Genomic DNA, 140953 nt, shown 5'->3' on the forward strand with positions numbered 1-140953 from the left:
AATTGAAACTGTAGTTATCTGCTCCGATTATTATCAAAATTTTATGGTAGTCTATTTAATGTGATGCTTGATTTATGGTAAAAATTTTAGCACTATTGCTGCATATCTCACTGATTTACTAATTTACCTAAATTTATGCTTGAGGATGCTTCCACTACCTTTGCACGATGTGTTATTATGTCATATGAACACTTCACAAGCCTATGCGTTCATAATCTACATACATTTAACTGATATATCATATTTCATAGAAATCCTAATCTAAATAAAAAATAAAGCTAGCAACAAACCTCTCATGTTTTAATATAATACTAAGATATATTAAGATGTAATATTAGAGTAAGATAAGGTTTAATTATTCCTATTTTTATTATTAAATAAATATGTCTCCGAGCTGCCTAAGTCCCTAAATTAAGCCCTTAAATTTTTATTTACATGCTATGATAAAAAAGTAGAGGCTCAAACCATAGATGTCATGGTTATTAATAAAATAAATTATAGACTTTAAATTTTATAAAAAAATAAATATATATATAGATATGTAACATCTATTTGATATTTTTCTCCCGTTGCAACGCATGGGCATATTTTGCTAGTTTATTTATAATATGTGGAATAAATATTTTAAATTTAGTTAATCTATGGTTGAATAATAATTATTAAATATAAATAAAAATATTATAATATTTAAAAACTTTTCACATAGACTAAATATATATATAGATATGTAACATCTATTTGATATTTTTCTTCCGTTGCAACGCATGGGCATATTTTGCTAGTTTATTTATAATATGTGGAATAAATATTTTAAATTTAGTTAATCTATGGTTGAATAATAATTATTAAATATAAATAAAAATATTATAATATTTAAAAACTTTTCACATAGACTAAATATGGCCTTGTTTAGATGCAACCAAAAACCCAAAACTTTACAAGATTCCCCATCACATCGAATTTTGCGGCACATGCATGGAGTATTAAATATAGATAAAAATAAAAAATAATTACACAGTTTGTCTGTAAATCACGAGACGAATATTTTAAATCTAGTTACTTCATGATTGGACAATGTTTATCAAATAAAAACGAAAGTGTTACAGTGTCAAAATTAAAAAAGTTTTTGCATCTAAACACGGCTAAGATCTTGGCACGCTGCCGCCGCCGTCCCCGCGCGCGCCCATCGCACATGCCGAGCGTGCGGCAAGGCGAAAACGACAAAGGCCTTGTTTAGTTTTCAAAACTTTTCAAGATTTTTCGTCATATTAAATCTAGCGACACATATATAAAATATTAAATATAGACAAAAATAAAACTAATTATACAGTTTGTCTGTAAATTGCGAGACGAATCTTTTAACTCTAATTAGTCTATAATTACACAAAATTTGTCACAAATAAACAGAGTGCTACAGTAGCGAAATCCAAAAAAAATTCGCCAACTAAACCAGGCCAAAGATGAGATCCGAGGACAAAAACGACAGTGGGCCACCTACAATCTAAAAACTTTTTAAAATTTTTCGTCATAGCGAATCTTATGACAATACATAGATCATTAAATATAGATAAAAAATTACATAGTTTGTATTTAATTTACGAGATGAATTTTTTGAGACTAGTTACTTCATGGTTGAACAATAATTATAAAATACAAATGAATATGCTACCGTAACAAAGAAAAAATCACCTATGGAACTAAACAAGGACTCTGTTCTTCTAACTTTTGACGAAACGTCTCTTGAGAAATGTTTTAAGAGATGAATGTCAATTAATTTATGAAACTATTTAGTTAGTAGGCTAGATTCATATTCACGAGAAGAAAAAAAACATCTTTTCTTCAAAAAATATATTATCAAAAATATATTTGGAAAGATCCAAATTTTTAAGGCGAATGGCAACTTAAATACAATTAATTTTAACTTGTTGCATAAAAAAGAGATTGTAACTAAAAGAAAAAGTAAAACTAACACATATACAGTAGGATATGATCTGTGGCATCAATTGGCTATGTGTCTTTGGTGTTTTTTGACAGAATATGTGTCTTTGGGTGTTGAGATGCTATCTTCTTGACTTTTTGGATATCTAGCTATACATAAAATATTAGTACTACATATATTGCATATACTTGTTTAGATGCACCTAAAAATTCAAAATTTTACAAGATTACCCATCACATCGAATCTTACGTCACTTGCATGGAACATTAAATATAGATAAAAAAGATAACTAATTGCACAGTTTACCTGTAAATCACGATACGAATCTTTTAAGCCTAGTTACTTCATGATTGGATAATATTTGTCAAATAAAAACAAAAGCGTATAGTGTCAAAATCAAAAAAAAATTTGGATCTAAACAAAGCCTTAGGAAAAACACTTTTTTTTTCTGAGCTTATAACTTGGACTAGCCCCTGCAGCCATCCCAGCTAGAAGCGTGGCATGTCAAATATGCGCCGAAGGAACTATCCACTGCACTTTTGACGCGTGCGTGGTTTTACATCAAAATTTCCCTTCGTGTTTTGCAAGGTTACACAAAATTCATATTTCATTTTTCAACTTGCCGTGTTTAGTTTCCAAAAATTCCGCGACACTGTAGCACATTCGTTTATTTGTGGTAATTATTATCCAACCATAGACTAACTAGGCTCAAAAGATTCGTCTCGTAAATTTTGACCAAACTATGCAATTAGTTTTTATTTTCGTCTATATTTAATACTCCATACATGCATCTAAAGACTTGTTCAGTTACCAATTTTTTTTGTTTTTGGGTCCTATATCACTTTCATTTTTTTTTTGATAAACATTGTCCAATCATGGAGTAACTAGGCTCAAAAGATTCATCTCACGATTTACAGTCAAAATATGCAATATTTTCATTTTTATTTAACATTCCATGCATGTGCCACAAATTTTGATGTGACGCAAAATATGGAAAATTTTTGGAAACTAAACAAGGTCTTGCAACCTCAGGTAGTCTAGTTGATGTGACAACTTGTTATGGTGTATTTAGGCCTTGTTTAGTTCTCAAAAAAATTTGCATATTTTTTCAGATTATCCGTCACATCAAATCTTTAGACGCATGCATGTAGTATTAAATGTAGATGAAAATAAAAACTAATTACACAGTTTGGTCAGAATTGACGAGACGAATCTTTTAAGCTTAGTTAATTCATGATTGGACAATATTTGTTAAATACAAATAAAAGTGCTACCGTGTCGATTTTTCAAAATTTTTTAGAACTAAATAAGACCTTAGAATTTTAGATCACTGGAACAACTCGCTGCAAACTATGACAACCAAAACCAGTTATATGATAAACATTAGCATTGTCATACTTTCGTCGTGGCAGCCTGAAAAACGACTGTTGTAGCGGCCAAAATTTACATGCCAACCAAGCAATGGCTAGTTGCTGAACTTTTGGCATGACGAGTTACGGCGTGCAACTAAGGCACCGTTTACTGCCACTTAAAACCCAAATTTTTTCAAAATTTTTCATCACATCGAATATGCATGGAGTATTAAATATAAATAAAAATAAAAACTAATTGTACAGTTTGATCGGAATTTACGAGATAAATATTTTAAGTCTAGTTAGTCTATGATTGGACAATAATTATCATAAACAAACGAAAATACTACAAAGTGGCGATTTTTTTACTTCACAAACTAAACACGGCCCAAACACACCCACAAATATCACCGTTACAAAAAAATGTGGCCACAAACCAAACATTGCCACCACATGGCGTCGCGAGGGTGGGCTACCAATTCACCGTAACCAAGGCCTTGTTTAGTTCCTAAAAAATTTTATAAAATTTTTCAGATTCCCAGTCACATCAAATCTTTAGATACATGTATGAAGTGTTAAATATAGACAAAAATAAAAACTAATTACGCAGTTTGGTCAAAATTGACGAGATGAATCTTTTGAGTCTAGTTAGTCTATGATTGGACAATATTTGTCAAATACAAACAAAGAAGCTACCGTGTCGATTTTGCAAAATATTTTGGAACTAAACAAGCCCAAAGGAAAAATAAAACGCCGCCAAATGAAATGAGTGCCGCGGTAACAAAAGGATCGGCAGCGGCGGCAAAACCTTTGCCGCGGTAACTCGCCCCAATTTTTTCCCCCGAGCGCCTTCGCCGCGCAGCAGCAGCGTTTAACACGATCGCGCGCACGCGCACAGGTACCGGCGCGGGCGGGAACCCATAACGCCACACGACGACTCGAGGCCAGTCCGCGTCCATGAACCTACCTCTCACTGACAACCTGGTCCCACAGTCCAACCAAGAGCCTTGTCCACCTAGACCGCGCCTACCTCGCCATCGCGACTCACGCAATTCTCTCCGGAAACTCTCCCGGACCTTTTCGAATGAACCGGTGCTTCCCCTACGCGAAAACCACCCACCAAATACCGCAGCAAGCCCACTGACACTGGGGCCATACTGGCGACCGCGCTTCCGAGGACCCACAATCCAGTCAGACTGTTAAAGCCGCGCGTAAATTCCAGGACGCTTTCGTGGGGTGGAGGTGGAGGGGGTGGTTCAAATACCCGCGAGGCCCCTGTGCCCTCGCTGCCTCCCCCGTTTTCCCCTTCGCCTTCCTTCCCCTGCACACCACACCGCCTCCAAACAAAATCCAAAACCACCACCACCACCACAACCGGCTTCCCTCTCGCCCTCGTTCGGGAGCCTAGGGTTTTGGGAAGTCGTTCGAAGGCGGAAGGCCTCGGTGCCTCGCTTGCCAGTGCAATGGCGGAAACGGGAGCGAGGGAGCCGGAGCCGGAGCCGGTGACGCCGCCGCCGCCACCGGCGCAGCAGGCGGAGGAGACCCAGGCGGTGGACGATCGGCGGATGTTGCGCTCGCAGTACCACGCCGTGAAGGGCCTTATCAGCGGTAGGGCCGTGTCGTTGTTGCTGTTTCGACACACGCACTGATTCAGTGATTCTAAATTTCCGATCGCTGTGTTTGGCTGTGGCTGTTGGGCTGGGTTTGATTGTTGGGGATGTGTTAAATGCGGCTGTGTTTGTGTGCAGATGAGAAGGACGACATGGCGAGCGTGGACTCTGATAAGTTCTGCTCCATTATCAACAAGGTGGAGAGCCTGCACCAGCATGGTAAGCGCGATTGCTTTTTGCTGGCTCGTGGAAACGCGATTTTCATGATTTGGGTGGAACTATGTGTGTGCTGTCTTTCCGCTGAGCACACACATAGTTCCCTAGGCCTCTGAGCTGCACCTTTTCAATGAAGTCGTCCTCCATCAGGATGAGACTGACTGTGCTTTACACTTCTGCAATGTAATCTAATTTCTGTTTAGTAATTTTGTTTGAGTGCTCGGTCATCTGTCAACGAGTAATAACTGATATGAAACATGCAACTGAATTTTGCAAAATGCTGTGTAATAAGTAGGTAACACGTGAACTTAATGCTAATGTAGCTTGTTAATTGCATCCTCTCTTATTTGGAATTAATTTCAGTGGGATAACACAGGGAACTTTTCAGTAATTAATAAGGGTGATATCACATCCATTTTAGGAAAAAATGCTATTAAAATTTGAACATATATTGGATAACATACATGAAGTTCTTTCATGGCCAAATGCTCAATTGTAATCATATCAACTGCATTTATTTCTTAAAGACTTGAAACAAAGCCTTTAATATCGTGCTGTATTTTTACTGGTTTTGAGCTTTTGATATCATACTGTGCTTACTGATCACTGATGCTGCTAGCAGAAATCTGGCTAAAAAACTATGTCTGTGCTGTCTTTCTGCTGCAGTTCAGAGGCCTAGGGAGCAAATAGCTGACGCAGAAACTCTGCTGGACCTTACGGCTAGTTTGGTAGCATCAGTAAGGTCCCAATCAGTTTTGGGAATCACACCTTCTGATTTTATTGCTGCACTGCTGAAGAAATATGGAAAGAAAAGAGGTCCCAATGATGAGAATGTTTCATTGGACTGGGCTCGTCTTGGGCTTGCAACATCACATGTTTTCATGTCTGCATCTGGATGTGCCACCATGTAATGGGTCCACTGTTTTTTCTGAAGTTAGCTTTGGTTGTTTTAGTTTCAAGGATTTGAAAATTGTTGGATTGTTTTGACAGGGTTGGTCCCATGAAAACAGAAGTGAAGCCACGAAGAGTTTGTGTTAGGAGAAAGAGGACTGCAAGGCCACGTGGAAGCGCTTGCCCTGAACAGGTACCGTTCCATGTATGATTAGTCATTGAAGATATGCTGGTGTAGTAATCATTGTTTTTTTGTTCATAGTAGATTGGTTATGTATCAGGGCGAAGTCATGTTGAATTTGCGTGGTGCACTGGCACCAGACAAGAAAAAAATATTTAATACTCCCTCGAGTCCATTCCAAATTATAAGCAATTCCAAAAATCTTGGAAAGTTAAAACATTTCAAGTTTGACCAAATTTATATGATAACATAATAATATTTATGATACCAACTTAGTATTATTAGGTTCTTCATTAGTTATATTTTCATAGTATATCTATTTGATGTCATAAATCTTTGTAATTTTTTCAAATAGATAGTTTTAGATTTGTTAGTTTCTATTTCAGACAAACAAATTTTTTTTTTTAAGATTAAGGATAAGGAAAATGTTTCTAGCCTACCCCATTCATGAGTGAATGAGTACAACCTAAACTAACAAAATCTTTATAAAGCTTATAGTATATGCTGTGGCACTCTACTACTACATACACAGTAAAAAGAGTTGATTATGTTGGAACCACAAGTACATTTCTATCATTAATGATATTGTTATGCAATCATTTTGTGGTGAATGTATTAAGGTGGAGACCATATCTATTTTTTGGACGTAGCTGGCTGTAGCATTTATATTTTCCCAACTCATATAGACATGGATCATTTATCTTTCAATTTCTGATAACATGCTAATTTGACACTGCCTTATTCTGCAGCTTGCTGATCCATCTGAGAAAACGAAGTCTGATACTGACAAGAATATGTCTATTATATTTGATCTCCTGAGGAGGAAGAAAAATGCAAGGCTGGAACACCTTATTTTAAACAGGACATCATTTGCCCAAACAGTGGAGAACATATTTGCCTTGTCATTCCTTGTGAAAGATGGAAGAGTTCAAATCAAAGTCAATGACGAGGGACATCATTTTGTCTGTAAGACTGTTGCCTAGTTGCTTCTATGCTGCAATATCATTGTTATTCACTTGTTCTATACTTATAGACTCCAGTGTGCCTGATTTAACTCTATTGATTGTGACAGATCCAAGGAATGCACCTGCAGCTAGTGATGTTGCCTCAGGAAATGTGGTCTATAGCCACTTTGTCTTCCGATTTGATTTCAAAGACTGGAAGGTATTGTTTCAGTATCTTTCAAAGAAACAATTTGTCATGGTCTAGCAGATGTCATGGGCAGTTGGCTGACAATTGAATTATCATCACAGAATAAAATTATGCACATTCATCTTAGATAGTTGATTCATCATTTAGTGTGGCCATGTTTTTTTTTCCCTTAAAATATTCCACTTGCACAAGTTGCAAAACTGTATCAAGTTTACATCGAACTTTAAAATTTGTTTATTTGTATGTAGAAGTAATTTTGGTTATTTTTCTGCAGAAAGCATTGTATGCCTGATTGTCTGATTAGTGGCTACTGTATAACTTGTGTTATTCTTTTGTTGAAAGAAAACTTGCATTGTAATATGATTTGTCTTCCTTCCATTCCAGCTCATGAAAGGAGTTGTTCCAGAGGGGGAAGAGCTTATGCCGCACAGGTCCTCTGAGACCATAGCCAACACAGGAGGAAATCATACTGAGGCCAAGGAGCCCTTGGCCACACCAAGCACAACAATTAGGAAACTCTGCAGGAACCGGGGCCTGGTCTCGCAAGATGAGATGGTTGCGATAGGTGTACATGGAGTCATGGAAAATGAGACGGGAGCCATGGGCGCGAACGGGGCCATGGATGATGAGGTGGTAGCTGCCATGGGTGCGAAGGAAGCTGCGGGAGTGGCAACTGGAGCGGAGGAAGTCATGGGAGACAAGATGGTAATGGAGCGGAAGGACGTGAAGCTGACGTACAAGCGCAGGCGTCTGTTCCAGGACGCCTGATGCCCTGATCCAGCTGATCGAGGCTGGTGGTGTACATGTCTAGGTACTAGGTAGAGAACTAGAGATGCCAACCCTGCTCACTTCAGCTTAGCTTACCTTAGATGCATTTGGGTAAAGCACCCCCACTGGGCATGGGTCGTGGTGGCTTTTGGAATTGTTTGGGCGCCACATTGTTTTGGAGGTGTTTTTAGTGTTAGTTTTTGACGTACTTAGGCCCGAAGTAACCAGTCAAGAACTCAAGATGCTGGATGCTTCGGTTGACTTGCAGTGCTGATGCTTAGTTATGTCGGTTGAACAAGTTCGCTAATCGCTACTAGTCTGGTGCTCGTGCTGTGAACTTCTAAAGGTGCTCGTGCTGTGAACTTCTAAAGGTGCTCGTGCTGTGAACTTCTAAAAGATGCTCTGTTCTCGAACCGATGGTTTGAGAACTTGACCCATTCGTCTGCGTCGTATCGTCTGCACCATGTTTCGTCTTTGATTTTGCGGTGTTCTATGCATGCTGATGAAGCATATAAGCAGAACTGAGGATTGTTTTGTCGATGGAAACTTTGATTTGCGGCTGTTCTACTGCATGCTGAACTGAAGCTTGTTTGTTCGATGGAAACAGACGCATCTGCTGCTACATGACGTGCTTCGTCGATGGATACAGATCATAAAGCATATCAGCAGAACTGAGGCTTGTTTCGTCAGTGGAAATAGACGCATCAGCTGCTACATGGCGTGTTTTGTCGATGGAAACCAACTACATGCATCGCTTCACCCATGATTGTTTCCTTTTTTAGCAGATCTCACGATCTTATATTTCAGAGTTTACAGAGTTAAAATTGTTAGCTAACACCTCCTGCAAAACACCGGGGAACGGTGCTGCCATTCGCACACTTCTAAAACTCGCCGAGGCAAATTATTTGAGCTACTCTTGGATGACTAATGAGACTAAACTATTTTATATCCTTTATAATCAGTGTGTTTGGAAGTGTATAACTAAAGTGACTAAAATTTAGCAAGAAAACCGAACAGGTTAAGGAAACAAAACCCCTTCGCAAGCTCTTGGATATCATGCCACAGTCCAGCGATCACCGAGCATCCTACATAAATCTCGAGAGCATCTGGTGATTGCAAGAGCTGAATTGCCACGCTGTTGTCCGATTCTAGAACAGCATGTGATATTCTACATCTCGCCATGTCCAGTCCATCTCATTGCTAGTGCTACTAAAATCTCAAGGTCTCGTCTCGGAGCTAACAAATAAATCTTAAGGAAATCCTACACACTTATCTAGAACTAAATTGGTTTATAGAACCACATAAATTGCATAGCAACTGGACATCCTAAACGTAACCAAGCCATTACAGATTTACAGTTTGTAGTCCAAACGCTATGCAAATTAACCAGGATAACAAATCTCACGATTACGCTCAGAACATCGTTAACGACATCTGGATTTCAAAAGAGCTATTAAGAATTCACAAACGGATAACATCAATAGCAACTATTCAAGTTAACAGAATCACAATGATCCGCCAGCCAAAAGTGCCTAAGAAACGATACAGAAATAGGATTCAGAAGCAGGGGGAAGATAAAGGGAGACCAATACGGCAAACCTACAAAAACTAGAAGACAGGCCATTGCTTCTCTCTATCAAAGAGTTACAGCAGTAAGATGATCAAATACAAGCCACGGAACGGATCTATCTCAGGAAGCATGAGGCTCAATACATTTCACCATGGGTGACTGTCCTTGGTTCTGGTGTTATTCAGCCATACAGGCAGAGTAATCACCACAGGGCACAATAAGCATACCTATCAAGCAGCAGCAGGTTTGCGCAGCTCACTTTCGCCATGGGCAAAGTGGCACCTGTCCCCAAAGGTGCAGGAGCCTTTGTTGAAGTTCTCACACAACTTGGTCTTGAAGTTGCTTCCAGGACCCCCAGCATGAGAACCAGGCCCCCTGCCTCCTGGGTTATTCTTGGCTTGTGGGCCAGGCGCCTTACCACTGATGCGGACAATCAACTCTGTGACCATTGCGCTAGCGTGCTTGATCTGGTCAAATGTTCCCTCAAGCTCAATGTTTTTATGGTTGGGATCAGCCTCATTGTCCCGGATGGCTAACTTGGCCCCAGTCACTCGGGATATATGCTTTGTGTTGGCACCACCCTTCCCGATGATGGCGCCAGCAAGGGATGCATCGACACTGATCTTGGCTGTGGCTGAAGCACCGAAGGTGGAAGGAGGAACCATGTCTAGGTGAGGCATTGGTGGTGGCATGAAGTGACCGTTGGGCCCTGGCCCCATTGGAGGAGGAGCTCCCATTGAGTTGTCCATCTGCAGGGGCTTTCCAAGCTCCCTTTCTCCATGAGCGAAGTGGCACTTGCTCCCCCATTTACATCCTTCTGCAGTGTTGTACTTGTTACACATGCGAGTCTTCACAGCAGGTGAAGGTGGCCCATCAGGGCCACCAGGTCCCATAGGCATTCTTCCTGGTGGAGCCGGAACAGGCGGTCCACCTAAGTTGGTCATCTTTGAAACCGCCTGGTAGCCACCCGGGAAGTTATGGAGAAAATGGCAACTTGCACCAAAGGGACAACCAGCCGTGCTGCACATTGAAAACATTATATAAGCAACAGAACGTGCAAATATAACTGACAACCTACAGACTGTCATATTAGTCGATCACAAATGCAAACAATGTTAGTGAAAAAGATAAGTTACATGCAGCTGGATAATATAACCTCACTACATGAATTGCCAAAAATATATATGCAATTAATAAAAACTGAAGTAAATGATATGAACTAATCTTTTACAAATCATGCTTAATAAACATGCTATTCATAATCAAGCTTCAAAGATATTGGTGTTCAAAACTACTGCTGCATCAAATTGATAAGAAACTGTAATTGAAGAAATAGCTGGTACAATTCACAAGGAATTGAATTACAGTCCCCATGTTTCAGTCTAATCTTGATTTCTTCAAGTGAACCTGTTCCATGGTGTTACTGACGGATTGTTCCTTTTGAAAGGAAGTTTTGTTTCCTTGTAACCATTGTTGCATGGTTCAGATTTTCAATGATATACAGCAGTAGGTTCCCTTGTTGCATCAGTTTTCACAGTGATAAACAGCAGTATATTCCAATTTTTACTCCTTTGTGTGTTCTTAAGCAATGATTAGACAAAACCTCCTGTAGCACAATCTAGGCTGACCCATTTTGTTAGCATAAGCACAACATTTAGTAACATAACAAATTTTAATTAAAAAAATAAGAGCAAAATAATGATAGATGTTACCAGATGAGAGTTCATTTTAAGTAGATTAGAACCTGAAAAATTTGGTGCACGGCTTGGATTTGCTTCCTACACCCATTTGAGTTGTCTCCGATTCTGTTACACCAAATTTATTACTTCCGCCAATTAATAATGTGTTGCTTTACTAAATCATGTCGCTTGGTAAAGTAATACAAATATAATAAATAGATATAATTCATTAAAGAAACACTGGGCGTTACATTAAAAGGTCAAGGAAGAAAAATCAATGCTGTTGCTACAACGTCCAGTGCAAGCAATGCGCCCAATGATTTATTATTGGAAAATTAATACTTGCTTAAACCACCGGAAGCACTAAAAGTGGCAATTCTAGGTAGTCCAACGAAGAAGCACTAAAAGTTCAACAAAGTAAAGCTGAAGGGCCCATGTGAACATAACAGCAGCAATCTCAATCTAGCACGTCCACTAAGTCTCGATTCATCCCTCAAAAATTTCGTCCAAGAGCGAAATCCCGTGCGTAACCTAAACCAGACCGAGCCTTCAGCTACCACGTAAACCAATCGAAAAAAAAAACACGAAAAACACATCTAGTCCATTCCAAGCTCCAAATACCCTAGATCTCCCCTGCAGCCACAGCAGCAAAAAGCCATGGATCCCCGCAAGTTCCCAGCCAAACCGCGAACAATGGAGCGCAGATCCGACCAACGAAGAGCACCTAGAACCCCCCCACTACGGAGCCGCCGAACCTTCCGTGCAGCAACAGCCAATCCAGATTCCAGAGAGCTAGAGAAGCTGCTCACCTCTCGCGCGCTTCGGGCCGCCCGCGCCGTTGGCGCCCGCCTCCGGCGCGGTCCGCTTGCGCCCGGCGTCCATGGCGGGCTCGCGGAGAAGGGTGCCCGCGTCTGGATCGAAGGCGGCGGCGCAGAACCCTAGCTAGGGTTTCGCTCCCGCGGGGGCGGCGTGTGCGGGTGGAGGAGAGAGAGGCTTGCGAGCCGCAGCGCAACGGCACGAGCGAACCAGAGACGCGCGGCCGCAGCTAATGGGGTAGGGTTTCGTTCCTGGGCTGGGTTAAATCGGGTCGGGGGTGGGGTCCGGTCCGGTTTGGGTGCCGTGGCGGCGGTGGCGGACTAGCACGCTGCTGCTGTCTTTTGGTGGGCCTAGTACTAGTAGTCTGCGCGCCGTGCAGGATTCAGAGTCACCTCGAGATTGGGTTATTTTGGACTTTCTTTAATTAAATTATTAAAAAGAATAATAATAGAAAGAGAGTATAAAAACCACGATTGCATCTCAATTCTTTCTATCTAAAAATTTTAAGTTTCTCTCTCAATTTTTTTTGAAGTTTCTATTTGTTGGCAACTTTAGGCTCCTATTCATCTATCATGATTTAGCTTGTTCGTCAGTCTGAAAAGTCATTGCTAAAAGTATTATTCGTTAATTTATTATAAGAGAAAAACACTGCTATCTGGTAGAAAAAACACAGCTTATAACACAAGTGAACAGAGCGAGCCTCTCCCATGGTTTCTAATTGCATTTGTTTTTCTATATTGTTCCTCCTAAATTACTATTGTAGTGTCTAGGTGCTTAATATAAAGTGCAAACTGCAATCAGAGGGGTTTTGTAGGTTTGTTAGAGCAACACCAAGAGACTCTGTATATGCTTCGTAAATGTTAGGAATAAAGATTTTGGTAAAAAGCCTATACTCCAACAGCCTTTCTAAATGGTTATCTAAATATAGTCATCTTCTATTCTAGATTTTTTGCTAGCCAAATATAGAAGACGAGAATGATTCTCTAGAGTATATATGAGATATAAAAGAATTGTTGGAGAGTGGAAAGATATAACAAGTGATTTTTATGCAAATGACTTTTCAAATCATAATTTAGAGAGTGGAATTTAGAAAAGTTATTGGAGATGCTCTTAGCTTAGCAGCAACATGAGGCCAGTGCACTAGTGTATATTTGGTGTTAGAGTGAGCTCAGTTTTAGTCCAGTAGGCTATAGAGTCAGAGATCGTCTTCTACGTAAAATATTTGAATATTATTTAATTTGGTATATATAGGGTATAGAGGACGTTACTCTCCTACGAAGCACTTACTTTATACTTCTATACATATTTCTTTGGTCGCCTAGTTATAATGTGTTTTTTTAACTTTCCTTTAAATGATACAATATTTTTTTATGAAGACTGTCTTCAGACCCTACGACATATTATATGGTTTGCATTTTATGTTGTTGGACTTCCGCCACCCCTACCAAGCCGGTAGGGATTTTGTTCACGCTTCTCTACTGACTTATACTAAACGAGCACATACAAAACTTCTAAAGCCAAAACTTGGTAGAGATTTCTTGTAGCTTCTCCACTAGCTTAACCAAAAAGTCCTACTAAATGAGTGCACACAGGAACGGCTTCTAAAGCCAAAAGCCAAGGGGGAAAAGTTGAAATTAAAGAGTTTTTTTCGGCGAGAAGCCAAAGCCACCAAACACATGGTCTCTCTTGGCTTCACCGTTTTTAGAGAAGCTAAAACCCTACTAACCAAACCTCAAGACAGAAGTAGTGAAGTCGAAACCGTTTTTGGCCAAAAGTTAAAGCCACTAAAACATAAAACATGGATTTTTCTTAGCTTCACCATTTTTTTGACAAGTTCACACCTTGCCAAAGAGGGACACGATTGACCTCCCAGACGTAATCAGCTGTCTCCAAATGTTCCAGGGCCTCAGCTTTCCTTAGACCAGTCTCAATACATAGTTTCATAGTGGAGTTACCAAGACTATAAACTAGGTAACCGAGTCATATGAGTTTTATGGGGACGAAACTTTCCTCTCATGTGATGAAACTCCTGATAGATCTACAGGATCTACTAGCAATAGATGAAACAGGGATTCGGGATACGGAAGTAACATAGACAATAACGTACATAAATATACACTAGATTCATTACAACTAAGTAGAAACACGTAGATCAGGAGTTTGGGTTTCGACCGTCGTTGGCAGCGGTAGCAGATCCGGAGGGGTCCATGGTGTGGGTGTTGGTGCTGCGCCGATGTAGATCACGGCGACCTTCGGGCCTCCAGCGGCACTGCCCGACGACGATGGGGAAGGAGTAGAACGGAGGCGACGCGGTGGTGCTTCCCGACGCCACTGCGCGAGCCGATCGGATGGCCTAGGGTTTGTCGAGTGGGGTTGTGTGCACGGCGAACTTCATCAAACGTGCCTGCGGCCCCCACTCCTGTTTATATAGCGCAGCGCGTCGGGGGCCCACCAACCATGGATCGGTTGGGCGCCCCCGATCAGGGCGCGATCCAAGGGGTAAGAGGCCCCAGCCGTTGGGCTGGGCCTGAGATCAACCTAACATTCTCCCCCTTGATCTCAACTGTGCTATCTCGCTTTGTCAACTCACCCCATCACAAATCAGTGTATTGAGCATGCTTCATCTTGACAGTTATCACTGCTAGATTAGACAGCCACAAACACTTTTCTATTTAGAGATGAATTCTCGCCTTGGGCCCCTCACTATCCAGGAATCACAGGCTTTCCCTTAAACCCATGCCGGCTACATGTTCTCTGAACACGTTGGGCGGTAAGCCTTTGGTAAGCGGATCCACTAGCATCTTTTCTGTGCTTATATGTTCAAGACTTATGACGTGATCCCGGATTTTATCCTTGACAACATAATATTTAATGTCAATGTGCTTGGCAGCATTGCTTGACTTGTTGTTGTGAGCATACAACACTGCTGGCTCGTTGTCACAATACAACTTTAGTGGTTTATCGATGCTGTCGACCACCTTTAAACTGGGTATAAATTTCTTAAGCCAATTCACCTGTCCTGATGCCTCATAACAAGCAATAAACTCAGCATACATTGTGGACGATGCAGTGACTATTGTTTGTTTTGAGCTCTTCCATGATATGGCTCCTTGCGCGAGAGTGAATATATACCCTGAGGTAGACTTTCTATCATCTCCCGCGTAATCAGAATCTGAATACCCTACTATTTGTAGGTCATCAGATCTTCTATAGGTTAACATGAGCCCTTTCGTGCCTTGCAAGTACCTTAAGACTTTCTTTACTAGATTCCAGTGTTCCATACCTGGATTACTTTGATATCTACCAAGTAACCCGGTCACAAAAGCCAGGTCTGGGCGTGTGCACACTTGAGCATACTGTAAGCTTCCGACAGCTGAAGCGTATGGAACGGCTTGCATGCGATCGCGCTCGAACTTGCTCTTGGGACATTGATGTTCCCCATACTTGTCACCTTTTACAATAGGAGCAGGTGAAGGTCTACACTTATGCATATTGAATTTCTTCAATATTTTCTCTATATATGCCTCTTGGGACAATCCCAATACCCCTCGACTTCTATCTCGGTGAATCTTTATGCCCAAGACAAAAGATGCTTCACCTAAATCTTTCATATCGAAATTTGAGGACAAAAATCTCTTGGTTTCCTGCATTAGAGTGACATCACTACTGGCTAGTAGAATGTCATCTACATACAGTACTAGGAAAATGTATTTCCCATTCTTAAACTTTGCATATACGCAATTGTCCTCAACGTTCTCTTTAAACCCAAACTTTCTGATTGTCTTATCAAACTTTAAATACCACTGCCTGGATGCTTGCTTTAATCCATAAATGGATTTCTTCAGGCGACAGCCCATTCTTTCTTTGCCTGTCACAACAAAACCTTTCGGTTGTGCCATGTATACTCTTTCTTCTAGATCCCCATTGAGGAAAGCTGTCTTCACATCCATTTGATGCAATTCTAGATCAAAATGTGCCACTAGGGCCATTATGATTCTAAAAGAGTCCTTGCTCGAGACGGGAGAGAATGTTTCATTATAATCTATCCCTTCTCGCTGAGTAAAACCCTTGGCTACCAGTCTTGCTTTGTACCTTTCTATGTTCCCTTTGGAGTCACGTTTCACCTTGTAGACCCATTTGCAGCCTACTGTTTTGGCTCCTTCAGGAATGTTCTCTAGGTCCCAAACTTTATTGGTACTCATAGACTTTAATTCATCTTCCATGGCTTCTTGCCACTTAGATGCTTCGGTGCTCCTCATGGCTTCTTCAAATGAAGTGGGTTCATCCTCCATCTGAACTTCTTCGCATTCATAGACTATATAGTCATCTGGAATAGGAGACTTTCTTGCTCTTTGAGGTCTGCCAGAAGTTTCTGCTACTGGCATTTCTTCTTGAGGTTGCTCTTGTTGGGGCTGTTGTTCTTCGACTATGGGTTCATTCGGCTCCTGAGGGACAGGTTCCAAATTGGCCATAGGCGAAAAAGCAGCAGGTGTTGTCACTACTGGTGTAGATCTAACAACAACAGGCAGCGTAAAGTAGGGTTCTTGCACCATGGGAATGGGCACGAACACCCGCTTCTCTTCAAGGTTAATTTCTCGCGCTGCCTTGCTCCCCCTGATCATCTGATCTTCTAGAAAACTAGCGTGTCTCGTTTCCACAAACTTGGTATGTCTACCAGGGCAGTAGAAACGATAACCTTTCGACTTTTCTGGATAGCCAATGAAATGACAACTTACTGTTTTGGGGTCTAGCTTTCCTATGTTTGGGTTAAACACTTTTGCTTCAGCGGGGCTCCCCCAGACACGCAGATGGTTGACTGAGGGTTTCCTGCCGGTCCACAACTCATACGGGGTTTTAAGTACTGACTTGCTTGGAACTCTGTTGAGAATATGAATGGCGGTTTTTAAGGCCTCCATCCACAAACTCAGTGGCAGAGTGGAATAGCTCATCATGCTGCGCACCATATCCATTAGAGTACGGTTACGCCTTTCTGCTACTCCATTCTGCTGTGGGTCCCCTGGCATTGAATACTGGGCTACTATGCCATTTTCCTGTAAGAACCTTGCAAAAGGTCCAGGAACTTGTCCATAAGGGGTATGTCGACCGTAGTACTCCCCCCCACGGTCAGATCTTACTACTTTGATTTTTCTGTCTAGTTGGTTTTCAACCTCAGCCTTGAATATCTTAAATTTGTCTAAAGCTTCTGAGCGTTCTTTGATTGGATAGATGTATCCAAAACGAGAGTAGTCATCTGTGAATGTGATGAAGGAATCAAAACCATCCACAGATGTCACTGGAAAAGGTCCACAGATGTCTGTGTGGATCAATTCTAGTACTCCCATGCTTCGCTTAGCGCCTTTCTTTATGTTCTTTACTAACTTGCCTTTAATGAAATCAACGCATTGCTCTAACTCTGAGAGTTCTAATGGTGGGAGGATTGATTCTTTGACTAAGCGTTCTATTCTCCCCCTCGAAATATGGCCTAAACGACAGTGCCATAATTTCGATGAGGAATCAATTCTCTTTCTTTTCTTGCTAGCATCTGCGGGTATTGCATTCTCAGCATTATTACATTCAGCATTCACATTCTCAGACAAAGATAATAAATAAAGTTTGTCTTGTCGGAAGGCAAGACCCACACATTTATTATTTAACTGTAGCTTACAATCATTCTTGCTGAAATGGCAATCAAAACCATAGTCTGACAAACATGAAACTGAAATTAAATTTCTAGCTAAAGAGGGAACATAAAGAACATCATGCAACTCAAGGGTGAAGCCACTAGCTAAATCTAGAGATAAATTTCCTATAGCTTGAACTTCAGCTTCAACACCAGTGGCCACCTTAATCTGTCTTTCTCCTCTTTGAAGGGTTCTCCCTCCACTGAATCCCTGCAAAGAGTTTGCAACATGAACAGTTGCACCTGAGTCAATCCACCATGTGGATCTAGCATAACTTAGATATAAGGATTCATCAACAAAAGTTATAATGTCCTCACCTTTCACTAGGCAATGTTTCATGAACTTAGGGCAGTCATGCTTCCAATGCCCTGTCTCATTACACCATCTACAGCGATCCGGGTCCTCCTGCCTGTGCTGGTTGTCTTGCTTTGGGTGTGCTTTAGGCTGTGAAGTGCTTCCTCCCTTGTTCTGGGAGGTGGAGGCATCTGGAGCTTTCTTGTTGTAGAATGGCTTCTTGTTCTTTCCTTTCACAAAGTTCACAGAACCACCATTTGCATTCTTGAGCCTTTCTTCCTCTTGCACACACATAGCAATCACCTTCTCTAAATCCCACTCCTCTGGCTGTGTGTTGTAGTTAACAACAAATGTCTCATACTCTTTAGGAAGTGAGTTTAGAGCTAGGTGAATGAGGAAACCATCAGCAAGGGGCATCTTTAGCTTCTCTAACTTGGCTGCCATGGTGCTCATGCTCAGAATGTGCTCTCTCACACTCCCCCCTGTGAACCTCATGTTAGTGAGTTTCTGGATCAGGGTGGAAGCATGGGCTTTGGTGGAACCAGTAAACTGATTCTTCACTTTCTCAAGGTATTCTTTTGCTGTCTCACATTCTGGGATGGCACCTCTTAGGCCCTCTGTGATGGTTTTCTTGATGACAATCTTGCACTTGCGGTTTGACTTTTCCCACTTGTACTTCTCAAGGTCATACTTTGCTCTGATGGGAGCAAAGTCTCGCTTCCGATTAGCAAAAGCTTCATCGGTCTCATTCTGAGCCCTTTCGGGCTCCTCTGGCTCAGTGGGCTTTGGCTCCTGAAGAGCGAAATCTATCTCAGCAAGTGCTAGAGCAGCATCAAGTTCCTCGCGCCACAGAACATAGTTCTGCCCCGTCAGCTTTGGGATTGCACTGATGAAGTGCATCGCATTGAGTGCTTGGTCTGAAATTAAATATGAGAAAATAGTGAGAACATTAACATTAAATCTAGGAAAAATAATTGCATATCTTAATTTAACGTTGGTCAAAATCAAGATATACAAAAATTAACTCTCTACATAAATTCTAATCACCGTTGGGCAGAATAGAATAAATGCATAAAATTAGAACTTGAAATTTGCAATATTGTTATTATTAACGTTGGTCAAAAAATAACAATATCTCAAAGAACTAGGCTTTAAAACTCGTTTCTCAAATTAAATATCCCGTTGGTTCAATTTAATATGAGAACAAAATTATAGCTTGCGCAGCGGAAACATTAATTTACTTGCTATTTTCAGAAGCATAACTAGCTGATCTTGCTCTCTAAGTAATAAACACGTTGGTGCAGATTAAATAGAGTCAAAAACTGGGTAAATCAATATTCAAATGCTTCTGAAAAAAAAAATTTAAAGAAAAAATAAAAAATTTCTGTGCTATTTATGCTGAGCAGGCCATTTGGCCTCTGCGATTTCGGCCCAGCCCATGCGCGGGCGGAGGGCGCTGGCGAAACCGCAGCCTGGGCCGGCTCGCTTGAAGCGGCCCAGCAGCGCGGCAGTTTTTTTTTTTTTCTTCTTCTCTGACTGGATGCTCGCGGCCCAGTTAGGGGAAAACGGCCCATGGCCATTTCGCGCGCAGGCGCCCCCCGCTCCCAGGCCGCAACCTGGGCCTGGGCCGGGAAAACCCCATCCCGCCTGGGCCGAAAGTGGCCCAGCTTCGTTTCTGTGCAATCTCGGCCGTTGGATGAGATCCGACGGTCGTCCTTCGTTTTCGCGGGAAACAAAACCCCCAGGCCGGCTCGCCCCTTGAAACCCTAGCCCATTTCTCTGCGTTCTCTCTCTGCGCCTGACGGCAGGGAGCCGCCGCCGGCGGGACCGCGCCCAGTAGCAGGGCCCCCGCCGTCGCCCGCAACCCTTCTCTGCCCCTCTCTGCTTCTTCTTGATCGCGCCTGCCTCCCCAGCCCGCGCCACACTGAGTAGCAGCAGAGCTGCCGCAGCAGCCGGCGTTAACTCGGCGGCCGAAGAAAAAAAAACGGCGCCGCCCCGAGCCCCCTCGCCGGTGTGCGCGCTCGCCCTGTGCAGAGCGCGCCGCCGTCGAGCGGCTTCGTGCGCGGTGCCTCGCTTGGCCGGCCACGGAGAGCCGCGCGTTGGCGTGGTGTCCCCGGCCGTTTTTATTTTCTTTCTTCGATTTGGATTTCTCTGCTATGTTTCTTGTGTTTACTGGGGTTAGGTGTCCCTTTCCCCGATCTGTGCTTGTTTGGATCTGGGCGTTAGGGTTAGGGTGGTCTCGGTTTTGACTGAGTTAGGATTAGGGTTTCGAGAATCCCCTCCTTCTTCTTGCTGTAAACCCGAAAACCCCGATCTATTTACTAGATCGGCTGATACCATTGATAGATCTACAGGATCTACTAGCAATAGATGAAACAGGGATTCAGGATACGGAAGTAACATAGACAATAACGTACATAAATATACACTAGATTCATTACAACTAAGTAGAAACACGTAGATCAGGAGTTTGGGTTTCGACCGTCGTTGGCAGCGGTAGCAGATCCGGAGGGGTCCATGGTGTGGGTGTTGGTGCTGCGCCGATGTAGATCACGGCGACCTTCGGGCCTCCAGCGGCACTGCCCGACGACGATGGGGAAGGAGTAGAACGGAGGCGACGCGGTGGTGCTTCCCGACGCCACTGCGCGAGCCGATCGGATGGCCTAGGGTTTGTCGAGTGGGGTTGTGTGCACGGCGAACTTCATCAAACGTGCCTGCGGCCCCCACTCCTGTTTATATAGCGCAGCGCGTCGGGGGCCCACCAACCATGGATCGGTTGGGCGCCCCCGATCAGGGCGCGATCCAGGGGGTAAGAGGCCCCAGCCGTTGGGCTGGGCCTGAGATCAACCTAACAACTCCTTCATTTAATGATCCTGCCAAGTCAGCAATTTTACTTATGTGGCACCCTATTTAATGTGCATGACACTCTCATGAAACATGCTTTGAGACTGACCTTATCCAATGTGGTCTTACGGCCAAACAATTATAGGCATTAATGATTTTGAGAAACAGGAACCTCTAGATCGGGAACATGTCAGAATGGCATCAGGAACATGCATCTTGAATCCTATTCATCAATTGGAAACCGTAAAACATACACGTCATCGCTTCTGAGAAATCCCATTTTGGCCTCCGTATTTGATTGACCATGGTGTGGCGTGTGTTCTTCTATTTTCCTCTTTGGGGTTTCTCATTTTTCTTTTCTTCTGTCTTTTTCACACTACAATCCTTATCGATCTGCTTTAAACCTGCAGCATGCTAGCGTACTATGAACAAAATTATGCTCGAGTATCCGAGTTAACTACAAACTTATTAAAAGAGATATCTAGAACTTTTTGGTACTACTAGCGTGGATGAAGCCGACGAAGAGGCCGAGACTGATCGGCCAATGTCACGTGAGACATGAGTAAAATCATCTTTTTTTACTATTAGCTAGGTTGGAGTAGCTAGTTAAAATATCACCTATTGTGTGTCTAAGTAATAATTAGCTACTCTATTAGTTAGACCCATAGTCCCCTCTAGTAACTTTAGTAGCTAACTATTAGCTGGTTAGACTTGGACCTGGCTCTTAGACCTTGTTTTGGATTCATTATCTGCTAATAGTTAGTCGGCTAATAGCTCATATTTAATATTAGCTAGCATCCCTAACTGTTTGGCAAAATTTATTTCTCAAATCTTGTTGTTTGCCAACTCCTAAAATAATATGGAAAGGAAAAAAAGATCTCTCCAACAGTTTGGCAAATTTTGTTTCAAAAACCTCAAAACCCGCTAACGAAACAAAAAGCCCCGTTAAGCGAACGAAGAGCTCCGCCAAGCATAGGGAGAAAGATCGATGCCAAGCATGGAGTCCGCGTGTATATTTGTGCGCTAGACATGAAGATATGTCAAGTTAGAAAAGACGGGGAATTGGGATGCCAAACTATTGGAGATGGTTTTTTCTCATTTTGCTAAAAAATTATGGATGAGAAGTCATTTGTCAAACTGTTGAAGATGATCTAACTATTAACTGGAGAGTCGCAACTAATAAAATGCTATTAATATAACTATTAGCTGCTATTATCTGATTTAGTCTAACTAGTAAGATACTTCATCCGTCCCAAATTTATTAACGTTTTGGATTCGTGGCGAATACCAAGGAAGAAACAAAATGACCTGCACACCTCTATGAAGTTGCAGTCACTCTCTATATCTTTCATATGTTCTATCACTGATACAGTCACAAAGGCCAATGCACGCAGCAACTGATATCCATCACTATGGCAACCTTTCATCAAAAAACCATACACTTCCATCGATTATTTTTTCATTAAACAAATGGATCCGGATGTTTGCTGGGACATATCCGTTTTGTCATTGTCGTAACCGATCCCTATAGGCACAGAACATTCAAGGCAGTAGAACGACACTTTTTATGAGACTTACTTCCAAAACTAAAACATCAGTAAAGTAAATTTGGGATAGAGAGAGTAGTTATCATCTAGCGGTCTAGCTGACAAATTGCATTTTAGCTGCACCTGTTTGATAAAAAGATAACTATTAGCATGTTGCTATTATCTACGGGGTTCCAAAATACAACATAACGGTTATTATAGCTAATGCTCTAAGGGCAGACTTAACTACACGGGGTCGTCGTCAATCACATCATCTCAGAAACAGTGCCGGTGGTGCCACGTCTCAGCCTTGCGATGCGCTGCACTGTAAAGATCTGCACTGGCCACCTCATTCAACTCTCTCACGCTTTCACTCACTATGGCCTTAGATGCAAAAAGTTTTTGAATTTTGACACCGTAGTATTTTCGTTTTTATTTGATAAACATTATCTAAATATGGAGGAACTAGACTTAAAAGATTCGTCTCGTGATTTATAGGTAAACTGTGTAATTAGTTATTCTTTTTATCTATATTTAATACTTCATACATGTATCGTAAGATTCGATGTGACGGAGAATCTTGTAAAGTTTTAGGTTTTTAGATGTATCTAAACAAGACCTATCTCACTCCCGCAGCCGTAGTATATTAGTAGAGACGGAGAGAGAGGACGGTTCGAGGTAGAGTAGATATTTGTGGGGTGGCTCTAGAACAGGAGTTTGAGAAGGTACGAAGAAGCTGGAGATGGTGCTTCGGTCAGAATCTGGTGGAACTGGAAGCAATGGCGGCTGTTGGATGCCAAATCGGACGGACGACATTCATTGATGATGTGGAGGCGCGAAAAAACAGTAGTTGGTATACAACAATAGGAGCAACTCCAACAGCTTGGCTATTCTTGTTATAGAGGCTTTTTTAGAATTTGCATAACAAAAGATAGACTCCAATAGATGTGTTATCTAGTTTTGTAAAATAGAAAGTTGACTATTCCTTGATTTTCGCTAGTCATATATAGCCATCCACTGACACAAGCTATATAATTTTGTAAAATAGCAAGACTGTTATGGATATCTTTTTTTAAGAAGTTTTCTACTTTATAAAATGGCTAAACAATATAATTTAGCTAGTAATTTTAGCCAGCCTCTTAGAGTTGCACTAAGGCCTTGTTTAGTTGAAGAAACTTTTTAGTTTTGACTACTGTAGCACTTTCGTTTGTATTTGATAATTATTGTCCAATCATGGACAAACTAGGCTCAAAAGATCCGTCTTGCAAATTATAAATAAATTGTGCAATTAGTTATTTATTTTATCTATATTTATTACTTCATGCATACGTTTAAAGATTTGATATGACGGGAAGTCTTGAAAATTTTTGGAAACTAAACAAGACCTAAAAATAAAATAACAGTAGATTAACCGAGAGAGAGAGAGAGAGTAGATATTTGCAGGGTAGCTGTAGAGCAGGAGTTGGAGAAGGTACGAAGAAGGTGGAGACGGTGCTTCCATCAGAATCAAGTGGAAGTTGCGGATGTTGGATGTTAGATTAGACGGATGGCATTAAGTGATGATATGAAGGCGCGAAAAAACAGAAGTTGGTATACAACAATAAGGATAAAATGGTAGATAGGCTGTGCTTTACTTTTTTTTGTTTTTCTGGAAAACATATTTGATCCCAAAAAAATTGTCTTGCGCAATGAGCAAGTTGTTTTGAAAACTTTTTTAAAGAAAAATATAGTAAGCTATAGCGTGTTATAGCTTCCGGACAGACTTGCTACTGAGCTATTCGTATTTTTGCTGAGCTATTCGTATTTTTGCCGCTATGACAACTTTTGCTGCTATTACACGCTATAACGCCGCTAAATTGCATTTGCTATGACAATTTTCGTAGCTATCACGTAATAGCGTCGCTCGCCCTGCTAATGGGGCTAAATCCACTCCTAACCCACCCCGATCATCAGGCTATCAAATTGTTTTTCTAACCCAACCCAGCCCAAAGTTTGAAGCAAATAACCCACCCCAATCCAGCTCATGGAAGCAGGTTCACCCATCTGTACCAGCGTGTGTCGCCTGCGCCAATGTCTCCATGTTCGACTTGTACGATGTCGACGCCGCCGTCGTTGCTTGCGGAGTTCTGGCCATCGAAGCTGATGCTACGTATTTCCCAACTCTCAACCCATCCCAACTCTCAACTGAAAGCCCAAGTTTGGTTTTGGTAATTAATGACACCAAATTGCTAATGCCTTGTGTTCAAGTAATTTGAGTTAGGCATAGCAACACATGTGATGAAGGTGCATGGTGGCATAGAAAGGTGGCCACATGATCACAAAGGGATGAAGCATAAAGTGAAGATCATGGTGATAGACGAGGAGCAAAGTGATCAAGGCAAAGGTATAAACATAGGGTTTTACTTTTGCCGGTCTAAGATGAGTAGAGAAGTAATTGACCGGGTTTAGGATAGATAGCCGACTATCAAGAGGGGAAATCACGGTCATCTCTCGAATCAAGTGCTACTAGGTCCATATCTTGAGTATATGCATTAGGATCTAGTAAAGTGCTAACTTAACTCCTTTGGTGAAAATGTTTGTGAAAAGCTAACACACTTGCACTTTGGTGGTGGACACTTGTTGGTGTTGGCACATTTTCGAAGGAGGTGGAGTTCCTAGGGTTGAGAGGGGTGTGGGTTCCTCAAGCTCGGCGGGATTCGACGCTTTTGAGAAAAATAAGTGTATATTTTCTATTGCGCCGGTGGGAAATTTTGAGAAGTCGTGGGAGTGTTTTCTCACTGAGAAACACTCACCGGACGCTGAGTGCGGAGGCACCGGACGCTGGCCTCAGCGTCCGGTGTGCTTGACCCTGCTAGGGTTGAGCACCGGACGCACTCTGAGAGCGTCCGGTGGTTAGCGTCCGGTGTGAGGAGTTTTTGCAACCCTCTCTGCGCACGAGTCCGGTGAGCACCGGACCGTCCGGTGCCCAGCGTCCGGTGAGGTCGCGAGTTTGACACCCTCTCTGCGCACGAGTCCGGTGAGCACCGGACCGTCTGGTGTGGACTTGCAGAGCGTCCGGTGTGTTGCAGGTAGCCGTTAGAAACTGACGCGCGAGACAAGATCGACACGTGGCCAACTCCAGTGCACCGGACGCAGGGGGTCGAGCGTCCGGTGCTCACTTAGTAGCGTCCGGTGCCCCCGTTTTCAGCCCAGTGAAAACTGCCAACGGCTAGTTTCTTTGAGGGGCTTATAAATAGTTGGTGGCCGGCTTTAGGAGGTTAACTCTTGCACATTTGAATACTTGAGGCATACATTGAGCTAGAGAATACTCCCTCCACTCATCTCCTTGCTTGTTTGCTCATCCTAGTGAGATTGAGTGAGATTCAAGTGCATTGCTTTGAGAGTTGCATTTATTGGCACTTGATTCTTGAGTTTGCTGCGGATTTCTTGTTACTCTTGGGTGTTTCCCGACGCCCTAGACGGCTTGGAGCAGCGGTGGTGTTGAGCTCGTGATTGGAGATTGTTTCGAGCCTCACCAAGTGACTTGTGAGGGGTTCTTGAGCCTTCCCCGCGGGAGATCGCAATTGGCTACTCTAGTGGATTGCTCGTGGCTTGGAGGATCCCCATCTTGTGAGTGGATGTGCGGCACCCGCTGAGGGTTTGGCTTTGGATTGCCAATTAGCTCGCGATCCATCAAGTGGGTGTATCGCCACAACGAGGAGTAGCTTGCCGGAAAGCAAGTGAACCTCGGTAAAAAATCTTGTGTCATCTCTTGCCGAGGTCTCTCTTGTGATTGTGTACGTGATTGATTGGATATATCTCTTCTCTACAACGTCGGTATAACAATCACTCTTCTCTCTTTACATACTTGCCTACCTTGTTAGTTTAGCTTGTGTAGCTTAGTTCTTGTTAGTATAGAGTTGTTGTGTAGCCTTCTTTAGTTGTTGTGTTTTAGTGTTTAGCCGTCTTGCTAGATTTGTATAGGTGGCTTGCATAGCTTAGTTGAGCTAGTGCTAGATTTGCTTCGCCTTTTGTTTTACTAACTCACTTGTTTAGTGAAGTTTGTAGAAATTCTAAATAGGCTATTCACCCCCCCTCTAGCCATTTGGACCTTTCATCAACCCATCCCAACTTGCATTTGCTATTAACCCAACCCACCCCAATCCGTTAGATACTAAAACCCGTTCTAACCCATCCAGATAACCCCACGCCAACACCCAACCCAACCCATAAAACCTGTTTCCACCCAACCCATTAGCAGGGTTAAGCGTCGCTATGACAAATCTTCCCGGTCTGACTAGATTACCAGTTATCATTTGCTACTAATTTGGTATTTTGGACAATTAAGCTTTCATGAATCATGTTGTAATGTCATATTGGTAATTACTAATGTTATATAAACTTATAGAAACATATTTGTATTCATCAAAATTCATATTTATCTTTTTTCATCAATTACTGATGTTTTTATGTACTTTTTTTTTATAAAAATACTATCTGTCATAGTGCCGCTATAGCTGCTGAAAAATTGCCGCTAGTTATTTTTATCTTTGCATTTTTCACACAAGTTTCGTCCAAATATATTTTGCCGCTATTTCCCGCTATTTTAAACTTAACTATTTTCACACAAGTTTGGTTCAAATATATTGAAAAAAACATTTATAAAATTTTCTTATAACTTCTGAGTTATTTTATGAAAAACTAACCCGAGAAATTTATCTGGGATAAATTATGCGCAAATTAACTTATGCGCACAAGTTCCTTGGTAAACTTGTGTATACATTTTTTTTTCCGACAATGTCGTGTATACAAGATTATGCAGAAAGTCATGTTATATACGAGTTTTGGGAAATTTGCATTACAAGTTTATGCACAAAAAGCTGAAGCTTATAACTTCCAGAAATGCAAAAGCAAAACTGCAGAAATGAAAATTTCGATTCCATTAAGAAAAAGAATGCAGATATCATGAATCGCTCATTCTTTTCGGCCCAAGAGCACGCGTTTTTTTGCTAGGCTTGTTGGCCTAGGCGCCAAGCAGATCAAGATCAGGACCTGCACGGCAACACCTGCCTCTAAATGAGGGCGATGCAACTGTTAGAGCAACTCCGAGAAAATTACTAGTCAAATTTAATTATATAAAAAAGGATAACTTCTTAAAAATAAGGTTCATAATAGCTTTGCTATCTTACAAAATCAAATAGCTAGTGTTAGTAGTTGGCTATATATAGCCATCGAAAATCAAGGGATACCTAAATTTTTATTTTACAAAACCAAATAGCATATCTATTAGAGCCTATTTTTATGCTATACAAGTTCTAAATAACCTCTACAACAAAAATAACCAAGTTATTGGAGTTGCTCTTATTCCACGATACTAATCATCAGTTTTCAAAGCTAAGAGCCTCTCCAAGAGTTTTTGTAAATCTCACTTTTCAAATCATCATTTGGAGAATCATTTATATAAAAAACAGTTTGTATATCTTTTCTCTCTCCAACAGTTTTATCTCATACACCAAACATGATCGCTATCGGCAACATGTCGACGTATATCTACTGAGTCCACAAAACAACGACATGATCCATAGCAATTACCAACCAGCCAAGGTTAACACATGGAGCTGAGAGAATCAGTCAATCAATGACTCATGGGGTACCCCCAAGCACAGTGTCACGTGGAAATGGAGATCTAATCAAGGCAGAGGGAGGCTTCCGTTCTGGTTCCATGTGTGGGAGCACCAATGATAATGGAAACCCTTGGCTTGCACTATGACTCTATGAGTACCTTGACCAGCTTCCGTCACTGGTCCTATGGAAAACCCGGGGCCTGTGTTTTGGGAATGTTTCTTCCCAGTCCGGGTTATTGATCAAGTATTTCCAGATCCTACAAACAAGAAAAAGTACAGACAATTCTGAGAATAAGATAACTGTAAGTCATAAATTAGTTTGACAAGTATTTATGGTCTGCAAAAGAGTAGGGAAATCTACACTGCAGAGACACAAACCTTCTTTCATTTTCCACAAAGTGAGGTGGCTCTGCAGCTGGAGAGGTGGAGCATTGCAACAGGACTTCAGAGTCCGAAAGCTGGTCAAGCGAGGATGCTATATCGGCCCAATCTGGCATCCTATATGACAACATGTGATGTGTCTATGGTAAGGAAATAAACAAACAAGGCATGGATGCACAGTATTTTCCAGTTTGTGGGATAACATGTGCTCTTAAACTATTTACTGCAACATTTTCTCCTCCCAATTTATACAAGAACTAACACTTAGATAGTCAGATAGTAGGGAAAAAGTTGTATTTTTCTGGTTCTGAGTCGATTCGATATATTGAAGATAAAAAAAGATCATGATAATGCCTCTATAGAACTTTTCATGGGAACAGGCGCTAAACAAGGGAAAGTTTCATCATATGAACAGCTATTTAGAACTGTGAAGGTTTTGCCTTCCCTTCTCAGATAGTACTACATACATTGGACCTTTTGGAATATCAAACTGGAAGAAAAGCAACTGTTTGTGTTACTACTGAAACAATAGCTCAAAGTTCAGGAGCGTGGAAGTTTAAGCACACAGAGTTTGAAACATGCAAATAAAGACATTGGAGATTTCTTCATATATATATAAATATATAAAATGCAATTGATGAGAGGATTTTAGATACCAGCAGGCAGGTGCAATTTGAAAAACATCACACTGAGTATCGTAAGTCTCCAGCAACCTTCCTTGCCAAGTTGGATCATAAGAACTAACACTCACACGAATCCTCCTAACAACTTCATCTGGGCATCTTGAATCCAAGTCAAAGGTTGCTGGTATGACAACTCCAGATGAGGTTTCAACCTGAAGACACCATGTGGGCCTATGAGAACAATTAATCTCAAGTTTTGTATGTTTAAATTCACAGTGCTGACTGCTGAAGCTCTATTATATGCTTCGACATTTGAAATCCACACCAAAACCAACACAAAAATGGATGTAGGGGTAAATGGAGAGGAGACTGCAGAACTATATCACTTTGGATTAATCTTCAAGGACATTATGTAAGAAGGCATCAAGGATGCTATGTCCTGGTTCTATGTAGATTGGTGCTAGAAACTACTAACCAACAATGTAATGGATGCAAAAGAGAAGAAGTCACTAACCACAAATCCACCAATTATAGGTAGTGCATTTCCAAATGAATCAGTCTTCGTGTTATTCTCAAGGACACAAAATGACCGAAGGTGGAATTGTTGCTGGGACTTATGCAGCACTTCAACTATTTTGCAACATAGTGGATAGGAATACCCTTCCTGTTTGATGTGTTTCTTTCCAGAGGAACGGACTACCTGAAGAGTGAATAATGGTAAATGATTCCAAAAGTTCTTGTGTCACGCCAGAGAGAGAGAGAGAGAGAGAGAGAGAGAGAGAGAGAGAGAGAGAGAGAGAGAGAGAGAGAGAGAGAGAGAGAGAGAGAGAGAGAGTATTTAACAAAATGACGAATAACCAACAACTTCTGAATCCAACCTTTGTGGAAGCATCAGCAAAGCCACCAATAAGGTGAACCTGCAGTAAGTACTGGTGAGAATGCCTGAAAGGTGCATAAAGTATATCCCAAATTGAAATTACAGTTAAAGATACAAACATCAAATGGTGCATTGTCATCACCAAGTAATTCTAACATCTGCTTGATCCCTCCCTCCACAATTTTTGGGAAATCCATATGGCTAACGGAGGTCCTGGAGTAAGCAATGGAAGATCAGAAGCATTGTCACAAGTCCTTCGTCTCAGTTCATTCAGAAAATACAAGAGTTACGAAGTTCACAAGAAACCAAAGCCTCAGGATCAGATAAATGCTCACTTTTTTCCACTTACATTCCAGTCTTGTTGTTGCGAATTACAACACCAATGCATGTAGTCGCCTCATCTGTGCCCACTAACTATAATGCAACGAACATATTAACTCAAGTGTTACTCAATTTCAAACAACATATGACATATGCATAACATAGTAACATCAAATTACATTAGACATAAGACCAAATAACCAGAACAAGTTTCCGAAAAACGCCAACTTTGTTGCAACACAGAATTTAACCAAATAGGCAACAACAGCTAGCTATAGGAACTGTTCAGGACCAAAGTCTACAAAAAATGCAATTGCAAAGATTGGAACTACACAGCTTTAGTCCATATTCATCAAACGACACCTAACCAACCAGATTGTTCCAAGGTCCACAGAAAAGTCGGGTTCCAATATCAGTAAATCATCACAATTCACAAAGTTGGTAAGCTACAAATCAAAACCTACGAGACCAGCCCATAAATAAAGTGTAAAAGAGCTCCTAAGATGACTGCCAAACCCCAATTTTACAGAAAGCAGCAGTATCCGCTGACAATGTCCCCAAAGCTCCCAGCACAAGAATCCCTGCTTTATCCTTCGCCACCCAAAAGGTCTCTGCTTTGTCCCAAAGCAATTCCCAAATTGAGTGAAGTGAAACTGCGAAGACTTTGCCCATCCACTACTTCAGAGTTCAGAACCTGAGCCCTTTTGTCTCGACAGCAACACACATGATTTGGCCAGGAAAACAAAATTCACCTTTACTACGCATATAATCAGATGCACAAGGAACTCCATCAACGACATAACAAGATCCCATTTTTATCACCCGAAGGTCGGTGGGAAACGAGCTATGACCTATGAGTTCCCCAACCCTATCTGATCGAGCCGCGACAACGCAACTCCACGCACCTCGACGCGCGCCGGATCCACCGTGGCGTACTCCCGCTGGAACACGTAGACGTGCCTCGGCGCCCCCTCCTGCCCCGCCGAGATCCGCCTCTCCGGCGTGGCCTTGAGCCGGTCGGCCGCGTCGCGGATCCTGGGGCTCTCCAAGAGCGCCGCCACGAGCTCCCTCCCGCTGCCGCCCTGCAGAAACAGACCGCGCGTCGTAGAATCAGAGAGACAGAAGCCACCGTCCACGAGCTCCTCAACGTGAATAACCGACGCACCGTGCGAGAGGCGGCGCCGGCGCCTCCGGAGGAGGAGAGGACAAGGTCGCCGTCAAGGAGGAGCATGTCGCCGGCCGTCTGAGTCGGAGAAGACTCGAAAAGTGGTGCAGAGGGAACCAACTTCCAATCTTCGTTGGGCACTACCTGGTTTGAAGTTTTTTAAGCACCGGGGCCTCGCTGGGGGTTTAAATTTTTTATTATTTATTTATTTATTTATTTTACAGATGTTTCCTTGTTTAGATCTAAAGTTATTTTTAGATTTTTGATACAGTAGCACTTTCATTTTTATTTGATAAACATTGTCTAATGATAGAGTAACTAGGCTTAAAAGATTCATCTCGTGATTTACAAGTAAAATGTGTAATTAGTTTTTATTTTTATCTATATCTAATGCTCAATGCATGTGCCGTAAGATTCGATGTGACGGAAAATCTTGAAAAGTTTTTGATTTTTGGGGTAAACTAAACAAAACGTTAGCTAAATTAAAGGTAACATTGTTTTTAAAACTTTAGTTGACTCGAGACTATCCGGATGAACTTAATTTTTTGGACTCAAAACTTATGAAAGATCGAAGAAGATGCAGTGCAGTGGTGGAGTTGGCGAGGTGGCGCTTAGATACAAGTCGTTGACGAGTGTGTGGACAACGTAAGAGACAAAATACAGAGCTGGATAAGATTTGAAATTAGCAATGGGGATGTTTAGCATATGAGAAGTTTATCGTGAGTAAGGCCTTGTTAGTTCCAAAATGTTTTTGGATTTGGTCAACAATCTTATTTATATTTGACAATTATGTCTAATTATGGACTAATTAGACTTAAAAGATCATCTCGCAAATTATAGGTTGTGCAATTAGTTTTTATTTTCATCTACATTTAATACATATGGTCAAAGATTTGATGTAACGAGGAATCTTGAAAAGTTTTTGGGAACTAAACAAGGCCTAAAAAAGATGAGCAAAAGTCTAAACATGATGTGGCGTTCAATTTATAAGCTGTTTTTATTTGTAGATACATATTTTTTACTATGTGCCTATATATACGCTGCCTATGTATATTTCCTCTATTTTGAATTATAAGACATTTGATTTTTTTTAACTTTAAATTTGATTATTTGTCTTATTTAAAAGATTTATATAATCATAGTCAAATTTAAGTTATTCTTGAAGAACTTTTATTAATAAACCAAACCACGACAAAAGAAGTGATATTTTACATAACCTTTTGAATAAGACGATTGGTCAAATTTAGTGTGAAAAAAATCAAACATTTTCTAATTTAGCATGGATTAAGTACATAACATAACTATGTATTTATAGAAAAGGTAAAACGATTTATAGTTTATAATGAATTGGATATTATTAAAGTAAAACTTACAGTATCACTCTCTTTTGGAAAGCGACGACCAAAAGCACTTAGGCACACACGCTTACTCATCTTGACACTAATTCTGCTTTTCTAGCTTTGTAATTGATGAGTTGATCAATCAATTACTTTTATTTAGTTGCGTCAACTAGGATCCGAACTTAAGCTCTGAGGTATTTTGAAATTTTGACCGTGCTCGGCGATCCTGTGATTTCCATGCTCCCAGGTATTCCGTGGAAAGAGATCATAAACAATTTTTTGCTCTGCGAAGATCATTACTGTCAGTCAACAGCTAGCACTTGATGTGTTTTATCTGAATGACAATATTGTTCCAAGTGCTGAACTACCAAACTTAACCTGAGCTTGCGCCTTTCTCTGACACGAGTTCAGGCGCGTCTGTACTTCTTGATGATGAAGATTACTTACGGTTGCGGGGCCACTCCATTTTCTTTATCTAAGGTTTTCTGTTCACGAAATGGACGGGTCATATTCATGTTTGGATTGAGATGGAGATAGGGATAGGAATTGGGAATATTGTATCATCCATTCTTCACACTTATTTAATCCTAACCGTTCGTTCATTTCTCTTTCCTTATCCCAATATCTAAATAGCACCTAATTCCATTGGCACGTCAGTCGAAGGATGTAATAAAACATAACACACACACACACACACACACACACACACTAATAATTGGAATGAATGATGGAGGTGACGTCTGACGGTTCAGGCAATCAGACGCCCAGAGCCCGGACAACAATATGAGACGGAACTGATGGAAGCATCCAGTAGAACCTGCACAATGGCGCCTGAACATTCTTCTTTGTCTTTCGATCGCTCTGCAGAATGATTGATGAAGACGAGGGTATCCGATCCATCTGAACAGGATAACATATGCTTCTTGCATGTTAAGGGTTGATGGATGCTAATCATTTGACATCCTGTGATAACCAGAGCACTCAGAGGCCACAACCTTGCAAAGCTCTCGCGGCTTCTCCCTGTTGCTTAGGTTTGACTCTCGAAACAGACGTTTTACTTGGAGTGAAATTTCATAGCTATCAATTTTTTCGAGTGGAGAGTAAGGCCTTGTTTAGTTCCAAATTTTTTTTGCAAAATCGACACTGTAGCACTTTCGTTTGTATTTGACAAATATTGTCCAATCATGGACTAATTAGACTCAAAAGATTCGTCTCGTCAATTTCGATTAAACTGTGTAATTAGTTTTTATTTTCATTTATATTTAATACTCCATGTATACGTCTAAAGATTTGATGTGACGGGGAATCTGAAAAATTTTGCAAAATTTTTTGGGAAGTAAACAAGGCCTAAGTACCATCCCATTCCATTTGGGGCCCGACCAGCTACTGCCCTACCCTATTGGGCTAGTGCACAGAGGGCTTCTTTAGTTGCAAAATATTTTATAAAATGGATACCGTTGCATTTTTACTTGTATTTGATAAATATTGTTCAATCACAAATTATAAATAATAAAATAAAGTATATAATTAGTTATTTTTTATCTATATTTAATGCTCTATGCATATGTCGCAAGATTTGATATGCGTAGAAAATCTTAAAAAAGTTTACAAAATTTTTGGAAGTAAACAAAGGCCAGAATCGTCATCAACACCGCAAGCCTTTCAAAAAAAAAAAAAAAGCCCGCATGCGCCCTGCAAATGCAAAACGCGATCCTCTTCTCCTCTTAATGGGCTCGCTAATAGTCACTGGCCCGAGATCGACGGATTTGGTGCAAAAGCGGACTGCGGCCTGTGGCAGACGCCAGTTGTCGGCTCAGCCCACACTGTTCTCTTCTCGGCCCGCTCGACGCGCCTGCCGCCCATCTCCATCTCTAGGGATGAAAATAGTATAGATATTTTTCGATCGTATTCGACACCGAATTCGTTTAGATGGGTTCAGATATGTCCGTATCCGAGTCTGAATATTCAACATCCGATACCATATCCGTATTCGAATACGTAAATCGTATATTTATGATGTCGACATCTAATTTATCTTATCCGACATAATTGACAATATCTGTATTCGAATCCGAATCCGACCAAAAATATGAAAACAAATATGATATCGGTGGTATCCGTCCGTATCCAATCCGTTTTCATCCCTACCCATCTCGCATCCTCCCTACTTCCGGCGGCGGCTGAACAGAAGGCGGGCAGGCGGCATGGTGTCAGGTTTGTGGTGATTGGTGAGCGATGGCGCCGCCGTGGTCGCGGCGGTGGCGGCGTGCTCGGATTCTACGTCATGCACCGCGTCGAGACCTCCCCCACCCTATGTCTGTCTACCGCTATCGTCGGTTTTCGGTTCGGCGGGCTCAGGCCTTGTTTAGTTGGCAAAAATTTTGGATTTTGGATACTTTAGCACAGTGGCGGAGCTCCAACAAAAATTTAGGTGGGGCGCATCGCATGCATAACTTCTAATGACATCACAAGGACACACATCAATAGCTAATCTATGGCAAATTTAAATATGAATTGATAAACGATACCTCTCATTTGAAGATAGTAGTCCTATCGAACGAGAAAAAAATGTCCAAACTAAAGACCAAAATCCAACATTCCAAGAGCTAAAAAACCTGTAAATTTAAAGACCTTGGTCTCGGCCTACTCCTCGCTCTCACTCTCCTTCGGCTTCTCCCCGGCCACACCCACGCCCATGCTAGCGCCCACCTCCCCCACCAAATCCACCTATACCAGAGATTCAGAGCAACATGCATATTATCATAGCGCTAGAGCGGTGAGTAGGTGCCACACATATATAACTCGGAGCTAGTCAGGCGGGGCGGCTATAACGAGCGACGGGCGTGGGGTGAGCGTGTGGAGCTCTGTCCTCTAACTCCGAGTGCACCGACGTGCTGCGGACCGTGGAGGGACCATGAATGAACTACGAACCGGAGGAGTCGCGAGCAGGATTAGGGGTGTGGGCCACTTTCACTTAGGCTGGCTAGGATTATTAGGCCTATTTTTCTTCCCTACTCAATTTTTCTTGTGCCTGGCTGCTGCTCACATCGCCACAGATGTTAAACGCTGCCACTCTATTGCTAGTCGCTTGGCCAGAGGGGAGGATGACAAAGGAGGTACTAAAAGCAACTCCAACAACTTGGCTATTCTTATTGTGAGGCTATTTTTGAATTTGTATAGCAAAAAGTAGACTTCAATAGATGTGCTATCTAGTTTTGGAAAATAGAAAGTTGGCTATACTTGATTTTCGGTGGACATATATAGCCAACCATTGACACTGGCTATCAGATTTTATAAAATAGCAAGACTGTTATGAATCTCTTCTTTTTTAAGAAATTTTTTATTTTATAAAATAGCTAAACAATAGAATTTGACTAATAATTTTAGCCAAACTCTTAGAGTTGCTCTAATGGTGCTACTCTAGTAGGTGGGGCAACTGCCCCACCGTGCCTAATGGGGAGCTCCGCCTATGCTCTAGCACTTTCGTTTGTTTGTGTCAAATATTGTTCAATCATAGACTAATTAAGGTCAAAAAATTTATCTCACGATTTATAGGCAAACTGTGTAATTAGTTTTTGTTTTCGTCTAAATTTAATACTCCATGCATGTACCGTAAGATTTGATGTGACAAAAAATCTTGAATTTTTTTTAAACTAAACAAGGCCTCACTCAGCATTTCTCTTGCTAGCTTGGAGGCGAGGATGGAGGAGAGGCTGCCGTCCTGCAGAGGTACGAGGTGCATATACTCGCCAAGGCCAAGGGCACAGCAGCCGCAGGACGAGGCGCAGCGGGAGGATAAAAGCCTAGCTCCTCCTGCCCGACTCGTGCCATCCTTCCCCCTCTTGCTTGCCTTTGCAAGGAATCATGTGTGAGGTATATATTGAGGTTGGTTTTTTGGTATTGTAGCAATTTTATTTTTATTTGACAAATATTATCTAATTACGGAGTAACTAGGCTCGAAAGATTCATCTCACAAATTTTAGGTAAATTGTGTAATTAGTTTTTATTTTTGTCTTTATTTAATGCTCTATGCATGCGACCAAAGATTCGATGTGACGGAAAATCTTGAAAATTTTTGTGAACTAAACAAAGCCTGAATTTTATGGATTAATTCTAGCCATTTTCTATCCCTTTTTACCTTGCATTGTTTAGTTTTGAGTTCAGGCCTTGTTTAGTTACTCATCCAAAAAGTTTTCATCCATCACATCAAATATTTGGACACATACATGGAGTATTAAATGTAAGTAAACAAATAAATTAATTACACAGTTTAGCTGGAAATTACGAGACGGATCTTTTAAGAATAGTTAGTCCACGATTAGCCTTAAGTGCTACAGTAACCCACATGTGTTAATGATAGATTAATTAGGTTTAATAAATTCGTCTCACAGTTTCCAAGCGAGTTATGTAATTAGTTTCTTCATTAGCATCCGAATACTTCTTCCGACATCCTACGAAACATTCGATGCGACATCCAATTTTTCACCCAAACTAAACAAGGCCTCAGTATCTAGTTTCCACGGTTGTAATCTATACATTTTGTTGAAGCGTACATAATCACCTTGTCGTCGAGCATGGTGGAGGGTCTGGATGACTTGTTCCCAAGGTTCAATGGTGCATGCGTGCAAGCTCTTCCGAGAGCACTCGTAGGACACGATGTCGAGCGCATTTTAGTTAATCCATTTATGTAATATCGATCTATGAAACTCTTTGCTAGGTCGGTTCAACTGCCATCTAACGCGCTTGTTGTGTGTTGGTTGTATTGTAAACTCTTTCTTTTTAATATAATCATACGCGGATCTCCTGCGTATTCGAAAAAAAAATCCAACTCCGTCAGTGCATAGTTGTAACTTTCTGCCTCCACGGGGCCAGACTCGCTTATATCTGGCAACTTTTCTAAGACGTAGTCAGCCCTCATAGACCAACATCAGTCTTTTCTGCACACTTTATCCTTACTCATGTGCATTCGGGAAGTACTTCCCGGTCAGTCACCCATTACTATTCTCTAAATTTCTCTAAATCAAATACGTTTAATTTTAGTGTTCTTTACAGATGGGATTCCGAAAAAAGTTACAATTAGTATGAGTATCTATTAATTCTATTAAACTCTGGGCCCGGATGTTATAATAGTGCTTTGGTTCTTTTTGATTGAACTGCAAACAGCTAAGGGCGTGTTTAGTTTCCCTTTTTTTCTAAAAAAAAGAGTTTTGGTCTATCATTTTGCAAAATAAAACTAAACACTATGCAAAATTTTTGGCAAAAAGGTGGTTATTCTCTATTTTGGATTTTGGCCTCAAAAGTCTAAAAAAAAACCCAAAAAGAGCCTCAAGCGGCTCTCATGAGGGCAATAAATTCTACATTTTGGATGGAACTAAACATGACCCTGAAAATTTTGATATTTTATATTCCACCATTCTAAAATAGTTGGTATTTTGCATTTTGCATTTTTTAACTAAACACCCCCTAAGTATAGTCAACCAACAAGGAAGGAACTGCTAACCTTTCTAACCAGTTTGGGCCTATTTGGTACAGCTTAACTTCACTAGTGAATCAGCTTTTGTTAGCATTTAGCTTTAGAAACAACTTTACACGTAGAGCTGAAGTTATTTTGGTAAAATGTTTAGTAAAACAACTTCACACATGAGAATAGCAAAATGACCATAATATCCCATTTTATTTCTTTTTTTTCTTCTCCTTTATTTTTTTATTTATTCTACCTTTCTCTTTTCTTGGTCCTTATCCACTCGCACGAACTGACGAACCGTTCCTGTGCGAGGCAACCATTCATGTGCGGAGGCGGGAGCGACGGCGCTTGGTAGCTCCGTGTTAAGCTTCACCTCCTCATCTGTGTAGCTCATGCCGAGCTCTGTCTTGTCGTCAGGTGCAGCCCGTGCTCCGCGTCGCCGTCGTGGCCCGCGGCCAAGGGTTGCCGTCGCGGCCCGCAGCCGAGCTCCACCTCGTCGTTGCGGCCAGCGATCGTGCTCCTCCTCGGCGGTGCAGCTTGTATTCCGCCTCGACCCCGATGTTGCATCGCCGCTGTACCATGCGCTCCGTCTCACCGTCGCCACATACCCAGGGGCAAAAAGGTCTGGGCCCACATGCTGTCAAACGAAGCGCGAGCAAGCTGCTATGCTATTTTCAGCTTCACCATGCGCTACCTGCTTGTCTCACCAGTTTTTCCAGAGTGGCTTTTGCTCGAACCCATTTGGCTAAAACAGCTCATGAATCGGTTCAATAAGCTGTACCGAACAGCCCCTTTGTATTTGTACCTGCTTGTATTTTATCTTAATTTTTTAATATATAATAATATAATACCGTAGGTATTATGTTTTTCCTCTTGCAATACATCATTGATTGAACAAAAATAATACCATATTAAAAAATAATATTAAGTTCGACTAGCTTTGTATATGTGATAGGTTGTAGATAATGATATTGTGCAGTATATATTCTAACTTCTTCGCCGTCCGGGTCCGCATCTAGTCAAACGTCGTCTTCCTTAAAATAATGCCATCCACTGCCAGTTACAGTAAATAGTTAATAAACAGACGAAAGAAGTAATGGACATGGTAGGTGACGACCAACGACTCTAGTGACTAGCGAACTAGCAAGTGACAAGCAACAAGCAAGAAGCAACCATGGCCGACGACCAACCAGCATGGAAGATACCGCCGATCGTTCAGGAGCTGACCGCCGGCGTGCAGGAGCCACCAAGCCGGTACGTGGTTGGCGAGCAAGATCGTCCTGCCATGGCCGCCGCCGCCGCCATGCCCGAGCCCATTCCCATCGTTGACCTCAGCCGGCTGTCCGCAAACGACGGCGCCGACGACGACGAGACCGCCAAGCTCCTGTCCGCCCTGCAGAATTGGGGCCTCTTCCTGGTACCTCTTTTCTTCTCGTTTCCTCGTATCAAGTGGTGATCTACGTACAGTCCGACCATATGCTCAGACTAGTTCTGTCCAGGCAGTCGGGCATGGAATGGATCCAGGATTTCTCACCGAGATGATGGAGGTGACGAGGGGATTCTTCAACCTCCCGCTCGACGAGAAGCAGAAGTACTCCAACCTGGCCAACGGCAAGGAGTTCAGGTTCGAAGGGTACGGCAACGACATGGTGCTGTCGGAGGACCAGGTCCTGGATTGGTGCGACAGGCTCTACCTCACCGTGGAGCCGGAGTCCCGGATCGTCCGGAGCCTCTGGCCGGCGCAGCCTCCTGCCTTCAGCGACGTCCTGCGCGAGTACACCACCAGGTGCCGGGAGATCGCCGGCGTCGTGCTCGCCAGCCTCGCCAGGCTGCTGGGCCTGCACGAAGGCCGCTTCGTCGGCATGATGAGCGACGGCGTCGCCATGACGCACGCCAGGTTCAACTACTACCCGCGATGCCCCGAGCCGGACCGCGTCTTGGGCCTGAAACCCCACTCCGACGCCTCCGTGATCACCGTCGTTCTCATCGACGACGCTGTCGGCGGGCTCCAGGTGCAGAAGCCCAACGACGATGATGGCGTCTGGTACGACGTGCCCATCGTCCCCAACGCGTTGCTTGTCAACGTTGGGGACGTAACAGAGGTAGGTATCTGCTGCAAGTGCAAATGTGCAATCGTGTTCTTGATCTGACGGGCACTCTGTAAAAATTGTTGCAGATCATGAGCAACGGCTTGTTCAGGAGCCCCGTGCACCGCGCGGTGACGAACGCCGAGAGCGACCGGGTGTCGCTGGCGATGTTCTACACGCTAGACTCGGAGAAGGAGATCGAGCCGCTGCCGGAGCTGGTGGACGACAAGAGGCCGAGGCGGTACAGGAAGACGACGACCAAGGATTATCTGGCATTGCTGTTCGAGAGGTTCACCAGAGGGGAACGAGCCTTGGACGCGGTGAAGATCGACCTCAACGACGACTGAAAACATGAGTGACTCTGGAACAAGAATTAACGATGATCGATGGACGATAGATTCGCATTCGCTTTGTAGGGAAGCTTCTTTCAATCTTGCATTGACCTACATTTAATTCGTGGCTATGTTTTCGTGAAGTGAATCAGTAGCTACCTTTGTATTTGCCATTTGTGCTTTACTCTGTCCTGTTTAATTCAAATCAGCGCTTTGATTTTCTTTTACATGTAAAAAAAGTCAAAGCGACTATGTAAAAAGAAAGTCAAAGTGATTTATAATTTAGAATAAATTGTAGTATTTTGTTTTTGTGAATATGCATGAGTGTGCATATCATTATATTAGATGAAAAGAGTCTGTGCCGCTCTCGGCGTTAGTGTTTTGCTGATGGCTATATCGCGAACTTTACAACCAGCATGGGGTGCTGTGTGAAGCTCCCTACACTCTCACTAGCGCAGTCAACCCTGTCGCACCGGCCTGGATCTAGCCGTCGGCCTCCGCCTTGATGACCGCGAGCAGCTCGGTGATCGTCGACGGTGCATCCTGGAAGCATCTCGAATCGGTAGCTGCCTCCACGCCCGGTCCTCATTAGTTTTCTGAAGCCAGAGCCAGCGAGTCTGAACTGAAGCGCATACCCGATTAGCTGGATGTCGCCGACCCCTAAGCCTCCCCATTTCAGTAGTCCTGCAACAAGTTTGTCAGGCTCAGGCGACACCAAGCATTTGCCCCTGGTGGACTGGTCTGATCCTGCCCAAAAGAACCTTCTGCAGATTGCGTCGTGATTCTTGCATGCCCACGGCAGGAGGTTTTCTGCCATCATAGCATATATCGGGACTGCACGGAGGACATAATTGACCCAAACTAGGCGCCCCCTGCGTGCCATCAGTCTGCCATGGCTCGGCGGCATCTCGTTTACTATGAAAACGGTACGGAGACTGAATTCGCTTAAAAGGGTTTAGATATGTCAATATCTGAGTCCAAATATTCATCATCCGATATCGTATCGGTATCTGAATACTTAAATCATATATTTATGATGTCCATATCCAAACGTATCTTATTCGACATGATTAACATTATCCATATTCGAATCTGAATCCGACTAGAAATATGAAAACAAATATGATACCGGTGATATCCGTTCGTATCCGATATGTTTTCATCCCTATTTGTGACTGACTCTGAATCCGATTAGAAATATGAAAACAAATATGACAACCGATGATATCCGTCCGCATCCGATGCATTTTCATTCCTATTTGCGACTGACTCAACCAAGGCCTGATAATGACTCTTAGGAATCGCCTTTATATTTAGGGGGAGACCCAAGTATTTGATCGAGAAGTTCTGCACCTTGCAGCTGGGAATGGATATCATATCTGGCACTGGCAGTGCTTCCTCGCCTCCAAAGATATATAGGTGTCACCGAACACTTAAGCCAGGTTTCAGGTTTGTGTGCAGTCCAGATGACTGATCGAAGATGCTCAGGTTTTCCTTTACTACAGTTGCCGGCTCCTAGGTTGTTGGTCGAATGAAGAGAATGGCATCGTCTGCATAACGACTGCACTAGAGTTTGATCTAGGCCAACGGCAAAGGCCGCAGCACGCTATCGTGCGAGCCTTGACGAAGAGCCAGTGCAAGACGTCCATAGCAATGATGAAAAGCATTGGTGATAGAGAGTCACCTTGGCGCACCCCGTGCATGTGTCGAATGGACGGTCCTTGGTCACCGTTCAACAAGATGCGAGATGAAGAGGTGCTGAGAAGCGCTTCAACCCAAGATCCCGGTAGGCGTCCCGGATGGCCTCCAGTTCCTCAAGGAACAACAACCTGTCGTTGTTAGTAACTTAGTATTGCTGTCGTGTGAAATGTAACGTTGTAAAGCACTTTTTTTCTTTTGCTTTCAAGATGTGATGAACTAATAACTAAAAGATTTTTATCTGAATCCTGGTATGATTCTACAAAAAATAGAAAATAAATTTCAAATGACAACCAAACAATAAGAAGTGGAGTTAGAACTTAGAACTTCCAGTCTTGGATATCACATGAGATCCAAAAAATATCATGTCGTAATAAAAGGTACGGTGTAAAATTAGGTCGCGTGTATCATTTGAAGGTAACATTTTTATGCATTGATCACATAATGCTCATGATGAATAGTGCAATTTAGCATCAGATTTTTCATGAGCAGTTGTGGTTCTCAGTGTACTGAATCGTTTGTCTTCATGAACTTGACATGAGGCAAATATTTCATTAAGAGCGTCGTTATGTTGCATGAAAATGCTATGCATCCATCTTGCTAATAATGAACCTAATTGGTCAAATTATTCACGAGTTATGCAATTCATAATGTAAAAACTCTATTCCACTTTTGAACTCGAGCTCCTTATATAGATCCACACAGTCTTGAGGGATTTGTACATGTCTCTTTCTTGTTTCATACCTTTTGTGTCAGCACATGTGATGAAATGGAACTTTGCATCTATTCAGCCACCTTGAACAAAAATTCATTCAGTCAAAGACCATCAATGTATGGCTATGTGATGAGAGAGACTATGAATTGATGTATTAGAGGGAACTGAGAGTGGATGTTATTATCTGTCTACTGTCTTCATCGTCCAAATCACATATAATTTTTCTCTTTGTTAGTTTCTTGAATGTAGACATGCATGTAAGCATTTGAATGCTTGGTATAAGTCTTAATCGGAGTATTATTGAGTCTATATTTGAATATTTGGTATAAATCTTGATTGGAGTTGCAACAAAGAATTATCAGAAAAAGAAAGTTAATTGAAGAATTCTTAGTGTGTGCTCCTCCTCACCATATTGCTCCTCCAATACCATCTTCATGTCATCATTTGTCACCGGTTCATCTTCAAACTTGTAACTAAATTTTCATTTTGCAAATAGCCTTGAACAAGTAAACACATAATAGTGTCCTCCATGAACTCCACGAGTATGAACTCAGTATATGTCTGCATTGAAGAGAAGCTACAAATATTACTACAAAGATCCAAACTGTTGGAAAAAACCCTGAAAAACAATAAGTGTGCAGTCAACTGGCTATGTGAAAATCTGATTATTGTCATGAAATATTTAAGAAATACCATACTTTCACCATGTCTACTCCATCGTTATAATTTGCAAGTGGAAAACATAAACAATATGCGGAGTATGAGCTTATCTAAAATAAGATGAACACAACATGAATATTGACAATATGTAAATTCTCACATAGTTTTTATTATTACGTAAGATTTTTTTGTTTTTTGAGTGATAAAAGAAAACAATATATGCAAATAGAAATATGAAAACAATTACGACTCCGATGATATCTGTTCGTATCCGATGCGTTTTCAATCCTATTTGCGACAGACTCAACCAAGGCCTGATAATGACTCTTAGGAATCGCCTTTGTACTTAGGGGGAGACCCAGGTATTTGATCGGTAAGTTCTGCACCTTGCAGCTTGGAATGGATATGATATCTGGCACTGGTAGTGCTTCCTCGCCTCCAAACATATATAGGTGTCACCGAACACTTAAGCTAGGTTTCAGGTTTGTGTGCAGTCCAGACGACTGACCGAAGATACTCAGGTTTTTCCTTTACTACAATTACCTCCTAGGTTGTTGGTTGAATGAAGAGATTGGCATCGTCTGCATAACGACTGCACTGGAGTTTGATCTCGGCCAACTACAAAGGCCGCAACACGCTATCGTGCGAGGCCTTGACGAAGAGCTGGTGCAAGACGTTCCTAGCAATGATGAAAAGCATTGGTGACAGAGAGTCACCTTGGCGCACCCTGCGCATGTGTCGAATGGCCGGTTTTTGGTCACTGTTCAACAAGATGTGAGATGAAGCGGTTCTGAGAAGCGGTTCAACCCAAGATCCCTGGTAGGCGTCCCTGATGGCCTCCAGTTCCTCAAGGAACAACAACTTGTTGTTGTTAGTAACTTAGTATTGATGTCGTGTGAAATATGATGTTGTAAAGCATTTTTTTCTTTTGCTTTCAAGATGTGATGAACTAATAACAAAAAGATTTTTATCTGAAAACTAGTATGATTCCTACAAAAAATAGAAAATAAATTTCAAATGACAACCAAACAATAAGATGTGGAGTTAGAACTTTGAACTTTCGGTCTTGGGTATCAGATGAGATTCAAGAAATATTAGGTCGTAATAAAAAGGTACGGTGTAAAATTAGGTAGCGTGTATCATTTGAATGTAGCATTTTGATGCATTGATCACAGAATGCTCATGATGAATAGTACAATTTAGCATCAGATTTTTCATGAGCAGTTGTGGTCCTCAGTGTACTGAATCGTTTGTCTTCATGATCATGACATGAGGCAAATATTTTATTAAGAGTGTCGTTATGTTTCATGAAAATAGTATGCATCGGCCAAATTATTCATGAGTTATGCAATTCATAATGTAAAAACTCTATTTCACTTTTCAACTCGAGCTCCTTATATAGATCCACAATTGTCTTGAGGGATTTGTACATGTCTCTTTCTTGTTTCATACCTTTTGTGTCAGCACATGTGATGAAATAGAACTTTGCATCTATTCAGCCATCTTGAATAAAAATTCATTCAGTCAAAAACCACCAATGTATGTCCATGTGATGAGAGGGAGACTATGAATTGATGTATTAGAGGGAACTGAGAGTGGATGTTATTATCAGTCCTCATCGTCCAAATCATAAATAAATTTTTCTCTTTGTTAGTTTCTTGAATGTAAACATGCATGTAAGCATTTGAATGCTTGGTATAAGTCTTAATCAGAGTATTATTAAGTCTATATTTGAATGTTTGTGTCGGCGTCTAGACTCGCGGTCTAGGCACTAACGAGTATAAGTCTGCGTGACTGACCAAGCTTGGATGGTGATGCAAGTGAGACACAGAGGATTTATACTGGTTCGGGCCAAGAATGCCCTACGTCTAGTGTGGCGGTGGATTCTGTATAACCTTGCACCCAAAGGTGCTTGCAGTAGGGGGTACAAGCTGGATGCGAGAGAGGGCTAAGTCCCAGGTCTCGGCTTGGTGTGGACAGAGTGCGGGCTGTTGCTCTGTGAAAGAGTGTTGTGTGCGTGTGTGTTTTTCTGAACTTGTCCGATCTCCCCCTAGTTGTGAACCCTGGCTCCCCTTTTATAGTCCCAAGGGAAGGCCAGGTATTTACATGAGTAGATTTCTTTTATTGAAGGGTGAAAACACAGTCCCAACCCTGTTGAGGCTGGTCCATCTCGTCCTTGAGGGATGGTTGACAGCATGGCTACTCCTGTAGAGGGTTACCGAACCCTGTAGGGGTCGCGGGGGTCGGATCGCCAGTACTGCTGCATATCCTGTCAACAGTGGGAAATGACCACAAACAGTGGTGCTGATTTACCTCACCCATTCCCTTTCTCCTGTGCGGTAGTGTGCTACAGTGAACAGGGGTAAGGGTGTATAGTGACAGAGGTAAGGCCACAGTGACCGGGGTGGTTGAAACAGTCGTCGCCTTGCCCTGCCGCGTTACGGGGGCCGTCGCGTCCGTCATGTCGGGGGAAGTCTTGTTACCCAGGTGGAGTGGGGTCCGGCGCCCGAGCCTGGACGGGGTCGGGCGAAACGGAGCTTGCGTCCGAGACCCTGAGTGATCGGGCGAGCCGGAACTGGCGTCCGAGGCCCTGGGGGGTCGTCCGTCATGTCGGGGGAAGTCTTGTTACCCAGGTGGAGTGGGGTCCGGCGCCCGAGCCTGGATGGGGTCGGGCGAAACGGAGCTTGCGTCCGAGACCCTGAGTGATCGGGCGAGCCGGAACTGGCGTCCGAGGCCCTGGGGGGTCGGGCGAGTCGGAATTGGCGTCCGAGGCCCTGGGGGGTCGGGCGAGTCAGAACTTGCGTCCGAGGCCCTGATGATTGTAATTAGTATGTTTTTTCGTGTTTTTTAACTGCTCTGATTTGGGTATCCCTTATTATGGTACCCAACAGTAGCCCCCGAGCCTCTGAAGGGGTGAGGTCACCTCTTTAGAGGTTCTCTTCCCTCGAACTATAGTCGACTTGGAGCCTTTTACTTTTTACTTTTTTTTTCGGGGGGTGCGCGCGAGCGCACCCGCCGGGTGTAGCCCCCGAGCCTTTTGGAGGAATGATGTTATTCCTTCAAAGGCTTTCACCCCTTGACATCTTTAGTCTGGAGTGTTTCAAGGAAAATGTTGCGTGTTCTTTACACGTAGTGCCTGTTCCTGTGGTGCGAGGAAGCCCCCGAGCCCTTTCCCCGCAAGGGTCGATCAGGTTCTTTCTCGTCTTGTAATTTCGTCCCTCATTCTTCCTTTCGCTCGGAGGAGGGGTGGGCCGTGCCGTACTACCCTCGGTGGGCGAGTGACGACACTTCCCGGGAGCTGCAGGCGGGTAGATCCGAGTGGATGTCCGAGTCCCGTTCGATAGGGGTCGGCTAGTGGCCTTATGGGCACATCTCAAAAAGTACCCGAGGGCAGTCACGGTGGATGTCGGAACCGTTCGTTAGGTCCCGAGGGCTCGATGCCTCCCTCGATGGGATCCCACTCTCGTGACACCCGCATGGGTCTCGGATATGACTTGCAAAGATGCGCCGACTCCCTGTAGGGTTCGGACCTTGGCCTCTGTTGTGCTCATCTCCAGTCATCCCTCACTCAGTTATCCTGAGGCGACTGTTCGAACCTGTGTCGCAGGTCAGTCTCGCAACCTCTGGAACGTAGGTGGCCATGGCCTGGGGATTTTGGGCCTTGAAAGGCTTTCTTTAGACTCGTTTTTTCGCGTCGGGGTCGGGCGAGACGGAATCTGACGCCCGACTGAGACCTCCATGCGGCGCTTGGTCAGCGGGGGGTCGGGCGCCGCGTCCCTTGGAAGGAACCGCCCTGACATAACTTTTCAGGGCGCTCCTTTTGAGGCGCGGCGCGTGGGGACTCGAAACGGCTGTGCCGTCTCGCCCCGGTTTGGATGGGACGTTTCGCCTGCGAATTTAATGCGCGCGTGCGGTGGGCGCGGGAATCGGAGGGAGTTGGCGCTTCGAGTTTTTTCGCCTGAGTGGGCGACGGTTGCTCTCTCCTCGCTCGGCCTTCTTCGTAGGGGCGTGGTCGTGGCTCGCCCCTCCTATAAAAGCGGCTGCTGGGGGCCCGATTTCTCTCCTCTCGCTCCTGCGCCATCAAGCCTTTGCCTTCTGCCCCTTCTCCTGCTACCGTCTCTTCCACCTTCATCGCGCAGACTCTCCTCTTCCTCGCGGAGCCATGGCTGGTGTCGAGGCGTGGCCACCCAGCAATGTGACCAAGTCCGTGTTGGAGGCACGCGTGAGGGCCGGGATTCTCCGTCCTCTCAAGGACGTCGGGTTCCCGGAGTGGATCGTTCCCTCGGCGAACGACAGGGAGCCAAACCCGCCGCCGGGCTATGTGGTGTGCTTCCTGTCGTTCCTAGACCGGGGGTTCGGAGTTCCGGCCGGCCGCCTGATCAGGGCCATCCTCCACCACTACGAGGTGGAGTTACACAACCTGAACCCAAACTCAGGCTGCCGTCTTCACCATGGTCTGCGAGGGGTTCCTGGGGGTTCCGGTCAACTGGAATCTCTGGCTCCACCTCTTCAAGGCGGAGATGTCGGCTCGTTACGTGGGGAAGGAGAAATTCCCCCTGCGGGCCGGCGGCTACACGCTGTAGCTTCGTCAGCAGCGGGCCGGGCTGTACATATGGAGCTCGATGCCTTCGTCGAACCGGGGGTGGCAGAGCGGGTGGTTCTACCTCCGGAACGACGGCGGCGTGCTCCCGAAGTACTCCGGGAAGATGGTGACGGAGGTTCCCATGAAGTGGGCGTGGGGTGCTCCGTTCGAGGAGCAGAAGAGGCTCGCCCCGCTTCTCGCGGGGCTTCAGAAGTTGCGAGATGCCGAAGTCACCGCGGCCACGGTGGCGACTGCCTTCCACAAGAGGAGTTTGCTTCCGCTGGCGCAGCGGCGGGTGCCCATGTTCGAGATGACCCGGGGGGTCCCCTGGGCAGGGACGAGGATGTTGGCCGAGCCGATTTCGGCCTCGGACATCACCGCCCGGGTCGAGAAGACGACGCACCCAGAGATGAAGAATTCCCGGGTGTTGCCGATGCGCCCTGAAAAGGGCTACATTTCCCTGGTAAGTATGGATTTTTTGCGCCTTCTTTTCGTTTCCTTCTCGTCATGTCCTTGACTCCCGATCGTTCGCAGAGGATGGGGGTCGTCAAGGACTCCCTGCCATCTGTCCCAGAGGACAAGGAGATCCGGGCCCAGAATCGGGCTCGGAACGAGGAGCAGAAGAAGGCCAAGGAGGACAAGAAGGCCAAGGCAGCGCGGAAAGCGCAGCGGCGGGAGATCTCCGCCAAAAATCATCGTGAAGCCGAGAAAGCGGGGGTCGCCCCGCCCCCCTCTCCCGAGACTTCGGTCTCGGAGATAGAGGGCGGGGGCGGCGACGTCGACTGGCTTGACGAGCTGATGGAGGAGGACGACGTTATCCCTCCGGCCGGCGGGGGAATCGAGGCCCCGGAGGGGTCGGAGGCCCGAGGGGGGTCGGAGGCCCGAGGGGGGTCGGAGATTCGAGAGGGGTCGGAGGCCCCCCAGGGGGCCCAAGCGCCGGGGGGCGGACAGGCCGCCCCCCACATCATTGTGGATGATGAGGACAGCGCCCCTCGTGAAGGTTCAGCCCCGGTGGGTCCTCAAGAAGGGGGGAAGGCGTCGGAGGCCGGATCCGAGGCGCTACCTCAAACGGTAGTGCCAGAGGGTCCGGCCGAGCCCGCCCCAGCGTCCGGGGCGGGAACTGTTGCCCTGGTGGAGGCGTCGCAGGCTGAGACCGCCGTGGTGGCTCCTGCGCCGTCGGCAGGCGAGGCAGGGGTCGGACCGGCGGCCCCAGGCGCCGCGGGAGGCCCCCTAGGAGCTCCGAGCTCCCAGAAGAAGTCTGCTCCCCGAGCGAGGTATGTATAGGATTTCTGGTTCCTCTGCTGATTTTTTTTTGTTTTTCTCTTTCTTCTAACTTGGTGTTGTTTCCCCAGCCGTAAGCAAAAGGCGCCTTCGGTGGCGCTGGCCCCCCTGAAAACTGTGAAGAGGGGGGCTCAGTCAACTCCCGGGTCGGCTAGGCCCGTGTCTCCGCTGCCTCCAGGCTACGAGGAGGCAGGGCGCCACCCGGGGCAAGACACGGGGGCGCCGAAGCCCCAAGGACCGGAGGACGCTGACCTCGGAGGCGCGGCCCGTCCTGCGAGCGCTGAGGAGGGGCGAGCCATCATGGTGTCCAGCGCGGCGCCCGAGGCCCCCGTGGCGGGGAGGGAGGAGGAAACCGGATGGGGCAAGAGCCCCGTAATCTGGCCCAACCTCGGCGATGCCGAGGGGGGAGCCAGATTTGTCTTGGATGATCCGTCAGAGAATTACCTCTGGCAGGGTCTGGATGCGTGTGGGCGCGCCGGGGTCGAGGCCCTTAACCGAGCTACCCAGCTCGTGGGTCGCGACATGTTTAATTTGGCTCAGGTAAGATTTTTATCCGTGTTATAAAGTAGTTTTGTGCTTACCTTTGCGGTACTAACCCCCTGTGTGACCTCTGACCTTGCAGGCGCTCAAGGCCACCTCCCAGGAGAAATCGGTATTTCTCCGTCGGGAGAAGGATGCTTGGGCGTCCTTTGAGAAGGAGAGGGCTGCCAGAGAGGCGGCCGAGGGGGAGCTCGCGAAGGAGTGCGAGATTTCTGCCGAGCTTCGGCAGAAGTGCTCGGTACTGGCCACCGAGGCTCGGGAGGCCCGGGACAAGGTCGCCCCCTTGGAGGAGAAGATTGGGGTCCTCGCCAAGGAAACCGAGGCGCAAAAGGCGGCGGCTGAGGGGTACAGGGGTGAGGTCGCTCGGCTTGAAGCTTTGCTCGCCGAGAAAGACCTTGCCCTGAACCAAGCTCAGACCGACCTGTCCGGGGCTCTGAGCGAGGTGGCCCGATGGCATCAGAGCTCGGCGGAGCACGAGAAGCGTGCCGAGGGTAAGATTTGCGCCCTTTACCCTGGACTCCTTTATACTTTTTGAGTTAGCTTTTCCTGACTTCCTATTTCTTGTTCTGTTTTTCGATCAAATTTAGAGAGGAAGGTGGTGGAGGCGGCCTCTGCCGCCGAGGCCCTGCAAAGGTCCCTTGACGTCGAGGCTTCAGACCGCTCGGCTCTTGAAGCCGTGGTCACCTCGGCGTGTGAGGGGCTCGGGGTATCGGCGTCGGGGTCGTCGCTGCGGAGTCGGATCGAAGCCCTTTACTCCCGGGCCGGGGAGAGGATGAAGGAGGCACTCCACGCCGGGGTGAAGAAAGCCTTGGCGGTGGTGAGCTCTCACTATGCCGGCATTGATTTGCCGGCAGTCTGTGAGGGCTACGTCCTCCCGGATGATGAGGCTGAGGCCCAGGAGGAGGTGCAGAGGCTTGAAGACGCCGTGGCTACCCCTGGAGATGCCTTGGCCACCTTCTTCGACGACGAGGTGGAGCTTCCGCACCTTGTAGCTCGAGGACCTAAGTAGACAGGGCAGTAGGACCCTTAGGTTTCTTTTTTTGTGGGTGTTGAGGCCGGTGGGCCTTGTAATATAATGTTAATGTCGAATGTAAATATAACTGCTCTTTTTGAGAATTTTCCCTAAGTATTTTATTTCCTTTCTCTTTATGCCGATCCGACCTCGGCAGCGCGGGGTCGGGTGAGCTACTTAGAGTTTTCGCGCTGACCGGAGTCCCAAGCCTAAGTGCTTTTCCTTTTTCCTTAGTAACTCTTGGAAGCCCGAATTCGTTCCCGAATCTAAGGTGAGTAGAGGCGGTCTTTGCTCGTGAGCGCAGATCCTTCCTCGGGCTCATGCCTTAAGATTTAGGGGACGGATTTTCGGTTTCTTAAGTCTTTTTAGGAGGGAGGAGGAAGACCTCGGGTCAGGGTTCTTTTAACTTGCGCGAAAAAAGAAGAAGATTCGGAGACGGCACAATGAGTTCCCCCCATGTAGCCCCCGAGGGAGGTTCGGACTCTGCTTGGTAGGTCCGAGGCTCTCTGATAACTTAAACTTTGATTTATACCTTGAAGGTAATGGATGAACAAAGAAATTTTTACAAAGTTCTAAGGGAAAAAGCGACGTAGCTGTTCTATGTTCCATGCGTTTTTGAAGACCTCCCCTGCTTCATTGGCGAGCTTGTAGGTGCCTGGTCGGAGAACCTCGGCGATGACGAAAGGTCCTTCCCAGGGGGGTGTGAGCTTGTGACGACCCTTGTTGCTCTGTCTGAGCCTCAGCACCAAGTCGCCGACTTGAAAGGCTCGGCCTCGGATTCGTCGTGCGTGGTATCGGCGGAGGGCCTGCTGGTATTTGGCGGAGTGTAGGAGGGCTACGTCCCTGGCTTCATCTAGCTGGTCCAGCACGTCTTCTTGGAACGTCTTGCTGCTATTTTCGTCGTAGGCTTGCACTCTCGGGGACCCGTACTCCAGATCAGTGGGGAGGATGGCTTCCGACCCGTAGATCATGAAGAACGGGGTGAAGCCTGTGGCTCGGCTTCGGGAGGTTCTCAGGCTCCAGAGCACGGCTGGCAGCTCCTTGAGCCACCTTTTTCCAAACTTGTTCAGTCGGTTGAAAATCCTGGGCTTCAAACCCTGGAGGATCATGCCGTTGGCACGCTCCACCTGACCGTTGGTCTTGGGGTGAGCCACTGCCGCCCAGTCCACACGTATGTGGTGTCTGTCGCAGAACTGCAAGAACTTTCGCCCGGTGAACTGTGTGCCGTTGTCGGTGATTATGGAGTTCGGCACTCCAAATCGATGGATGATGTCTGTGAAGAACAACACGGCTTGCTCGGCCTTGATCCTTGTAATGGGTCGGACTTCGATCCACTTAGAGAACTTGTCGATTGCGACAAGCAAGTGGGTGAAGCCCCCAGGCGCTTTCTGCAGAGGCCCGACCAGGTCGAGGCCCCAGACAGCGAAAGGCCAGGTGATGGGGATCGTTTGCAGGGCCTGAGCGGGTAGATGTGTCGCCGAGCGTAGAACTGGCATCCCTTACAGGACCTGACGATCTCTGTGGCGTCGGCTACGGCGGTGGGCCAGTAGAAGCCTTGTCGGAAGGCATTTCCTACCAGCATCCGAGGCGCGGCGTGATGGCCACAAGCCCCCGAGTGAATGTCCTGTAAGAGCTTGACCCCCTCTTGACGCGTGATGCACCGCAAGAGGACGCCCGAGGGGCTTCGCTTGTACATCTCCCCATCAAGGAGGACAAAGGTCTTAGCACGACGAGCCACATGCCTTGCTTCAGCCTGGTCCATGGGTAAAGTGCCGTCGACCAGGCGTTGAAGTAAAGGGTAGCGCGAGTCGGGCGAGTCGTCAGGCGCAGGTGGCTCTGGCTCGATGTCCATGACACCCTACTCTGGGGCGGCGGTATCTTTGGGGTCGGAACTTTGTTCGCTTGGGGGTTCGTCCGACCCCACGTCGTCCCTGTAGTCGATGGAGGGCTTGTAGAGGTCGCTGACGAAAACATCCGGGGGGACCGTGGCCCGCTCGGATGCCATTTTGGCGAGCGCGTCGGCGGCCTCATTATACTTTCTTAACACGTGGTTAAGTTCGAGGCCGTCGAACTTTTCTTCCAGGCGTCGGACCGCTTTGCAGTACGCGTCCATCTTGGGGTCGTGGCAGCTAGACTCTTTCATGACTTGATCGATGATGAGTCTGGAATCGCCTCGGGCGTCGAGCCGTTTGATCCCAAGCTCGATCGCGATGTGGAGACCGTTAACCAGGGCCTCGTACTCTGCTGCATTGTTTGAAGCAGGGAAATGGAGTCGGATCGCGTATCGCATCCTTACCCCGAGGGGTGAGATGAAGACGAGGCCCGCACCGGCCCCGGTTTTCATCAAAGACCCGTTGAAGTACATAGTCCAGCACTCGTGCTGGATTTGAGGTGGTGGGAGCTGAGTCCCGATCCATTCTGCCACGAAATCCGCCAGTACTTGGGACTTTATGGCCTTCCGAGGCTTATAAGTGATTCCATCGCCCATGAGCTCTATGGCCCATTTAGCAATCCTTCCGTTGGCCTCTCGGTTCTGAATCACTTCTCCCAGAGCGAAAGATGAGACCACTGAGACCGGGTGAGATTCAAAGTAATGGCGGAGCTTGCGTCGGGCTAACACCACTGCGTAGAGCAGTTTTTGAATCTAGGGGTATCGAGTCTTTGTGTCGGAGAGCACTTCACTGATGAAGTACACCGGCCTTTGGACCGGCAGGGCATGCCCTTCTTCCTTCCTCTCGACCACGATTGCTGCGCTGGCCACCTGATCAGTGGCTGCGACGTAGAGAAGAAGTGGCTCCCCCTCGGCGGGGGGCACCAGGATGGGAGGGTTGGTGAGCAGAGCCTTGAGCTTGTCAAGGGCTTCCTGGGCCTCGGGGGTCCAGGAAAAGTGCTCAGATTTCCTAAGTAACCTATACAGAGGTAGCCCTTTTTCCCCGAGACGAGAAATGAAACGGCTTAGGGAAGCTAGACATCCCATTACCCTCTGTACTCCCTTTAGGCTACGAATGGGGCCCATATTTGCGATGGCCGAGACTTTTTCTGGGTTGGCCTCGATCCCTCGCTCAGACACAATAAATCCAAGGAGCATGCCTCGGGGGACCCCGAAAACGCACTTTTCGGGGTTGAGTTTGATCCCTTTCGCCCTAAGGCATCGGAATGTTTCTTCCAGGTCGGCGACCAGGCCACTCGCTTTCCTGGACTTGACGACGATGTCGTCTACGTAAGCCTCTACCGTTTTGCCTATAAGGTTCCCAAAAACCTGGAGCATACATCGTTGATATGTAGCCCCCACGTTTTTTAGGCCGAACGGCATGGTTACGTAACAATACATTCCAAAAGGGGTGATGAACGAAGTCGCGAGCTGGTCGGACTCTTTCATCTTGATTTGGTGGTAGCCGGAATAAGCATCAAGGAAAGACCAAATTTCACATCCCGCGGTGGAGTCAACTATCTGATCAATGCGAGGCAAAGGAAAAGGATTCTTTGGACATGCTTTATTTAAACCAGTGTAGTCTACACACATCCTCCACTTCCCATTTTTCTTTTTAACTAGCACGGGGTTGGCTAACCACTCGGGATGGAATACCTCCTTGATGAATCCGGCCGCCAGCAGCTTGTGGATCTCCTCCCCGATGGCCCGGCGCTTCTCCTCGTCGAATCGGTGCAGGCGTTGCTTTACGGGTTTGGAGCCGGCTCGGATGTCCAAGGAGTGCTCGGCGACTTCCCTCGGTATTCCAGGCATGTCCGAGGGACTCCACGCAAATATATCGGCGTTTGCGCGGAGAAAGTCGACGAGCACCACTTCCTATTTGGGGTCGAGGCTGGAGCTAATCCTCAGCGCCTTGCCTTCAGAGGTCCCGGGGTTGAGGAAAACCAGCTTGGTCTCCTCTGCCGGCTCGAAGCTCCCGGCATGACGCTTGGGGTCGGGGACGTCCTGGTCGCAGTCACCGAGGCCGGTAAGAATGGCCAGAGACTCTGCCAGAGCTTCGGCCTGCTCGACGCACTCGACGTCGCACTGGTAGGCGTGCTGGCTGGTCATGCTGACGGTGATGATGCCCTTTGGTCCTAGCATCTTGAGCTTGAGGTAAGTGTAGTTGGGGACGGCCATGAACTTGGCGTAGCATGGTCGTCCCAGGATCGCGTGGTAGGTCCCTGGGAACCCGACCACGTCGAAGGTGAGGACTTCCCGTCTAAAGTTGTCAGGGGTCCCGAAGCAGACGGACAGATCGATCTGTCCGAGGGGGTGGGCACGATGCCCCGGCACCACTCCGTGGAATGGCGCGGTGTCGTTCCTTAGCCGGGACTTGCTGATCCCCATGAGGGCCAGAGTCTCGGCATAGATGATATTGAGGCCGCTGCCTCCGTCCATCAGCACCTTAGTGAGACGGGTCTCGGTGATGATGGGGTCGACGATCAGAGGGTAGCTCCCGGGATTGGGGATCCGATCCGAGTGATCCTGTCTGTCGAACGTGATTGCGCTCTCGGACCATTTGAGGTACAAGGGCGCGGCCGTGCTGACTGCGCAGACTTCTCGGAGTTCGCGCTTCCTCTGGCTTGCAGTGAGGCGAGCTGTTCGTCCCCCAAAGATCAGAAGGCAGTTCTTGACCTTGGGGAAATCCTCCCCCTGGAGGTCGTCGCCCTTAGGGGGCTCTTCGGCGTTTTCTTTGGTGATGATGTCGGTGTAGTACCGACGGAGGACGGTGCACTCCTCAAGGGTGTTTTTGGTTGGCCCCCTGTGATAGGGGCACGGCTTTTTCAACATTTTGTCGAAGAGACCGGGGCCAGCAGGAGCCCGCTTGGGGTTCTTGCGATCTACCGCAGCGACCAGGTTGTCGTCCGACTATCCCTGCTTCCCCTTGCGACCCTTCTTCTTCTTCTTCGGGTCGCGCGAGCCCGAGGCTTCGGTAGCCTCGGCCTTTTGTTTCCCCTTGGCTGTGCTGTCGGAGAAAATGGCGCCAACTGCCTCTTCGCCTGAGGCAAAGTTGGTGGCGATGTCGAGCAGCTGGCTCGTGCTTGTGGGGGTCTTGTGTCCGAGCTCGTGTACCAACTCCTTGCAGGTGGTACCGGAAATGAAGGCTCCGATCACGTCGGAGTCCGTGATGTTGGGGAGCTCGGTGCATTGTTTGGAGAATCGCCTGATGAAGTCTCGAAGAGACTCGTCAGGCTTCTGCCGGCAGCTCCTGAGGTCCCAGGAGTTCCCAGGGCGCACGTATGTGCCCTGGAAGTTCCCGACAAAGATCCTGACTAGGTCAGCCGAGTCGTGGATCATGCGTTCAGGGAGGTGCTCGAGCCATGCCCTGGCCGTATCGGCCAGGTGGAGTGGAAGGTTGCGGATGATGAGCAGGTCGTCATCCGCGCCACCTAGCTGGCATGCCAGGCGGTAGTCCGCCAGCCAGAGCTTAGGGTTAGTTTCCCCTGAGTACTTGGTGAGGTTGGCGGGCTGTCGAAATCGCGCCGGGAACTTGGCCCTGCGTATGGCCTCGCTGAAGACGCGGGGACCCAGAGGCTCTGGTGACGTGCTTCGGTCGTGATCGGGGTCGTGCCTCCGGGAGCGTCGAGCATGGGAAGACCGCTTTCCTTCTGAAGAGGATGAGATTGGGTCGTCAGGGAGCAAGGACGGTACCTGGAAGACGGTGGATGACGACGGGCGGTTCCCTTGCCTCGCCGACCTGTTCTTGCGCCACGGGGGTTCCCTCGAGACCGTCGAGAACTTTATCCGCGGTGTCAAGGCGCGGGCTGATCGGGAGATGGAGAACTGGTGTCCCGATCGGATTCGTATCCGAGCTTCCACCGACCCGTCCGAGCCCAATATCTTCCTCGACGACAAGAAGGAGGTCGAGAAGTGGGAGCATGTCGAGGAGCTCCGCCTTTGGATGAAGCACGTGGTGGGGCTCCTGTCGGACGTCATCAACAACGGGCTCGGGCCTGCTTATTTTGTAAGTGTTTCTCGAACTCCCATCTTTATGGTGCTTTCTGGTTTCTGTATTCTAATCCATCCGACCCCTGATTCGCAGGATATGAAAGAGACTTCTCGCATCAAGTCCAGCTTCATACATGCCACGAGGGGCGGATGGGAGCAGCTTCCCCTCCTCAAGGATCAACTCCTCGAGTCGCAGGAAAAGCTGCTTAAAGCTTACAAAGATCTCATAGCGCTCGAGGAGGAGAAGAAGGCGAGGGAGGCTGCTTTGGCCGAGGCCCGGGAGGTCTCGAAGAAGGCGGAGGAGGAGGCGATGCAGCTACGGGAGCGGGCTCTTACGGTCGAGGAGGCCGCGTCCAGAGCCCGGGAGGAGGCCCTGTCCTACAAGAGCGTCATTGCGGACCTGGACAAGGAGAAAGGCCTTCTCCAAACCGACCTGGACTCCCTCCGTGATTCCTTCCAGAAGATGAAAGTGGCGTACGTGGACAACGAGGTCGCCAGGGGTGCCGCCGAGGACACAAAGAAGAAAGCCCTCGAAGACCTCGAGATGGAGCGAGCTCGATCCCGCAGTTTCTCTGACGACGTCGAGCGTCTGAAGGGAGAATTGCTGGAGAAGAGTGGAGCCGTCGCTCAGGCTGGCAGGGTGATCGAAGATCTCCGCGTCGCCAATACTGAGCTGGCGCGCTCCAACAGAGAGATCGAGCGTGCCAACACCAGATTGGTCGGCGAGAACACGGCCCTGGAGGAGAGCATCAAAGGTATGTTTCCTTTGTCGAATTTCCTTTTCGAGGTGTGCTTGAGTTTTTTCTGAAGCTTCTTTGCATTGGCATTTACAGGGCTCAAGGACGAACTCCTGGCCGCCCAAGCCGAGGCTCGCAACACCAAGGCTCAGCTCGAGGCTGAGGTTGATTTGAACCATCGAGTGCGGACGGCGATAAGCGATCTCTCGACCTCTTGGGAGGTCGAGCCTCTGGATGAGTCGAGGGAGGACGCCCGAGGCGACGCTCTGATCGACCAGTTGTGCTACATAGGCGCGACGCTGCGAGATCCGGTGCGGGACGCCCTCCACATCGGGGTGAAGCGGGCGATGGCGGTTGTCTGCTCGGGCTTCTCCTACGACATGGAGGTGGTGTCCCATGGCTTCGTCACCGACATCTCCAAGACCGACGCGGAGAACGAGGAGAGGCTCCATGCCTTGATCGACGACGCGGAGGCTCCTGGGGAGAGGTTGGCCAAGCTCTTCGAGCCTGAGGTGCTCCCTCCTGAGGCTAGCTCGGGCGGAGGCGAGGGCGATGAGGGTCGTGCCGCGGACTGAGGCCTGCGAGCCTGCTCGGGGCGCCTGAGGCCCCTTGTATGATACTTTATTAATTCTGCTTGTTACATGATATAATATCTTTTTGTAATTGTTAACTGCTTATTTGTCTTTCCGCTCGAGGTTCCTTTGTTTCTCTTTGTACCTACGTTTGTATCCCTTGCTCGGTCTTTCGCCAAAAACAACCTCGGTTACCTCAAGGGTGAGGAAGTGAGTAGAGTTTCCGTAGCCCAGGGGCGTGGGAGTTCTCCGGCTCATTATCCCTCGGCCTTTGAGGGGCTCGAGGCGCCTTAGCTACTCGAACCGTGCGAGGTTTACCAAGCAAGAAAAGAAAATTTCTTGGCTTTTTCGACGCTTGGGGAGGGGTCGTCCCTCTGGTAGCCCCCGAGGGGGTGCGGACTATGATGGGTCATGGTCGGCATCCCCTTCTAACGTCGAGACTATGACTCGTAACTATTTTTGATACAGAAAGAAGCCGCTCGAGGGAAAGACTTTATTTATTCATGCGTTCATTTACAAAGTCTTCGTACGAAATGTAGGATCGTAAGTCTAGGACTTCTAGGGGTAGAATCGACGTAGCTGTTCGATGTTCCATGCGTTGGTGAAGATTGCCCCCTTTTCGTCCGCCAGTTTGTACGTTCCTGGCTTAAGCACCTCGGCCACCACATACGGGCCTTCCCAAGGTGGAGTCAGCTTGTGGCGTCCTTGATTGCTTTGCCGGCGTCGTAGGACAAGGTCGCCTACGTTGAGGTCCCTCTTGCGCACGTGCTTCTCGTGGTAGCGTCGGAGTTTCTGCTGATATCTGGCAGAGTTGAGGAGGGCCACGTCTCGAGCCTCCTCGAGCTGGTCGACCGCGTTTTCTTGAGTCTCTTTGTTCGATTGCTCGTTGTAAGCCTTGAGTCGTGGTGACCCATACTCGAGGTCTGTGGGGAGGATAGCTTCAGAGCCGTAGACCATGAAGAACGGGGTGTACTTTGTGGCCCTGCTTGGCGTTGTCCTCAGGCTCCATAGGACTGAGGAAAGCTCCTCGACCCATTTCTTGCCGAATTTCTTCAATCGATCGTAGATCCTTGGCTTGAGTCCTTGCAAAATCATGCCGTTGGCACGCTCGACCTGTCCGTTAGTTCGAGGGTGGGCTACTGCGGACCAGTTCACACGGATGTGATGCTGATCGCAGAAATCCAAGAACTTTCTGCCGGTGAACTGAGTGCCGTTGTCGGTGATGATGACATTGGGGATCCCAAACCGATGGATGATGTTGGAGAAGAAAAGGACGGCCTGCTCGGAGCGGACGTTGGTGATGGGTCGAGCCTCGATCCATTTGGAGAACTTGTCAATGGCCACCAGCAAATGGGTGTACCCTCCTTTCGCCTTTTGTAGAGGTCCTACTAAATCGAGCCCCCATACCGCAAACGGCCAGGTGATGGGGATCATCTGAGGAGCGTGGGCGGGCAGATGCGTCTGCTTGGCGTAGAACTGGCACCCATGACACGAGCGTACGAGCTCGATGGCATCCGCCACGGCCGTTGGCCAGTAAAAGCCTTGCCGAAAAGCGTTCCCTACAAGGGTCCGTGGGGCGGCGTGGTGGCCACAAGCCCCCGAGTGCAGGTCATCGAGGAGTTTTCGGCCTTCCTCTATGGTGATGCAACGTTGTAAGATCCCCGTCGGGCTCCGTCGATATAGCTCGTTGTCTTCGCCATAGATCACATATGATTTAGCCCGTCGAGCGATACGACGGGCTTCTGTCCTGTCTTCTGGTAACTCGCCGTGGATAAGGCAGTCGAGGAACGGTGTGCGCCAATCGAATGGTCGACCTGGCCGTCGTTCTATCTCCACCATCAAGAGCGTATCGACAGCGTCGGTTGGTTGGGTGGCGATGGCGTCGATGCCAGCTCCCGTGCCTAGGTCGACGGATGGCTCGTGAAGATCTTTTGAGAATGCATCAGGCGCCACCGTGCCTCTGGTCGATGCGATCTTGGCGAGTTCGTCGGCTGCTTCGTTGTAGCGTCGAGCGACATGGACAAGCTCGAGTCCGTGGAACCTGTCCTCGAGTCGACGGACCTCCTTGTAGTACGCTTCCATTTTTGGGTCGTGGCAGCTCGAGGTTTTCATTACTTGGTCGATGACGAGTTGGGAGTCACCTCGGACGTCGAGGCGCCGGACTCCTAACTCGATAGCGATCTTGAGACCGTTGACGAGGGCCTCATATTCTGCGACATTGTTAGATGCGGCAAAATGAATCCTGATTATGTACCTCATGTGGACGCCCAAGGGTGAGATGAACAGCAGGCCGGCTCCGGCTCCAGTTTTCATGAGTGACCCATCGAAATACATCGTCCATAGCTCCGCCTGAACCTGGGTCGGGGGGAGCTGGGTGTCCGTCCATTCTGCGATGAAGTCTACCAGGGCCTGCGATTTGATGGCCTTGCGAGGCGCATAAGTGAGAGTCTCACTCATGAGCTCGACCGACCATTTTGCTATTCTTCCCGTGGCTTCTTTGCTCTGGATTATTTCGCCTAAAGGAAAAGACGAGACCACCGTGATGGGGTGGCCAAGGAAGTAATGCTGCAGCTTGCGACGGGCGAGGATTACGGCATAAATCAGCTTCTGGATTTGGGGATAACGCGCTTTGGTCTCCGAAAGCACCTCGCTGACGAAATATACTGGCCTTTGAACCGGTAACGCATGTCCCTCCTCCTGCCTCTCGACCACCACCGCCGCGCTGACGACCTGGGTCGTCGACGCGACGTAGAGGAGCAGCGGCTCTGCAGGTTGGGGTGGAACAAGGACTGGTGCGGAGGTCAGCGTCTTCTTCAGCATTTCGAGTGCTTCCTCGGCCTCAGGGGTCCAAGAAAAGCGCTCGATCTTCTTTAGGAGTCGATATAATGGTAATGCCTTTTCTCCTAGTCTCGAGATGAAACGGCTCAGGGCCGCCAGGCACCCCGTGACTCTCTGTACACCCTTAACGTCTCGAATCGGCCCCATTTTCGTGATGGCCCAGACTTTCTCGGGGTTGGCCTCGATGCCGCGCTGCGAAACGATGTAACCTAGGAGCATGCCTCGAGGCACACCGAAAACGCACTTCTCGGGATTGAGCTTGATCCGGCTGGTGCGAAGGCAGCTAAAGGCAATCTCGAGGTCCTGGATCAGGTCTCCTCGTCGCTTTGACTTGACGACAATGTCGTCGACGTAGGCCTCGACCGTGGACCCTATATGTTTGCCAAACACGTGGAGCATGCAACGTTGATACGTAGATCCCGCGTTTCGAAGCCCGAATGGCATGGTCACGTAGCAATACATCCCAAAAGGCGTGATGAAAGAGGTCGCGAGCTGGTCGGACTCCTTCATTTTTATTTGGTGGTAACCAGAATATGCATCAAGGAAAGAAAGGGTTTCACATCCCGCGGTAGAATCGACAATCTGATCAATGCGTGGCAATGGAAAGGGAACTTTTGGACATGCTTTATTCAGACTAGTATAATCGACACACATCCTCATTTTTCCATTCTTTTTCTTAACTAATACAGGGTTTGCTAACCAGTCAGGATGATGAACCTCCTTGATGAATCCGGCCGTCAAAAGCTTGTGGACTTCCTCGCCAATGATCTTGCGCTTCTCCTCGTCAAATCGGCGCAACCGCTGCTTTACTGGCTTGGAACCGGCTCGAATCTCCAAGGAGTGCTCGGCGACTTCCCTCGGTATGCCTGGCATGTCCGAGGGACTCCATGCAAACATGTCGGCATTTGCACGGAGAAAGTCGACGAGCACAGTTTCCTATTTGGGGTCGAGGTGGGTGCTGATCGTCAGCGCTTTGCCGTCGGAGTTGTTGGGGTCGAGCGGGATCTTCTTGGTTCCTTCCGCCGCTTCGAAGCTGCCCGCGTGGCGCTTAGGCTCAGGAGCCTCAGCGGCCAGGGCCTCGAGCTTCGCGACGAGCTCGGTGGAGCTCTCGACCGCCTCCCCGTACTCGACGCATTCGACGTCGCACTCGTACGCGTGCTCGAAGGAGGAACTGACAGTGATAACGCCTTTGGGACCGGGCATCTTTAGCTTCAAGTAGGTGTAGTTGGGTATGGCCATGAACTTGGCGTAGCTCGGGCGCCCGATGATGGCGTGGTACGTGCCTCGGAACCCCACCACCTCAAAAGTGAGGGTCTCCTTCCTGAAGTTGGTCGCTGTGCCGAAGCATACCGATAGGTCAATTCGACCTACTGGCAGTGCCTTTTTCCCTGGCACGACGCCATGGAAACCGCCGGCGCTTGGCTGGAGGCGACCTCTATCGATGCCGAGGAGGTCGAGGGTCTCGAGGTAGATGATGTTGAGGCTGCTGCCACCATCCATCAGCACTTTCGAGAGTCGGGTGTTGACGATGATGGGGTCGACGACGAGCGGGTAGACGCCTGGGGCGACTACCTTGTCAGGGTGGTCTTCTCGGTCGAAAGTGATAGGAATGCTTGACCAGCTAAGGTATTGGGGCACCGCCATTCTTGCTGCAAAGACTTCGCGACGCTCCTTTTTGCGCTGCCTCGTGGTTAATTGAGTGGAGGGCCCGCCATAGATCATGTAGCAGTCGTGGACGGCGGGGAAGCCGTCGTCATCTTTGTCGTCCTCCTTGCTGCCAGCCTTCTCTTTCTTGGAGTCATCACGCGTATCTTTTTTGAACCCTGGACCGTCGAAATGCCTCTTCAGCATACGGCAATCCTTGAGCTTGTGGTTGGCGCCTCCCTTATGGTATGGGCACGGCTCCTCCAACATCTTGTCGAAGATGCCTCCATCCGGAGGGCCTCGAGGCTTCTTTCTATCCATGGCGGCGACGAGGTTGTCATCGGAATCTTGCCGGTGGACCTGCCGCACTTTCTGCTTCTTTTTGTTTTTCTTGAGGCCTCGACTGGGGGTCCCATCTTCGTCGACGGGCTGCTTGCCTTTTCTTCCTTCAGAGCTGAAGAAGGCGCCGACTGCCTCCTCCCCTGCCGCGTAGTTGGCTACTACATCCATCAGCTCGTCGACGGTCTGAGGTCGATTGCGACCTAATTCCCGCACCAAGTCTCGACTGGTGGTGCCTGAGACAAACGCTAAGATGACGTCGTGGTCAGGGATGTGCGGCAACTCAGTGCGCTGCTTCGAGAAGCGTCGAGCGTACTCCCGAAGAGTTTCTCCCGGCTTCTGCTTGCACTTGCTGAGGTCCCACGAGTTCCCTGGCCGTATGTAGGTCCCTTTGAAGTTACCCTCGAAGACTCTGACTAGATCAACCCAGTTGTGGATCTGATTGGCAGGGAGTTCCTCGAGCCATCGACGGGCGGTGTCAGAGAGGAAAAGGGGTAGCTGTCTGATGATGGCTCGATCATCACCTCGAGCGCCTCCTAGCTGACAGGCCAGCCTGAAGTCGGCCAGCCACAACTCTGGCTTGGTCTCTCCATTGTACTTCGCGATGCTGGTTGGGGGTCGAAATGGATTGGGCAAGGGCGTGCTGCGGATCGCCCTGCTGAACACCCGTGGGCCCGGTGGCTCGGGGGCCACCCGGTCCTCGTCGCTGTCGTATCTCCCACCGCGATGCGCGCTATAACCACGCTCTTCCGCGTCTCCGTGCCGGCGGCGTCTATTTTCTTTGATGTCGTGCCGCGCATCGTGTCGGCGTTGATTGTCGGCGGGGAGGATGAGAGCGGTCTTTCTACCTCGAGGGTGAGGTTGTTGATGGACTGACACCTCCTCTTCGTTTAGAGGCTGTTCGTCGTGCTTCTCTGTGGCAGCTCCACGTCGTCGAGACGCCGAACTTTCGGCTTGTTGCACCGCTGCCACCTGGAGCAATGTCTGTACTTCATCTCGAATGCGTCGGGCCTGGGAATTCGACGGCTCTGGCATGTTACGTAGCAGCATCGTCGCTGCTACTACATTCTGGCCTGCTCGAGGGAAACGGCTGACAGGTTGCTCTGGCTCTGCGTCGCCGACGATCTGTCGATGTACCTCTCGAGCACGTCTGCGGACACTTCCGCCCGGGGGGTAGGGCAGGTCTTGCTCGAGGATTTGCTCGAGCAGGACGAGGCGCTCGCGGTCTTCGTCGAGCTTCATTTTGAGCTCCCGCAGTTGCGCGAGCTGCGCGGTTCTGTCTTCCTGAGGTGGGGGGTCGACTTGTCCGTCGTTTCCAGGCGTCCTGGGGTCTTCTCGCGCCGCGGGGGCTCGACCCCCCGCAGCAGCATCTCGTGTCTCGTCAGTAGTTTCTACCCCCCCGTCGATGTGACAGCATTCCCTCGTAGGGTCATAGCTGTCTGTTTCGGAGCAGGAGTCCGGTTCGACGGCGTGGGAACAACCACGTCCTTCCTTTAGAAATCGTAGCCTGAGGGGGGTGATCGAGTATCGTCCGGGGCCTAGACGACGGAGGCCTCGTACTCGGGAAAGGTCCGGCAGCTCGGATGCCGGCTGCCGCGCTTCAGAGCTACGTGGGAGGACCATTGGTCTTTCTACGTATGTCTGGGCGTTTGGGCATATCGCCCTGGCGAGCGACGCCGCGGCGTTGTCCAACCCGAACGGCGGCGCCGCCCTTGGAGAGAACAACCCGTGTGGAAGTAGCCTAGCGGCGGTGGGGGAGAGCGCGCGAGACGCGTCTCCTCCCGTTGTCGCACGGTGCTGAGTCGTCGCGCTTGTTGCTCCGTCACATGGCGCTGCCGCCTTGTGGCCCACGTCCTGCCTCGCACGGGCTGTTGGTCGTGCTGAAGCAGAGGGGCCGCGGTGGTGCTGTCCGTGCCTCTTCTTAGGTGGGGAGGCGTGGTGGTGAGGGCGTCTCGGGGCCTTCAACCGTGCTGGCGTAGTGCGGACTCCTCCTGGTCCTTTGACTGAGAGCAAGATCATGTCGTAGCCGGAGCCCGTAGACATGAACTTGAGACTCCCAAACCAAATCACCGTGGAGCGCGGAAACGGCGAGGCAAGAGTAGCCATCCGGAAAGTAGTGGGAAATCGATGAAAAACACGCAGGACCCCTACCTGGCGCGCCAACTGTCGGTGTTTTCCCCCCGGGGGGTCACACCAACGAGTAAACTTGTATGCGTGCTCCCTTTCCCGGATGGTGATGCAAGAAAACACAGAGGTTTATCCTGGTTCGGGCAAGAGAAGGCCCTACGTCCAGCGGGGGGAGAGAGTTTGTATTATCTTGCACCTAAGTGCTTGTACAGGGGTGAATACAAGCGTGGTATGAAGTGTGTAGCACTACTACGTATGTGTGTGGCCTCTTGTCGTAGTGTCCCTGCCTTCTATTCCTGAGTCTCTCCTTTTATAGCTCCAAGGAGAGACACAGGGTACATGTGTAGACATTAGAGTAGGGGTCGTTAGCCGCATGGAGCGCCGACCTACTCGAGGTGTCCGTACAGCATGGCCTCGAGCCGTCCCATCTTGGTAGCCCGGTGATGATTGCGCGTGCTCCTGCGTTCTGCCCTGCGCGCCGCCTTGCACTGGTTCTGGGGTCGCATGCTTGTACGATATGGCGGCGAATCCGGCGGGGTAGCTGTGGTGTTGTCAGTCGACGCCCAACTTGTCCCTGGGAAGGTACCCTGCTCGGTCGAGGGTCGGACGCCGCATAATATGCTGATATCCGGAACGCTGATCTTGGGTGTCTCGAGGGTGTCCCGATTAGACACTCCATCCTTATTTCCTGTGTCCCGACACGCCCCGGGTCGTTCGGTAGGAAGGCTGCAAAAAGATTGATGGGACGGAAACCTGTTCCTTATCACGCCTCCCGTGACCTGTGCGTTAGGTGGGGAAGCATCGGGCGCATTTAATGCTCCGGCCCGCGTGCACGCGTCAGGTGGCGGATGGCGCCCTCGCGCTCGACGCCCTCCGGTTCGCATGAGTCTGTTCCGTATTCGACGGTAACCAGCGCTCGACGTCTGATTGATTCGCTCGACGCTATTTCCGTCTCCGAGGTTGCGGCCGTCGATGGCGGCGCATACGTGAGATTAGAGCGTCGAATTGAGGGTCTCGACCCGCGTACGGGCAATCTCGTAATGGGCATCGCTGAGGGTACCCCTTACTGATGCCCTCGACACGTCCCGACCATAGCAGCTAGGTTCCTGTTTCCGGAACGGAAACGAGAACGGGAACTTAGGGTATATTATTCTATAACATGGATATGGAAACATTTATGTTTTCGGAGTGTAGATGTTCCTGGAATGTGGAATATGGAAACAGAAGCGTGGATCATGTTCCTATTCCTAGGCTACTAAGGTCCCGACCTTGGATGTAGAGCCACGAAGGACGGTGCCACCCCCATCTCACTAACGCGAGTCAGGGCATCCAAGCAGTTGAACCAAATAGCTAAAACTGAATGCTGACCCTCTTCATCATGTCTTCATGTACCTTAGATAGAAGCCACATGTCCCACAAAACCTATCACACGGTTATGTGATGTACTGTCTCCATCCTAAATTATAAGTCATTCCAAGAACTTTGAAGAGTTAAATCATTTTAAGTTTAACCAACTTTATATGATAATAACATTTATAATGTCAATTAAGTACAACAACAATCTCTCAAAATCATCAAATAGGCAATAAGAGTCTCTGAAAATAGATGCCCTGTATTTTTCAATCAAGATCGTAGCAATTTATGGTTATGTTGGAGTACACAGTTAAATACATAGCCGATGAGTGTGCACTTTACATAGATGGCAATGACATGATGAGGAAGATCACAACAATTTTGACGCCAAGTTGGTGGCTTCTTGCCGTTCGTCCTCCAAAGCAGCACACAACTATTGTTAGCCAATACGACTCGGGCCTTGTTTAGTTCACCTCGAAATTTAAAAACTTTTTCAAGATTCCCCGCCACATAAAATCTTATGGCACATGCATGAAGCGCTAAATATAGAAAAAAATAAAAATTAATTGCACAGTTTGTCTGTAATTTATGAAACGAATCTTTTGACCCTAATTAGTTTATGGTTGGACAATATTTGTCACAAACAAATGAAAATGCTACGGTACCAAAATCTGAAATCTTTTCGGCTAAACAGGGCCTCGACTCTGCTGGAGGAGATTGTATGCGAGGCGTTCTGTGAAATCAAGGAAGACAAGGACCTTTAATATATATAGATAATGTACAGAGAGAAAAATGAAGAATTTTGGGTAGAAAAAAAAAATACATTGATATTTTATAATCTGACGTGTTTTTGTTTTTATTCTAATTTCGATTCGATTCAAACTTGCCATAGAAAACAAAAAATTTAGGCGGAGCTGCATCAGACATGGAGGAAGAGAATCCAAAGCTCAACTTGAAGCGGCGTTTGGCGTGTGGGTATGATGGCTCTGCATCAGACATTAAGGAAGGTAAGTCCATGTCGAACTTGGATTTGAGGTAGTTATGTGCCGCTCTCGCCCCGCTTCGAGTTCGTCTCGACGTCTCTGCACCTCGTCGGCCTTGGCGTCTGTGCGGACGGCGGCAAGCACCTCACCGACCTTTTCGCGACGGCAAGCGCATAGATGTGGACGGCGGCGAGCGGACAACGGCGCAGGCTGCGAGTGCGTGTGGGTAAGCGGACATCGGCGAGCGGGCTTGGGCGAGCGGACGGCGAGCGCTCGTGGCGTGGGCGAAGGGCGAACGACGGCGCTTCCATGCAAGCATCGAGTGGCGGTTACTTATTTTATTCAAATGTGGTTATTTTTGATTTGCTGAAAAAGTGGAGGACAATAAATAAAAAATCTAATCCACCTCGTCCTTGATGGGCTCGCTAAATAGTCAGTCACTGGACTCGAGATCGATGATGGATTTGGTGCCAAAGCGGATCGCGGGCCGCTCCAGACGCCAGTGCAGCTGTCGGCTCGGCCCATCCCTGTCCTCTTCTCGGCCCGACGCGTCTGCCGCCCGCCGTGGCTCCCGATCTCCGCTCCCCTTCCGCTCGCACCCTCCTACTCCCGGCGGCGGCTGAAGGCGGCGGCGCGGTGTCAGGTTGGTGGTGATTTTTGAGCGATGGCGCCGCCGGGGTCGCGGCGGTGGGCTTACGTGCGCGTGATGTCCGGCACCATCCTCGGCGGCGTGCTCGGGTTCTACGTCATGCACCGCGTCGAGACCTCCTACAAGGCACGCCCGATCCCGCCCTATGTCTAGCGCTTATCGCCGGTTTCCGGCAGGCTCACTCAGCATTTCTCTTGCTTGCAGGCGAGGATGGAGGAGAGGCTGCGGAGGTACGAGGCGCATATGCTCGCCAAGGCCAAGGAGGCGCAGCAGCTGCAGGACGAGGCGCAGCGGGAGGACAAAGCCCAGCTCCTACCCGACTCGTGACGCCGACATCCATGTCTTCCCCTCTTGCGCCTGCTCTTCCCTGAGCTGTTAGGTACGAGCTGCTGCTACTACTAGCTTTGCCTTTCTGAGGGTCCATGTGTGAAGTACATATTGAATTTTATGGGTTAATTCCGGCCATTTCTATCCCCATTTAGTTTGCATTGTTCAGCTTTGGGTTCATTGTATTGTGATCTGGTTTCACGGCTGTAATCTATACATTTTGTTGAAGCGTACATAATCATCTGGTGCAGCCAAAAATTCAACTCTGACAGTGCATAGTGCTTTGGTTCTTTCTGATTGAACTGTGAACAAGTAAGCATAGGTTATATACCGATCTGGTATCTTGTTCCAGGTTAGACAATAAGCGTGTCTTAATCTAATCCTCAAATAGTATTGGCATCAGTGGGTGCATTTAGTTTTATGCCAAACCAGCCTGACCAAAATTTTAACCCATACTACTGGAGATATGTGCATGGAGCAAATCAAAACTGGTTGGGCCTGGAAACACCGGTGGCCTTATTATTACTGAATTGATAGATTCTTTCTTGGATTGTTGTGATCTCAGTAGTGCTGCTTAATTGGGCCACTCAGCAGCAAGACAAAACTTTGAATGGTTCAAGAACAGAACACCCCTTCAAAGAGTGGGCATGGTATAATAAGATAAAGGGTCGGTAAATTTTTCAGGCATCAATCCGCTAAGATAAGGCACAATTTGAATAGAGTAAATATTACAGAAGGCTTTTCTTGAGTAATGAACCTGTAATGACTAGGTGCTTAAAAACTAAATGATAAATATCTTTTCTTTCTGGTATTTTATTGCTTAATGTGGCTATGTAAGTTTGAATTATTGTAGAGCATTCAATTCTCCAGCTCGTGCACTTTTGGTTGCTACTAGTTGTATATTTGGAAACAGAAAAAATGCAACTTAAGATATAGCTCAGATCAGAAATGCTATTTCTCTCATGTAACTTGACTGATTGCCCAACCTCTGAACTTGACTAATGTTGCAAAAATGGCAGTTAAATCCCTGACTGATCAATCCTATAAATTTTCATCACTAAGAGTCTAGGTAAATGCCAAAAGCTAGTGATAAGGGCCTGAACTATGCATCTACAAGAGCAACGACACATATCCAAATTTATTTGACATTTTAAGACTACTATGGTTTGTGAAGTTGAAGTTCTGAAAAAGGCTTACTGTTTGTGTAATTCCTCATGTTGTGGCTTATCCCTATGTCTGTGATAGCCTTTTCTTGCTATATCAAGATCCACTAATGCCATGATTTGTGTGTGCTAAAGTTCTTTAGAACTCTCTAGAAGGCTATAATACTTGAAAAGTTCACACAAGGAACACTGAATACTAGTTAGCCCTTACATATTATACCTCTTTGGAGCAGTTCTTCCCGTTGCGTTAGTGATAGATTTTTCTCATACTGTGGTTCATCCTTAATCACCATGATATCAGTTCTCATTATATCCTGAAAATCCACAGCAGGTTTACTTATTCAGCCGGAACTGAACCAAATACTGTACATACCCTTTTTGCAGAATAACATAAGGCACTGGGGCACAGGAGTCCACTCTCTTTTTTTCAGATGTAGAGACATAAGATCAACATGTACTTTTGGCTTGTCACTGTCCTTTTTTTTTTGTTTTCAAGAAAAATGCACCATTTGAGTGCAAAGTTGGGGTCAATGTATGAATGTCAGATATGAATATAACTAATAACTTTGATGTCTATCTGCACGTACTGCTTTGCAATCTTCTTTATCCCATCAACATTATCCAGGCAATGAAGGAGCATTGAAAATTTGATGGTTTTTTGTACCCACCATTTTTATGTGATTTTTTCATACTACCAACAGTTACCTTACCTGTACCTTTTTTTTAAAAAAAAATCTTGGGCCAGATTCTTCTGCTGCTCTTCATATGTCGCTATCTGATGGAACAAGTGGGTGTAAAAGAAAAAAATATTCCATGAAACAAATATGGATTGGCTATGGATCTTTACATTTAGAAGCAATTGCTTCGGCCCTAGAAATTTGTTTCCTTAATTCATGAGTTTAATCATTTCCTGTCATGGGCAGCCAACAAGCTGCTAGGGTTGACGGGCTGATAGTTCGGCCCAGTTATCTTTATAAGTTTAATTATCTTTGTATTTGCAATTTTATTAGTCCTAGATAGATTATTTAGCAAAAGAGGTGAAGTAGAAGGGACATAAATGTCTGTAGACTCTATTGATATAATCAAGCAATGAATTATGAAGAAACAATTCTAGTCTCCCTCAATCTCTCAAGCTCTTGGCAAAGCATAAGGCCTAGTTATCCCAAAATACCACCTCAATCTCTCAAGCTCTTGGCAAAGCATAAGGCCTAGATATCCCAAAATAACCATCACCATTACATAACCATAACATTTCCTTTTGTTAGAATTAATTGCTCCTTATTGTAATCTCCTAGCTATTTGTGCAGGCGCCAGCTATACTGGCCCTTTCTCACTGCTGGCCCCTTGGGCCATCCCTCTCCCTCTCTCCTATATAAATGTAATCCCTCCTGTAATCTATTCATTCAGATATTCAATCCCAGCCTGTTTGGCTTCTATCATGGTATCCGTCTAATCGTATCCTCTGCTTCCGCTCTTTTCCCGTCGCCCAGCCCAGACCCGCGCGCGCCTCCCAGGCCGCCGCGCTCAGGCCACGACGGCCACCGCGCGCCCTCTTCTGGCCGCCGCGCGTCCACCATGGTTGCTCCCTCCTCCTCCGACGTCTCCGGCCCCGGCACCTCGGCTGCCGCCGCCGCGGCCAAACTGCGCGACGAGGCGCTCGCCACCGCCAAAGCTCTGGAGATCGAGGCCGCCTCCCTGCGCGACTCCAACCAGGCGCGCAGCGCCCAACTCAAGGAGGAGGCGGACCTCCTCACGTCTGCCGCCGCCGCCCAGGAGCGGGTCCGCGCGGCTGCCGCCGCCCTGGACCTGGAGCGCGAGCAGGCCGACCTGCTGGAGCAGCAGACCGCGGCCCTCCGCGCGCGGCTCCACCCCGAGCATCCCCACGACGACGACTCGGAGGGTGACGGCCACTTCATCTCCATGGAGACTGCGGCTGTTGCTCATCTTCATAGCCAGGCAGCCGCTGTGCAGAACATCAAGAATCTCATCCCAATTGTTCTTGATCTGCAAGCCTCTAATTACTCCAAATGGCGTGGTTACATCCTGCTCATCCTTGGCCGGTTTGCTCTGAAGGACCACGTCCTCAGCGACACCATCCACCCCCACGATGCCGCATGGTCCCGCATGGACTGTGTCGTCGTCTCATGGATCTTCAACACCATTGCCCCTGACCTCCTTGACGTCGTCCACGAGCGTGACGGCATCACTGCTCGGGCGGCGTGGCTCGGCCTCGAACAACAGTTCTTCAACAACCGGGAATCACGGGCCATGCTCCTCGACGCGGAATTCCGCACTCTCTGCCAGGGTGCTCTCTCTGTTGATGAATATTGTCGCAAGATGAAGAACATGGCAGACGCGCTCGCCGACCTTGGTGAACCCGTCCTGGACCGGACTCTGGTGTTGAATGTGCTGCGTGGCCTAAACGAACGTTTTCAGTTCATGTCACAGCTCGTCACGCGGCAGAAGCCCTTCCCATCCTTCGGAGATGTCCGTGCTGATCTGAGGCTGGCTGAACTCAACATGGCGTCACCTTCAGCTCCGCCCTCGGCCCTCGTCACCGCGCCATCCAGTAAGCCGTCTACTCCGTCCCCTGCTCCTCAGCGCCCTCCACAGCCTGCTAGGGGACAGCAGCTCGGCCACACCACTGCTCCTCCACGCCTTCCTCAGGCTGCTGGGGGACAGCAGTCCAGCAACGGCAATAACCGCGGACGACGTCGCCGCGGTGGACGCGGTCAAGGAGGCGCTCCAGCCAGCAATCAAGCTGGACCACCGAATGGCCACCAGTGGCCATCCTTCTTCAACCCATGGACCGGGTCCATCCAGGTGGCCCGGGTCCAACCCAGGTGGCTCTCGTGGTCCTCCTCCACCGCCTCATCAAGCTCTCATGGCCGGGGTGCCCCCAGGCTACTTCGCTCCTCAGCCAGTTCCAGGGGCATACTACCAGGCGCCCCAGCAGGCGCCCACCTCCACCTGGTCGCCATCACCATGGACTACTGAGGGCCTCGCCAACGCCTTCAGCACTGTCAGCCTCAATCCGCCGCCCAGCAACTCGGATTGGGTCTTTGACTCAGGTGCTTCCTCCCACATAGCCGGTACTCCTGGTATGGTCACTATGTCTCCAACCTCCTCTTTTCCTTCTTCAATTGTTGTGGGAAATGGCGCCACTCTTCCGGTTGTTGGCACCGGCTACTCCACCCTCCCTGGCCCATTTCGCCTCAACAATGTTCTCATTGCACCTGACATTATTAGAAATCTCTTGTCAATTCGACAATTCACCACTGATAATCTTGTTTCTGTCGAGTTTGACCCTCTTGGTGTTTCTGTGAAGGATCTCCGTACCAGGAACCTCCTCCTTCGTTGTGACAGCTCGGGACCCCTCTACACCTTGCAGCTCCCGACATCGCCATCCGGTTCCTGTGCTCTCGTGGCCACTCCCTCCTTCACTACTTGGCACCATCGGCTCGGTCATCCGGGGAAGGCTACTCTTCAGACTCTTGCCAAGTCATCCGCCATCATCTGTAGCAAGCCCAACGATGACACTCTCTGCCATGCTTGCCAGCTTGGGCGTCATGTCCGCTTGCCCTTTTCCAATTCCCTGTCTCGTGCAACAAAAAATCTTGATTTAATACATTGTGATTTGTGGACTTCACCAATCATTAGTGTATCCGGTTTCAAATATTATCTAGTAATTATTGATGACTGCTCGCATTTTGTTTGGACCTTCCCGCTCAAACTAAAGTCTGACACCTTTATTACTCTCTCCAATTTTTTTGCCTATGTGCTCACCCAATTTGGTTGCACCATCAAGTCTGTACAGTGTGACAATGGGCGCGAATTTGACAACTCTGCGTCTCGGGCTTTCTTTTCTGCCAAAGGTGTCACCCTTCGCATGTCATGCCCCTACACCTCACAGCAAAATGGCAAAGCCGAGCGCATGCTTCGCACTGTCAACAACGTCACCCGCACCTTGCTTTTCCAAGCATCCATGCCTCCCACTTACTGGGCTGATGCTCTTGCCACAGCCACTCTCCTCATCAATCGCCTCCCAACCAAGACACTGAACATGAGCACTCCCTTCTTTGCTCTCTATGGCACTCTCCCTTCCTACCACGACCTTCGTGTTTTCGGGAGCACCTGCTACCCCAACCTCACCGCCACCACCCCACACAAGCTCGCTCCACGATCTTCCTTGTGCGTCTTTATTGGCTATTCTCCTGACCACAAGGGGTATCGATGTCTTGACCTCACTACAAACCGCGTCATCATCTCACGACACGTTGTCTTCGACGAAACCACGTTCCCTTTCTCCCTCCGTCGACCTTCGCCACCTCCACATGAGCTCGATTTTCTAACTAACGACGATTCTTCGTCAGTTTTACTTCCACCTGCAGGTACTTCGTGGGCTGCTGGCCTTCTGCCAGCCCGCATGCCCTCCCAGCCGGTGTCCACCTTGGGCGCACCGTCCCTCAGGCAGCCTTCGTCAGGCTTCGTGCCTCGGCCGCTAGGCTCCTCTCCAGCTCGACCTGTACAGGTGCCCATGCAGCCCTCAGCACAGGCGCCTCGTCCGTCGGCGCCCATGACACCCCCTGCAGAGGCGCCCCCGGCGCCCATGGTGCCCTCTACAGAGGCATCTCCGGCGCCTCCGGCGACCTCTACTCCGGTGCCCACGGGTCCTCCTGTACAGGCACCTGTTGCGGCACCCTCCTTCAACAAACCACCGGTCATCCATGTCTACACCAGGCGTCCACCCGCCTCCAGCACACCACCGGCGTCCGCTACTAAGCCACCTCCTCGACGCTCCAGCATGATTCCTTCACCACCGCGCTTCGTCAAGAATGACCCTCCACTTCCAACAGGAGCTATCCCCATCCCGCCAGTCGCCAACACTCATGGCATGGCGACTCGTGGGAAGTCCGGTTACCGGCAGCCGCGCCTGCAGCCGCGCCTCGCGCTACACACTGAGGCGCTGTCCCCTCTGCCACGCTCCTGTCGTGACGCCCTCGCCGACCCACAATGGCGTCGGGCCATGGAAGAGGAGTATGCTGCCCTACAAGACAACAACACTTGGGAGCTTGTTCCTCGTCCTGCCAAGGCGAATGTGGTCACTGGCAAATGGATCTTCAAGCATAAGTTTCATGCAGATGGTTCCCTGGACAGATACAAGGCTCGCTGGGTCCTTCGCGGGTTCACTCAACGTCCCGGTGTTGATTACGACGAAACATTCAGCCCCGTCGTCAAACCTGCTACCGTCCGGACTGTCCTCACCTTGGCTCATTCCTTGGACTGGCCCATCCATCAACTTGATGTGAAGAACGCCTTTCTTCATGGGACTTTGTCAGAGACTGTGTACTGCTGCCAGCCCACTGGTTTTGCTGATCCTGCACTTCCTGGACATGTCTGCAAACTCAACAAATCCCTTTATGGCCTCAAGCAAGCGCCGCGTGCATGGTACAGCCGGTTTGCCTCCTTCCTGCTGTCTCTAGGCTTCAGTGAAGCAAAGTCAGACACATCCCTTTTCATTTATCGCCGTGGCACTGAGACAGTTTACCTGCTGCTGTATGTTGACGACATAGTCCTCACTGCCTCCTCCATACAGCTCTTACACCATGTGATTGCGGCACTCAAGAAAGAATTCGCCATGAAGGACCTTGGCCCTCTCCATCATTTTCTTGGTGTGGCTGTCCAGCGCCACAAGGACCAACTCACTTTGTCACAACGTCAGTACACCTTGGACATCCTTGCTCGCCATGGGATGAGCGACTGCAAACCTTGCACTACTCCTGTTGACACATGTGCCAAAGTTTCTGCAGATGCTGGTCCTGCTGTTGCTGATCCCACAGCCTATCGCAGTCTTGCAGGCGCGCTCCAGTACCTAACTTTCACCCGACCTGACATTGCGTACGCCGTGCAGCAGATCTGCCTCCACATGCATGATCCTCGAGAAGCTCATCTTGTGGCTGCCAAGCGGATCCTTCGGTACCTTCAGGGCACTCTCCACTTTGGTCTGATCATCCCTCGGTCTGCTCCAACACAACTTGTGGTATACACTGATGCAGATTGGGCTGGATGCCCTGATACACGACGCTCCACCTCTGGATACGCTGTTTTTCTTGGTGGCAGCCTCGTCTCCTGGTCATCCAAGAGGCAGCCCACCGTTTCTCGGTCAAGCGCCGAGGCCGAGTACCGGGCTGTGGCAAATGGCGTTGCTGAGGTTTCATGGCTACAGCAGCTTCTACAGGAACTGCACCACCCTCTGCAGTCTGCCTCCATCGTCTACTGCGACAACGTCAGCGCCGTTTACCTCTCCTCCAACCCCATTCAGCATCAGCGCACCAAGCATGTGGAAATCGACCTCCATTTCGTCCGGGAACGCGTCGCTATTGGTGCTGTTCGTGTGCTTCACGTCCCCACCACCTCACAATTCGCAGATGTCTTCACCAAAGGACTTTCGTCTTCTGTGTTCATGGATTTTCGCTCCAATCTGAACGTTCGTTCCACCGAAGTTCCGACTGCGGGGGGGTGTTAGAATTAATTGCTCCTTATTGTAATCTCCTAGCTATTTGTGCAGGCGCCAGCTATACTGGCCCTTTCTCACTGCTGGCCCCTTGGGCCATCCCTCTCCCTCTCTCCTATATAAATGTAATCCCTCCTGTAATCTATTCATTCAGATATTCAATCCCAGCCTGTTTGGCTTCTATCACCTTTCAAATTTCTATGTTGTTTCTCTCCTCAGACTCCCTGACAGTGATCGACAAAGAGTGTAAATGTCAAACTGATCTTATCAGGATCATAGGTACTGTACTCCAGAGATTAGCTTTTCAAACTTCTTGCTCAGTCACTTCTGCTGGAAAGCATAGTGTACTTTAAAAAAACGAAAAAAAAAATCTCAGGCCGGATTCTTCTGCTGCTCTTCATATGTTGCTATCTGAAGGAACAAGTGGGTGTAAAAGAAAAAAATAGTCCATGAAACAAATATGGATTAGCTATGGATCTTCACAAGTAGAAGCAATTGCTTCGGCCCTACAATTTTGTTTCCTTAATTCATAAGTTTAGTCATTTCCTTTCAAATTCCTATGTTGTTTCTGTCCTCAGACTCCCTGACAGTGATCGACGAAAAGTGTGTAAATGTCAAATTGGGTCTTATCAGGATCATTGGTACTGTACTCCAGAGATTAGCTTTTCAAACTTCTTGCCCAGCCACTTCCGCTAGAAAGCATGGTTTCACATTGACAACCAATAGTGCTGTCACACAACCTGTTGTGTTGATTATTCTTGCTCTCTGATCCTGTCAACATGTGCCCTGGCAAATCTCCACATGTGGCATCAAATAGGCCAAGTAGTACAACTAACCACATACTAAACTAATCTTCAGTTGTGGTAATTGGTGTTGTCTATCCACATTCAGTGCAGAGAAACCCATATCCCAGGGAAGTCCTGGCTGCCTGTCTCCAAACTGCTGGTGGTTTTCTGGCTGTGTGTATAAGCCACGTGCTCTTGCAACAACTAGTGCCTGCATATAGTACACCTAGTCTTGTTAGATGCCCTGCACCATACCACCCTGACTCCTGATCACTGATCTTTTAGGACACTAATCAGCTTCCATTTCTTTTTGGGACAAGTAGGTCTACTTGCTTGATGGGGGCCAGAGATACCGAAACAGGTGCTGCCGCCCTAGTAGGCTGCCAGCCAATACCATAACTCTAGTGGAAAGTGGTTTAGAGGGGTTGCCTGCACCTGCCTGTGTGGATTGGGGGGAAACCAGGAGGAAGGATCAGGATTCAGAAGGGTTGCATCTATCCCTGTCCGGTATCACCAATTTGCTATTTAGTACCTCTCATATTTGGATGTCACCTTTAATTATGAGTTGACAATTGGGTCAAGCACATATGCATCAGCCCAGCACACAAGGCAGAAGTCACTTCGATTCATTATTCAGAGATAAGTTTTCTTCAGTAGTTTTCTTTCCACATGGAACATTTTTTTATTTATGTAGAAGAACTATAAGCATGGCAACACGGTAAAGCAAACATAAGGTGATTCTACTTCTCTTATTTTTCCTATTGATACTTATTCCTGTTTTCAGTTATAACTTGTTGTCTTGAGAAAACAACCTGCAAATCCAGTTGACAGCTTTTTTCTATAGCATTTCTTCAACAATTTGTTGAGTGCATATCATCGTTACATGTCAAAGAAAAGAAGATTTAGTATTCACAAGAACAAAAATAAATACTCTCCACGAGGTGTTAAAGTATAGAGTACCCTTGCTGATGTTCATTGCATGACATCACACACAGCTTGAGATCATGATGGTAGAATATTGCACTTTTTTTAAAAAAAAAAATCTTGTTCATGGGCTTGGGTCCAACCAATAGCAAAATTCTACTTTATTAATGCATCTCTTTTGACAATAAATGATTAGGAAGTTATTCAGTGGTTAGCCGCTCGCTGGTACAGCATCAAGGACAGCAACTTGGGTTGCTCCAACATATGTTTTTCAATAGTTAATTAAATGGACCACATTTAAAATATCATCTGTGTAGTTGACTGATTTTTCTATTTTTGTAGTACTAAACTTGCCTTAGTGATGCATGCAACTATTGCCTAGTTTCCACGAACCTTCTTTATATCTCATGCTGGCGTACTGCATACCAAAAAAACAGAGAACTGTGCAATGTAAATTGCAAAATTTACCTCATCATGTCATTGTGTCTGACTTCTTTATAGGTTGGCAGCATACAGCAATGTAATGGTTAAATTAACTACCGCATCTCATAGTTCACACAGGAAACAACTGCTCCTGATTTTCCAGAAAGTCTCTTTCATGAAGGACAACTGATTTATTTAGCATCCTGTGTCTTGACTTCTGAAATTGACTAAAAAGAGTCCACTTGTACAATTTTCTAAAGCTAACCTTTCTGCCTGGTGGTTGGGTGGTGGAGACAACTGTATACTATAAAACAAAGAAGTACCACTCTAAAAGACCCCTTTTGGACACGTAGTTGATACCTGCATTTGATATTTGGAGTTACTAAAAGGTAGGACTGATGAATATCCAGCATCTTACTCTTGGAGGGATATGGTTAGTGGGACTGGGAGTATGACAAAGTACTTAAACAATTAAAATCTTATTAAAAATCCAGAGAAATGGAGGGAGATGCATGAATCCAATACTTACTGAATTAAACCACTCTAAGGGGGATAAATGAGAGGTAACATAATGTAGACAAAGGGGATGAATGCGACACTTTCATCAGTCAGAGAGGTAAGTCTGCACTCCATTAGTTAATGCTGAAAGCATTTTTTTCAATTAAAGGCAGAAAGTGAGGTCGAAGCTTGCAGATGACATCCCTAGGCTCTTTTTTAGGGAGAAGATGTGCCATACAAGAATGGAACAATATATTTTTTGAGTTTCTGTTCGTTGTTTGACATGGAGCTGAATGTAAACTAAGGACCAGTTTAGGAGGGCTCCTACCAGCTGCTTCTAGTTCATTTCGGGAAGAGAGAAAACAGTTTCTTGTATAGTGCACAAGCTTCTGTACAAGCTGGAGCCGCTTTGGGAGGAAATACCCTCCCAATCAGGGCATAAATGTTAGTATAATGGATACTTAAATCTGTTCCTCTGTAACTGTCTTTTATTAGTGAATTCATATAATGCCCTTCAGCGCCCCATGTATCTGTCTGTTCCCTCAACTACATATTAGAGTACCATACAAAGTGTTTCCAAATTCAGACTCAATAGAAAAACACCACTGGATCTTGTTTAGGATAGCAGAACATCCAATACCTATTAAATATGCAAACCTAGTGCCTAGAGGCCCATTCTCTTATGCAAGAGTCGTTTTCTGCCAGCCAACTTACACACCACGGCATATTGTTAAGCACAACACCCATCCAGACGAGCAAAAGACTTAACATAGAGGAATGGCATAAAAAACCCAGTTTATTTCCATCATCAAAGAAACTATTGTCTAGCTTTGCACACATTCATACCCACCTGTTTGTTCATATCCTTTGCAATAGGTGGACTTCTGAAAACAAACATTTAATCAGAGTATTCTCTGGATGCATGTCCACTGAAAATGACGTTTAACTAGATCGCTGCTCAGGAAAGAGAAGGCATCTCTACTATGGTGCGAATTGGTGATCTAATTAGTGGAACCATGGTTTAGCGCAGTTCTCTTCGAGAAAAAGAAAGATTAGCGGAACCATGGAGGTTGGCCTTGTCAGGACTTGCCAGCTTTTAATTATGCTCTCAATGGTGGAATGGTGATCAAAGGTTTAGCTGCATTGCACGAACAGTAGGTTAATCATCTTGATTTCATCCAATTGCTGAGGGTCACTGTTCTGATCCTTCCAGGTCACATTCAACTTGGTTACACTCGTGCAGAGCTTGACAGATATTTTACATTCAGATTGCGAGACAAATTGAACCACTGCACCCTGAATTGATCGATCCTTGTATGATTTCACCAGTGACCCTTACATACATATGATTATTGGCATCACTATTCTGATTTCTTCCCCTTAATTAGACTGGTCATTTGGGTGCTTACATTTGCTTTGCTATCTGAAACATAAGCACCCAAATGACCAGTCCTATACATGACCCCCCTTAAACTAACATCATTTGCTTGCGACCACCAACCAAGGGGTGCAACAACCTCCAACACTAACGTGTTCGTCCAATCCAAAAACAAAAAAAAAAGAAGACAAAATAATTCAACTGGCCGAATTATCGACCAAAGTGCAAAAAAAATCCCTCACAGCAAAACGCAAGAATTCAAGCTCTAGACCTACTGATGATTATCAAGATGCGTACATTTCACCAACCAAATCCATCCTGGACGAGGCAAAAGCAGCAGGCTGCAAGAAGTCATGGTCAGCAGCCAGGCCCTGGAAGACGCCTTCCTCCTCCAAGAAGCTCAAGAACCCTCCGGGGTTGAGATCCATCCACAGGTCGCTACGGTCGAGGTCGTAATCGCCGAAGCCTCCTGCTTGCTCCACCTTCACCTCGCACTTGATCTTCCTCTTCTTGATCGGCTCTTCTTGCACCATGAAATCGCTCATCTCGTCAGCCGCCACCGGAGCCGGAGCTGGTGCCGGCCTCAGCCTCCTCTTGTTGGTCGTCGTCTCTATCTCCTCTTCTACCGGTGCGGTGTAGTTGGCCGAGCTGCTGATGGCGCAGGCAGCAGGCTTGCCGGTGAGCTGCTGCACGAGGTCCCGGAAGTGGGCGACGTCGGTCTTGATGATCTCCGGCGCGATGATGTGGATGATCTTTATCTTGGGCCGCATCTGCGGTGGCGGCGGCATCGTTCCCCGGTGCGCCGCCGCCCTCATGGTCGTCGATGACGTGCTCACGCCGCCGTTGCGCTCCCCCATTGACGTGTGCTGTGTGTGGAACTGTGGATGTAGAGGCTAGAGCTAGAATCAAGAGGGAAGTGGTGCAGAGACGAGGACGATGATGTTGCTGTGGTTTTGGTGGAGTTGGATGAGAAGGGCTAGGTTGTTGTCATTTATATAAGGTGGGATCATAGAAGAAGAAGGAGAGAGATGTGACACGCGAGGCAACTAGGCAAAGACCAAGAGGAAAACCAATTTTCAAGTTTTGAAATGGGAAGGAAGGAAGAAGGATCAGCATCAAACACGGCCGTGTTTACTTCCAATTTTTTTTTTTACAAAATAGAAATAGTAGTACTTTCGTTTGTATTTGACAAATATTGTCTAATCATGGACTAACTAGGCTTAAAAGATTCGTCTTGCAAATTACAGGTAAACTGTGTAATTAGTTATTTCTTTTATCTATATTTAATGCTCGATGCATGTACTGCAAGATTCGATATGATAAAAAATGTGAAAAATTTGCAAAATACTTTGGGAACTAAACAAGGCCCAAGTGTGCCGAGGGGAGTACATGCATACCAAAAGCACACACCCTTTTAGATACTTTGAAAGGACGGATGTGTGTGGTAGAATATGTAGACGTCCGTCCAGAAAGGGCAGCAGATGTGGGGTGCACTTTTCTAGTGTCAAAGTGATGAATAGTTTACCATCATGTTCCGTTCACTTGAGCTTATCTGCTGAATCTATCAGTCATTCAACAGTATTTTTCTTTCATAATAAATCAGCGAACAATATTTTTAGTCATGATTTTTTGGACAAACGAACAGACCAGCTAAGCTGCTAGCTAGCTACCTATATAGCTCCAGGTTGGCATGTGGATTCTAGTTGGTCTAAGTAAGGTGGTTGATTGACTTGTAGACACATGCTATCACTAGTACAGGGAAGAGCTTTAGCCCCCGGTCGTAAGGGCCTTTAGTCCCGCCTACGGAACCGGGACTAATGTTTCGAGACTATAAATGTCCCACTCCGATTCCGCGGCCAGGGACTAAAGGTAAATAGGAAGCCAAGTATACATATCTTATAACATGCATGATCCATTTTATCTTGCCTTAGGCTGTCTTCAATAGGAGACTCATTTGGGAACCAAAACTTAAAATGGGTCTCTAACACGATACCTATAGCCTCCAACAGAGTACTCATACATAAGACCCATTTTGGGTATCAGGAGAGGCATAACCTTCTCTCTCCTCGAAACCCATTTGCAGAGAGTGTTGTCTTTTAGGTCTTGTTGTTGGAGAAGACTAAAAATAGGCATGGAACCTTTTACCTGTAGCGCTACCTAAAGGACAAATAGGTCTTGTATTTTGGGTGATGATTGTTGGAGATAGTCTTACTAAGTTATCCACAAATCCACACAGAGAAATGGAGGGAGATATATACACATATATGTTATAGCATAGCATGCATGATGTGTTGTTGCCTTGCTTATCTATTTATTTATTTACCCGAGCCAATACACTGCCCAAACAATATGCCCTATACGTAGTAAAAATGTACTACGATCCATCCTACGTATACACGTGCTGATATGGAAATACAGAAATATCTACTACTGATCAAATTGAACACTCAACAGTGCTGCAGCAGCAGCAGCAGCAGCAGTACGGGTGTCGTCCTCGCCTCCTCCCCACACGAAAAAAAGCGCAAGTGGCGAGAGGATTGGATAGATTAGTTTTTTTTTTTCCCCTTTCCTTTTCCATGGGGCCTAGCTCCATCGCGTGCGCGAGAAAATACTACACAAAATTTCCCACAGCAGCCGGCTAGCTACTTGCTCCTCTCACTCAGTAATCACGTCCCGCGCGCGTCGGCGTCGCTGGACCACCAGCTAGCAGTCGGCCTCGCTCCACCTGCCCATCCCATCAGGCACATCAGCCGCGTGTGCGTGTTCCGATCCACGGCGGCGAAGGCACGGCCTGGCGCACGGCGACTCCATCTCTAGCTAGCTAGCTAGCTTGGGGTGACGATGACAACGACCCCGGCGAGATGTGCATTTGCTTGCTGCTAGGCTAGCTAGCCGACCGGCCGGCCAGGCCAACTCACGCGCTTCGGCTCGACGGCCGGCCGGGCGGCTGGGCGGCTGGCGTCGATCGTCACGCCCAAACACTTCGCCGGTATGTACTGCCAGCGCGCGGGCGTGCCAAGTGCAAACGTAACCGCAAGCACGCACGCACGACGACGTGCGTGGCCGGCCGCCGGCGGTTGCGACGTACGTACGCGCGCGTCGTGCTCTCGTGCCGCCCCCATCGACCATCAATAAATCGCTGCGACGACGATTCTGCTAGCTAGCAGCTGCTTGCTCCGAGCTAGCTAGTCCGATTCGTACGTCAACATATAGAGAAAAATTCATAATCGATCTGTCGTTGGATGATCGATCGGCCACCAGCAGCTGGTCATTCATTCATTCCATATGTCCGCGTCTGATGAGAGCTCCCCAACAAAGACAAGAACCAAGGGATGGACAAAACGGCGGACTGTAAATTCTGCTGAATCTTCACTTCTCAACAAATGGGTCGGCGGCGTTGGTGTTATTATTGCAGTTTGCAGAGGTGAAAGCGAGGCACGATTGATCGATCCATACGCGAGGCCGAGGGAACAATCATTCACTCTGACCTTTCAAAAAAAGAAAAATCGTTCGCTCTGAATTTGTCGATCGGGGAGATGGTCAATTCCATATGCATGCAACGCAGTTCTAACCAAGTTTTGGGGTTTCCATCCCCCGTCTATCTCATTGGCACTCATTGACTTGATTGTCATGGTAGCTCTAATTAACAATAATAATAGAGGTAGCTTGCTCATAGAACGTTTTATATCTAATAAAAAGGAGAGATAATGATAAACTAGCTGTTTATGAAGAGCTAAGCTCGATCACACACTCTTCTATGATTTAGGTGTCTATGCTAACATATTTTTCTATTCTACTTCCTCCATCCCAAATTGTAAGTCATTCCAAGAATTTGAGAGAGTTCAACCATCTCAAGTTTGACCAAACATATGTGATAAGATAATAACATTTACGATGTCAAATAAATATCATTAGATTCTTCATTAACTATATTTTCATATAGTATATCTATTTGGTGTCATAAATTCTTTTAATTTTCTTTATAATTTTAGTCAAATTTGAGATGCTTTGACTCTCCAATATTCTTGGAATGCCTTATAATTTGAAATAAAGGGAGTATCATATTCGTTTATTTTATTTTTATCTTTTTTTTTAGTTCATATGAGCTAGCAAGTTAGTTTTGAGGGTGCCCGAATGATTGCTCCCACGTTTAGGATTATTTCAACCAACTCCACCCCTAAAGTGCTTCACAAAAACTTGAGTTTCTGGAGTACTCCTTTAAATGCTTCGTAAAGAACCTGGAGTACATTAGCCCTTAACTCTAACTCTTTTTCTAGAGCAGGGTTCATGGAAGTTATCCCTGTTTGACTAGCGAACTTGTGAGCAAAACCAAAAAAAAGGTAGAGCGGATAGTACCAAACCAACTAGTATTATATGATATGTGCCGATAATATGGATAAGAATCTCTGTCTATAAGATCGAGTCAGCGTCAAGAAAAGGAAAGCTAATCACTCCAATTTTTGCTACCTACCATGACTATCAATTTAACCAGCGTACACAGTGCATGTTGACTTCACACAATTTTAATTTTGAAAGCCTAGTAGTACATGGTTGGGTTCAAACTTCACCTTGTGCTTCGGCACTACAGATTGATAGTATTACAGTGGTATGTATCATGTATGAAATGCATCTGCAGGGATCGCATAGGAGGCCAGGGGAGTAGCTTCCTTTGTCCTCCTTGGCCGTGCTGAAAAGAAGCCAAACCGATCGCGGCACGCAATATTAATCACGTGGAAGTTGACATTGCCCAGTAATACTGAATACGACATGCGGGCTTTGTAGGATGAGGCAGTTTGCATTGGAAGATCTTTCTTTATCACGCCTATTATCACTGCCATTGTTTAGTTTTCAAAAAAGTTTTATTTTCCTCTTCAAAAAAAAGTTTTCTTTTCGAGGGCAATTGTTCAACCTCCAATTTGATAGTCCTTTTCGATGAAGTAGCATCGATATGACATAATTAGTGTTAACACCCTTAATAATTCTGATTAGTTTGAACTTATTAGCTTGACTTATTAGCTATAGTATAGTGTTTTTCTCTCATAATAAATTAGTGAATAATACTTTTCGGCTTAGTTTTTCAGCGAAACAAACATGGGACCCCTTAGAATTTGAGTATAATGGGCGAGGAGGGATGTTCAAGCAAAAAATAATCAAGCATGACGAGTTACATACATAGCAAGAGTATACATAACAATTAATAAATGTTTGTCACATTTCCTATTGAAAGGTCCTTGTTTGGTTTTGGTAATTGAGTGACAACTTAGGTGGACTAATAGTGTTTATGTGAGATACACAGGAGATTAGTCCACAGGTAATGATGTGATGATGGAGGAGCTCATTGCACATGAGACATGACATGGACTCATGTGACCAAGGTGGAGAAGTTCAAGATGAGGCTTGGCTTGATGGACCGGTTGCAAGAGTGAAGGGCAAGTCGGAGGCTTTGAAGCGAGGGACCGCGTGTGACGGTGAAGCTTGAGCAAGACTTGGCGCCGATGGACCGAGGCAACGGTGAAGAGCAAGTGAGGTGAAGATCGATGAACCAATACGGTCACGTGATGATATAAAGTGAATCATATCATTTGGTGATTGGTTGGTGTATGTGTTGCATCAACATTGGAGGAGATGGAATGGAAAGCGCAAGGCAAAGGTATAACCTAGGGCATTTCCATTTCACCGGTCATAGGTGTGTAGAGAAGTTTATGACCGGATTTAGGATAAATGGCCGTACTATCAAGAGGGGCAAACTTGTTTGCATATCGGTCATCTAGTGCCACTTGAGCGATCTAACTTTGCATTCGTGTTAGGATCGAGTGGCGTGGCAAGTTTGAGAGGCTAACTCCTTTGGGAAAATGTTCGGCGCTTTTGAGAAAATTAAGTGTATATTTTCTATTGCGCCGGTGGGAATTTTGGAGAAGTCGCGGGAGTGTTTCTCACTGAGAAACACTCACCGGACGCTCTGCGCGGAGGCACCGGACGCTGGCCTTTAGCGTCCGGTGTGCTGTCGGGTGTAGCAGAGTGCACCGGACGCACCGGAGAGAGTCCGGTGCTCAGCGTACGGTGTGCGGACGGTTTGGCAACCCTCTCTGCGCATGAGTCCGGTGAGCACCGGACGCTCAGGGTGCGTCCGGTGGCTTGCGTCCGGTGACCGTGCGACTTTGCGGAGCTCTCTGCGTACGAGTCCGGTGAGCACCGGACGCGTCCGGTGTGAAGCAGCAGAGCGTTCGGTGGTGCTGTGCAGGCGTGCGTGCGCAGTAGCCGTTGGCGGTAACGGTCGAGTTCAAACGGCTAGTGACACGTGGCTGATGCCTGAGCACCGGACGCTGGGGGTTGAGCGTCCGGTGGCTCCCTATGAGCGTCCGGTGCCCACGTGTTTTGCCCAGTGAAGGGGCAACGACTAGTTTAGCCCTTGGGGCTATAAATAGAAGTGGTGGCCAGCCTTGGCTGGTGCTGAGCACCCTTGGGACTTAGTGTCCATGCTTGGGGAGTGCTAGGAAAGCCTCTAACTCACTTGTACTTGCAAGAGTGCGAATCAATAGCGAGTGAGTCATTCTAGTGCGTTGCATTGAGAGATTGCATCAAGTGGCACTAGGTGTTCGTGTTGCAAGCCGGTGGTGCTTGTTACTCTTGGAGGTTGCCACCTTCTAGACGGCTTGGTGGCTTGTGACTCCGTCGAAGCACGCAAGGAGATTGTGCGGTGCTCCGGAGAAGAGATTGTGAGGGGTATGGTGCTCACCCCGCGGGGATCGCGAAGAGCAACTCTATTGGATCGTGCGTGTCATTGAGCTACCTCACTTGTGGGTAGGTTCTTGCGGTGTCCTAGTGGAGACGAGGTTCGTGTAACACCTCTTAGCCGCCGAACCACCAAGTGTTTGTCGACACAATGGGGACGTAGCTTGGTGGCAACCAAGTGAACCTCGGGAGAAAATCATCGTATCAACATTGTTCTTCCCGTTGGTTTGCAAGTCCCTAACACAAGTTTGTTCTTACATTCATATACTTGTGCTTGTGTAGTTGCTCTTATAATTAGTTAGCTTGTGTAGCTTGCTAGTTACCTTCTTGCTTGTGCAGCTAGAAGTAGTTCCCCTTGCGTGACTAATTTGGTTTGTGTAACCTTGTTAGTCACATTGCTTAGTTTGTGTAGCTAAGTAAGTTGCGCTCTCTAATTTGGCATTAGTTGCCTTGTTATTGAGCTTGCTAGTGAGCTTAGGAGCTTTGTGCTTTTGCTTACTAGTTGTGTAGGAGCTCCCCGGTTTGTAAAGTACTAGTTGCATAGGTTTGTGTGACCTTGCTCCTAGAATTGATTAGGTGAGCTCTTGCTAAGGTAGCATCTTGTTTGCTTGTTTAGGATCTTTTACAAGGTGCTAGAGAACTTAGATAGAGGGGTGTAGTCTTGGCTAGACCGATAGTTTTAATTCCGCATTTGTTTCGGTTAGCCGACACGATAAGTTTTAGAAAGGACTATTCACCCCCCTCTAGTCCGCCATCTCGACCCTTCACCTATCCTACAGGAGCGTGAAAGTGAAGATACACCAACAAGAGAGAAGGTGTTGGGTCTTTAGAACGAGGATGACTACTTATCATTGGATTTAAATTAGGTGGATGAAGTTCATCGCCTGAAAAGAAAGTAAACATCACCCCCCTGTGATTTAGGCCTTGTTTAGTTTGCAAAATTTTTAGGTTTTTGCTACTGTAGTATTTTCGTTTTTATTTGACAAACATTGTCCATTCATGGAGTAACTAGGCTCAAAAGATTCATCTTACAAATTACAGGTAAACTATGTAATTAGTTTTTATTTTTATCAATATTTAATGTTTCATGCATGCAACCAAAGATTTGATGTGACGGGGAATCTTGAAAATTTTTGGGAACTAAACGAGGCCTTAGCAACCTTCAATGTTTGTGTTACAACTTGAAAGAAATTTTGACGTGGCTAGTTTGTAGTGTTACAATTATTAATAAATGTTTGTGTTACATCCAGAAAATTAAAGAGGTGGGGACTAGTAGTTTGCAGTGGTTCAGGGGCTCTGTCGTTGTACTAGTAGCATGCAGTCATGCAGATGTACGGTAGGTATTATATTTCTGCCTTATTAATTTATTATTAGCTGGCCCCTACTGCCATTTTGCCAAGCGGGTTCCAGTAATCGATCCAGTTGCTCCATGCGATGACTAGTTCATAAAAATTTTTAAGATTTCTCGTCACATCAAATCTTACGGCTTATGCATGAAGTATTAAATATAGATAAAAAAATAACTAATTATACAGTTTATTTATAATTTACGAGACGAATCTTTTAAACCTAATTAATCTATAATTAAATAATAATTATCAAATAAAACTGAAAGTGCTACAATAACGAAATCTAGAATTTTTCGCGAACTAAACAAAAGGCCTTACAGTACCAGCACTGTACAACGTGCTACGGGGAGGACTTGTTTAGTTCACTCAAAAATCAAAAAAAAAATATTTCAAGATTCTTCGTCTGATCGAGTCTTGCGGCACATACATAGAGCATTAAATATAGATAAAAATAAAAACTAATTACACAGTTTGCCTATAAATCGCGAGACGAATTTTTTAAATCTAATTACTTTATAATTGAATAATGTTTATTAAATAAAAACGAAAGTGCTACAATATCGTCTTCCCAAAATTTGTTGAACTAAACAAGGCCTCGAGTCATGTCGATATGGGAGTGGGAAATTATATCTCGTATCGGACGAATCGAAAACGAGATGGCGCACCGGCATACATTACACGTACATGCATGAAGCACGGCACGGGTAGCTCATCGATCAGGTCTGGTCTGGCATCTCGGCGCGCGCCAACGACCTGGGCTAGGCTCTGGCCGACCACCCGGCCTACTCCCGTCAGCGCGCGACGCGCGGGGTACAGTACCAGTACTACACAAAGTCAGAAACCGCACGGCAGGCACTGCCGAGTAAAGAGTGCCGAGGTTCCGTGGTGCACCGGCCTCGGTTTCGTCCAGAGTGCTCGGTGTCCTCTCCTCGACGGCGACGGCGACGGCGACGGCTGGATGTGGATCCCGGCGGCAGGGCCGCCGTTCCTGCCCGCTTCCCGTCCCCGTCATCGGTGGAGCGAGGATGGTAGTCAATGCAAATGCTATGCGCGACATGGCCGGCGTGCGTCGACGTTCCCAGCAAGCTGGGCTTTCTCATGCATTGCCCCCTTGTTTAGTCACCAAAAAATTAAAAACTTTTCAAGATTTCTCGTCGTATCGAATCTTATGACATATGCATGGATCACTAAATATAATTTAAAATAAAAATTAATTACACAATTTGTCAGTAAATCGCAAAATGAATCTTTTGAGCTTTTTATGATTGAATAATAATGGGCCTTGTTTACTTCCTGAAAAATTTTGTAAAATTTTTCAGCACATCGAATCTTTAGACGTATGCATGGAGTATTAAATATAGATGAAAATTAAAACTAATTACATAGTTTGGTCGGAATTGACGAGACGAATCTTTTGAGCCTAGTTAGTTCATAATTGGATAATATTTGTCAAATACAAACGAAAGTGCTACTATTCCTATTTTGCAAAATTTTTTAGAAGTAAACAAGGCACAAATAAAAACGAAAATACTATAATATCTAAAACAAAAAAAATTACAAACTAAACATGGCCTCAACATTTGGAAATGAAGCCTGGATGATATTGCGGGCCAAATCAATAGCCTACTGAGCTGGTCAGTGGCAACTTTTTTGGGCTGCACAAAGGTTCACTAAGATTGTGGGCCCAATTAACTGTTAAGTGGCTTCTCTTGTGGTTCGTCCAATGCCCTTAGACCATCTTTTGTACATAATAAAAGTATAAAACGTGGTTTTGGATCACTAGAAAAACTATTGATTAAAAAAAAGAACATACCTCTAAGAATGATCTATATTAGTGGCCAAGTTCATTAAACAGATTTCCGTCAAAAAAAAGTTCTTTAAACATAGACCACGTCGTCGGAAAGTCATTCGTGGATGCAACGTTAAGAGAAGAGGTACTTCATTATGAGTAAAATGGAAAAATATGTGAGGCACAGGCTTAATTTTGGAGATTTACTCAAGAATCCAAGGGGGGTCGGGAAGGGAGCGGTGAGGAAGTGAGCTTGGTTTGGGCGGCAACTTGCTCAAATTAGTTTAGAATGGTATGAATGTCACCATGAAGGCGTTTGATGTGGATGTGAGAGGGAACCCAGGAGCAAAACTGTCTTAGGGGAGGGCAAGAGGTGCAACCGTCTGCCCCAAACCGCTAGGGGGCCATGAGTATATATGTACTTTCCTCCTTACCAAAGTCGTTTTGATAAGGTTTCGGTCAAATATTAGAAAATGTAAATAATAAATAATTTTAAAGTTGTTGAGTTTGGAAATGTAAATATGTAGATTTATCTTGAAAAATGCTTTCATAAACATATACATATATCACTTTTTAATAATATTTTTATAAAATAAGAAGTCAACATTAGGCTTTTCAGATATATATATCCTATATATCCTATATATCCTATATATATATATTATAATTCCTTTTTTACTCCCATATATATTACAACGAGCTTCAGAGACCAATGTCTTTTTATTCTATAGACGTTATTTGTCTTTTTCGCGGTCTATCCAATGTTTGATACATCACGCCTAGACCAGTCAACCAATCGTCTTCTCACAGTCAGATGAGTGCAGAGTGTCGGATGCCGCCGCTCACCATGAACAACCGGACGTGCGAGTGCTTCACTGCTTTTAGACCATTTTTTGTCATTTTGTATAACTTTTAGGCTTTAGTTCCCTTCTATTAATTATGCATTACAGTTTTCTTCTATTAATATTATAGTAGAAGCACATGCCATCTATTAGACGTAGGTAGGTGAATCTTGTTTATTTTATGAATTAGAAATGTCAAAATATCTTATAATTTAGGATGGAAGAAATACTTGTTTATTATTAATTAATTATGACAATAGAATGCTCTAAATTTTTAATTCTGTAAATGAAATGAGTAGGTTCTGAAAATGAAATGGGTATTATGAAGAGTTGGGTTCTATTGGGCTCCATGATAGCTGATTGCTTTTGCTATTATAAAGTGTGTGAAAAGTGCTAGCAGCTTGGCAATATGCAGTTTTACCTGCTACAATGATGTATCCCGTTATTAAACCATGGTTGTTTTGAGGATGGAGTTTGGAATCATTTGGCATATTCATCCTCCTTCCAAGGGATATCACTTTGTGTTGGCGACTATAGATTACTTTACAAGATGGACTAAAGTTGTGCTTTTGAAAACATGACACATAAAGTGGTAATTGAGTTTATTATTGAGCATACTATTAATATATTTAGCTTACCTCAAACCTTAGCCATAGATCAAGGTACTTTTTAATTTCAAAGAACGTGTGAGAATTTGCCAGCTACTGTAAAAAAAATTGCTCAATTCATCTCCATATTACACTCAAAACAATGGTCATGCAAGTCTAGTAATAAGATGTTGCTCAATATTGTGAAAAGAAAAAATGAAGATAACCCCAAGAGATGGCATGATGTTTCGATTGAAGCTTTATGGGCTCACCATATCTCTAGACATGATACTACCAAGGTACTCCTTTTGAGCTAGTGTATGGACAACCTTGTTAACAATTGAAGTGAATTTGAATGCATACAAATTAGCTAAGAAAAATGACTTATCTGCTACCATGTATCATGAATCGATGATGGACAATAACGACCAGGTCGTTGACAAAAGAATGAAGGCTCCAAAGGAGATTGAGAGATACAAATTTCATATTACCAGAGCTTAGAACAAGAAGGTGAAAAAATAATTTTGTTCATGTTGGTAATACAGTTTGGATGACTATTTTGCCTCTCAAGACGAAGAACAACACATTGTACAAGAGGTCTCCAAGTTTGCAAGGGCCACATATAAGGCGACCAAGGTCATCTTTAGAAAATCATACGTGGTGAAGACACTACATGGAGATCATCTACCATGGCACTCAATGGTAGATATTTGAAGAAGTATTACCCGAGTGTATGGCAAGATGCTTGAAAAAGTAAATAAGTTTCATATATATATCACCCATCAAACAAGAATGTTTTGATGAATTGAATGTTTATCATCACCCTTAGATGTTTTATGGTTGTTATATATTTTTAGATTCACAATCTGCACCTAAAAATAGGGAGCATGTGTTCACAATGAATTTGGACCAAGTCTGGCAAAACCGGCTAAGTCTACTTTCCTATTGTTTTGGTCGACTCTGGCAAAACTAGCTTTGCTGGTAGTAGAATATGAGAAGAAGTTGGATTTGGGAGTTGTAAACATTTCTTCATGGGATAAGACCACTCCACTCTATAATATGAAGGGCACGGTTGTGGGGGTATAAACTCCTATATCCTCATGGGTCGACATGGGCCGCACCATCGGAGGTGGCCCAGCCCACAAGATAAAGACGTGCGACTCACGACACTGGTCGACGTGCACCACAAGACAACAAGATATTGCACCAAATAGGATACTTTGCTTGTAACTCTGTCCCTTCACGATATATAAGGAGGGGCAGGGGTCTCCTAGAGGACACACAACAGAAGTCAGAGATCACATTACATCTCATATCAATACAATCAGACGCAGGACGTAGGTATTATCCCCTTACGGCGGCCGAACCTGGATAAAACCCTTGTCTATGTCTTGCGTCACCATCTAGTTCGTAGCTTGCGTATCTATTTGCCGACAATCTACTACCGTGGGTATACCCCTAGGTAGGCTGCCGACTAGCTTTCGTCGACAGTGGCGCGTCAGGTAGGAGGTGTGCGTACAGCTTCTCAGGTGAACCAGATGGCCATCATCCCCGACTTCGCAGTCGTGGCGGGCGGCCTCACGTTCACCGACGGCTAGATCACCTGGACCACCGGCTTCAACAGCTTCGCTGCCACGACCACGAAGAAGACACATATCTAATCTGCATCGATCACTTCTTCATCGACGTCGGCCGCGGCTCCAGGCTACGACTCCAACCACTCCATCAACGTCTCTGACCACGCCGATAACGTGTCACCCGCTTCCCTCCTATAAAGGAAGGCAGATCGACGACACCGACCTGCTCGGGCTATCGACCAAGTTGTTTGACCTACTTGGTCTGACCACAAGTCGCAATAATAATCGCCGCGAAGAACAATGCTATGACAACCGCGACCACTGTCATAAAAACATATCGAAAAACTCGAGGGCCAGACAATTTTGTCGCCACTGACCAGACTTTTGTCCAAAGATAAGTGCACTTCTAATATTTTATTTATATTTGGCATAATATTTTATATAATGTCCTTGACATGATTATCCCTCGAAACAACTTTTTTAGCCGACTATTTTTTTCTACACGAGTTTTCCAGAGTCGGCACTGTCTCTGACTCCTCGATACACGTGCACAAGATCCGCCTCTGCGTTCCGGGTGGTCAGCAATAGCTCTCTGGCGAGGCTAGCAATCCTATGCGTGCCTAGGTTCCGCACCTCATGCTCCAGATTGTTGGCTAGATCAGAGCTGGAACAAGCTCTAGGATAAATTAACTACTCGTGCTAATTTTTTATAAATCTAAAAACTTATCTCAATGCTGATTTTTTATCTAGAGTTTATTTATACATCATGTACTACCTATTCTCTATATTTATTTTTTAGGAGTTTAGCCCCGTCAACAAGCTACGCTCGGGGACTCGTCGACTATTCCCTACGCTGTGCCCGGGGAATGCTCCGAGCACGTTTACGTTTCCAACCACGCTCGGGGACTGGTCGACTAGTTTCTATGTTGTGCTTGAAGACTATGCCGACCACCAAGCACGTTTACGTTTCCAACCACGCTCGGAGACTTGTCGACTAGTCTCTACGCTGTGCTTGAAGACTGTGCCGACAACCGAGCACGTTTACGTTCCCAACCATGCTCGGGGACCTGTCTACCACTCTCTATCCTGTGCTCGGGAACTTTGACGACCACCGAGCATGTTTATATTCCTAACCGTGCTCGGGGACTCGTCAACCACTCCCTACACTGTGCTCGGGGTTTGCTTTGATCACTCTCCAACCACAGTGTCGGCGTCTAGACTCGTCGTCTAGACACTGATGAGTGATGAGTCTACGTGTCCTCCTAAACCTGAATGGTGATACAAGGGGAACACAGGAGATTATACTGGTTCGGGCTAAGAGTGCCCTACGTCCAATGTGAGAGTCGGAGTCTGTATTGCCTTGCACCCGAGAATGCTTGTAGTAGGGGTGTACAAGCTGGTTGCGAGAGAGGGCTAAGTCCCAAGTCTCGCCTTTGAGGAGTGGACAGAGTAGTGCTCGTTACTCTAGAGTGAGCACTATCTGGAGTTTGAGTGTATGTTGTAGTCTTGCCTGGTGTTCTAGTGTTGTGTGCGTGTCTTGGATGTGTGTCCTGGCTCCCCTTTTATAGCCACAAGGGGTCGCAGGGCTTTTACATGTTTTGACTGGTGATCTACCTCTAGTAAATGGTGAAGTAATAGTTTCGACCCTGTGGAGGCTTGCCCATCTCGTCCTCGGGGCATGGCTGACAGCATGGTCGCTCCTGTGGATGGTTGCCGACCCTGTTGAGGTCGTGGGGGTCGGATCGGTGATACTGCAGCGTGTCCTGTAATAGTAGGAAAAGACAACCACAGTGACGCGGGTTAATCTCTTCCATACCTCTTTTACTGTGAGGCGGTACTTCACGGTGAAAGAGGTAAGGCTACACAGTGGTTGGAGTGGTTGGAATAGTTGCCGTCGTGCCCTGCCGCAGCATGGGGGTCATGGTGAATGTCACATCGGAGGTACAACCATCGTGTGTTGGAAGCCTGGCTCCGAGGTGGAGGCTCGGGCGAGGTGGAACTTACGTCCGAGGCCAGGGGGTCGGGTGAGACGGAGCTTGCGCCCGGGGCCAAGGGGTCGGGCGAGACGGGGTTTGCGCTCGAGCCCCGGTACCCCCAGGCGTTCGCCTTGTCCCTTTTTGCGATTTTTATTCCCCTAATTTGGGTATCCTTTTTATGGTACCCAACACACAGCTTGGGGACTGCTCTTCTCACCTACATATGAATTGGACTCATATACAGGTGAGGGGCAATTTTAAATTTTTAGACCTTGCTACAAGGCTCATATTTCGTCTTCCATCAAGCTCGGGTACTACATCGATACGATGCACCTGGCGATGCATCTCAATATTAGAATTTCTATGCGGATTTTTCTTTTTAGACCCTGGCACCACGTGCCTACGTCACCTACTGCCAGTCTTGGGGACTAAGTGGGCACACTTCACCTTACGGTGAATATGCTTGCTTTTTGAAAGCTTATACTTTTCAAAAAAGTAAAGTGGGCACACTTTATCAGGAAAAAAATCTTTTTTGATTAATAGCAACATGCATTATTCGAACAACCTGCTTCTTCGATGTCAACGTTGATCAACCGTCTTTTGATCTGGTTAAAATACCGTTGCAACTATTCGGACGACTTTCCTGCTGGTCGAAGAAGTTCAAGACGGCGTGTTGCATCACAATACATGGAGCTCGGGGACTAGCTGTGGGGGTATAAACCCCTATATCCTCATGGGTCGACATGGGCCGCACCATCGGAGGTGGCCTGGCCCACAAGATAAAGACGTGCGGCGCACAACGCTGGTCGGCGTGCACCGCAAGACAACGAGATATTGCACCAAATAGGATACTTTGCTTGTAACTCTGTCCCTTCACGATATATAAGGAGGGGCAGGGGTCCCCTAGAGGACACACAACAGAAGTCAGAGATCACATTACATCTCATATCAATACAATCAGACGCAGGACGTAGGTATTACCCCCTCACGGCGGCCGAACCTAGATAAAACCCTTGTCTAGGTCTTGCGTCACCATCTAGTTCGTAGCTTGCGCATCTGTCTACCGACAATCTACTACCGTGGGTATACCCCTAGGTAGACTAACGACTAGCTTTCGTCGACAACGGTCGATTGAGAGTATCTAAATGATAAAAAATAAATACATCTACTTTTTATACATCTCAAACCTAATTTCTTCCAACCCACATATTCTCTTGTTTTACATGTTTCTTGGCAAGATTTAGGACTTTCTAGGTTCTTCATTATCCTAGAACACCCCTAGGTTTGTCTCCATGATGGGTCAAGGCATTGTAGGTCTTTGTGGCATTTCTGCCCAAAATCGACTAGGCTAGTTTTCATGGGTTCACCGATAGTTGAGGCATTTCACGATACAAGCACTCGATCTCTTTCTAAGTGGGACCTTTTCTTGTGTCAGTACACATAATATGATACTATTATGTGTACCGATGCATTAAAGATCACCAATGCTTCTATTCCTTCCAAGACAATTGTCATCTCACATGTCCTTTGTGCTACTTCAAAAGCTGCTTCATCTACATAGAGTTACATATCCAATTTTGAGGCTAGTAATTCATGCTCCCTTGGGGAAGTCTGTGTGATATTAGTAGCCAAGGCTAGCATATATTTATGTTATACAAATATATAGATATTTCAAAGCATAATATAGTACCTTAAACATCCTACCCAAAAGATATCCTTGGTCAATTTATATCTTCTGTTGATCATCAGATATAGTTTGGTAGTGCTTAAACGTCGACATATCTCATTCTACTATTTTTTAACCCATGATGATTGCATTCTATGGTAGTATTTATGGTATTGGTGCTATACATGTCGCCAAAAGTAAACAACCTTTTAATCGTATAACATTAACTTTTATCCTATTTTAACTTCTTCAAGTTGCCTATAAAATAAAGCTCTTTCTCTCCTTAGAGCTACCTCACCATAAGAGATAGGAGAGATAACAACACAATGGCTCATAAAGATAACCCTAGAGATATCTATCCCCATGGCTTAGCCTCCCTTGGAGCTGTAGTAGAGCCCAAGCCACAAAGTGTAGAAACACTCTACATCTGTTCATTTTGCAACAAGACATTCAAAAGTCCTCAAGCTCGTGGCGGGCACCAGAACGCACATAAGAAGGAAATTGTTGTGCTTAGGAGGAATTTGGAAGAGGAGATGTCAAATAAACGTGCAAAGCAAGCTCATAATGTCTTTGTTGCATCTCAAGAGATCAAGCAACTTCCACTTGGTAGTGATTCTTTTGACGTTTTCACAAACCTCGATGTGGACTCCGAATCATGATTTCTGATATGATGAATAAACCTTCCTTGGAATGGATGTTTATCCTAAATCGATCATCATTATATTGTTGAATAGACTAGGGAAATGGTGCATGCTTTCCCTTGTTGTTTTTGTTTCTCATGTTCTAATATTTTAATGTCTTAGTTAAAGGTCTCTTGAGAAAACATTGTTATGTAAGATCCCTTTCAGTTTTGTTAGTGATTATCAAGAAACTTATGTATGTTTTGAATGGACATGTTTATACATAGACAATTCCATAGCAATCTAGGATGAGGTGAAGGGTAATAGAGTAGGTGTACTCTTAATCTTGATAATGTTGGTGTTCCTAGGCAACATTATAATTAAAGAACCCCATGTAGTGTGGATAGTATAAATTAATGGAAAATCAAGCTACATGATTAGTTGTAGCCTCCATGGTGATGGTAGTGGGGAATCCCGTGACATTTGGTCCAATTTGAATTAGGTCCATAATGGCTCATATGTGTATTGATATGAGATTAGTGTGGGTTTAGGCCAACTTTCTTGGTGAGGGTGGGTTAGACCAACATATAAGGCGGCCTATATAGTTCATGCCACTAATCTTGGGTTAACCAATCATCAACAACCCCCTATAACCGAGTATGCAATGCAATAGAGAGAGATCTATTTCAAATTGGACGTAGGATACTACTTACTTGAACCCGTATAATCCATGTGTCTTGTGTGCTATCCGTTTGATTCCCTGTTCGCACGAATATGCTGATCGATGTTGCCGGAGTAAATATTTCTGATACAAGGAGCAAAGCTGAAGAATCAGGGAAAGCTCTCCCAAAATAACCTTACAATGCTGTTGATGTGCTGGATAGCTTCCAATATTTGGTCCCGAAGTCCAAGGTGGACAACCAATCTGCAGTGAGTCGTGTTATCTCATTTAGTAACCCTTCTATGTCTCCTAAGGTTTTACCTTGTGGAGGAGCATGGTTCGTTGAGTTAGTCTGACTAATCAAAATAACCAAAGAACTATGATCGGTGTACTGCCTTGTCTTAAAATAAATCAACTTGTAAAAAATATTTGGAGTCAAACTTTTTAAGTTTTGATCTAATTTATCAAAAAGTGCAACAATGTTTATGACACTAAATTTGCATTATTAGATATATCATAAAATATATTTCATATACAATACACTTGCTCCATGTCATACTTAAAATAATTTAACTAAGAATAATTCAATTTAATTTATCTTATGGTGGAGGGAGTATTATTCATTATTTGAGCTGAGAAATCAAAGGCGCGGAGGACCAGAGCAGCGTCGACGCCGTGCAGCATCCGCTCTGTCCTCCGCGCGCCCACCAGCTGCGCCGCCTAACCGAACAAGGTGACCGTCTCGTCGTCCTCCTCCACGCCATGCGGCGGATCAACCACCACTGGCTCCTAGCACCTCCAGCAGCACAACGCCGAAGCTGTAGACGTCTGCCTTGGTGTCCAAACGCCCTGGTGCCTCTGGCATGTGTCACCGTGGTGTGCACCTGCTGGGTTCCCAGCAGCTTCGAGATGCCGAAATCGGTGATCCTCGCGACGCCATGGCCGTCTGTTATCGGGCTTGATGTCGCAATGGATGATTGGAGCGCTGCAACCCTCGTGGAGGTACTCGAGTCCCCGCCCCGGGCGATGGCGACGGCAGACTCCGCGTGCCACCGCCATGGAGGTCGCTTCTCGTGGTTCAAGAGGAAGCTGCGGAGCGACCCGCCCGGCATGAACTTGAACACTAGCATCCGGTGGTTGTCGCTTGTCGTCCTTGCAGTAGCCGATCATGCGGAGGAGGTTTCGGTGGTGGATCTGCCCGATGGACTGCACCAACTCTTGCTCGCCGTACTCGTCCGAGGCGATGAGCTTCTTCACCGCGATCTTGATCCGGTCTAGGATGGTGATTGGTGGTTAAGAAAACCATCAATCACCGAAAACAGGTCATCCGCCTGTCCGGGACCATGCGACTAATGTGAGGCAGGGTACTGCTCAGGCGGAGATCGCGCTTGGATCAAAGGCGTATCTCGTCGCAGTACCTGGCTCACGTCCCTGATGCCCAATGTTTAAGAGGCCAGTCCGTAGGCTGGCACCGCCAGCAATCAGATCAAAGGACACTCGAACCTAATAAAAGCCTTTGCCCGGCCCCCAGCCTCTCGTCCTCTCTCAATCTTTGCTTCTCCAGGCTAGAAACACCCAAGTGAAAAAAAAATGCCACTGAATTGCAGGACGCAACTCACACAGGCAAAAAAAAAATGACTTGTGAGGCAATCCCGATCTGTTGATGAACTGGATTGGGATCAGCCAGCCAGCCAGCCCTGGTGCCGATTTGGTAAAATGGCACGTTTGAGAGGGCGCCAGTGCAAAAGACATTCTCTCGTCTCGAGTCCTCTGCGGCTCTGCTCCCCGTCTTCTCCCTCCCGGGCCAGGCCAGCCATGTCCTCAAAAGGGCAGCCCCCGCGGCGGCTGCTGCCTGCAAATCCCAATAAAGCCACTGCAGAAAGGAAGCGGGCAAAAGCCGCCTCGCCTTCCCTTCTACTCCTACACAACCCGCCGGTCCTCCCTCTGCCCCGCTCTGTCACCTTTGACTCCCCCCATCCCGGTCTCCTCCTCTCCATTCCGCTCCCATCACCACCACCGGCCAAGCAAACACACTGCACATTTCAGTTCAGACAGTCCAAGAACAGCGCCACCAAAGAAACGAAAGGCCGCTGTTCTTGCTGCTGCCGTTCTTGCTCGGGTAGGATAGGAGAGCTCCCTGCCGCTGGTTGATCAACAGAGGCGCGGCTGCGACTGCGAGCAGACGGGCGGGCGGCATGGTGAGCTCGCTGCCTCTGTTCTTGCTGCTGCTGCTATCTGCAGCCAGCTTCGGCGACGGCGTGAGGCTCGGCAATGGCGGCTACGAGGACTGGAGGCTCGGCACCGCCACCTACGTCAAGGAGTCCCAGTCGCACCCTCTCAACGACGGTATGTGTCTCAGTGCCTGCGTTTGTTCCAGCCTGCCTCGCAGTCGTAGCACAATCTCGACCAACATCGGCGATGCTCAGTCGTCAGTCAGAGTCGGTTTTCTTTCCCTCCTCTTCTACCCCGGCCGGCCTTTCTGCATTTTTGGTGGATGAAAGGTAGTCAATGCTTCTTCCCTCTCTTCCACCAGAGATTGCGAATGTCGTCTGCAGAAACGATTCCATTCCATGGGCGAGAAGATAGTGTGGTGTTGTTTAGATCCGAGCGTAGCTGCTTACTGCAAAGTCGCCAAAAATCACACACACGCGAAGAGAGATTCACCAATGGAACTTCTTCCCCCTTTTTCCTTCCTGGCTTCTTCAGATTGAGTGATTCTTGGGACTGAACATTCCAAGCATGAATTCATTTGAAGCACTATCTTGATTTGACAAAGGTACTGCAGAAAAACCATTTTTTTTTTCTGGAGGGTTGATGGTAGTCTTGTAGAGCACTAATGCTATTGCTATCCTTTAACGGCCAAAAGGAAAGGGGTTATGGAGTACCCCTTTTATTTATTTATTTTTAAGGACAAGTTATGGAGTACATTTTCGGCGCTAAATGGGCTTTCAAGTTTTGTGGCCTTTGCCTTTTGAGAAAGTTGTAGTTGACGCACATTGAATGGGTGCATTGACAAATTCATGTGAGGCAAGCTAGTACTACCAGTACAGTGAGAGGTTTCCTTACTGCTGCCCTGTTACTGTTTTTGACAACTCATGGAGGAGCGAGGTTGCAGTTGCATACAGTGATTTTCTGTGCGATGTTAGAAATAACATAATTGACATACTACACTTCATTCATTGCGAGTGTACTTCAGGTCCTAAAACATCCAGTCCAGACTATTTGGAATGTAGTAATTTCACTACAATTTCGTTTGAAACAGTTAAATTCTCGCAAGATTGAGAAAATTCTAACGAGGACTAAAGTTCTAACTTCATGGATTCAAGAATTTCCATCTTCCCATCGCTCCATGTTTTCTGACATTGCATACTGCTTGTTGGTGCCGTGCCTGATGCAATGGCGGTTGGTTCCTGCAGGTGGTGGCGCCTGCGGTTACGGCGACCTGGACATCTTCAGGTACGGCCGGTACACGGCGGGGCTGAGCGCGGCGCTGTTCGGCCGCGGCAGCGCCTGCGGCGGCTGCTACGAGCTCCGGTGCGTCAACCACATCCAGTGGTGCCTCCGGGGCAGCCCCACGGTGGTGGTGACGGCCACGGACTTCTGCCCCGCCAACATGGGCGTCGCCGACGAGGTGGCCGGCGGCTGGTGCAACTTCCCGCGGGAGCACCTCGAGCTGTCGGAGGCCGCCTTCCTCCGCGTCGCCAAGGCCAAGGCCGACATCGTGCCCGTGCAGTTCCGGAGGTACGTTTGCTTTACGTTTATACATGCCTCACGCCGCCTTGAACTGCTCCATGTTTTGTTTTTCTTTTTCCTCTTTTTTCAAGGCTTACAAAATTTGAGTCAAAGAACAGGCAGAACAACTGTGCTGCATTGGAATTGTTTTTTTTTTTGAAAGGAAGCTGCATTGGAATTGTGTTAGCAATACTTTATAGGAGAAAACAAACAGATTAGGAGGGGGCGTTGAGCTGCTTGCTGCTCGCTCTGTCAACTTGGCTGAGCCTGAATATGCAAAGCCATGGGACATGGCGCGCTATCATTCTTGAGCTGCGCAATCGGTGTGGTTTTTTTTAAGCCTGACACTGCACTGCCTTTTGCGAAAGCCCAGAATGATGTTGGATGATTAGAATTGGATCGTAGAATATCGGATGAATGTCTGAAGCCACTTTGGAATGCATCAGGCTCTCGGAAGCACAGAGAAAAGAAAACATCAGCTTTTCAGTCAGTGGTCCTCCTTTTTGTTTTCAAATCTGTCACTTGCGTTTTCAATTATGAGCACTTGCCCGTTTTCAGACAAGTGTTATGAGTGTGTTCCGACTACTGCAAGAGTGCACAGCAAGTATCCTTTATTTGAGTTTATTATGTCAGAATACCAAATTAACTTATCCTGCCATTTGCGCCTACTGAACACCTTTTCGATCTGAAAAAAACAACACCACCTGTTCGTCTTTTTCAGAAGAGAAGAGGCCATTCCACTATGATCACCACCATCAGCAAATGGAGCTTTTCTTTTTCTTTTTCTTTTTTTATTTCGGGATATGATCATTATGATGCAGCTGAACTTTTTTGGCGATATGGTGGTGGTGCAGGGTGAGCTGCGACAGGGCGGGCGGCATGCGGTTCACCATCACCGGCAGTGCTCACTTCCTGCAGGTGCTGATCACCAACGTGGCGGCGGACGGCGAGGTGACGGCCGTGAAGGTGAAAGGGTCGAGGACGGGGTGGATCCCGATGGGACGGAACTGGGGCCAGAACTGGCAGTGCGACGCCGACCTCCGCGGCCAGCCACTGTCGTTCGAGGTCACCGGCGGGAGGGGCAGGACGGTCACCGCCTACAGTGTCGCGCCAGCGGACTGGATGTTCGCGCAGACGTTTGAGGGAAAGCAGTTCGCCGAGTAGACGTCGAAAAACCAGTCTCCGGTCGACGGTGGTGAATGTAAAGTAGAATTATAAGAATTATACAGGTGGGTAATTCTTGCTGGGTTCAGGTCGCGAGTCGTTATTATAAGAATTATAAGAAAGTGACAGTCCAAATACGTGCATTATGGCATCTCACCGTACAACAAGCACTGGAGCTCAGCATTGTAAAACACAGAAGAATGACAACTCAAACACAATACTCCCTCGGTCCATTAGTCTCTCTCATCTAAGCAAAAAAATTTTTTCCAATAGTCTCCGTCATTTTACGTATGACCGCTTCGTCTCCCGTGCGTGCGGCGCCTCGGCTGAATCGCGAGCTATTACGACGGCGCTCTCCCGTTTCCTTTCCTTATGACTCCGTTAAATCCAGCACTCGTGTTCCAATCCAGTCTCCACCGTGCGCTCCATCTCGCTCCAGCTTTAGTCTCCACCGTGCGCTTGTATGGATCACCTGCGAAGCATCTCCGTTCAGGAGACATTGGTGCGTGGAGTGAACTGGGCATCGGATTCTTTCGATGAAGACGATGACTGCGAACCGGGCAACACCGAGGTGCCAGACGTGCTCGTGTCCAGTCCAGACTCCAGTTCAATATCCACCATGGCCGAAGGAGACGAAGCAGAAGCCGTTGCTGCCCTAATGGAGCTGGCTTCAGAGGTACCTGACGTTGTTGATGCCCTAATGGAGCTGGCTTCTCCTTGCACTCCTGCTACAACGTCATCTTGTACATCTCCTTGCAGACCATCAGTTGCAGCAACAACTACATCTTCTTGCTGGCCATCTCCTTGCAGACCACCGACTCCATCTCCTTGCATTCCTGCTGCATCAACTTCATCTTATTCCTCGCCAAATGCTGCAACATAGGAAAGGAAGGAACAAGTTCAGAGATAGAAACAACAATAGATTAAATAAAGATCTTGCAGTTTTGCACCTTGGCTGCCATCGTCCCAAACCATATCATAATCAAGTTGGTTTGCTGGCCCAACATACTCAACAATGTCATCCCAATCTACAGGATACCAGTCGCCAGGTTCATATGGCACATCATTCAAATCAATTTGTAACCCAGGCATCTAATCAGAGGTTAAGAAAGAAGAGCAGGTGAGATGGAGAGATCTGGACTTGCCTGGACGTTCCATCCTCCTTGGCGACATATATAGGCCATGAAAGTTTGAGTTTTGGAGAGTGGCGCCAATGGAAGTTTGAGTTTTGAAATTTGGATGCTAATTTTTTGTTGAAAGTCATCTGTAGGGCTTGTAGAAATAAGCGCGGGAAAGAATAGTGGGAGCGCGCGAGGAGACGAGCGGCCGTACCAGACGCGCGAGGAGACCAGCGTAGGGCTTGTAGAAATAAGCGCGGGAAAGAATAGTGGGAGCGCGCGAGGAGACGAGCGGCCGTACCAGACGCGCGAGGAGACCAGCGACCACGGAGATTTAGCGGCGTTGGTTAAGTTTACCGCCTCATTACTCTTGGAACAGCGATTTAATGAAAAAGGCCATGGGCCTACGTTGCTCCTTGGTCTCTGGGCTGAGGGTTTAGATGAGGGAGACTGATGGACGGAGAGAGTAATATCTATATGCCCTAAGAAAAAACACGCCCTATGAGTAGAGATAAAAACAGATGGAATACGGACGGATATTATCGATATCATATTTGTTTTTATATTTCTGGTTGAATTCAAATTCGAATACAGATAATGTTAACCACGTTGGATAAGATACGATTGAATATCAACATCATAAATATACGATTTAAGTATTCGAATATGGATCCGGCGTACTCAGACGGACAAATTTGAACCCCTCCAAACGAATTCGGTCTCGAATACGATCAGAAAATATCCGTATCGTTATCATCCCTACCCACGAGCATATAATTATGATGTCTTCCTCCAAGCTACATATGAGTCATTTCATCCACTAACATTAGTTATTATAGTCTATCTTTTCATGAAAACTAAGTTACTAAAGTCAAACAATTTTAGGTTGTTCAATTTTCATTTCAGACCATATACGTCTGTGGCGAATCCAGCAGCAATGGCTGCGGCGTTGTCTCTCTAGCATCTTAAACAAAAAGTTATGGTGACTTGAAAATAGTGCAAGATTCCTAATTGTTTAGGAACGGAATTTTGGAAACATCAATATACTCCCAACATCTTTTTAGCCACTTGAAAATCTCTTGATTTATCAATTGGTTTTTGGAGAACTATTGGAGATGCTCTAACATCCATTTCATTAGTTGAACAAAGCTAGCTAATATTAGTTATGGTCTGTTAGCTAGCTAACTATTTAGGGTTAATGGATCCAAATAGGGCCTAAGCTGCAACATTTGAATGCGAGAAACACCTACTTACAAAAAGACGCCTAATCCAACAGTAGAACTCTATTTACAAACACGCACGTTTCAAAATTCTACTGCACAAAAGCAACAGAATTATAGCTGCCAGTGTGCTCAGAAGGCCTCGTGCCCTCATGCATCAGTATCGAAGTCCAAAGTCCGTCCAAAATCCAAACGAAGCATTACACCAGCTGGGGAAAGAACAGATGCATTAAGTCTAAGGATCTAACAAGAGACAAGAAGAGAAACTACAGAGAAATGAAGCAGAGTGACCATTACTGGCGTGTAACTTTTAGAGCCTAACAAGAGAAAAGGGAAGGCACAAAATGGTTACCGTGTAGTTTCACTTTCTGTCAACATTTGGAAGTCTTTGCAGGCCCCCTTCTTAGCCTCTTTAACTTAAGGGGAGGGGCGTCATCTTCAGTTTGTGAGGACACACCTTCAAAATCATCTGAAAAGGTATTTTTTAAGTTCATGCAAGACAAACAATTGACAAAAAATAGTGAATCTCAGCTGGTATGATGGTTCTACCATCGCTGTTGTTCTTGGGATTTGATGGGGTGCCACTTGAAGGTTTCTTTCGCGTGTTTACAACCTCTGGCATACCCTGTACATCATGGGTACAGAATGTGAACAGCTATTTATCTCCATGGCTTTGATCTTGTGCAAAGAGGAAGTGTATTATATGATTTAGGGTTACTAGCTACCTTCGCATTTTCTTCACCTTGAGTAATCATCTGAATCTTGAGGTTATCAGGCCTCATGTCCTTCTTTGGTGTACCTCCTTGCAGGGCAGCCTTTTGTTCATCGTGTCCAGATCTCTTCTCACCTATCACGATGACGCCTCGTCCCATTTGTTGTTCAGGAATCTCACATTTGCCATTGAACGGTGGCATGTAGCAGAACCTGAAATTCAAAACATCAGGGCTTAAAACTATAAAAAAGTAATGCCCATGTATAAACTTTAGTGAACCAAAATCATAAACTCCCGTTGTATAAACCATGCAACTAAAATCAGTTTGGAATACATAATGAATTGAGATCCAATTATTCAGACGATGGGTACTAAAACTGATGCATGAACAACTGAATGATTATCCACCAAGGTGAGAAGGCAGCAAGATGATCATCATTAATAAAGAAGTGATATAGTGCAGTTAACTTGTTAAATCACTAATTATTCATATTGTGGTGTAACAGTGGCTAAGTGCTCAATGGTAAAATTACTACTTATATCCATCTATGATAATCTGTCCATGATTTAAGAGAGCATAATCACTTGATTATTAATATGTAAAAGAAAGATTAGCGCTAACTAAAAGAAGTGCTCTAGTGTTAGCATGTAAACTAATCAATTGTGTCATTACAGCTTAAGAATAAGAGGGCACAATATTAAAATCATGACTTCATTATGTATGAAAATCCTTCATGACTGCCAGATACAAACCATTCCTCAGGAAGATTGTCTACATTGAAGCCTGCATTCAACATTCGCCATTTACGACAGCTGTAGCACTGAACCCAGTCAGAATCAGCCTTGTGGCTCTCATCCCCTTTTCTCTGGATGAAACAGTTATGAAAGAATCTACAATGAGAACTTCGTCCATATATAATTAGACATTGAGCTTCTTATGGCACAAGTATAAACAAAGATTGGAAAGAAACTCTCAATCCTCCCACCCCCATCCCACTATATGTCTAAGATATTAGTATGAAAATTTAAAACCTCATGGCCCCATATGCATGAGCAGTAAGGCACGTTAATTTATTCTAGAATAAAAAAAATCATAATCCATACCAGCTCGAGACTGTCAAATTTCGAATCCCAGTATTCATCCACTTTCCTACCAAGCCACTCCTCCAGTTTAGCATACATTTCACAATCTTGAAATCCCTGTTTATTGTTCAGAACCCATGAATTACCATCTTCATCATCCTGCAAAAGAACAGAGGTTAATCCATGGATATTAGGCTAAAGGAAAACTGAATTTCTCGCTCTGAACGGAAAACAAAAAATAGGATAGTCATGGTGTAAGCATACAATGAGATTTGTGATATCTGCAACTCCTATTACTCCACGTCCCATGTCAGTACTATGCTTTTGGCCTCCAACCCGCTTGTAAGACTGAAAAGTGAAACACATAATCATAAGTACAACAAATCAAACATTTACACTTATAAACTTGGACATGGAAATTTCAATGTAATTCCTGCAGCTAGATGTTACATCTAACATGTCTATTTCCATTTTCAACATAAATGGAGCCACAATTCACTCCCGAGTCTCGACTATAGTCTAGAAGGCGGATTAACTATTAATGCCACAACAGCTAACCTCACCTCTATCAAACGACCATGCCAATATAAGAAGATTCCACAGTTTGTTCTGTCCCATTCTACTTTGCTCCTTCCCAGAGTCAATACAATAGTCCTTCCCATAATTTCACCAGACACAACAGAAGTCTTGTTAAGGGTCTTCGCCAACGGGCGGCTTTTGACCTGCCAAGTGAAAAAAACAGCAAATGAAAACAGGCAACTATAACATAGAAAGAAATGACACAGGAGTAACAAAGGGTGCTCAGAAAGAGAATATTTACCAAAGAACCTTGGACAGATATCTTCATCCGAGGATTCAAGAACATAACTTCCAGATAAGACTGAAGAGAATAGTCCAACAGCACCTAAGAATACAATCCATAAAAGAAGTGATTCAATGCACAGAATATTAAGAACCAGTGCAAATCATGACATGGACAGGTTCCAAATCAACCATGCGCAAGGTTCAGAATATCAATGTGTGAGTGGCATGCATCATTAGCAAACTACAACAAGCAGTATATATAAAAACATGAAAGCTACAGTATCCCATCAGAAAGCTACAATGAACTTCTGGATCCTACAAGGTGAAATTCAAAATACATCCCTAGAAGTCATGTTTAGAATGGTTGTTTCTTGCCTCAAAGAGATCAAAGTAAATTGATGAAGAGTTACAGAGCATACCTTGTTACTTGTTTGTCCTGGACGTGATCTGACTCTTCTTGAACGGATTAATATGTCTCCACGACCATGGTGCACAGGATTTTCTGAAGACTTACCAGAATTCCACTCCAAAGTGCATTGAGTACCCCATCTGTCTAAATTCCATATATAAATTTGTGTCCCAGTACGATCTTCACCAAATAGGCCTAACTTTTCTCCAATGAAATACTCGTTGAACGAAGAAAAATTCTTAATAGCACTCAAGTTATATTCTGCAGTAGCATCAGACTGGACACTCAAATCAACTTCCATGTATTGCCCTTCCTTTCGATATGCCACCACAGGGATCTCAAGGTTCTGCAGCAAATCATCCAATTTAATGCAATACACTACGAGGGAGGCAGGGGGGATGGGGGAGTGATAAGAACAATACATACATCCTTTTCTTCATTAAAAGACTGAGAAAGAAAGGCCACTGATCTGGAGGATTTAGTTTGTGTGAGAACAATTGCATCTTTTCCAAGTTTCATAGCACCAGTCTACATGTACCACACAGAAAATAGTAACAAAGTTAGTAACAACATCAATCTTCATAGTTCATACAATATAAATTTTTATGCAAAAAAATGATCAGCAAAACTGCAGGCATGATTGAAGTACTGTTTGCAGCGCTAGGACGGCTATGAATCATGAACAGGAACTCTGAACTGATAATGTTAATATTCATCAGGTCTTATATTAGTGTATTCAAACAATAGACATTTTCATTCATGCGAGCTTTTAGGGCAATTCAACTTGAAGGATAGCACCAGGCAGGGGAGGAAAAAAACTAGCTAACAGAAATGACGAATGTAGATCTCTATCATTGACATAGTAGAATGAACATATCATCTGAGACTATTGAATAACATATAAACAAATTCTCAGCATCACACAATTAAGAGCCTTCAGATAAAACTGTTTTAGTCGCACCAAAATAATAGAACATATTTGTGTTCATCATTGGGATTTGAAGGGTTTAGGTGAGATAAAGCATAGACCACATCAATAATGAGGATATAACAAGAGTGCAATCTAAAACTGACTAAACTGTGCCCTTGAGTAGATAGAAACACTAAAACAGAAGATGAAGCCATCTTCAACTGAGAGATTTCTACCTTAAATCCGATTCCAAATCTCCCAATCTGATCCTCACGATGTTCATTTGGTCGTTTATGGCCAAAAGAGATCATTCTCATCATGTCAGGATAAGTCATTCCATGTCCATCATCAATTACAGATAAGACAGGAATTTTCTTTTGTGCCTTCTTTGAAAACAAATGTTCAATGGAAATACTCAACCTTCCATGATAAACAACAATAAATAAGAAATAAGTAATTAGCACAGTCAAATAGGAATAACTAAAAACAGTAAATAAACTATGCTTGCAACAGGATTCTGAAACTACAAATAGAACATGTTGACACTGGTGATTTTTTTAATATACAATCTACAGTTTAATTTTTCTATTAAGAACATATTCCTTTGAAATATAAACAAACTGAGAACCTTTCTTAGAGTCACATGAGAATATTTTAATTTTTAAAAAAGTAAACATTTTCTTAACATGATTTCATAATACAGCACAAAACACTACGCAGATTAAAAACAGGACCTAAACTGGTTGCAAAAAAAAAACAATATATTCTTATTACAGAATCCTGAAGATACGAGCATACCTGGATGCACCAGCATCTCTAGAATTATCAATGAGCTCAGCTATTGCTCCAAACATCCAGCTAGCATGTGTCTGACTAAGTGTTCGCAGATAACTAGGGTCTGCAACGACAAAATTTTTGGTAGGAGAAGCTATTCTCATTTTTACCACCGGATTCAAAACTCTAGGGTCGTCTTCAACAGATTCACATGGAGAGGATGTGACAACTGGATCATGATGCTTAGGTGAAGTTTCCATCGCCTTGTGCTTCAGTAAACTATCGCAGACCTCCTCTTGAAAGTATGGTGGCTTAGAGTTTCTTGAGCCATATTGAAAGTCACTCCTGAAAGGCCTCTCTGAAGCATTCATCACAGGACCATTCACATGTTTCCCTGGTGTCATGACAGTTTAGAAAAGAATGATCAATTAGCAACATCAATTTTTATCATCCAAAGTTCAAAGGAAATATATGATATAGTGTATGCTGCGTATCATCGGAGTATGACCCAACACAACGAAAAAGTAATGACCCAAATGAGGAATTAAACAGAAGAGAGCTCAATGGAGCAACATTTAGGAAATGACATGACACCACCCACTTAAAACAAACTGTCAATGATGAAATTGAGATGACAAAATGTACTCATGTAGGGCTACTGAATTATCTTAGCAAAAAGAGTTGCTCTCAAGAGGCAGCACAGCAAAACCCTCACCAGATGTTCTTGCCATCTGTTTGCAATCTCCAGGGTCATTTTGTCCACACTCATACAAGAGCACCGCATGCGGAAAATTTGAGCATTCATCAGGTTCAGGAGCAAGTATGTGGAAGGTTGAGGACCCACATCTAGCAATAGCAACCTTCACAAGCAGCAAAAACAGATTTACTAGATTGTGTGACAACAAAATACAGCACATAAAACCTGCCTAAAGTATTTTAGATAATTTTCATACAGCACATCAGACTGCTCTCCCTCACCACCTGCTGGGGAAACAGATCGGCACCAACCAATCTGCAACGTTACAGTTCACAGCAAGAGGTAGCCCATGATACAGAATCCAGTCCTCAGGGTGGCCAGATGACCTGCTCCCAGGGAACCCATGAGCCGGAACGCCAAAACAAGGCCTTCTAGGGGTAGACTTCCAGAAGCATCTGGAAGTTTACTGGCAAATCAAGGATGGAACATGTACTGATTTAGGGAGGATGGTTCCCGAAGCCTCCCTGGGAAGACAGGAGGCCACATCAGCAGATGATGTGGCATACAGGACTACAGGGGAATAGGGGATCCCTTACCTGATGTAGGAATGCACTACAGGGTGCCACAAAGAGATAGGTTGTACAAAGGTCAGGGCTACAGGGGATCCCTCACCTGACGTAGGAATGCACTACAGGGGTGCCGCAAAGATTTAGGTTGTACAAAGGTACTATGCCCTCCCAAATACACAGAAAGTTAGGAGTCCTCGGATATAAATACCAAGACCCCTAATGTGAAATCCATTCATTGCCAGGATTCTGTAAACAGTCCTCTTTATCCTTCCAGAACCTGGCTTGATCCAATGCCCTCCCAAATACCTTGTTTGGACATCATATCTACCAACACTAAACTCTCTTATTCTTAAATCTTAATCCAGATGTCCATGTCATACACTTTTTGTAACAAGTTTAGCTACTCACACAGCATCCAAAGTGAGAAATCCAGGATGTAAGTTGGTTGGTCCCTAATCCTGAACCTAATTCTTTCAGAGAACAAATAAAGAGACTGAAAGGTAGCCTTCTTGTTTAGTATATTTATTCTTTATGTAGAAAATAGTTTACCCTTTTATTATCTGAAAGGAAGCGCATAAATTTTCCCCATTCAGATTTCTGACGATTGTCTTCTGGATAAGGAAGCAGCGAAAATTTTGGGAAATCGCTCTTTCGGTATGCTTTAGTTGGCACAAATGACATAATTGGCCAAATGGTCGGCCTGCAAAAGGAAAGAATAATTGTGATGTTGTAGAGCACTGTTGCAAGCAAAATAATCATATATGCGTGATTAAAACAGATATAAGTTATAATGGTTCGGAGCTAGTGTTGACCATAGGGACAACAGTGTTGCACATTGCACTGAACTGGTGAAAAGACCATGTGTCCAAGTTAACTTAAGTGGTGTTGATGTGCAATAGTACGCTACATAAACATGAACCATCCCAGGTTTTCACCAAGTTTGGTCCAAGTATACAAAGTACTTAATGTAACTAATTTGTCAGAAAAAATGTCAACTTACACGTCTACAGGAAGATCACAAACTTTGGTGCGGCATATGTTCTTACAATCCTTTTGCAACAGCACATAATTCATGTTGCCACCTACCATAAAAAACTGTGTTCTTCAGGCCAAATCTTGGATAAATTATTCTATTATATAAATATAGTTAGACAACAAGCCACAAGGGGGAAGCAAAGTTCAAGTTTAAGAAAAATCAGAGATTGTGAATAAAGCTTGATGGACAATACATGTTCAAACTTTCAAAAACCTAAAAAAAATCGAAAACCTGTCCATGTTCATAATTCATAAGAGAATTTAGATCCATCCCAAAGTTCAAGCCACATTCCGTCCATGAGCAATTCAATGTACACGGCTACAACTTACAACTGATAATATGCACAAAGTAAATGTGGTAAATTATGAAAACTAAAGTTACAGTACAGTTCATACAGAAGGGTGTAATATATAATTTTGAGCAGTACAAGGATTTGCAGAAATGTCATCAGAATTTGTTATGGAAAACCCAATCTACACAAAAATATGTTATTTCATTATAACAGAGTAAGAAACTGACAATTATCAATGACTCTCATACCTCGATTTTCATGTGGTTGCTCATTCAAATCAAATGTCCCACTTCCCATCTTTTTTACTTCACCTGCTAGAACAGCATGAGCATGGGAATGACAAATTGACAATTGATTATATCCGAAGATAAGGTAATGCACATCCAAATAAAAAAAAAAACTGAGGTAATATCATTTTACAGTTAAGTGCCAAATTCCGTATCCAGGCAAATGCTTCAAAGTAACATAAAAAAGGAACATATATCAAGAGAACCAATAATAATATTTGGCATTCCCATCAAACTTATCTCAATCACATACTCGTACTGCACAAGCTTAAATAAGTCAAGTACAACCCCGACCCAGGTATGCGCCCAATGCAAAACCCAAGGCCACAAATAAGCCCAAAAGGCCGTGAACCACCAAATGAGCCCCTAATACACCTTCAACATTGCACCAATTCCACCAATAACGCACCAAGATCAGCACCAAGCGGCAAGCGCTCGAAATCACGACCAAGGAAGGAAATATCTCGGCCGCTTGTTTGATTCCGTTCGAATCCGAGATCGTTCCCAGCAAACACAGCATTCAACTGAAAATAAACGCATCCACGAGCACCAACCTAAATAAACCAAGTAAACGAAGAGAAATCAACACATACAAACTCTTACAAAGCGGAGTCCCTCACGAGAACTGCAACCATCTTCGAAACTTACATGCAGATTTTCGCGGTCACTAAAACAAATTAGTTAATCCTTCCATAAAACAAATTAGCTAAGATAGGAAATGATCACCGATTACGCACCCAGCATTACGCAAGCGACGTACAGCGTCGAGGCGAGGGAAAGCACCAAAGCAAACCCCCACCCAAAAAACCCCCACCAGCACTAGGCCACGAAACCCCAACCCCAAACAGGACAACGAGCAGGCACCGCAATCAGGCCACGCCCAAACATCGCAGGCGAAGAGTAACCGTACACCGCCGCGCACTGCCGGAAGTCACCCCCCACCCACGACCACGAGCCCCAGAGGCCGCAAAAGAGAAAAGCCCGAAATCAACGGCGCGGTCACTTCAGAGTCAAGACTATTTTCTGAAACGAAACTGGGAGAGCAGGATCGGGGCTAGGATTGGGAGCATTACCGGCGGCGAAGGCGGAGCAAGCGCGAGTGGGTTTACAGGCAGGCGAGTTGAGGTGCTTCCGTATCAGGCGGGGAAGAGGGGAGTGGGGGACGGAGGCCTCGGAGAGCGGAGCGGAGGGAGAGGAAGCCGGAACGGCGGTTGATGTTGCTGACAGGCTGGCTGGCCCCGACGATATATACTGTGGAGCGTGACGGATTTGCCCTCGGGATTGGTGGTAATCCACGGGAGGCTACCACTCCATCGCGGACTTCGGGCTTTTTGCTGTGTGAACGAGTGATGAATCACCCGGTGGCCCGTGACTGGCTCCTTGTGCGCTGGTTTACTTGTGTGATGCTTGCCTCGACTTCTTCGTCCCGTAGCGCTGCCGAGCAATTTAAGGCGTTGTTTAGTTTCAAAAAATTTTGTAAAATTTTTCAGATTTTCTGTTATATTGAATCTTCAGACGCATGTATGGAGTATTAAATATAGATGAAAACAAAAACTAATTGTACGGTTTGGTCAGAATTGACGAAATGAATCTTTTGAGCCTAGTTAGTCCATGATCGGACAATATTTGTCAAATACAAACGAAAATGCTACAGTGTCAATTTTCTAAAAAAAATTTGGAACTACGTGCACAAAAACATAAAACTTTACGAGATTCTCCATCACATCGAATCTTGCGGCATATACATCTCTACAACTAAAAATTATGGAAAGGATCCGTCTACCACACCCATGGTGAAGCCACAACTCACATCCCTTTTAGCCATGATAGACTATCCCATCAACAAAGACCCCACTCACCCATGCATGCAAAATTAATTTAGCGAATTTTAAAAAGTCATAACTTTTAAACTGAAGATATAAATTAAATTCCGATTGCACCATTAGATTTCTCATAACAAATCCTTCAAAACAAGATCATACATGGATATATTTAGATAAAATTTTATTAATAAATATATATCTCTACAACTAAAAATTATGGAGAGGACCCGTCAACAACTTCCATCACTTTGGTGGTCTTTTTTACTGCGCGATGACACGCTATCCTTGAAAACAAGATCACACATAGATATATTTAGATAAAATTTTATTAATGAATATTTATCTTATAAAAATAAAATATTTTCTTTTATTAAGTAGAGACATCTCTACAACTAAAAATTATGGAAAGGATCCGTCTACCACACCCATGGTGAAGCCACAACTCACATCCCTTTTAGTCATGATAGACTATCCCATCAACAAAGGCCCCACTCACCCATGCATCCAAAATTAATTTAGCGAATTTAAAAAAGTCATAACTTTTAAACTGAAGATATAAATTAAATTCCGATTGCACCATTAGATTTCTCATAACAAATCCTTCAAAACAAGATCATACATGGATATATTTAGATAAAATTTTATTAATAAATATATATCTCTACAACTAAAAATTATGGAGAGGACCCGTCAACAACTTCCATCACTTTGGTAGTCTTTTTTACTGCGCGATGACACGCTATCCTTGAAAACAAGATCACACATAGATATATTTAGATAAAATTTTATTAATGAATATTTATCTTATAAAGATAAAATATTTTCTTTTATTAAGTAGAGACAATATTCTAGGTTCAACGGACAATGTTCTATCTTTGTAAAAAAATGTTATCAATTTAGAAGAATAGTATTTAGGTTTTAGGTTTATGAACAATCTTTACAACTAAAAAATTATGAAAAGGACCCGTCTACCACACCATGGTGAAGCCACAACTCCTGTCCTTTTTACTGTGACATGATAGGTCATTCCATCAACCCAGGTCCCACTCACGCCATGCATGCAAAATTGTTTTAGTGAATTAAAAAAATCATAACTCTTAAATCGAAGATATAAATTAAATTCCGATTGCACTGTTAAATTTCATATAACAAATCCTTCAAAACAAGATTACACATGGATATATTTAGATAAAATTTTATTAATGAATATTTATCTCTACAACTAAAAATTATGAAAAGGACCCGTCAACAACTCCCATCCCTTTGGTGGTCTTTTTTACTACGCGATGACATGCTATCCCATCAACCTAGGCCCCACTCACCTATGCATGCAAAATTGTTTTAACGAATTAAAAAAAGTCGTAACTCCTAAACCAGATATATAAATTAAATTCCGATTGCAGCATTAAATTTCTTATAACAAATCCTTCAAAACAACATCACACATGGATATATTTAGATAAAATTTTATTAATGAATATTTATCTTATAAAGATAAAATATTTTTTTTATTAAGTAGAGACAATATTCTAGGTTCAACAGACAATGTTCTGTCTTTGTAAAAAATGTTATCGATTTAGAAGAATAGTATTTTAGTTTTAGATTTATGAAACTGATATTACGATATACATAAAAATACATAAATAAAAGACATAGATAAAAATAATAATAAAATCTAGAGTAAAAAGCATAAGAAAAAAATAAAAACACAAAATGGAGAAAAATTTCAAATAATGTCAAAGGGTTACTTTTTAAATATCGTAAGTATATTTATAGAACATTAACATCACTAAATACATCATAGAACACATTAAATATATTATAGAACATTACATCTATTGTAGATTACATGTATACTAAGTGAACACCATAAAAAACATTATAAAACATCACATGTATACTACGTAAATATGACATAACACAACATAGAACACTAAATATATACTACATAAATATCACATATATATAGAAAATAAAAAAGAAGAAAATTACTAAGAAGAAAATATAAAAACAAATATGATTAACAAATGATAAAAAGTGCATAGAGCAAATAAAATAAATAAATAATTTAAATAAGGATAAAAATAAGATTAAAAGGAAATAAAATATAAAATAAGAATGAAGAAACATAGAAAACCTGAAAAGAAAAAAGAAAAATAAATAGAAGCAAGGAAGAACAATAAAAATAAAACCAAAAGAAAAAGAAAATAAAAAGTAAAATTAAAACAAGAAAAAGAATAAAGAGAGGACAGAAAATAAAATAAAATTAAAAAATGAAAACTGAAAAGAAATAAAAAAGAAGAATATAGATAGAAAAAATAAAATAACAATGAAGAAACATTGAGTATGTGGATTTAAAAACCCGTAACAACATACGTGCATTAACCTAGTATACATAAAAATACATAAATACATGACATAGATAAAAATAATAAAAAAACCTAGAGTAAAAAGCATAAGAAAAAGAATAAAAACACAAAATGGAGAAAAATTTTACATAATGTCAAAGGGTTACTTTTCAAATATCACAAATATATTTATAGAATATTAACATCACTAAATACATCATAGAACATCATTAAATATATTATAGAACATCACATCTATTATAGATTACATGTATACTAAGTGAACACCATAAGAAATGTCATAGAACATCACGTGTATAGTACGTAAACATGACATAACACAACATAGAACACTAAATATATACTACATAAATATCACATATATATAGAAAATAAAAATAAAAAAATAAAATTACTAAGAAAAAATATAAAAACAAACATAATTAGCAAATGATAAAAAGTGCATAGAGCAAATAAAATTAATGAATAATTTTAATAAGGATAAAAATAAGATTAAAAGGAAATAAAATACAAAATAAGAATTTCAAGAAACATAGAAAATCTGAAAAGAAAAAAGAAAAACAAATAGAAGCAAGGAAGAAGAATAAAAATGAAACCAAAAGAAAAAGAAAATAAAAAGTAAAATTTAAACAGGAAAAGAATAAGGAAAGGACAGAAAATAAAATAAAATAAAAAAACAAAAACTGAAAAGAAATGAAAAAAGAAGAATATAGACATAAAAAACAAAATAATAAAATAACAATGAAGAAACATAGAGTATGTGGATTTTAAAACCCGTAACAACGTACGGGCATTAACCTAGTGGAATATTAAATATAGATAAAAAGATAACTAATTGCACAGTTTACCTATAAATCACGAGACAAATCTTTTAAGCCTAGTTGCTCTATAATTGGATAATATTTGTCAAATAAAAATGAAAGTGCTACAGTGTCAAAATCTAAAAAAATTTGGATCTAAACAAGGCCTTAGGTCCTTCGATTAGTTGGCTAAACTTTAGACGGGGTGTTTAGATCATCTAGCTAATTGAAAATCTTAACCATATTACCCTCATTAATTCTATTGTTTAGCTAGCTAAACTTTAGTCGAGTGTTTGGATCCTATTGCTAAGCTTTAGCTAGGGATAGTTTGGTCATTGAGGTTTTTTAGTTGGCTTTCATAAGCTAAAGAAATTGTGTATATTTTGGTCTTTGGCTAAAGTTTAACTGGATTTAGTTGTGAGCTATTTAGATCCACCTCAGCTAAAATTAGTCGGCTAAAGTTTAGTTGGTGGATCTAAACAAGACTTTTAGTGTGAGCGCTAATCAAATGTTCTTTTATTGATTGTTGTTCCGCTCTATGGAACTAGCTCCATGAATCTTGCTAAGAGCATGCTTGGTTGTGAGTGGCGCTGGCCTTGTCTTGCCTCGCCTAGCAAGCAAAAGCTCATCAGCACGGAAATCTAACAAAAATCAAGATTAACTAGCTACACACCGGCTAGCTCACTTCAATGTCTTGCTCGGCAAGATGACACGGTCCTCAATAAGGAATCCAAATAGGCTCTAAGAGATACGATGAGAAAGAGGAGAAGTTAAAAATAATAGTTCTGCTCGGTTTTTTTCAATACTGTAGGTCTAGCGTGGTATTGATGTTCGAGTTATCCTGCTTGGGCGAGGCCGGAGAAAGGGCGATCATGGATCGAGGGGATAATGATAGTGTGACTCGGTGGCACAACGCGAGCAGGGGGAGGGATGAGCCGCCGATGGTGGTTGATGGAGGTGTGAGAAGAGGAAGAGAATTGGCATGTGCAATGTGGGCCTATGGGTGAGGACTATCGAGCACGTGAGAACATGAGGAAAAAGAATAAAAGAAAAACGAAGTATTACGAATTTCATCCTTTTAACAACCAAGCGAAGCTATTTTACTAGATGATTTTCTAATCAAGATAAAATCAACATATATAGGGTTTGTTTCCATGCATTACTAGGTGTTTCTAACTTCTAATATATACTTTTTCAAGAGAATTTTAAATCGTCCAACTAAACTCGTAGTTCCTGTTGGTATAAAAAGGAGATATATATTTCTTCCCGGCCATTGGTTCATTGCTCATTCCACTCGTTCGTCTCATAGTACCCTTTCACTACTTTTTACTATAATATAAATAAAAAGGCCTCATGAATACAACCATGAAACCTGAGCTCTATACCGGTAAAATGGTAAAATCTTGCAAATATCTAGCGTGAGGCATTTAGGGTCCAAGACAACTCCAAGAGACTATTCATTTCCTTGTTAAATGCTACAAATAGAGATTTTGATAGAAAAACTAATCTCTAATAGTTTTTCTAAATGGTTATTCAAATATAGCTATCTTCTATTCTGGATTTAGAAGACGAGGTATAGAAAATTTATTTGAGAGTAAAAAAGATATAGAAAGCTATTTTTGTGCAAATGACTCCCCATTGATGATTTAGAGAGTGAGATTTAGAAAAGATTTTGGAGAAGCTCTAATTGGTTGATAGCCAAATTTTGGTTGCTAAAACTTGGGTTAGCCAATGTTTTGGCCTCTATTTGGTGCCAAATTTGTCAATATCATCTCACATTTAGATTGCTAAACTTTTGATAAATATTTTTTCCTAATTTGGTTGATAAATCTTTGGCTTGAAAATTTTTGAAAGACAACCAAGCAGACTGTTGACGGTAACTCCAATTTTCAACAGTCAACTAATCCCAGGAGAGACCCAAAAATGATTTATAAAGTAAGGTTATAGGGGTTTATTCTAACGAGTTCCACGAGTTGCATTGTTCTCACTTGCTTTACAGGATATTCAATATTTTACCATATAAAAGTATCTCAAGTGAAGAATCTGAGTACACCATTGCAGAGAGCTCGCGAGATGATCAAGATAGACATATCATTTGCCATATTTAGAGCACCGAAGAGAAAGTCCTCGATAGATACGACCTAAAAGACTCTAGAAGACCCTAGAACCATCATCAATCACAAGACCAGGGACTAAACCGATAAGATTACATAGCTCTATGAAATAATCTTTTTCTAGAGATTTATCCAAAAGTTGAGAAAGGAAAGAATCCATCCATGGCATGACTCATTATGCAAACAGATCAGAAAAAAGAGACACTAGAAGGACGTAGAAGACACCAGAAGGCACGGGAACAAAAGTGGAAGCCCGGCGGTTGATAGGTGGGGCCGGCCAGCCCCACATGCCAGGCTGGTCGCTCTGGGCCCACCTGGAGGTGACCTCCCCTTCGCGTGGCGGCCTTCAACTGACCTCTACAACACATTTTGACCCTTGTTCCATGTCGGTTTGATCCGAGAGCCACGACTCATCCTACTAGACTATATAAGCTGATGCAGACCCCCTAGACAGAATAATCATAATCATATCAACCATCGTTTAGTTCAGAGGTGTCCCTCGAAGGGATAACCTAGAGCTCCACCAATTAGGGCATAGCTAGAACATAAGAATAGGAATTAGAGGAGTCAAGCAACACTTGGATTCTGGATCTAGTCGCGAGGAGGCTAGGTACAACCTTGTACTTCTCTCTTGTATTCAATATTATTAATCTGTTTAAGTTATTTATCTTCTAGTTCATTGTGTTTATCTTCTAGTTCATCTATTTATTCTTCTAGTTTATCGTTTAGATCATCTAGTTCATCTTATTCTTGTTCTAGTTCGTCTAGTTCTTATGTAGTTCATCGTGTTCTTGTCTAGTTCATGTTTTCCTCTAGTTCTTATTTTAGTTCGGATATGAGTCGAATACTTGAGATGACTTGGTATAATTATATATTCATAAGTATAATGTTCATTGCCTACTTTGATTATATAGCTAGCATAGTTAGGTTAGCTTTGTGTTTATGCCCTTGTTTGTATAGTGCTTACCCTTTGAACTCAGGGCGGATGGTAGAAGTTGTGTAAGCATGGTGCTTAGACATCATCTATTGTGAATGCACCCTATGTTACAGGCCATGTGGTAGATCGTGAAGGTGACTATTATAGCTTCGTTGAGTCCTATATAGTCCATTCCTCAAATGTAGGACTAGTAAGGCTAAGTTGCGGGGTGATGTCTTGCTATGTTCCTGACCTACCTTAGCAATATTTCTTATGTATGGATACAAGTTAACTCTGACCATGATTGCTAGATATAACTGCACTAATTAATGTAGCTCAATGACCTATAGTTAGAATAACCCTAGAAGTTAGTCTCTATTTTCTAGTTCTTTCTAGAGTCACATCCAAGTAGGAAAATGCTCGGTGAAACCCCTTTTCGGATTATGTTGATCTGTTATTAATTATCCTTTATTATGATATGATTGATCCCTGTTTTGAGTATTGATCTAGTGGAACTCCTATCACAAGTGTAAGATATAGCTTTTATACCTCCTAGTGCCTTCCCAATGGTAAAATATAAGTAACGATACCTAGAACTTTCTTGGGTGAAATGCTACAATGGGTGTATTTACAACCACATCTTTTGGTGTTGTGTTGGCGATGATAACCTGACTTAAGCAATGCTAAGAGATGTCCCAAACATTTCTGACGCCTTTGCTAAGGAAGAATTTGACCCTTGTATTTGTAGTTGTGTTAGAGATGTCAACACAGACCCTTAATTACCACTAGAGAATGAAGCCAGGGAAGCTATGCTAACAATGAATTGTTCCAATGGCCCTAGGCTAAACGGTTTTGGTCCAACCTTTTTATCAAGCAGCATGGGGATTGATGAAGCAACAAATTAGGGATTTCCTAGATGCTTTTTACTATAACTCCGCTAACTCAGGAAGGATCAACCACTCTTACACGATACTACTTCCAAAAAACCTTGGCGCAACTGTAGTCAACGTTTTTCGATCAATACATATGCCTACAAAACTACAATTAAAATCTTAACAAAAAATACTCACAAGGAGACTTCAGCGTGGGATCAATGAGTTGATTGACTTGCAACAAAGTGAGTTCTTACAAGGGAGATCAATAATATTAGAAAGCTTGTCATGCGACCGAAATAGTGTGATGCTACCACAAGTAGAAGCTTCCTTTAATGGTGATCAAGCTAGATTTTGCCAAGGCCTTAGATACTGTGAATTGGGATGGTTTGCTTATGATCCTTACATGAACAAGGCTTCAACGATACATGGTGCTAGTGGATGTGCCAAATCTCGTCCTCCTTGTGATCTACAATTATGGTGCACAACTGCCTAGGACTATGGATCACATGTTGGCGGGGGCTACGGCAAGGTGACCCTCTCTTGTCATACCTATTCCTCCTAGCCACATACACTTTGCAAAGCCTGATCAAGCAAAAAATGGTCTACCATTAGACACCTAATCAATGAGAATTTCCTCAGCCCAGTTCTCCAATATGTAGATGGCACAGTAATTATGGTTAAGGGGAGGTGGAAAGGTGTCATAGAGCTCAAATCATGTTGGACCAATTCACTACTGCACAAGGTTGTGTATCAACTACTTCAACAACACGGCCATGTCGATCTGCATGACTAAAAATGTGATCTCATAATACATCACAGTCCTTTGATATCGTCAGGAAGGTTTCTCATAAATTTACCTAGGCCTGCCACTCTCCATCACCAAGCTAGTGATGTCTGGCTTCCTACTATATATGCAGAAGACTAATCGCTATTTCTTGGGGTCGTAAGCCTCACTACTAAATACCATTGGAAGAGTTGTCTTGGTTAACTATGTACTAGAGTGCCAACTTGTCTATATATGCGATGTCGTTGCTCCTGTTACCACCTAGAATCATCACGAAAATGGATAGGCTTTGAAGATCTTTCATGTGGGCAGAAGAAAAAGTGTTCCCCTCTTAGTGCCCAATGGCGTGGGATAAAGTATGTTTAACAAAGCACCTAGGCAGGCTTGGCATCAAAAATTTAGGTATTCAAAATGTTTGCTTGCTCTTGAAACTAATTCATTGGCTACATTATGGTGACAGCTCAACTTGGGCCATGTGGGTGAATCAATGAGCCTGTGTTGCAACATTATTAGAGAGAGAGTTGTTTGGGCAACACTATGAAGTGCTCAGGTCACTACTTCCTCTCTACCATGTCATCGCCATGGTGGCGATTGGAGATGGTCGGGACATGTCATTCTGGTTTGATGTTTGGACTAGGGATGAAGCACTTGACGATCACTTTCCCCACCCTCCACACGCACCATAGAAATCAACGGAGCATTGTCCGACAAGTGGTGGACTCTGGGTCAACCTCATTCCCCACTTGCTGAACAAAGCACAAGCAGAAATGCCTGAGATACAAGGAGTCATATTGCAGCATCCTCGTTATCCAACGAGATTGACCGGAGGAAGGGACCTTTTGCATTGAACTGGAAAAGTTTGATTCTTCAAGCTTATACAAACTACTACAATCAAACAGAGCTTCTTCATCACCAACATCAGAGTTTGTTTGAAAGCATATATACGATGCCACCTAGAGTGCAACTCTTCGGTTGGCAATGCTACAAGAAAGCATGTAGTGCAAAGCAATCTTGTCATGGAAGAAAATCATGGACAACATGGCATGTGATATCTACAGTCCGCAGGTTGAAACCGCCGCGCACGTCATCTATATGTGCACATTCTCCTCCTAGTTTTGAACAACTTAAGGGATTGATACGGAAAAACATCTATACATACACACTGCACTTGAGGTCCCATGCAACACCTCGTCGCTGTCGTCAGATGTAGATCAGTCTGCATATGTGAAACATGGAGTTCCGGTGGCCGAAAACAGCGGGTAGGATCACAGACTGCGGGCTGCAAAGGACTAGCCGAGAGCGTTCATCAAGTCACATTGACAACTACGATGAGGTGTTGCACGGGACCTCATGTGTAGCACGTATGTATAGAATTTTTTACCACCTTAACTCTCATGGAGGATCTTTGAAACGTCGACTGCATATTGCACATACTCAAGAGTTTCTTTGGTAGTCTCATTATCTTGTGCTTTCGGCAGCTATGGAAAAGAAGAAATGTCATAGTTTTCAGAAATGAAGCAGCAATATTGCAGGTGCTAATAGCATGAAAACAAGAAACAAATCTCTAGAAGCAAAGATTGCCAAAAGAAGAGTTGTGAAATAGCTAACAAATGGTGTCCCTTGTTCCAATCGGCAATGTAAAACCGTAGTAATAGTTTTTGGTTCAAAAATCAACAACTATAATCTTTGCCATGACTTAGAGGCCATTTTGGGGCCATTACGAAGGGACCCTCTCCCCCGTTGACCTTAAAAAACAACCTAAACTAGATAGTTAATATTACCATTTTGCTATGCTCCACTCAGGTGTATCAAAACCATGATCTTTAGACCCCACTTGTTTTTTAAAAGGAGATACTTTTTAAAATCTAACACTCTCAAACCCAGTTGTGTTTATGAATGTTGTTAAGTAGAGTGCAAATGTATCTATTATTCTCCCACACGGCCACACTGAAAGGTCCAAATGGCTAGAGGGGGGTGAATAGCCTAATTAAAATTTCTACAAACTTCACTAAGCAAGCGAGTTAGTAAAACAAATGGCGAAGCAAATCTAGCACTAACTCAACTAAGCTATGCAACCCACCTATACAAACTAGTACAAGGCTAAACACTAAAGCACAACAACAAGAGAAGGCTAGTTACACTCCTAAACAAGAAGACTAAACTAAACAAGCTAAACAACTAGCAAGGTATACAAGTAAGTAAAGGAGTGGAGAGTGATTGTTATACCAACGTTGTAGAGTAGAGATATAACCAACCAATCACTCACAATCATAAGAGAATCCTCGGCAAGAGATGACACAAGATTTTTTACCGAGGTTCACTTGCTTCCCGGCAAGCTACTCCTCGTTGTGGCGATACACCCACTTGATGAATCACGAGCTAATTGGCAATCCAAAGCCAAACCCTCAGCGGGTGCCGCACATCCACTCACAAGATGGGGATCCTCCAAGCCACGAGCAATCCACTAGAGTAGCCAATTGCGATCTCCCGCGGGGAAGGCTCAAGAACCCCTCATAAATCACTTGGTGAGGCTCGAAACAATCTCCAATCACGAGCTCAACACCACCGCTGCTCCAAGCCGTCTAGGGCGTCGGGAAACACCCAAGAGTAACAAGAAATCCGCAGCAAACTCAAGAATCAAGTGCCACTAAATGCAACTCTCAAAGCAATGCACTTGAATCTCACTCAATCTCACTAGGATGAGCAATCAAGCAAGGAGATGAGTGGAGGGAGTGTTCTCTAGCTCAATGTATGTCTCAAGTAATCAAAAGTGCAAGAGAGAGCCTCCCAAAGTCGGCCACCTTCTATTTATAAGCCCCTCAAAGAAACTAGCCGTTGGCTGTTTTCACTGGGCTAAAAACGGGGGCACCGGACGCTACTAAGTGATCACCGGACGCTCGACCCCCAGCGTCCGGTGCTCAGGGGTAGGCCACCTGTCCGTCCTGAAACTCGCGTGTCAGATTTCTAACGGCTACCTGCAAAGCACACCGGACGCTCTGCAGGTTCACATCGGACGCGTCCGATGCACACCGGACTCATGCGCAGAGAGTTCCGCAAACCTGCGGGTCACTGGACGCTGAGCACCGGTAGCGTCCGGTGCTCACCGGACCCAAGCGCAGAGAGGGTCATAAAACACCCGCACACCGGACGCTAACCACCGGACGCTCTCAGAGTGTGTCCGGTGTTGAACCCTAGAAGGGTCAAGCACACCGGACTCTGAGGCCAGCGTCCGGTGCCTCCGCACTCAGCGTCCGGTGAGTGTTTCTCAGTGAGAAAACACTCCCACGACTTCTCCAAATTCCCCACCGGCGCAATAGAAAATATACACTTATTTTTCTTAACCTCTCTCAACCCTAGGAACTCCACCTCCTTTGCAAAAGTGCTAACACCAACAAGTGTCCACCGCCAAAGTGCATGTGTGTTAGCTTTTCACAAACAATTTCCCAAAGGAGTTAAGTTAGCACTTTACTAGATCATAATGCATATGCTCAAGATATGGACCTAGTAGCACTTGATTCGAGAGATAACCGTGATTTCCCCTCTTGATAGTCGGCTATCTATCCTAAACCCGGTCAATCACTTTTCTACTCATCTTAGACCGGCAAAAGTAAAACCCTATGTCTATACCTTTGCCTTGATAACTTTGCTCCTCGTCTTCACCATAATCTTCACTTCATGCTTCATCCCTTTGTGATCATGTGGCCACCTTTCCATGCCATCATGCATCTTCATCACATGTGTTGCTATGCCTAACTCGAGTAACTTAAACACAAAGCATTAGCAACTTGGTGTCATTAATTACCAAAACCAAACTTGGGCTTTCACACACATGGATAGCTCTGATCATATTGTTTCTTATCAATATTATTTTGCAGACAAAATATAGAAAGGAAGAAGGTTTCACATAAAGCAGTGCTGCATTTTTTCCTTACAAAAATATACCTGCAAGAGTTTCTTACATAAGCATAAAAATAATAAATAGCAAGCAACTCGTAATTTCATAGAAACTTCAACAAAGATGATTCCTAATTCTTTGTAAGCAATATAACAAAAGATATAAATTCTTATAGCATTCTGACATGAGAACCACGAGAGAGTTATTTATGGACATTGAAGAAAACTTATATTTCACTATAATATTTTTCTAGTGTTCATATGATTTTACATATGAGAATAATTAACCTTGCCAGAGAGGAAAAACTTCACCCATGAACACTTCCACTTGGCCAGAACTTTGCAGACTGCACCGCCATCACATTTTCTGACCATAGACATCTATATTTATATTATCTAACACAACATGACATGTATACATGCTAGATAGCCATAGTCTCCAAATTTCTATAAAGATGTTAAACATGTTGCCCTATCTTTTACAAGGAATATATGTTAGTTTAGTGAAAATTGTTTAGGCCTCCTTTGGTTTACATGAATTTCATGGGAAATGGAGGATTCCTTTTCCTATAAGATTCAACACGGTAGCACCCTTTGGCTCATAGGATCGAATCATAGGAAATTTAAAGGAAACATTCCTGCATAGCTCATTTCACAGGAAAAGTATGGAAAAAAACATTCGCTCCTACTTCTTTGTATATGTGGCTTGCGTAGGAACGATGCAAATGAAGACCCAAATCACAAGTATCATAGAGAAATGAAGAGCTAGAGGACAAGCATCGCATCATGGGAGATTATACAATTCCTATTCCTATGAATTTCCTATTGCCATCCAAACACCTACCTAAAAAGTTTTCTTGTATTTTTGAATCCTCTGTTTTGCAATTGCGTTCCTGCAAAGTTCCTACGCTTCTCCTATTCCTACCTTTTTGCAAACATGTGTTCCAAAGGGGGCCTTGTAATCTAAGAGCCCTTTTGGAACAAAGGATTAACAACACATAGGAGTAGGAAAATGTAAGAATGAAATGTTCTAACACTTCAAATGCCGTAGGCAAGGCAGGAAAAGCACATGAAAACAAAACAATGTGGTTAGAGCTCATGTTTAGTTTCCTCCAAAATTCCTTCACAATGGTCCAAGTCATAGTAATTTCAATGGAATTGTTGGGAAGCATTCCTTTGTTCCAAAAGGGCCTTATAGGACTTTTTTCCTATAAGATTTAGATCCTTCAAAAAATTCCTATATTTTCCTTCATTTCAAAGGGGCATAGATGTGGCAACATGTGACAAGGTTTGGTCAAACCAAAGAAGCACCTAGGCCCTAATTAGATCCATCCAAATTATAGAGTCTAGCTTTATGATCCAAAAAACTACATATGTTGAGATCTAGCTTTTAGAATCCACGAACTCAACTTGAGATGAGGGCACTTGATTTTATAACCGTTGGATCACCGACTTGGCTATTAAGATATTTTTTTTACATGGTGAAACCAGTGATGGTTGAAAAACCTTGAACGTGAAGAAATGGTAAAGCTTTGAAATTTGACTTTGTTGAATCCTAGTATGTCATGTACTAGTTGAAAGGAAGAGAAAAACCGAAACTTTTAACAACTCACATTTTTTAATAGAAAAAAGGCAATATTAACAATTCACAAACCTACTAGCTTCCATTATCCAAAAGTGCTCTTAGCTATTCCTTCTACAGAACGCCTGATTTTCTGACCGTTGGATGCCCGCCACTGGGTAAATTTTTACGCCCTCAAACAGTTGAAACTTGGAAAACCACACAAATGGTAAAATGGGGGAGTAGCCCGCTAGCCCACGAAAGCACGGTTTCAGTTCAAAACCATTCTCCACTGTAGCTCCTGTCCTCTCCCTCCGCTCCCTCTCTCTCTCGTCGTCTCCCCATCTCCGGCTAGGGTTTGCCCTTCCCACCGCGTCCGGCGTCTACCTCGCCTCCGCCGCTGCGGGGACCAAGGATGCCGCAAGAGCAAGGTGTGGAGGAGCCGCCGCCGCAGGCGGAAGGCGAGGCACAGCCGGCCGCCGATGTCCCCATGAGCGAGGCCGCGGCGGCGGAGGATGAGGAGGAGGAACCCGTCATGGGGGAGGGGGAGGGCGGTGCAGACGGGGCCGACGCCGCCGTTGGTTCCGTCAAGGCTTCAGTGAAGCCCGAAGCAGAGGGCGCGGAGGAGGGGGACAGGGAGGAGCTGAATGGTGGCCCGACGGCGGATTTGGTTGGCGAGGCTGTGAAACTGGAGAACGGGGATGGGTCCGTGACGGTGGGTGGCTCGGCGGATGAGGCTGGAGCTGGAGATGGCGGTGATGATAAGGGTCTGGTTGGTCAGAATCAGCCTGCTGTGAACCAGCTTGTGCTGGCGCCGGCTGAGGAGGATCCGGCATTGACCAAGATCTCAAATAATTCCTTCATGTTCGATTACACCACTGGTGGTGATGACTCGGGGACTGAGGAGGAGCAGGCTGCCTTCATGAAGGAGCTCGAGCGTTTCCACAGGGAGAAAATGTTGGAGTTCAAGCCCCCCAAGTTTTATGGTGAAGGATTGAATTGCCTCAAGTAAGCACACAAGCCACAAAACCTTTTTTTTTTCTGTAATTACTCATTGTCCTATGACCATGATGAATTAAGTAATTGTAACTTTATTATCACTAGATTGTGGAGACAAGTTACTGGATTGGGTGGCTATGATCAGGTACTTGTCTTCAATATTATGCCTTTTTGGTTTGTTGAAGAAAACACAAATGATTCTATTCGAGCGGGAATGGTTGAATTATTATGAGTTCTGTTTGCATCACACATGTTTGGTCTTAATATATTTTTTCTGCTAAAATTGAACACATGTCAGGAACATGTCTGTAGCAAAGTTTAATCCTGAATTTCTCACCCTATGTGCCTTTGCTTTTCTATGTTGGTACTTAGTATATCATACTCATCTAACTTTGTACCTCAGGGATGAGTTAAGAATTTTGACTAGCTTGCCCAATTTTGTTCACATATGTTTTATTTGACCATTAGATTATTCTTAATTTTACACTTTGCACAAAACGTGTCAGCACTATTGTTTATCTGATTTCTGATTTCTCCCTTTTCTCTTCCAGAGTCTTACAAAACATCATATTAATTGATCATACTGTTCAAGGTTATCAAGTCTTTCAACTAACCGTGATTAGTCGGTATCAGTGCCATGGTGATCAGTTATGCACTACAATTAGTTAATATTAGTCCTGATTAATTACGATTAGTCGTATTAGTCAGGCTAATCGGTGCCATGGCGACTAGGGTTGATTAGACGATTCAAAACATTGATGCTGTTATTAAAATCTTCTAGTCGATGTTCAGAAAGACTACTGTTAGCCTGGCTATGAAAGGCTAGTGCTCCTGTTGGACTCTGAGAGTCGGTGATGCACCATCCCTGCTCTTGTTACCCTGGTTGGCACTGTTTTTTTTATTTACATGTATAATTTACAGTTTACACACAGAACGCTATATAATAAAAGCAATGGTAAAGATCTCAACAAGGAATCAAAAATTAACCTTTATAAGCATGACTGCTTCTATCTGAGAAAGCACCATTTGCAGAGTAAATAGCTATACAGCCAGTAACTTTTAGTGATGAAATGTAACCATGGTGCGTTTGTAGACATAAGCTAGCAAATATGGTTTGCTTAAGTCGGAAAGTTCTCTCTGTTGATATTCTCTACCAAATTGATGACATAATTTTTCCCTACTCCAATTTGACATTTAATTTTTTTATTTCTTTGTGTGACTCTAAAATATATCTTTTGATTTGTGGTCATGACTATTTCCCCCCTGTTTCTTGGAAAGTGGTTTTGGTTGATTAACTTTGCTGTATGAAGGAGGGGGAGGAAGAAAGATATTTTTCCTCATATGCTTGCTAACTAGTTGCATCAACACTGAACAGGTGACATCATGCAAGCTGTGGCGTCAAGTGGGAGAGTCATTCAAACCTCCAAAGTATGACTTTAATAGTCTGCAACTCATTTGATGATCCTCAACTGTCATTTTAACAGAAACTGGGACATAGTTCACATAAGCTCTTCTTTCTGTACTCTATCCCATGATGTGACTTGCATGTTTTTATGCAGGACATGCACAACTGTTTCATGGACTTTCCGTAACTTCTATGAGAAGGTAATATTACATTCATGGTTCCTGGGATACCTGTTCAGCCTTTATAGTTTCTAGTTTCAGCACTGTTTTAGCACTTGAGTGTTGCCATGTGATACCTACCATAACAGTTTGTTGAGTAGAAAAAACTTTTCATTTAAGCACATTCTTCGTGAGCATGTCAATTGAGTCTTGCCAGCTCAAATACATGCCATTGTTTAGAAGTTTTGCCAAGCTGTTAACATAGGATTATGCCCTAAATCTAATCTAATCTCCTTAATTGGTACAGAGCTGATCAAATTTAAGGTTATATTGTGGATTTCTTAGTGGTAGGATTTGTAGTGCGAGATGCCAGTTAAATACTGCCTTTTTTTATCTTTCTTTTCCTCTCTTTTACAGGCACTCCTTGAATATGAGAAACACAAAATCGAAACAGGAGAGTTTCAAGTAGCTTCATCTGCTCTACCAGATCGGATTGGTTCTGAGAGCCAGGTACAGTTTTATGTGGCCTAGTATATAACTTAGCACAAGCTAGTTTCAATGCGATGAAATTCATTTTGAATAAAGATCTGTGATATTTTCATGTACTCCCTCCGTCTCATCAAAATATGAGGCACAAGTTGACTTGTTGCGGTTTTCAAGATCACTCTTATAATATAGTTTAATTTGTGGCAACAAAAGTTTGGTCATTAGAGAGTATTTCTAAATACAAATCCACTCTAACAACTTCTGTAGTTTAAGAGTGAAGTCCACCGGCGGTCCTCAAACTTGTTCGGCTATGTCATCCTGGTCCCTAAACTAGTAAATGACCCGTTTAGGTCCTTAAACTTATTTGTTTGTGTCATCCCAGTCCCTAAATTCACAAATTGCATGTTTAGGTTCTTAAACTTGTTTAGCTATGTCATCCTGGTTCCTAAACTCACTAACCGCCTATTTGGGTACTCAATCTTTGTTCCAATCTAAATGGGTGATTTGCGAGTTTAGGGATCCAAATGATAGCTGAACAAGTTTGATAACCTCAATGGGTGATTTATAAGTTTAGGGACTGGGATGATACAACTGAATAAGTTTGAGGACCTAAATGCATGAGGATTTGTGAGTTTAGGGATGTGGATGATACAACTTAAAAAGTTTAAGGACAGCCAGTGGACTTTACTTTTTAAGAGCTTTTCATATGATTAGACTAATTGTTTGTCAAAGGTAACAAATTTTGAGTTTGAGATATGTGCACACCTTGTATTTCGGGACTGAGAGAGTACTTCTAAGTGCTGACAGGATGCTCATGCAGTTGTACTAATTACTAAAACATGGGAAATATATGCAAGGAGACTAAAGTTCAGGTTGTATCACTGTATCTTTGCCCAGGTGGGTGGAAGCAATGTATCTGGTTCTGGAAGAGCCAGAAGAGAATCCGCAACTCGTGCAATGCAAGGCTGGCATTCTCAGCGCCTACTAGGCAATGGTGAAATCGCTGATCCTGTAATTAAGGTATTTATTTCTTTCAAATCAAGGGTTATCAGTGATCTTCATTTTGTTGTATAATAATTTTTTTATTTTTCCCTAGGATAAAGGGCCTATTGTCTTAAAGAAGGATAAAACTCCAAAAAGCAGTGGTACCTTTCTGCATTATGTTTCATTTTACTGCCATTATGTCATTACTTAGGCCTTGCTTAGTTCCACCCAAAAATCCAAAATTTTTCAAGATTCTCCGTCACATCGAATGTTTGGACACACGCATGAAGCATTAAATATAAACGAAAACAAAAACTAGTTACACAGTTTGCCTGTAATTTGCGAGACGAATCTTTTGAGCCTAGTTAGTCCATAATTGGACAATGTTTGTCAAATACAAACAAAATGCTACAGTAACGAAAACCAAATTTTTTCTGGAACTAAACAAGGCCTTACTAATCGTTGTGAGTGGATTGGGTCTTGGACAGGCCTCTTGATCTCTCCTTGTACTATATTTTTCTTCTTAATGAAATGAATTGTAGCTCTCATGCATTTTTTGAGAAAAAAAAACTTACGAATCCTTGGATTTGTGTAGGTTCTGCCAAGAGGAAAAGGACACCATCCCTGGAAGATGACAGGGTGATACCTTATAAGTCCGATAAGCTACAGTAAATCCCCTGTGCACTTATAATATTCACGCAAATCCTGCATTCCATTTTCCTATCTATTGCTGTTAAAAAAATCAGTAAGAATTGCAACACTGTTTCACACAATTAGCTTCATTCTGTTCTTTTGCATGGATAATAACAGTCCTGCGGGGCATAATATCCATTTGAATAACTATTTAGGTTTAGCATGGCATTAGTCCTTTTTCCTACTTCTTCCTTGGACTTCGATTGATTTGATGAAATATTGCTATTTGGCAGAAATGACTCGATGGTCATTGACATGGGCCCTCCTGCTGATTGGGTGAAAATAAATGTTAGAAAAACTGTGAGTATCTATATCTCACCTTTATCTGTTGTTAAACCTCACAGCTTTATACTGCTGCTTATTTGTTTGTTGTTTCCTCATAGTTCTCAGTTCCATTAATTCCTGAAGGAAATTTTGAAGCATTGAAATTGTGCCGGTGAACGTGTGAACCGCTGATTCTTTATGAAATGCATATATCTCAGTTAGGTCTTGCGGTTATTATGGAAATTTTCGTAAAGAATATAGGCTAGCCAGGAATCAGTGAAACTATGATCACTTGAGGACATTTCGTGAAAGAGTTTATGTTTTAGTTAATTTCTTTATTTTCATTCAATTTATTTCTTTCAGAAGGATTGCTATGAAGTCTATGCGTTAGTTCCTGGCCTTCTGCGGGAAGAGGTAAGTGAATGCAAATCTTTTTTAATGGTTGGTTATTGTCCTTCAATCATGATCTCCTCTATGTGCTGCAAAAGTTGGAGTCGCTGATGCATGTTTTGATGCAGGTACATGTTCAGTCCGACCCCGCTGGTCGTTTGATAGTTACTGGAGAGCCTGAGCAATTGGATAACCCATGGGGTGTCACTCCATTCAAGAAGGTCAGCTCTTTGAATTGTATCCTGATGGATATTTTTTGCTTTTAAGGATATAATATAATCCTTACTGTAACTTGTACATCTTTTGCAGGTCATTAGTTTGCCTTCCCGCATTGATCCTCACCAAACCTCTGCTGTTGTCACCCTCCATGGGCAGCTATTTGTGCGTGCACCATTTGAACAATCAAAATAATGTTGATGCCACAATGAAGCACAATAATACAAGTATGCCCTTGTTTTCCAATGGTAGACTGCTAGGTCTATGTTTTATCATTCCGAATCTGAAACTGTCATCTGTAAAAATGGATACTAAAATGGAGAAATGCATAGTTGATTGATTTAATAAGACTACACATCTGAATTTATTGTTTGTATGGAATGCAAGGGTTTTCTTTTGTCCTGCTTGTGTTAGGCCCCCAAAATTACAAGATTATTTGTGTGCACACTTGTGGATCCAGTTGTGAACTTAGCACCTGTTTTGTGCTTACCACACCCCTAACCCACTTGTCTCTCTTTCAGGTTTGCCTTATGGGTGGGATTATACTGTTGTGACATGAGCTTAGAGTTCTCACCCTGACCGTCGTCAAAAACTAGTTCCTTGCTGATCCTAATGCTTCAACCATGCTTGATCTCTCCTGTATCAAGTTAAACTCATTAGTTGACATAGTTCTGTGTGTATTCGGCTGTGCCCATTGGCTGTGAATTGTAGCTAAAGCAAAGTTACTAAGCCTAGAGTTTAGGATGTTAATAGCCTGATGCTCAACATGTCCATGGTTTCTTTTCAATTTAACCGGCATAAAGTGTACTGTTTGTAGCAATGTAGTATGTAGCTTGTTCCCAGTATTTGAGCTCTGGAACATGGAGTCAGGTAGATTCATTGTATGTAACTGTTGCCGGTGCATTGCTAATTTGCTATTCAACTTGTATTGTCAATCAGTCTGAAATTCTATGGCCTCCCCTTGTAATTTGCCTCCGTATGTATAACTTTGTACCTCAGTACTAGTTGAAAGAGGACGAATACTGAACACTGAACGACTGCCGAGGACCATAGTGATTGGTTTTATGTTGCTTTCAGGACAGTAAGCTCAGTTTTGTGGCTCCATATACGGAACAGTCTATCAATGTTTCTGCTCAGATGACCCTAACCTATGTTGCGATGCTTGCAACTGTAGGGGGTTATCTATATCCGTACATCGTTTGCTGTAATGTTCACTTCAGTTCTGCTTCTGCAGAGCCAGGAGTACATGTCGGAGCCATTCAACATCAAAATAGGGTGTGATCGCCTCAGGAGCAAATGTAATTCAATAGCACACTCTTTAGTAGTCCTGGGTATGAACTGTAATGCTAGGTGTCCAGCGATTTGCATGGATACCGTGTTGAATGGAAGGCTTTTTTCATCTTAAAAAAAAAGAAGAAAATAGGGCATGATTGGTTGCTTGGATCTTCCTTGGCTAGGCCTAAGGGACGTGAGTTCTGCTTGTTTGGTTTGCTCGTCAGCTGCAAGAGGGGTCCTCCATCCTGGATATGAGGATAGTAGCCGTTTCTCCTATGCTAGGCTTGTGGGATGCGAGTAATTAGCCATCTACTAGTCTTATTTATGTATTATTAGCACAATAAATGATATTAACAAGTTTTTTAATTATATTAAGGGTTATAAGATAAATTAACAGCTACTTGAATTTTTTTGGTATATAGATTTTGGTATGTATCTAGGCATATGTTATATCTAGATATATAGCAAAATAGATGTACCAAAAAAATCAAAGCGACTTATAATTTGAAACGAAGGGAGTGCAAAATAATAGTTGCATATATTAAATGTTATAACAATCATTGTTTATATTTTTTTCATCTCACACGCAATGTCCTATTTTAAGGAAATAAAAATTTCTTGGGGCAGCCTGACTTCGTGTAAACAACCAAACACTAGAGCATGCACTGAGCCTTGCTACATATACTGAGGGCCTATCCCCTAGATGCGAGCCAGGCTAGGTTCTTCCACGAACTGGTCATGCCCATACATACTCCCTCTGTATCATATCACGTTTAGAAGTCGTTTAGGACAGCGATATGGTCTTCAAAACACAACTTTGACCTCTTATTTTTATAAAAATATTTAAAAAAATGATATATGTATATTTTTATGAAAGTATTTTTCAAGACTAATCTATTCATATAATTTTCACATTTGTAAACTCAACAATTTAAAAATTATTGATGATTTATATTCCCAATGTTTGACCTAAACCTTGTCCAAAACGACTTCTAAATCCGATACGGGGGGAGTATATAGAGAGTGTTTGGGACTGCTCCACAAACTCTCCTCCACAAACTCCACCATGGAGCAGCTCCACAAAAAACTGGAGTTTGTGGAATACCTCTTTAGGTGCTTTCACAACTCCACCTTTTTTTCTCGAACTGAGTGCGTAGAGCTGAAACTGTTTGACTAAAAAACGTGGAGTAGAGCTGAAAAATATGGAGTAGAGCAGTCCCAAACACCCTCATAATAAGCATGTGCTAGTTTTCGTCCATTTGTGAATACATACGGTAAGCAATATAAAACAAGTTGTTCAAGCATTAAACATGAAGTACGGTTATTATTCATACACGACATGATTCATTCATACATGACACATGATGATGCAACTAACATGCATATGAAGACATCAAAATAAGAACACATTGGTTTTTCTAAAGGCGACAAGACGACATCATGATAAAAACATATATTGATTTTTCTACAGACCACCACCACCACCACCACCTCCTCCTCCTCCTCCTCCCCCTCCTCTTCCCCCTCCGCCACCGTCGAGGCCACCGGGGGCGCCAGGGCTTCTGCCGGGGCCACCGCCGCCGCCACCGCGACTGCCACTATCTCCGCCCATCACAATATTGCCATGCCCACCATAGTTACCTCTCCCTTTGTCACCATCACCTCCACCAATAGTACCTCGTCCTCGTCCATGACCATAGCCTCCTCCTCCTCCACCACCTCCACCGCCGCCGCCGCCGCCACCACCACCTCCCCCCTCCCCCTCCGCCGCAACCTCCTCCTCCTTCTCCACCACCACCACCTCCGCAATCTCCACCGCCACCTCCGCCGTCCTTATTAGCAACCACACTACCATGCACTATGCCCATTGGCGGACTCAGGCCTAGGGCCACTAGGGCCTTGGCCCTAGTCATAGACTAGGTATTCTAGGTATAACTCTTTAATTTCTGGACCATTGTCTTATTAATTTATCAGAGTTTAGGCCTTGTTTAATTTCTAAAAAATTTTAAGATTTCTTGTCATATCAAATTTTTTAGACACATACATGAAGTATTAAATATAGATATAAAAAATAACTAATTACACCGTTTGCCTATAATTTGCAGGATAAATCTTTTGAGCCTAATTAGTCTATAAAATTGGATAATAATTATCAATTACAAACGAAAGTGCTACAGTAGCCAAAGCCAAAAAATTTCTCCAACTAAACAAGGCCTTAGCCCAATAGCTTTAATGCCAACCAGCCCAGGGAGATTAGGAATCGACGCCTATTCTCTTGTTGTCTAGCCCTCTCGCTTGGATGCTTTGCTTGCTCGCGCCGCCACTCGTAACTGGTGCTCGTTGCCCGCCAGTGCTTCACCGCACCATAGTCGGGCGAGTAGGCGAGACAACATCATCACTGAGAGGAAGGGACGGGAGAAGATCAACCAACGCTTCATCAAGTTCTGTCACGGCCTCAAGAAAGCCTTGATCCAATTTATGAAGTAACTGAATCACCTATAATTCTTCTACTACATCTATTCTGATCTTAACAAAAGAAAACTCCACCATAAATCTTGGAAACAAATGGACAATGTTATGATCCTCTCTGACGCTACAAGCGGCTACAAATCCATTGTCATTAAGTAAGCTTACTTTTATTTGTCTTTTTTAATTAACTCTCACATCTTGTGTCTAGATTTAGACGTTACTGAAAAGGACATGAAAAATGCGAATGTAGCATATCATTGCTAGGTATTTATTTTTGTAGTTCAATGTTATATTCTTGTTATTGTTAAGTATTTATTTTTGTAGTTCAATGTTGTATTCTTAAAAATTGTATGGCAATATATAGTTGGAGAACTTCATTTTCTTTGTAATAATAATTTTTATACATAGATTATATAGACGACGGTGTAGTTTTTGGCTTTTTGCTACTAGGATTTGACCCTAGTCCTAACCAAATCCTATGTCCGCCACTCGAAACACCATGGCATTGTGTTCCTCCCCAACATCATGCCCAAGGCGCACCACGGAAGCTACCTCCTGCTCCATCAACGTAAGCTGCAAGAGCAGCATGCTGACAATGGAGAAGAGGACGCCAAGCCATGGAGTTCTCTTCCTCACTGACACCGTCATCTTCACTTCACACAAACTCACAGTATATGTTGCCTATCACGACAAAGTTGAGGTTGTCGTGCATGTTGAAGGTGGCCAGTAGGACGCGCTATTTATAGGTTGATTGATGGAGTTGGGGGGAGGGGGATTTCAGCCATGGAGTTCATTATGATAGGGGATCACTGTAGTTGATTATTGTTGCTAAGCTACCTAAGCTTGAACAAGCTGGGGGCATGGTGGCAAACTGGCGAATCAAACCAGGCTAAATTCTTAAGCCGACGTTGTCAGGATCGTTATTGCTCCCACTAATTATTGCTCCATGCAGGTTCTGTCAAATATGATTTCCGACCATGTTGAGAGCCTCTTAGGGCAATCACAATGCAATACTCTATCATAGAGTCCAAAATAATTAATTACATATTATTTATGGTATTTTGCTGATGTGGCAGCATATTTATTGAAGAAAGAGATAGAAAAAATAAGACTCCAAGTCTTATTTAGACTCTAAGTCCACATTGTTCGAGGTAATAAATAACTTTAGACTTTATGATAGAGTCTGTATTGTGAGTGCCCTTAGCGATCTGCGCCTGTGCCTGCTCACCACGTGGCCGTTGTGGACTGCTGTAACACACTAAAAATTGTTTTCTGGGAAATAGAGCTAAAATGATTTAATTATAAATTTTTGGTGCTCATAAAACATAGGAAAATAATATTCTTCATCAAAATAAAATTTATCATAGGGTGTAGCAACATTTTTTGTGCACTCATGCTCCTGCATTTTATTTATTATGCTGAGTGGTTTTATTAAAATTCAAAAAAATGATTTAAAGTGATTTTTAAAACGATTTTAAAAATAGTTTTGGAATAAAAGAAATGGAAATAGAAAATAAAAAGATAAAACTCTTCCTCTCCCTATCCTGGCCCTCGGCCCACTCCCCTCCCCAGCCCAATGGCCAGCAGCAGCAGCGCTTCCCTCCCCTCGGATCCCCGGCCCACTTCTCTGGCCCAATCGCGCGCAGCTCTCCCCCGGGTCACTGATCGCCTAGACCCGCTCTCTCTCTCCCGCTGACGCATTAGGCCCACAGGTCAGCGACTCCCTCCCCTTCTTCCTCGAGACGTAACCGAGTCGGAGCCTGTGAAGCAAATCGAACCTTCCCTATCCCGATTTCTCGGGATCTGACGTTGTTTGCGTCGAGCCGCCCTATAAGGAGTCTTGGCACCCGGTCGCGACCCCCTTTCTCTACCTACACGGCAACAGGGGCCACCCTAGCTGCGGCATGGTCGATTTTGGATCTTGCTAAGCCGATTTCGCCGCCGCCGTGGCTTTTCGCAAAATGCCGCAACGTCGGCAAATTGAAGAAGTGGACGAGCTTCGCAAGTTGGTAGAGAAGCTGCCGAGCTCCTCTCTTTACTCTCTCTCGGTCTCTACTGCTCTCATCACGTCGCCGAACTTGTCCAGGGTACCGTTGCCGCCACCTCTCGCTGCTCGGCTCCACGGGATCTCCCCAACCACGAAAAAGGTCCCAGGTGAGCTCGCTTTGATCTTCCCTTGCTTCCCATGTCCTTGGATTCGAGTTTGACACACTGGAACGCCGAATCGCCCAACTCCGGCGAGCCCCGGTCATGGCGCCACCGCGGCTGGCCCTGTTCCAGCCGAGCGCCCCCTCTCTCCTTCTCAGCTTCTAATCTGAGCCATCCGATCCAAGATCAACGACCGAAAATAGAAGATAACCCTTCGACCGACATTTTACTAAAGAGTCCCTTCTGTTTTTAGGAATAAACCCGCCATCCTTTACGCCTTTGCAGGAATACGCTATGTCCTTTTGAAAACGTAAAACCACGGTTTGATATGAAAATACGTTTTCAGGAAATTACAAGTTTGCCACCGAATTTGTTTTGGCCATAAAATATTTATTTCAACTCCGTTTTGACTCATTCAAATTGCGTTGAATTCGTATTAATGAGCTCTACATGTTAGTAACTTTATTTTCCCAGTTTGAAACTTTTTAATTTCGTGCCCTTAATTAATTAATTACTTTTCTATATAAAATCTTAGAAAATTCATATTTTCTCCGTTTAGCTACGATTTTGTGATCTTTACGTCCGTGTAATCGTAGCGACGCGTAGAATCATTTTATAAACTTTTCATACTGTTTTTATATGGTTGGTGTACTGTTCTAATTGTAGCCTTGTGTGCTTCGTGTATGTTTGTCTCCGGTTGTTTGTGTGTTGTTGATCGATGATCGAGTTTAGACAAAGAGCAATACTTCGGTGATCAAGATCAGAGCCTTGGGAACAAGTAAGATCAGCAGAACCAAAAGGATCAGCAAGAGCAATTGGATTAAGGCAAGTATAGCATTTGGGTTTTATTTCTGTGACCATGATCATGTGACTAGATTAATATTAAGTAATAAATGATAAAAATGACTTTTTAGCAACTTGATGATTTGTCTGTGATCACCCGGGATAACAGTGCAACCATGAGAGCTATAATGACTCTGGCTTTAGCTCAGTATGAAGACCTTTTCTAGCTTGTTAGCGGTTACCCGAAAGGGCGCTAGAGGGGCTGAAAGCCCAAGTTTGGTTTTGGTAATTAATGACACCTAGTTGCTAATGCCTTGTGTTTAAGTGATTTGAGTTAGGCATAGCAACACATGTGATGAAGGTGCATGGTGGTATGGAAAGGTGGCCACATGATCACAAAGGGATAAAGCATGAAGTGAAGATCTTGGTGATAGACGAGGAGCAAAGTTATCAAGGCAAAGGTATAAACATAAAGTTTTACTTTTGCCGGTCTAAGATGAGTAGAGAAGTGATTGACCGGGTTTAGGATAGATAGCCGACTATCAAGAGGGAAAATCACGGTCATCT

At 44.7% G+C, this 140953-nt stretch overlaps 12 protein-coding genes and 1 long non-coding RNA gene across 15 annotated transcripts; 8 read left to right on the plus strand and 5 right to left on the minus strand.

Moving 5' to 3' along the window:
* Positions 4588–8546, plus strand: LOC8067656 (non-structural maintenance of chromosomes element 4 homolog A). Its single transcript, XM_002437247.2, has 7 exons — positions 4588–4899; positions 5040–5120; positions 5784–6024; positions 6108–6201; positions 6939–7155; positions 7262–7353; positions 7726–8546. Exons 1-7 carry the CDS (start codon positions 4755–4757, stop codon positions 8107–8109), a joined length of 1254 nt encoding a protein of 417 aa, XP_002437292.1. The 5' UTR covers positions 4588–4754; the 3' UTR covers positions 8110–8546.
* LOC110431042 (zinc finger CCCH domain-containing protein 44-like) lies at positions 9531–12414 on the minus strand. Of its 2 annotated transcripts, XM_021449573.1 has the most exons (3): positions 12168–12414; positions 11424–11484; positions 9531–10699 (listed from the first exon to the last, which is right to left on the minus strand). In XM_021449573.1, the coding sequence occupies exons 1-3, from the start codon at positions 12238–12240 to the stop codon at positions 9910–9912; spliced, it is 924 nt and encodes a 307-aa protein (XP_021305248.1). In that variant the 5' UTR covers positions 12241–12414; the 3' UTR covers positions 9531–9909. The 2 variants fall into 2 exon arrangements, with proteins under 2 accessions (XP_021305248.1, XP_021305249.1); XM_021449574.1 differs by lacking the exon at positions 11424–11484 and having other exon boundaries at positions 12168–12413.
* Positions 17775–19112, minus strand: LOC110430906. The gene is made up of 2 exons (XM_021449111.1): positions 18173–19112; positions 17775–18065 (listed from the first exon to the last, which is right to left on the minus strand). The coding sequence occupies exons 1-2, from the start codon at positions 19047–19049 to the stop codon at positions 18019–18021; spliced, it is 924 nt and encodes a 307-aa protein (XP_021304786.1). The 5' UTR covers positions 19050–19112; the 3' UTR covers positions 17775–18018.
* On the minus strand, positions 27928–31646 carry LOC8083461 (protein N-terminal asparagine amidohydrolase). Its single transcript, XM_002438640.2, has 9 exons — positions 31490–31646; positions 31230–31406; positions 30353–30417; positions 30123–30216; positions 30005–30043; positions 29641–29826; positions 29160–29338; positions 28501–28620; positions 27928–28379 (listed from the first exon to the last, which is right to left on the minus strand). The coding sequence occupies exons 1-9, from the start codon at positions 31553–31555 to the stop codon at positions 28271–28273; spliced, it is 1035 nt and encodes a 344-aa protein (XP_002438685.1). The 5' UTR covers positions 31556–31646; the 3' UTR covers positions 27928–28270.
* Positions 38579–39167, plus strand: LOC110430867. The gene is made up of 2 exons (XR_002448260.1): positions 38579–38644; positions 38711–39167. It is a non-coding gene; the product is annotated as an uncharacterized LOC110430867 (long non-coding RNA).
* On the plus strand, positions 39373–41012 carry LOC8067657 (protein SRG1). The gene is made up of 3 exons (XM_002437248.2): positions 39373–39710; positions 39793–40395; positions 40470–41012. Exons 1-3 carry the CDS (start codon positions 39468–39470, stop codon positions 40725–40727), a joined length of 1104 nt encoding a protein of 367 aa, XP_002437293.1. The 5' UTR covers positions 39373–39467; the 3' UTR covers positions 40728–41012.
* Positions 48408–51197, plus strand: LOC110431181 (translation initiation factor IF-2-like). The gene is made up of 7 exons (XM_021449901.1): positions 48408–48503; positions 48902–49064; positions 49368–49641; positions 49720–50020; positions 50102–50188; positions 50271–50391; positions 51043–51197. Exons 1-7 carry the CDS (start codon positions 48408–48410, stop codon positions 51195–51197), a joined length of 1197 nt encoding a protein of 398 aa, XP_021305576.1.
* On the plus strand, positions 68246–70498 carry LOC8083462. Of its 2 annotated transcripts, XR_002448515.1 has the most exons (3): positions 68254–68488; positions 68567–68741; positions 70237–70498. XR_002448515.1 is itself a non-coding variant. In XM_002437249.2 (2 exons), exons 1-2 carry the CDS (start codon positions 68378–68380, stop codon positions 68687–68689), a joined length of 234 nt encoding a protein of 77 aa, XP_002437294.1. In that variant the 5' UTR covers positions 68246–68377; the 3' UTR covers positions 68690–68956. The 2 variants fall into 2 exon arrangements, 1 of the variants encoding a protein (XP_002437294.1); XM_002437249.2 differs by lacking the exon at positions 70237–70498 and having other exon boundaries at positions 68246–68488; positions 68567–68956.
* On the plus strand, positions 71428–72554 carry LOC110431182. Its single transcript, XM_021449902.1, has 2 exons — positions 71428–72421; positions 72520–72554. The coding sequence occupies exons 1-2, from the start codon at positions 71428–71430 to the stop codon at positions 72552–72554; spliced, it is 1029 nt and encodes a 342-aa protein (XP_021305577.1).
* LOC8083463 lies at positions 80278–81427 on the minus strand. The gene has a single exon (XM_002438641.2). It carries the CDS (start codon positions 81229–81231, stop codon positions 80659–80661), a length of 573 nt encoding a protein of 190 aa, XP_002438686.1. The 5' UTR covers positions 81232–81427; the 3' UTR covers positions 80278–80658.
* On the plus strand, positions 99957–103220 carry LOC8067658 (expansin-A16). The gene is made up of 3 exons (XM_002437250.2): positions 99957–100519; positions 101590–101914; positions 102760–103220. The coding sequence occupies exons 1-3, from the start codon at positions 100369–100371 to the stop codon at positions 103067–103069; spliced, it is 786 nt and encodes a 261-aa protein (XP_002437295.1). The 5' UTR covers positions 99957–100368; the 3' UTR covers positions 103070–103220.
* Positions 105220–114190, minus strand: LOC8083464 (MORC family CW-type zinc finger protein 3). Its single transcript, XM_021449030.1, has 18 exons — positions 114054–114190; positions 112942–113004; positions 112366–112447; positions 111915–112065; positions 110815–110959; positions 110124–110493; positions 109562–109745; positions 108842–108943; positions 108426–108761; positions 108023–108106; positions 107766–107924; positions 107467–107550; positions 107224–107361; positions 106873–106985; positions 106133–106331; positions 105957–106032; positions 105760–105876; positions 105220–105616 (listed from the first exon to the last, which is right to left on the minus strand). Exons 2-17 carry the CDS (start codon positions 112988–112990, stop codon positions 105779–105781), a joined length of 2370 nt encoding a protein of 789 aa, XP_021304705.1. The 5' UTR covers positions 112991–113004; positions 114054–114190; the 3' UTR covers positions 105220–105616; positions 105760–105778.
* On the plus strand, positions 128366–134745 carry LOC8067659 (AT-rich interactive domain-containing protein 5). The gene is made up of 13 exons (XM_021450103.1): positions 128366–129124; positions 129221–129260; positions 130491–130543; positions 130675–130720; positions 131096–131188; positions 132062–132184; positions 132261–132309; positions 132744–132816; positions 133075–133141; positions 133469–133519; positions 133624–133716; positions 133805–133938; positions 134233–134745. Exons 1-12 carry the CDS (start codon positions 128532–128534, stop codon positions 133904–133906), a joined length of 1383 nt encoding a protein of 460 aa, XP_021305778.1. The 5' UTR covers positions 128366–128531; the 3' UTR covers positions 133907–133938; positions 134233–134745.

This window comes from Sorghum bicolor, chromosome 10 (genome assembly GCF_000003195.3).
Source record: "Sorghum bicolor cultivar BTx623 chromosome 10, Sorghum_bicolor_NCBIv3, whole genome shotgun sequence".
Classification (NCBI taxonomy): domain Eukaryota; kingdom Viridiplantae; phylum Streptophyta; class Magnoliopsida; order Poales; family Poaceae; genus Sorghum; species Sorghum bicolor.

Coding starts and splice junctions, on each gene's coding strand:
- LOC8067656 (XM_002437247.2), top strand. CDS start 4,755: ATGGCGGAAACGGGAGCGAGGGAGCCGGAGCCGGAGCCGGTGACGCCG. Junction 4,900..5,039: donor CGTGAAGGGCCTTATCAGCG/GTAGGGCCGTGT, acceptor GTTTGTGTGCAG/ATGAGAAGGACGACATGGCG. Junction 6,202..6,938: donor GAAGCGCTTGCCCTGAACAG/GTACCGTTCCAT, acceptor CTTATTCTGCAG/CTTGCTGATCCATCTGAGAA.
- LOC110431042 (XM_021449573.1), bottom strand. CDS start 12,240: ATGGACGCCGGGCGCAAGCGGACCGCGCCGGAGGCGGGCGCCAACGGC. Junction 11,485..12,167: donor CGGCCCGAAGCGCGCGAGAG/GTGAGCAGCTTC, acceptor TTGGTGTAACAG/AATCGGAGACAACTCAAATG. Junction 10,700..11,423: donor CCGTGCACCAAATTTTTCAG/GTTCTAATCTAC, acceptor TTCAATGTGCAG/CACGGCTGGTTGTCCCTTTG.
- LOC110430906 (XM_021449111.1), bottom strand. CDS start 19,049: ATGCACTTCATCAGTGCAATCCCAAAGCTGACGGGGCAGAACTATGTT. Junction 18,066..18,172: donor GAAACATTGCCTAGTGAAAG/GTGAGGACATTA, acceptor AACTCTTTGCAG/GGATTCAGTGGAGGGAGAAC.
- LOC8083461 (XM_002438640.2), bottom strand. CDS start 31,555: ATGCTCCTCCTTGACGGCGACCTTGTCCTCTCCTCCTCCGGAGGCGCC. Junction 30,217..30,352: donor CGCAACAACAAGACTGGAAT/GTAAGTGGAAAA, acceptor TGCTTACTCCAG/GACCTCCGTTAGCCATATGG. Junction 28,621..29,159: donor CAAATTGCACCTGCCTGCTG/GTATCTAAAATC, acceptor GTTGTCATATAG/GATGCCAGATTGGGCCGATA.
- LOC8067657 (XM_002437248.2), top strand. CDS start 39,468: ATGGCCGACGACCAACCAGCATGGAAGATACCGCCGATCGTTCAGGAG. Junction 39,711..39,792: donor AGAATTGGGGCCTCTTCCTG/GTACCTCTTTTC, acceptor AGTTCTGTCCAG/GCAGTCGGGCATGGAATGGA. Junction 40,396..40,469: donor ACGTTGGGGACGTAACAGAG/GTAGGTATCTGC, acceptor AAATTGTTGCAG/ATCATGAGCAACGGCTTGTT.
- LOC110431181 (XM_021449901.1), top strand. CDS start 48,408: ATGCCTTCGTCGAACCGGGGGTGGCAGAGCGGGTGGTTCTACCTCCGG. Junction 48,504..48,901: donor CCGGGAAGATGGTGACGGAG/GTTCCCATGAAG, acceptor GATCGTTCGCAG/AGGATGGGGGTCGTCAAGGA. Junction 50,189..50,270: donor ACATGTTTAATTTGGCTCAG/GTAAGATTTTTA, acceptor CTGACCTTGCAG/GCGCTCAAGGCCACCTCCCA.
- LOC8083462 (XM_002437249.2), top strand. CDS start 68,378: ATGGCGCCGCCGGGGTCGCGGCGGTGGGCTTACGTGCGCGTGATGTCC. Junction 68,489..68,566: donor GCGTCGAGACCTCCTACAAG/GCACGCCCGATC, acceptor TCTTGCTTGCAG/GCGAGGATGGAGGAGAGGCT.
- LOC110431182 (XM_021449902.1), top strand. CDS start 71,428: ATGGTTGCTCCCTCCTCCTCCGACGTCTCCGGCCCCGGCACCTCGGCT. Junction 72,422..72,519: donor CCTCGTCACCGCGCCATCCA/GTAAGCCGTCTA, acceptor CGCCTTCCTCAG/GCTGCTGGGGGACAGCAGTC.
- LOC8083463 (XM_002438641.2), bottom strand. CDS start 81,231: ATGGGGGAGCGCAACGGCGGCGTGAGCACGTCATCGACGACCATGAGG.
- LOC8067658 (XM_002437250.2), top strand. CDS start 100,369: ATGGTGAGCTCGCTGCCTCTGTTCTTGCTGCTGCTGCTATCTGCAGCC. Junction 100,520..101,589: donor GTCGCACCCTCTCAACGACG/GTATGTGTCTCA, acceptor TGGTTCCTGCAG/GTGGTGGCGCCTGCGGTTAC. Junction 101,915..102,759: donor GTGCCCGTGCAGTTCCGGAG/GTACGTTTGCTT, acceptor GTGGTGGTGCAG/GGTGAGCTGCGACAGGGCGG.
- LOC8083464 (XM_021449030.1), bottom strand. CDS start 112,990: ATGGGAAGTGGGACATTTGATTTGAATGAGCAACCACATGAAAATCGA. Junction 110,960..111,914: donor TCCTTTCAGATAATAAAAGG/GTAAACTATTTT, acceptor CTGCTTGTGAAG/GTTGCTATTGCTAGATGTGG. Junction 107,925..108,022: donor TATCTGTCCAAGGTTCTTTG/GTAAATATTCTC, acceptor TTCACTTGGCAG/GTCAAAAGCCGCCCGTTGGC.
- LOC8067659 (XM_021450103.1), top strand. CDS start 128,532: ATGCCGCAAGAGCAAGGTGTGGAGGAGCCGCCGCCGCAGGCGGAAGGC. Junction 129,125..129,220: donor GAAGGATTGAATTGCCTCAA/GTAAGCACACAA, acceptor TATTATCACTAG/ATTGTGGAGACAAGTTACTG. Junction 131,189..132,061: donor GGATTGGTTCTGAGAGCCAG/GTACAGTTTTAT, acceptor ATCTTTGCCCAG/GTGGGTGGAAGCAATGTATC.